The sequence below is a fragment of the Patagioenas fasciata genome, chromosome 8, assembly GCF_037038585.1.
Source record: "Patagioenas fasciata isolate bPatFas1 chromosome 8, bPatFas1.hap1, whole genome shotgun sequence".
Lineage (NCBI taxonomy): Eukaryota > Metazoa > Chordata > Aves > Columbiformes > Columbidae > Patagioenas > Patagioenas fasciata.
In genome coordinates this window covers 28,706,438-28,850,616 of record NC_092527.1, presented here as the reverse complement: position 1 = coordinate 28,850,616, position 144,179 = coordinate 28,706,438, and the positions used below count along the sequence as shown (strand labels likewise).

General features: G+C 42.5%; 1 protein-coding gene across 9 annotated transcripts; it reads left to right on the top strand.

Moving 5' to 3' along the window:
• Positions 1-27,631: 27,631 nt before the first annotated feature.
• Positions 27,632-142,019, top strand: BTRC (beta-transducin repeat containing E3 ubiquitin protein ligase). 9 transcript variants are annotated; one of them, XM_065843883.2, is made up of 16 exons: positions 27,632-27,775; positions 44,099-44,167; positions 55,199-55,306; positions 76,295-76,372; positions 88,703-88,792; positions 117,376-117,607; positions 122,238-122,424; positions 126,818-126,914; positions 127,785-127,922; positions 128,398-128,516; positions 130,807-131,056; positions 131,749-131,867; positions 136,057-136,167; positions 136,765-136,843; positions 140,444-140,637; positions 141,605-142,019. In XM_065843883.2, exons 1-15 carry the CDS (start codon positions 27,728-27,730, stop codon positions 140,603-140,605), a joined length of 1,887 nt encoding a protein of 628 aa, XP_065699955.1. In that variant the 5' UTR covers positions 27,632-27,727; the 3' UTR covers positions 140,606-140,637; positions 141,605-142,019. The 9 variants fall into 9 exon arrangements, with proteins under 9 accessions (XP_065699955.1, XP_065699956.1, XP_065699958.1 ...); XM_065843882.2 differs by lacking the exon at positions 27,632-27,775 and adding an exon at positions 42,575-42,671; XM_065843884.2 differs by lacking the exon at positions 44,099-44,167.
• Positions 142,020-144,179: the final 2,160 nt, after the last annotated feature.

The following is a 144,179-nucleotide window of genomic DNA, read 5'->3' as shown; positions in this document are numbered from 1 at the left end:
CCGCAGCAGTAGCTTGCTTTGAAAAACCTAGCAGAGATTTTCTGTGAAACCTAGCATGCCAGCACCAACCTCTATGGGACATGCTTGGTTCGGCAGCTGTGCTCTGTCAGCAGCCCCCAGTGCCTTGGTGACAGCTGAGCCCCAACATATGGATTCCAGGCTTGCAATGGCTTGAAATGTCTGGTGTGTGTAGAAGCAAGAGGGACCTGGTGTCACCTTGGGGATCCCAGCCAATGTGAATCACTCTCCATTAGCAGAAATGAACCTCTGGGATTAGGAGCAACATGCTGACAGAGCGCAACATTAGACCTTCTTCCCATGGTGGGCTCCAAGGAGCTTGTAGGCTTGCCTCATTTGAGGCTTTCTCTCAAATGGGGTTTTTCTGCTATTTTCCTCCTTGTGTTTGGGCTGTACTCAGGGTTTCCTCGCTCTTCCTTCTTCATCCCTTGCTACCTGCCCCAGTAGCTGTTCTCACTGTCTCTCCAACAGCCTGTCTCCAGGGTCTCACCGGTTGCTGGGGCATTCTTTCTCTTTTTGTCATAGCAGGAGGTGATAAATCCCAAAGAGAACATAGCCTGGGGAACTGTGCCCAGTAAATTGCTGGTTGAATTGAAGAGAATTAAAGCAGGGAAGTGGCTGGCTCAAACCACAGGGCTGTTGAGAAGAAGCTGATAGAGCCTGACGGAGGACCCACGCCCCAGGTTCCCGCTGTCTCTCCTTGCTCAGCAGATCCCAAAATGCTTAAGAGCCAAGTCTGGTGATGTTGCTTGGTTTAACAGAGCCAGACAGACCACAGGAGACCTAATAGCAGTGACTGGGGGTATAATCTCCCCAGCTACACACATGCTTTAGCTGTTGCATGGTTTGGTTCTCTTAGAGCAATGGCTGGACTGGGCTCCTCATGCCACCAGTGGCATGGTGCTCAGTCACAGGCCGGGTGCAGGGGTCCTGTTCACCAGCTGCTCCTCAGTCTGTGCTTCTGCATTTGGGGGTGGGCTGCCTTGACCATTCCTCGTCCGGCATCGGGGTGTGCAGAAGCCCAGCTTTAAATTCCTCCAGCCCAGATCACGGCTGATCTTTTCAGAAAATTTGCGTCGAAGGGCAAAGTCTCTGCATAGTTTAGCAGCAGCTGTTTTGCCTGATTTATTGGCTGTTGCAAAGGCCTGTGCAAATGTAGCAAAGTGATCTATTATCGCAAGATATATCCAGTGCTCCCTGCCTTGCAGATGACTGATGCCCTGATCCGGCAGCTTATTTAACACCTGTTCAGTTTTAAGCACGTGGGCCCAACTCTTTGAAGTCCTCTGGGAGCAGTGGTAAGGCTCATGTGCTCATGGTTTGAGTGTGTGCTTCAACATGTTCATGAATTGGAGTCCCAGTGGAGCTTAGCTTTCAAAACAGCAAGGAGCAAGACAGAACCCGATCTCTGTGAAGACTTTTACCCACTGACAGGGTGCAGGGAATTCAGTAGGACTAGAGTACAGTTGGACAGAGGCTTATCTCCTCATGCCGGTGTGGGGCAGGCTCATGGTGATGCTCACAGACAGCAAAATCACAGAGAAATGGGGTGTGAAAACCTGAAGAAGCAGGGCTAGCACAGCGCAGGGAAAGTACAGCAACCAGGTAAAACCCAAAACATCTTGCGCAGCACCCTACCAACAGCTTTTGTTCCCAATGAGTGAAAACGAAGCAAAACCAAGAATAACCATTTGTTATGCCCATCTGCCTTTTGTGTGGGGAGTTTTCTGGATGTAGGGTTGGTGTGAGATGGGGCTTTTGGTACCCAAATAGCCCAGGATGCAAGAAGAAAGCATGCTTTGAGTCCTTTCTTTACAAAACACACGGAGCTCTCTGGCCTGGCTGTGCCTGCCGTTGCTGGCTGCCTGCCATTTAATTCTAAGGAAGTTTTTTTGTGGATATTGGGAAACCACTTCGTCCCTTCCCCAAACCCTCTAATTGGATTATTTCTTTAAAGCTCTAAAATGTCTCACCATGGTAAATTCTCCAGAGGAGATGAGGATGGGACAGAAACAACCTGAAACAATTTGTTTCGCCAGTCGTGCAGTCCTCATTTCAAAGTGGCATTTTCCATGGCCAGAATTTTAAGAAGGGCCAAAAAAGGTTGCAGGAGGGGCAAGCTGTTAAAAACAAAAAAGTTGGAGCCACTGTGAGTTCTAGAGTCAGCATTAAAGAAAGCATGTTCTTGACAGGGAAATAATAACAGCCTGACCCTCTCACCCAGCTGCAATGTGGTCTACCATTTTCCAGCAATCATGCCTAGTGTTACAACAGCTCTTAATTAAGCTCCCTGTTAATGATCTGGGAAGAGACTGCTTCATTCCTGAAGCCTGTAGGTGGTAGTAAAGGCAGGAACAGATAGTGAAATGACACCAAAATATTTAGCACCCGGTTTCATTCCCAGTGGGAGCTGGACGGAGCCCATGGGAATGCTGACCTGGGGTTTGAAATAGCAGATAAAGGTCAGCTTGGGAAAACACAGCTGATCTGCAAAGGGGAAAGTAACAGATGGGCCCCATCAGCTCCATTCCAGCTCCCAACCCAGTGGCAGCTTGGATTGTCATGGGGGAAAGAATCCTGATCCATTTTCACCTGCTTCACTTTTCATGTGAGTCACCACATCCCTTGTGAGCTTAAAGGAAAACAGTCTGCCTTTTTTCAAAAGCAGTAAATAGATTGAAATTGTATCATGTTTTTTTCAGTTCACATTGGTTCAACTGGTGTTGCAGCGGGGGAACGTCACCCTTGCACACAGCCATGAGTAGCCAGTAGGGAGGAGACTGCCATGGGAAAGATGTTGATATAATTTGGGACTGAAGACAGACGCACAGAGGGAAGGAGGGACCTGGAAACACCCTGAGCAGTTCTGCCTATGGTCCAAGTAGATTTACAAGGGTCATTTCCAGGACTGTGACCCACAAGCCACTGGCATGATTGGAAGACATTCAGGAAAAGCAATGAAAACAAGAAGAGGTGTAAACGGAAAGATTTACAAGGAAAGATTAAAGGAGCTAACTGCAAGAGCTTAGCCTAATGATGACTCACTGAGGACATGATGATACCTTGCAAATATCTGAGGGGTATTAGCACCATGAGCCAATCCTGGGGGGTTGAAAGCATATAATTTCAAGGGATAGGCAGCAGGGAAGGGAGGCAAAATAGGGAAGGAGCTTCAAGAAAGCTTCCAGAGAACCACGAGCATTAGGAAATGGGATGCACGCATCCAGGCAAAGGTGGGATGTAGCCCAGGACCCGCAAACAAGGAGCTGAGACGGGTGCTGGGGAGCACACCTGACCTGAGGGGCAAGACTGGAGTGAGCTCACGGGCTTTTCACGTTGCTGGCCCATGTGATTCCTGGTGTGACAGGCTGGCACACTGTTGAGGAGCAACAGCTTCTGGGGGCCTGCGCCAGCCGGGCATGGCTGGAAGCCAGATAAATCTGTGCATTAGCTGCATTTGTATGCCAGTTCGGGTGCACAGTCCAGGTCTTTGATATTCAACCCTATCCCCTTTGCTGGTGCCCTCCGTACCTTCTGCATCTCACCCAGAGCTCCCCAGTGACAGCTCCACCATCGCTGCTCAGGCATCAGGCTCAAGCAGCTTTTGATCTCACTGTACCCTTGGGACCTCCCTGCACTCCATCATTCCTCTCTGCCCCTGCTAGGGGAGCTCTGCACATCCTCCATACCATGGTGGGGCTGACCTTTTCCACCTCAGCTATTCCAGGCCTCTGTCTTTCCAAGACAAAGATACCCAACCATCCTAAGTAGCACCCACAGGCATCTTTCCATTTTTTGTGATACTGAATATCCACTGGCAGCAGGCTCTGAGGAGAGTGAGCACACTCTGGCCACCTCCCCACGTGTCCCCCTACATCCTAGCAGTGCCAGATACAAGGTCACCCCCGGAGACGAGGTGGCACGTGGCACAGAGGTGTGCCAGCCCTGTCAGCTGATGCAAACACTGCTCCTGCTTCCAGGGAGCCGAGCCAGACAAGGATGCAGCTGACTGCAGAGAAGGGAGGGGATGGGAAAGGAGAGGAAGGCTGATTGCAAGGCTTGACCTTACATTTGGACCCTCTAGAAGCTTTGCCAAGGTTGCCCACCATATGGTTTCCCAAGGAGAGAGGCTGGCTCTCCCCTCTGTATCCCTCCTCAGCAGGGATGAGGCCCCGGAGGCAGAAGCCCCTCAATACATCTTGCTCCCATCCACATACAGCTGGGCAGGCAGGTCCTCCTCGCAAAAGGCTCCCAAGCATCTCTCTGTTGGAAGAGACCCTTCCAGCCTTGCCATCTCGGTAACACCTCCAAGGTGGGGATATCTGGGCACAGCCCAAGAAAGCAGGGCTGCAAAGAGTGTCACAGAAGTGGCAGGGGAAGCATGATGAATTGCCCAGTGTCTCTAGTGCTGGACAGTCAAAGAATTCCTCCAACTGGTTGGATTTATCCAAAAGTGACCTGCATCTGGGCTGGGGGTGGGGAGAGAGGGCTGGCAAGGGGCTCTCCTTGTAGTAACAGCTGGGACCAGCCCTAAACATGATTAATTAACATTGGGGAAAGAAAAAAAAAAAAAGAGAGAGACAAAAAGAGAGCCAGAGAGAGAGGAAAAGAAAACCCAAGTCACAGACACAATTAAGATTTATGGGCCCAGAAGGATGAGGAAACTGAGGATGGAAAGGAGAAGGAGGGAAGGAGAAAGTGCCAAGGAGGTGGATTACAATTTAATGCTTCTTCATGCTCAAAAATTACAAGAAGGGGCTGAGTGTTGGTCCCCGGGGGGCGGACTGCTGGAGCTTGGCTGGGCAGGAATGAGGAGGTGGTGAGGGGGTGCAGGCTTGCTATACTTTTTGGGGGGAAGGTGTCCCAAGTGAGATGCCACTGGAGGAATGTGCAGGCATGATTTACAGCCTGCAGGACAGGCTGCCCAGCCACACCATGCCAGCGCTTGTTTGGCTCATGAGGCTTCAGCACCGTGGGACCCTGACTGGTGTGGGGCGAGGAGGGTGGCTGGCTCCATCCCCCTGGCTCTGCCCACCCTGCAAATGGTTCCTGGGAAGGAAGGGCTCAGGAAGGCAAGAGGTCGAGATCAAAACTGGCTTTGAGCAGAACCAAAGCACTGTGGCAAGGTGCCCACCACCACCCAAAGACTTTTGCTAGAGGAGGCCAAAGTTGAAAGTGAGAGGGAACAGGAGCTGGGACAGGTGATCTACTTTGGATGAAATAGGAACCGGCTGGGACCTTCTCCCAAAACTGCCGATCAGCCCAACTTTGCTCTACTCCCCCTTCAACTCACTCGTAATTTATGGAACAGAGGGTACATGATCCCAAACAGCCTTTTCACATCTCTGTCTAAGAGCTGTCTTGTACCAGCTAGAGCTGTGACATGGCATTGACATTTTCCTTCTGCTTCTCTGAGTTTGAGTGCAACTGGCAATGGTTTCACTTTTTCTCCTTTTTTTCCTATGGATGAGCGGCTGGAAGCAACCAGTTCTCCCTCTCTCACAAAATCAGCTTTCAAAGACAGATTTTGTTAAATGTACTGGGCTTTAAAAAAAATCAGAACAAACCCCTGGTTGTCATTTTTTGTTTATTTTGCTTTTCTGAGACCCAAATTGTACACAAGGGCTTTGCAGAACTATAAACTAATAACAAAGGGGTTTCTATTGAAGTGAAAAGTTTCCTCAAAGGGCTTGGTTTCCTTCAAGAAATGTTTTGTCCAAAGTGTCACCCAGTTCCATCAGCATTTGCTGCAGAGGTGCAGGGTTATCCTTTGCCCTTCCCTGCTAAGTCATCAGCATCGCCAGCTCTGTTGTCTCTCATCTCCTGAGGACAGTAAGGCTCTGACTCCACTGACTCCATCCAAACAACACCTTGTTGCTTGCTGCAAAACCAGTAGTGGCATGCAAAGCATTGCCCTTCCAGGATCTCTGCATGGCCTCTGAGCAGCTTGGCTCCCACTGCAGGCAGCAGATGCAAGATGTGGAAAGCCAAGGGGTTGAAATCTAGTAAAGTGTGGGATTGCTGCTGCCTTGTGCCCGTGATCTGTGTTCCTGGGTAACTCCAGCCATGCTGCAGACCAGCAAAGGAAAGTCAGCTTCACACCCCAGAGCTCTACAGACTTTTTTGACAGTGCACAAATCACGCAGTGTTTGAGTGAGATGACTACTGACCTGCTGTGTTTCCTCAAGTCCTTCTATATTCATGCCTGTTTCAGGGTGCAGAAGATCAGTGCAAAGGTCTTAGTGACTGATCAGCCTACACAGTGTCACAGATGGGACAGGGGCAAATACAGACTCAGGAGTATCCTGTATCTGGCCCTGATGGGACAATGCACTTGTGGGAATGATGTTAATCCTGGCTGCTTTGCTACAGCACTTCATGCCACGCAGAAAGGGATCAGCAAGCAAGGCACCAAGAGAATGGCATCAAACTGTTGTCAGAAAGTGGGAAAACTGTGGAATAAGGACAAGTTTGGGGTGTTTGGTTTCACTACAGCAGATGGGAAAGTAAATTAATATGACGAATTTGGGAACTTACACCGGAACCTTGACTGGACCCACCATCCATCTGGGCTGCCCTTCATCCATCCTTCCATCCATGGATCTTCCATGAACCACCCATTCATCCGTTTATCTTCCTCTTCCTGCCTGCAGTAATTGTTGGCACAAGGCATTGCACAGAGGAAACCAGCTGCAGAGCACAATGTCAATTTGTATCGGTACTAATTCCCGGGGAATGATGCTTCGTGGTCTTACAGTCTTTCTAGTTGCCCTTTACGCATTAACCATTTTCATGTAGCAGAACAGCTACCTCAGCATTTCCATGGCGTGGGGCCTGCTCAGAGTGGAACATTGCACCCAATCTGCCCCCATTAAATCAGGACACAGGGAATCAAGGATGGTGGTGGTGAGGTCAGCAAGACCTGGAGCAAACAGAGCAGAGAGGGATTGGATGCAGGCTGATAGGAGATACCTGGTGGGGAGAGGTGAGGACAGGAGAAATAGGGGGTGTTTGCAGGGAAATGATTAAAAAGGAGAGGGGCAAAGAGTTGGCAGCTGCAGTGCTGGGAGCAGATGGGCTCATGCTGTGCATAGGTGTCTTGAAGGGGTTCCCCAGGGAAAGGAGGAGCTGGGAAAGGTAACAAGAGATGCAGCAGGACCTGGGTTCCATGTCCCTTTGAGGTGAGCAGTGCTGCTGGCTCCCCAGCCTGGGAGGCTGCTCTGTCCCACGCTGCTCCTCAGCCCTGTCAGCATTTTTCCAGCTGTCTCCCCTCTCCAGGGCAAACCCTGGGGTTTCAGCAGGAAAATGGCAAGAGAGCATGCTCCAAAACGGTGTGTTTGCAGGAATCACCCATCATGCCCCTAGAACCATTGCTGGCATGCTGAAGGCAAGCCACGCATCACTCTTATCAGGAATGAGGCAGACAGCATCCTAGTCCAGGTGGCTGTCCTGTTCCTGCAGCACTGGGAGGCTGCTCTGATGCCACATCTGGTTTGGAAGGGCAGTGGAAAAGCTGGGTGGGGTCTGATGGCAGGGCCTGGCAAGGAGACAGCAGGTAAGTTCTGTGCTGCAAGAGGATGTTTTTGTAGCACTGCCCAAGTGTGTCCCTGTGCTTCTGCTCCTTGGACCAGTCTTGCAAGAAAACTGAGAGTTTTAGGAAAATGTGAAACATCTCTGCCCCTTTGCTGGGACCTACCCTCAGATGCCTCTTGATGCCTCTTAAATCTGACCCAAAATGTTTCACACTCATAGGCTTTGGAAAGGGACTCAGATGCCCTGCTCTGAGCTCATTATTTGCTCCGTTTGGGGAAGTCACTAACAGATTTTTTAAAAATGTTTTGGATCAAGGGATTGGGCTAGATGATCTTTCAAGGTCCCTTCCAATCCCTAACATTCTGTGATTCTGTGTGACCTTTCCCTCTTTCCCCTGCAGCATAGATCACATTATATCCAGCCTGGCTGCTCCTGGGCAATAAATAGGCTACGTAAGCCAGAAGAGTCCTCTGGATCCCAAAGCTCCCAGGATCCAGGTAACACATGCTGAGAGGAGCTAGAGGGTGGTCTTCACGCTGGAGACTGTGAGGTTTTTATCCCCTTTGGAAGCGTACAGGCTGGTATGTTCTTATCTGGTGTCGGCATCACCACGTGGCAGTGAGGTGCAGTCAAGATCCTGGTGTCACCCCCATGTGCTCTGCTGTTTGGTTCCCCTGGAAGCCCCTTGAATCCTGTGTTGCAAGGCTGGGAGAAGACACGACAGCTCCCTCTGCTATTTCGTTCACATTTTTCTGCTCTCCTTTCACATTTGCCACTTCCCTGTCCTCTCCTGTTTTCCTACAAGGAAAATTTTTTCCAGTCTCCCTGTCAGAGGCTCAGCCAGATATACCCAGGCAGGAAAAGCTGTAGTTTCAGGATCCTTGTAGGGAAAAGAAATGGTTTAATGCTTAAATACCCTCCCCACCATATCGACACCTTCCTCCCCCCGACCTGGTGCGTGTTGAGTGAGCAGCAGGGTACCCCAGGGAGCTCTGCTCCAGCTGCACGCTCATCAGCCAGACGGGGAGCACACAGCAGTGCTTCGCCACTAACGCTCACCATGTTTAATCACACATCTGTGGGTTCAAACAGATTTAGCCAGTGAGGGAAGGGACATGCCAGGTAGCAGCAGGTGACAGAAGTTGCTGATTCTGGTTAAAGTGTGAAAAACGGATAAGGTAGGGAGAGGAGAGAGGTAGTGTCATAGGAAGAGGCGAGCCATGGGTATCCTGGCCTCAGCATCAGTGGCAACAAAATGTCTGTGTGTGTGTGTGCATAGACTCATGTGCATATGGGAATGCCCAGACCTTTACATTTCTTCGATCACTGTAGCGTGCGAAGCCTGGGTCTGCCATGCTTCCACTACCCGTTTCACACGTGAGTTGGCAGCACCTGGGTGCATGGGTGATGTCTCTGTACACAGAGCAAACCCCACGTAGGTTTGGGCTGAGATGTTTGTGTGGTAATTGGTGCAGGCTGCAACGATCTTGCATGGGTGTGTTGGGACAACAGTGTGTCCCTGTGTGTGGCAGAGCCCTATGCAGATGTTTGGCAGGATGAAACCTTGAGTTTCATGTAGGTGTTCATTGAGGTCTGGGTCTGCAGGATGTTGTTTTCTTTATTTGTTTGCATGCACCAGCAATAGAGATGAGCAGGGATGCCTCGTCTTAAGCGCCAGTGGAAGTCAGGTCTGGGGAATGAGGTTTTTGGATCTTGGGATCCTTCCTTCCTCTTGCATACGTATGTGGATGCTTGTTCACCCCACTGACAGGCATTTGTGTTCAGGGAGTGTGTGTGTCCCACATCCATACATGCACTTAGGCAAATGCCTGCATGCAGGTTCCTGAGGAAGGAGGCGTTGGGCTGTGCTCTCTGGCTGTTTGCCATGGCAGAGCCTGCATGGCACAAAGGCGGCTCTGTGCAGCCCCTCTCCCCTTGTGCCCCTGGCCCAGCCTCCCCTGTGTCTGGGGAGGGGAGAGTGAGCTCTCATGGCCAGCAGCACTGTCATGCCCAGGGCTGAAGAGCTAGGGCAGGGGGCCCTGATGCTGCAGCTCATGAGCAGCCATTTAGCAGTTCCACTAGCTGTCAGGATGGGCACAGGGTCCCCAGGCTGTGTTTCCCTCTGGGGATGCTCCCCAGCTGGTTGTGCCCACAGCCCGACCTTCACCCTGCCTCTGCTGTGCCTGTCCCCAGCTCCACAGTGCCCCACTGCCATCTCTTCTCCTCCCTTCAAGCCCAGCCAGCAGCTTTCACTCTCTCCCATTTCTGAGTGTATTTAGGCAGTCCCTTACTGCCTCCTGCACATCCCATCCTTGTCCTTCCATCCCAGCCTACCACGTGTCTGATACACGGGGCGTCCTGGCTGGCACCGCGCTGTGCCGGCTGGTGGAGGGGACAGGTGGGATTGGAGGCCGTCTCTGCTCTGCAGCATGGCACAGTTTGTAGCCACATTTGACTCTCTCAGCGGGACGGAGGCAGGCAAGGTAACAGTTGCTCTTTTGGGAACACGAGCATCCATCTGGTGTGCTGAGGGCACAGGGGGTTTGGCACCCAGGAGCTGGCTCTGCCACCATGTCATCTTGGAAGGGCCAAGGCTGAGCTCTGCCTGGAAAGAGAAACTTGTCCTTCCCTCTGACCTTGGGGCTGAGCAGAGTCCCTGTGGAGCACACTGCACCCCTCAGGCCCTCTGCTCTCCTGCAGCTCTCCACACAGGCTGGGCATGGTCCGGCTTCTACCTGTCTCTTCCCAGGCTGTGTCTTGCCTCTGATTGGGAGTAGATCTGGGGGACGCTGCTGTGGGCCCTGTACCTTATGCCATTACTTGCATCAGTGTAAAACACAGATGCGGCAGCATCACCTCGGAGGAGCACTTCATGCACCCCAGGTGTGTTTGCAAAAGACTGTACATCACACTAAAGGGCAAAGAGCCTGGGGATGCACAAGAAATTCCCACCACTACACTGCAGAGCCTCATGGGGTGTTGAAAGGGAAATGCAACAGCAAGAAAGAAGGCATGTAGTTGAGCTGACTACAAAGAAGGCTCTCCAGTGGGAGTGGAGCATGTTTAGTGGTATAAACCCTCTTGAATCTCAGCGAAGAAAGGACAGGATTTAGCCTATTCCTCTGTTCTTTCCCACTTCTCCAATGACCTGTCTCACTTTCCTTCTGCAACCTTGGTTATTTTTATTTCCCTCTTCTGTGATTTAATAAATGGACTTCTGCTTCCCTGGAACTTGGATTTCATTGTTCTCTCAAATAGACACCAGAAACAGGAGGTAAATGCTCCCCGTAGACACCAAGACGTCTCTGTAGATGCAGGAGCCTGCTGGAAGGTGTGTCTTTGGGAGGAGGTGGCAGCGATGCTGGTACAACCTCAGCATTACTGCTGACAGATCCAAAGTTAATGGTCTGGGTTTTAAACGTGGGATCACTTTGGGATCTGAAAACCCAAACTGGTGAATGAAAGTACCCTTGTGCTGCAGCATCAAGGCACTTTCTTGAGTCCCAAGCAGAGCAGCGGCTTTACATCCCTGGATCTCTTCTCTCTCCAGGGCACCTGCAGCAGGGTTGAGACCAAGGCCTGCAGGAGCCAGACATGAGTGCCAGGGCTGGCAGAGGAGGAGTGAGTTTGGAGGTTTAAGAGCTCCTTGAGCATCATCCTTTTCTGTGGGTAGATTTATGTCATAAGAAATAAACATCCTGCATCCCCACTACCTGCTGCTTCACAGAAACCCAGCACCATGCCAGGTGCGGCAGCAGAGGCTGGAGTTTGGAGCAGGAAGGTGGAAGGCTGCCCCTCCCCTCAAGAAGTCTTTGGAGACCAAGAGAGAAAGCTGGTTGATGGACAGAACATGCAGGGTTGGCAGGTTGTCATACTGACTCTCCATCTCACAGAAGATACCAGCAGACATTATTAACTCAAATCTTCAAAGCCCTGTGCAGCCCACTGCAACCTGCAAACAGCACTGTGACACTCTCTTCGGTCCCTTCCTCTCACTGCTCCACACCCAGCCTCATGTTGTATCCCCAAAACTGGAACTGTGCCTCAGTTTCCCCTGTTTTCACCAACAACCAGGGCTGTGAGACTGAATCACATGCAAACACACCTGAGTGCTTATACTCACTCTTCCTCACCCCACTGCCCCCCACTGCACTCACAGCACGCAGGCAGCCCTGTGCCTGCAGCACGCACCATCCCCGCCCGCAGGCCCACGCTCCAGGAGCCCCCCACACCCGCTCAGCCACCACGGGTGCTCTTAGTTTCTCCCTACTGAAGAATTATGTAGCATGAAGAAGCAGGGAGAAAGCAGGCTCCACCATCTTGAACTGGCAGTGAACTTTGCTTTCTACATATAAATACAGATAGCAATCACACCCCAATCAGCACACAAGCTTCAGGGCATCATCACGGCAACTCTAACTTTCCCATTACGATAATGTGATTTTCACTCAGTCTATAATATCACCAGCCATGAATAAAACAACTGGCTTTTTCTCTCTCTCTCCCTTTCTACCCCCTCCTTCCCTCCCTCTTTCTTTCTCTCCCCCCGCCCCGCCTCAGATCACAGTCTTTGCATACTAATGATGGCTGAATATGGCTTCCAGGATGCGATCTCTGATGGAGGGGGGGATCAGGCTCTGAGTGGATCCCCAGTGCTCTCTGGTCCTTGCACACATGCCTTCATCTCTCTTTTACTCTCCTGGATAGGTGGAACCTGGCTGGACAGACAGGCAGTTGCTGGCTTCTTGCCCCATCTGTGTCATGCACCTGGAGTGAGGCAGGGACCCACTGTGGCTTGTGTGGCTGGGTGAAGAGGGTGTCTTGGTCCCCCAAGCCCACCAGTCCCTTCTCAGGTCCCTGGAGCATCTCCATCTCTGCTGTGAGGTTCTGGTGTGTGGGAAATGTGTCAAGCTGGGATTAATCCTGCCCCGGGGCACCCTCGGCAGCTCACCCCTGCTGCTCAGCCAAGCTGTTTGTCTAACCCCGTTCAGGTCTGCTGTCCCTGAGGATGCATGGAGGCCAGATCAGGGAAGCAAATCAGCTAAAAACAACCGTATCATTAAAAAAAAAAAAAAAAAGGAAAGAAAAAAAGAAAGATGAATTCCCAGGGCGATCAGGTCCCTGATCAAACCCACTACAGGAAGCAGGGTTGTCCCAGGGAATTGCCTGGATTTTCCCTCTGCAAAGCAACTTGCTGTATCAGACCCATCCTCTTCTGGATGCCGGTACTGCCAGTGTCATAAGAGCTACTCCGGAGGAGAAACCCCCTTTTTCAGCCTTCTAGGGAATAACTCTGACCGGGCTTCCTGCTCATTTCAGCACCTCCAGACCTGCAGTCTGATTAGCCAGAAAGGGCTCTTGAGTGATTTTGGTGACTTCCATCACTGTGTATGCTCTGGTGTAACTGGGGCACCACTGTCCCCAGCACTACATGCCTTACTCTGCATCCAGCCCCAGCAAATGTCCCATGCCTGCTCTGCACATCACTGACTGCAGCTGGCACCCCACTGGCATGGGAATGGCATGGAGGGGAGCACTCCGATATGCATGAGGTCAAACAAGATGTGTCGGTTTGATTTTGTTGCCCATTTTCCCTTCAGAAACCGTCATGCCAAGGCACAGAAAACCAGGAGCAGTTTTTCCCCTTTCCAGGCCATGCTGATCTAATGTGCAAAGCCAAAGCTCAACTCACTTGCATCCTCCCCCAATTTGTTCTCTGCCACCAAAGTTTTCAGCAGAAGTCTCTTGTTTGGGAACAGTGGTGGCTTGGAGCACTGTGAGGCTCTCTAATCCCAGGCTCCATGCCAGAACCAAGCACTGCTCCTTTAATTCCTCCCTACCCAGTGCTTTGGTTAGGGTTATTATCTCAAGGTAGGTAATTAATGCTCTTGAACATCAGCAGCTGGACCTGGGTGAGAGCTGTGCTAGGGAGAGTGGCAGAGCACAGGATTGGATTATAAAATACAAGAACACCTGTTTGTGCCACTTGTTTTCTTCCTAAAATGCATAAAGTGGGAGAGGGAAGGAGGCGGTGTCACTGCCTACTCTGCTCCAGAAAGGTGCTTGTGGGTAAGTTGTGGCATAGAGGGGACAGTTCTCCTTTTTGCAAGGTAAAGGGATGCATCAAGCACTAATTACTCAAATGGCTGTTGAAATAATCATGTTCCTGACTGTGTTCCTGATTAATGTTCCTTACTTGTTAAGAGAACTGTGGGGTGAGTGTTGAGTTACTGGGGTCCTTCAAAGGATATGTGAAGCAGCAATAAAAGGAACTAGATCAGAAATGGGGCAGGATGGTGCTTAGACTTTGCAGAGGGTGGATGTGGATGTTGTGGCTAAAATTGTGGAAATCAAGTGAGTTTTGTTGCTCACTTGTAAGTTTTGAGTGTCTAAAGGGGAAAAGCACTCAGGAAAACAGAAAGGAGCGGTGACACCCTAATTTGTGCTGCAGGTCTCTTGCTGTGCATGAGGGGTGACAGATCGCATGGGGCAGACTCTGCTGCTGTTAACCTGTGTTAAAGTTTTACTGCTGTGGGCTGGGCAACAGCTCACCTGGCAGGATGGATGCATGCAAAGCCAGCTCTGACCTGAGCACCCTCAGCCTGCAAGCATATAGCCAGTGGTTGTCAGGTTTAAAAAGCTGCTGTGCAGCACTGCTCAGCAGTAAAGCCACACAGAGAGATGGGAGGCTCTGTCCCTGTAGCCTGTCTCTGGGACAGGATGAGTAGGGAAGCTGCATTTCATGAAGGTGCAGCAGAAGCTGGCACTGGACCCTCCTGGTTAGTGTGTACTGTGTGGTGGCAGACAGGGCATCGCTCAAAATGAAAGACTGGAACAGGCTGCCTGCTCACTGCTGCCTGTGGGTGCTTGCGACTTATAAGTGTCCTCATATGAATCAAGCTTCTTCCCCAGATGGTGGCTGTCTCTGTAGTCTGGGTGGCTTTGGGGGTGGCTCTGTCTCTGCTGTCTCTCAGGTGTGAGACCGGCTGATCCAAAGACTGCAATGAGCACTGCTGCAAGCAGACTGGAAAATGCTCTTATGCAGATGAGAACAGTGTGCTGGGGTCCATCACTTGTCCTTTCCCCACCTCCTAGCAGTGCTCCAGTCCTGGGATGTGGGGTGCTTTGGGATTTCAGAGCCAGGCAGGGCTGAGTCCTCAGTATCACAGCTGCCTCCGCCTCCTCTTGAGCTGCCTTCCCTGCTTTAAAGAGCAGAGGTGTTCCAAAAATTGTCAGGCACCTCTGCCCCTGATTCTCCCACCCAGTTCACTCCACACAGCAGGGGACATGTCCCCTGGTGGGTGACAGAGCTGGCTGAAATGGATGGGGCTGTAGAGGAGGCACCTGCTGTGGGGCTACCTGGGAGACGCTCTTATCTGTCATCTGATTTATCCAGGTTAAAAGGCTGCAATCAGTCACCAAGGTAGATTCATTCCCCAGTAAATAGTGCCCGAGGGCTTCCAGGACCTATTTTACTGCTAAGCACTCTCTTTCCAATGCTTGAATACCTTTGTTCCCGATGGAGCCGTTGCTGGCTGATATATATATGATATGGGGAGTCCTGGTGACTTTTTTATTTTTGCTCTGCACAGCCCCTGGCCTTGTCTCAGCTGCACTGGGCTGCACGATGAATGGTCTGTCCAAGGCTTCCTCGCATCTGGGGGCAAATCCAGCTGAGACTGCTCTCAGCTGCCGGGAGACCTGCCTCTGCGAAACAGGCTCTACCAGGGAGGGACTGGGCTGGTCAAAGGAACCAGCACAGTGGAAAAGGTAAGGTTTGGAGGGGAGCAATGCTCGGAATGCTCCTGGGACTGGCCCAGGTCTTGGGCTGGGTGTGACGCAGCTCTCCTGCCCTCGCTACTGTCACTGGGGTACTTTGGGAGGAGGGTAAGGGAGCTGGGCTGAGGGAGGTTCATGAGCTGTGGGTGTGCAAACAGTTGCTTTCTTGAGTGGCTCATTCCTGCTGGACCTGTCTAAAGCCTGTCGTCTATCACAGGTGAGTCCCTTCCAAGTATGGGGAAGACTCCCAAGCTGGGAAAAACAGTGACTGACATCAGTCTGACAGCGATGCCTGGACCCCAGTGATCCCCAGAAAAAGGCCCACTTCTGCCCTCTGGGTTTCAAGTATCACCTCTCATGACATGCCATGAAGCCATTCTGGTTTCCTCTGGGCACCAGGCTCTCCTGCTCTTTCTGGGCATGTTTATATTTGACTCTGTAGCAGAGGAGAGGAGATGTCTGGCAAGAAGGCTATGGATACAATATCAGTTTCTAGCCTCATTTCAACTCATTTTGCTTTCTTTTCATCAGAGTTTAAACCAACAATGCAGACTCCCTGAACTGCTGTCGATGGGTGCCCACCCCCATCCAAGCCTCAGGTGCTGCCTCCCTGCCCCAAAGGCCAGGGGAAAGGCTGCATCCTGCCCCATCCTTGGGGAAGAGAGATCAGGAGCCCTTTTCTCCTACACCTTGTTCCTGTGTACCTTTCAGGCACTTATCCTGCAAACATTTGAGATTTGACTGCTTTTATTCTTTTTCTTATCTTTGACACACCTCTCATGTAGTTCATCATCCCAAATCGGTTTGCTAACTTCCTCTCCCTCTTTCTCATTCCCTCCCACTCCTCCTCCCCTTAATTAGATTTAGAGTGAAGGACTAATGGAGTATTACTTCGAGGGACTAGGCAAGCTTCCCAAAACGCTTACCTAAGGGGAGAACACTTTGACTAATAGAGGCACATTAAGGCTGTGCATCCACACGGTCCTGAGAGGGGAAGGAGGGGGCTAAGAGCCCAGAGCAGAGCTCTGGATATTGGTATCACCATCTCTCTCTGGGTTTCCAGACTGTGCTGTGTAGTTGGACCATTAGATGCACCCTGAGGGGTGGGTTTGAAATCTAATTTGCCCTTTGGTGGATTTGTCTCCCAGTAGGTGCAATGTGGTCCTTGGCCAGCTATAGAGAGGACCTTTCCTGCTTGGCAGAAGGAGAGGTTTTTTCGCATTCTGTGTTTGTATAGCACATAGAGCAGGGGGCTCCTTCAATCCCCTGAGGAATGTTCTGAAATTAAGACCCTGCATTGCTGCTTTGAGCATTGAATACCCCAAAGCTACCCTGGGCCAAGACACTGAGAGAGCAAGAAGGAGAGTAGAGGGGTCTGTCTGGTGGTACAGAGCACTTCAGGAGCTGTAATATACCTAAATCTTCCTCTCAGGAATGTCATGAGAGGTTTTTTTCCTGTTGGTGCTTTGGTTTTAAAGCTTCCTGTGCATTTTCCAGATGCTGCACCCAGCACTGGGGGTTTGGAAGCTGGATCCACGCAGAACCACACAGCCTGAACTTTGGGGACATGCTGGGATGATAGGCAGTGATGATCAATTTGTCTCTTTATCCCTGCACCTTCAGTTTTGTTTCTGAACCTGTGCTAGGGTGCAGAGCCGATTGGATCAACCTGGCAGCCATCATCAACGTCATCTGCAACCTTCAAGTGTTTCGCAGTTCAAGCCTCTGGACCCCTGGAGGGCATCACACTGACATTTTAAACGCTGTAAATGGCAGCAGTGCTGGGAAGCACCAGGAGAAAAGTCAAGTGCTTCAGTGAGACATGAACAGGCATGGGTTTGCACGTGTGTGTTTGCTGGTTAAGTGGATGGGGACACCTAAACTTAGGAGTGAGGTGGCAAAGGGAGCTCAGTGTTGGTACAAACTGGGGTTGATCAGGGGGGATGGGAGAGAAAATAAAAATGGAGAGGAGTGAACTGGAGCTTTCATGGCTGCAGCACACAACCTAAGAGAGAAAGGCTTTGCAGAAGCTAGGTTTGGAGAAGTGAAGTCATTGAGTCTCTCAAATGTGGTGGCCAGGTTCAGGGGGCTCCTGATGGCTGGATCTGGAAGTGGCATCAGGGGACAGCTTATGGCATGTTTCTGAGACTTCTAGTTTTACAAGGGATGGAGCAGTTGCTAAGTGGACTCAGCATGTGCATGTAGCCAGTCTCACATTTGTGTTTTACCTGAACTCTCCAGATGCTCCCAGATTTCCCTCTGCCACTTCTTGCTTAGAGCCACCCTTTTGGTGTCTGGCCTCTCAGCAACCTCACCTTACGTAAGTGCTGGCTGTTTGGAAAGTTTGGGTGTGTTCCTGGCTTTGCTTCCTTATGAGCAGTAGCTCTGCAGCAGGAGAGCTGTAGCGATAGGTACAGGATAGGTTCAACCCATCCAGCTTTGCTCACTGAAGTCAATACCTGCTCTGAGTCACTTATGAGGAAGCTTCAAGAGACAGCTCAGCTATACTGAGCCTAAGCATCAGTCCATACGGAGCCTTTGGACAGTGATGGAAACATGGTTCAGTGCATCTCCTTCATCTCCTTCATCTCCTCTTACATTGGCCAGGGACATGAAATCACCAAGTGCAGAGACTGACATGAGGGGTGAATTTGGCCCAGCTGCAGCATGGATCACAGCCTGCCTGCCTGGCTCCCAGGCTCCAGGTTTTTGAATGGTGGTGCCTGGTGTAGTGTGTGCTGGGAGAAAGGAAGAATCCACTGTAGCAAGAAAAGCATCCCCAGAGTAGCTGCCTATGTGCATGTAAAGGTGAGAGGGGTGACACAACACCCCCCTGTTATGGGAAGGGGAGTTACCACCATTCTGGCCAGCCCTCCCATGCAAGGGATTCCTTCAATCTTATTTGTCCCAGCACCAGGGAGAAGTAACATCAGAGCTCCCCACAAGCTAGACACTGCTCCCTCCCTGCCTCAGCAAAGCATGATGTGCGGCCGCAGAGCAGGGTCACTCCATGGTGCTCCCATCAGGGATGGAGCCTTCCCGCACACCAGCAAACCCCTAGTGAAAGGCAATCAGGCTCGCTGTCACTGAGCTAATTCCGATGGCATAAAAGCAGTAATGAAATTCACGGCAGGATTAGCCTCTCCATCCAATGGGCCGGCGCCTCAGTGACATATCGTGCTTCTTGCCCGAATGTAACACACCATCTAATTTACGTCGTGTAGTGAGCGGGAATGAAATGTTCATAAAGAATTGCTGAATCTTGTCACCTTAACTGCGGCCCCAGGCTCTGAGGCATCTGTCAGGGAGAGGAGAGCAGAGAAGGAGGCTTCTGCCTTGCAAAGCTGCGACCAGGGCTTTGGGAAAGGAGAGATGGCTGCATTAATCTTCTGGGTCTGTGTGATGGAGATGCAGTGTGTGGGGATGAGGACTCCAGGCTGGAGGAGGGGAGCTGTACAGCTCCCTTGCGTGGTATGCATGCTGTGCTGAGTGCTGCCAGTGACAGGGAAGGGGCCGTTAGCTCTTCCTCACCTCTAGAACTGAGTGCCTGGGATGCATGAGAAGGAACCTGTGGTGATGTGGAGATAAGGGGCAGCATCCCTGGAGATACATGTGCTTGCAGCAGAACACAAGTTCCCAATTATCCTGTTGGGTCCCATGTACAGGCACATACCGGTCAGCAACCATGGGTGTTTGCCTGTCTTGGGAAGTGTGTGCATGTGTGCACATGCCTTCTGCTGTAGCTTGGCAGCCCCATTTCCACCCCCTCCCCTCCCCAAATGTTTATTTGCAGTTAATTTTCATGGATTCTAATGGCTTAGATCCTGCTAGGGGGGATTGTGCTTGCCTCTTCAGTCAGAAAGTTTGCAGAAAAAAATAGCCTTTTCCTGTTGTGTTTGGAGTAATAGCGTCTTGGTGTCCGGAGGGGAGTTGGCAAGGAAACAGAGAAGTTTATTAAGAGTAAGAGATTTAATTCCACTGGGTTTAATTGGAAGTGCTTGAGCAAGCAGGGGAGGGAGCCGTCCGGTCCAGCCCCCTGGAAGCAGCAGCACTGTCCCCAGGCTCCGTGGCCACGGGGCTGGCTGGTCCCAAGACCACCCCATCCCCTTCTCTGCTAGGATGCTGCAGGTTCTGGCTGGTTTGCGTCCTTGGGGTCCTCCCTGCACCCCAACCTTGCCTTCCTCTTCCATGAGTAGGTAGCACCCCATGTGAGCTTTGGAAATGTTGGGTCAGGAGGGATGCAGCTCCAAAGTGGCTAGGTAAAGGCAGTATTTGGGTCTGCATTTTACTTTGGAAGCTGATTCAGAGCACACTGTGCAAGTGAGACATAGGTCCTCTCCCTCCTGTGCTGACCCAGTCCCCTCTCATGAAAACCTTCTGGTTTTTCTCCTTGGGCAGGGAAAGCACAACTCTGGTCTGGAGCTCAACAGCAGCTGGATTGGGTACAGGTATCAGGTATGCAATTTGCAACTGGGATATGTTTTGGGAGAGTAACCTAAACTTGAGAGGCCTGCTCTGCTTTCCCATTTTAAAGTAAACAGGGAGTGAATCCGCTTTTGGATCTCAATCCCCACGTCGTCCTTCAGGGCACAGAAACTCTCTGTCAGACTCCCGTGGATGAAACCATCCACTCACCCTGGGCTGGACGCTGCCCGTAGAATGAGCTGCAGCACCTTTGTGCCTCCACAGCAGTCATACTTGCAGGAATGCAAAGCAATATGGAAATGTGAATTCGTGGCTGCAAAATGAGCAGAGTGCCAAAAGCCTGATCTCTTCCTAAAAAATCCTCTCCTGCAAGACCTCCTTGTGTCCCACACTGAGTTGAAAAAGGTATCAAATCTTTGCCAATGAAGCTAAATTGGGTCTCAGACATTTGTTTCACCTAGAATTCAGCTGACTGCTTTGTTGAAAAATTCAAAATTAAAGAACAATAAATAATTAATTACTTTGTTTACTTTAATTCAAAAAAATTGCTTCCCTCCAAATTAAAATATATTGCTTCAAATTAAGTGTTTCATTAAATCTGAGATTAAACTTTTGGGGGCTGGGTAAAGGAAGACATTTTAATTTGGCTGAAAACCTGAAAACTGCCTTTTCCCATTGCTGTAATTACAAACTCTGGAACAAAAGTGATAAAAGTTTTACAAAGCGCAGTTGTGCCCGTTTGGTCTCCACTCCCACCCTTCTGAGAAACCAGTGGGTTTCTCTTTCAGAATCTCTCAGGGTGCCACATGGCTGCAGACTTTCAGCTACAAATCCAAAGGGAGCATGTGTCTAATCCAAACCAAACCTCACAGGAACATGCTTTAATTGATGCACTTTGTGGCTCTTAGGCATTGTAAAGTCTGGTTTCTCTACAGCCTCACTTCATGGGCAAAATTGCCATAGTGGCTGGCTGTGCTCCAGCTTTCACCTCTGAGATGAAAACTGGGAGTTTCCACAGCACAACTCTTCCCAGCCTTGTTGTACTTTGTGTGTAGCACACCATGTGCTCTTTGGGGCTCATGTATATTTTTAAACTTTTTGATTGGAGCTATGTGCTAGGACTCTGGAAGATGGGATTTCAGCCACAGGCTGATATGACCTTCAAATCAGATGAGTATGAGATGTAACCTCATGTCTCTGTTTTCTTGTTTTCTTGTGGTCTTATCCATGTAGAGCTTTTCTACAGGTTCTCATTAGCATGATGGCCAAGCCACAGGGTTCAGTGGTATAGCCAGCCTTGCATAGATGGAAATAAGTTGACAGAAATGAATGAGTTTGCTAGTTCTCTGGGCAGTGATCTTCTTTGTTTGTACTACACCTAGCATGATTGAATCTGCTAAAGGGTGGGATCTCGGGGCCTATCTGGCTGCTGCATGTTAGTACCAGATTTTGTAATTTATCAGGGACTGCTGGAGTGTGCCTCCTTAGGTAAACATGCACCTACATACCAATATAGCCAGTGTAGAGCACCTTTGTGCCCTGTGTCCTTCAGAAGTGGAAGCATCTTCTTGCTTTCAGGAGAGGTTTCCCTCTAGGGAATCTTTTAAAGGGCTGAAGAAATTCCCTTTTCTTAATTGTCCTTCAGGCACTGAATGGTAGGGACAGGCTCCAGGAGGAAGGCAGCACACAGGGTACCATGGATTTGCTTTGCAGGCAGGATCCCAACCTCCTACCTGAGCAGGTGAATGATGCTGGAGAATTGAACTCTGAACTGCATGTATGTCAGCACCTGAAACTCGGGTTACTCCTGGACTCGTTGGGTCCATGGCAGAGGGCAATTGCTTTTGCACCTACGAATTGTGATGTCCTGCTGAGGCATGAGGAAAGTTATAGTTGCTGCAGTAAGTGGGCTTTTGCCAGGCAAATTCTCTTACGTACTTACTATGTAAGTCAAGAGTATTTACAGGAGATCTTGCTGCCTGTAACTTAAAGCTTCAGCGAAACAAATTGGAATTGCCTTCTGGAGGCCATTGTTATAAATTACAGCCCCAACATCTGTCCACATCTGCAACGTCTAGACAACCCGTCTCGGCTAGGAGAATGAGTGCGGGGGAGGCTGTGATCGCAGTGGGGAGGGGAAGTGAAGGGCTTATGCCGGGTATGTGCTGAGCACCCTGGCTCACGCTGCTCCTCACCCTGAGCCCCTCTGCCTCCAAGTATGATGCTCAAAGCACAGCCTGGTCACGAAGGACTTCCAGGGGCATCAGATTCAGGAGGAGCCACATCTGCTTTCCCCCATTGCAGCCTGCAGACTGACACCAGCAACAAATTTGGCCCTTGGAAGCCTTGACTGCTGTTGCCTAATTTATTGCATGTTGGAGGATGTGAGGGAAGGCAGCGCCTTCAGGCAGGCTTGTTCCTGTCTTTCTCTGGCCCCTGTGCAGCGCTTGCGATAGAGAGGCCGGGCGCGTCAGCTGAACGATTGTATTTTTTTTTACAGTTCCTAGCGCAAACCTTCTCATTTATATGTAAAGTAGCCATTAGTCATAGCTCTGTTCCCTCACACTGCCTGATGTACAATCACATTTTGCAGTGGATGAATCTTTCCACACAGCTGCTCTGCTATGAATAATCCGTTGCTGGGCCCATAAATCAGAAAAAAATCATGCACCTCCTTTGCCTGATCCTTACACAAAGTCATATATTTTACATGAGGACAAGCTAAATATTCATGAGGCTTTAAAAGGCTTTTCTGACTACGAGGTACTTGTTGGGGTTGTTTTTGTTCTGTCGGGTCAGGTTTGCTGGTTTGGGTTTGTTTTTCATCCTCATAAGAAGAGATCTTTCTTCCCCCTTTACCACCCTTCAGGCAGCGATGCTGAGCCCCCAGTGATGTTCCTCTGGGGCTCTTGCGTTTGCTGAAAGACCAATGAATTTGTCATTGCTGCTGTCTCAAGGACGGGCTGATGGCAGGTGCTGCAAATACCAGAGGACACATCCCAGAAGTGTGGGGGGTGTGGGGAGGTAGGCCTCTGTGAGTGAAGGAGCTGCTTTTGGGGGTGAGGAAGTGCTTTCAGATTGGTGCAGGCAGGATCTGGCTGGCTGTGCATGGGGCGGGTGTGTCTGTCTGTGCTCAGTGCTCAAGACTGGGGCCACTGGCAAGGTTGTGGAGGAAACTGGGAATGCTGCTGACAATGGCTATAGCCCTGTTGCAGAACATTGCTGTCACCCATATTTTTAAAAATTTGTATTTTAAACAAAGTACCCACACAGTCTATGGTGAGGACTGGGACCCAGGGCTTCAGCATCTCCTGCTTCCTGATGGCCAAGCAAATGCAGGGGCCACCAGCTCCGGTCCATGTAGCCCCAGCAGTAGGATGAGAATTGAACTCAGGATTCCCTATTCAAGATTCCTGTGAGGATTCCACACTCCTAGGATCTGGCCTTCCTGAGACATCCCACCCAACTCTCTGGGCCATCCAGAGCCTTCAATGGCAGCAATGATTCTGTGTACCCAGGAGGGTCAAGAGCTCCTGACAGTCTGAAGACAAAAGGTTTTTCATCTGGTGTCTGCTGAATTAGCAGCTCCTCACCACTGACAGACCAGTCTCATCCTACCCTCCACTGCCCTGGAGTCTAATTCCCACCCGCCCTCGCAGTACCTCTGCCATTTGCCTGATCACAAGAAAGGCCAGTTCGACTCGCCAACAAAGAAGTGTTTAATTTGTATTTCCTGATTATAATTTTTCTGCCACTACAGCGGATTAAAACAGTTCGCTGTGCTAGCAAACAAGAGTCAGAGCTGGCACATGGTGAGAGGAGGTAGCATGTGGCTGGCAAAGGCAGGAGAGGGGATGCAGTTCCCCTTTCCAGCAGTACAAGGGTTAAATTCAGCTCAACCTGTAATACCAAGCCATAACCTGACTGTTCTGGTTTCTCTGCAGACAAGCCTCTCTCTCTGGTCATCCCCTCACATATATCCTTAGCACCAGGTGCTGTGTAACATCCTGCTCCAGCAGTACAGTGGACATAATGCATACCACGTGGTCTTGGCCTTTCTTCTGTTGCTCTTGTATGGCAATGTCCCATTGTCCTAAAAAACCCCTTTGCCCACAGGCTGTAGGGAGCCATCCTGCTTCCAGATGCCCCAGGCCACTGCACACCAAGCCCCTTTATTTGAGACACCAGTGTCCTGTGTGAAACACGCAGTCATCACAGATGAGCTGGGATGCAGGGGCTGAGCTGAAACACAGGGACATTTCTGGGTGAAGGGGTACCTGTCTCTCTTTCAGGAGCTCTTATCCTATCAAATGGTGTCTGTGTGCTCAGCACTGGGAAACACACCTGCAATAAAGGCTGCTGCTGCTGCCAAGATCTTGCAGGACAAGAGGAATAACAAAATGTTCCTCCACTGATGCTCTCCCTTCTTTTCTCTCCCCTTCCTTTTTGCTGCAACTTGGAAAGAATGAAGTCAAGGGACTGCCAAAGCAGAGGAAAACAAGGCCAAACACACACAGATGGTAAGCCCACAAATTTAATTTAAAATCATCCTTTATTATTCAAAATATTAAAATTCAGGCAATAATGCCCAAAGGAACGACACTGATTAAAGCTCCCTAATGTTTCATCGCCAAATCTTGCTGCTTCCTCCAAGGGTCACTGGGACAAGAAGCGAAACCCCTCTGGAGTGCAGAAAGAGGTAGGGCTGTACCTGCTGTAGCTCGTTTAACCAAACAGTTACTTACTGACCCAATCAGCTTCACTTAAAGCAAAGCACCAGCTGTTCCTTACCCAATTAATGATTGCCACAGCAAATTAACATGGCGTTACACCAGGCGTGGATGTGGTCCACAGAGTCCAGAATGCACAGAGCAATATGCTATTGCAAAAATAATCACAGTAATATCTTTACTGTTAGGTAGCATCCTTCATCTGGAAGGATGGTGAGCTCCCTGAGCGTTATATGGTTTGCTTCATGCAACATGCTTTGCATTGAGGGTGTAGAGGGCAGGGAGGGAAGGTATATTATTGCTGTTTCAAGGGAAAAGTAAGAGGAGCTGGTCAGGGCAGATCCACTGTGGCAGAGGCAGGACTGACCACACATGTCCAGCTCTTAGTTCCTGTAATCCAAATGATTATTTAATTGGTTGTAAATCTGCTGGACTCGAAGTGTGCCTTCACTCTGCCTTATACACCACAGACCTCTCCAGCTCCTCCTGCTGTGTGAGGTGACATCCCAGTGGCACAGGGCTGTAGTGGGGATCTGGTGGGTGTCACAGCTCAGTGTCATGGCCATTGTCCTGCTCTGGGCTGCAGCAGACACAGCAAGCTGGTGGGTGCAGAGCTGGCCATCCAGCTGCAGTGAGCATCCTGCGGTGGGAAGAGGCCACAAGGCTGGGCTGCAGATGCAGGAATCGAGGTGAGGTTTATGTTACCTCCATGCTCAGTGCTGTGGGGTCAAGTACCAGCTCTCTGAGTCCTTCCTCAGTCTCTGTGCTGTGGTGGAGACTCTTGCCCTGTCCTTCTGCAGCCATCCTGCATTGTGAGGTCCTGATGGCAGTATAGCAGAATAACTGAGCCACTTTCTTCTTCCACCAAGGTTAAGTCCAGCACCTAAGCACACATTAGTTTTGGCTCCACTTTGTTCACGCTTTTTATGACCCAGAGATGTTAATCCCCTATAAGTTACAGTCCAGACAGATCAATGAGCCTGGATGGCTTTGGGACAGTGGTGTCTAGTGCTGAAGCATTACGCTTTTCAATTTTCCTTCAATTAGGCCAGCATCAGATATTATTGACAAATAAAGCGTACAATCAAAGCTTTGAGCCCGTCACGCTGTTACAAAGAGGATTCATTTACATCCTGGCCAACTGCAGGATGCCTGGAGGGAGGATACACAGGAGACCCGTGCCCCAGACGTTGGCGGCCCCTTGTTGCCTGAAGTACTGTTACAGGAGCCATCCCTTTGTAATTATAGGACTCTCTCACTATAATTACTGTTATTTATATAATTGTGGTAAGTGTTTTCAGCGCTGTCAGCAGTCTGAAAAATGCCCAGCCCCATTACAGCCAAGCATTGCAGGTGTTTCACAGCTAAGAGTCTGGGCTTAAAGTATGATGACCGTGAGTGTGGCAGGGCCAGTCCAAGAATAGCATCCCATGTCCTGGTGACCTGAAAGCTTTCTTTGGGATTGTAGAGGGAGGGCATAAGGTTATTCCTGCCTCCTTCTCTCAAGCCACTGCTCTGGGGGAATAGCTCAACCCATCATGGGCTGACATTCCCCCTCACCTCTGCTGGATCATTGGCTGGAGGACACGATCCTGGCATTGGGTGATGAGGCACCACCCGGGTTAATACGTTCCTGCAGGGAATCCACTAATGCGCATATTCTCTGCATAGATTTATCTCTGATTATCTTGTTTAAAAATCCAGAGGAGATGGGCTGTTTAGAGAAAATGTGGGAGGCGCTGGTGCACAGGAGACACTGGTTTTGTACCTGCAACTTGAAGCTTTGCTTTATAGGTCAAACATGAGCAAAAAGAATGGGTTTAAGTTGCATGTCAGCAAGCAAATGCTGATGTTTGTGGCTGGTTCCTTTGCATCTAAATAGGAAGAAATTCAGGGTAACTTTGAATGTTTTACTGGGTGACAAACTGTGTAGGAATAAGTGTCATGTTTGCTATGGAGGAATGAAAAACTTATCAGACTCTCACAATTACTACTAAAGACACAGGAGCTAATTCCTCACTGCTGCTCTATGCAAGGTAGTTTCAGCTGTTGGGTATACTGTAAAAAATGTAGGAAAATTGGGAAGAGATTAGACAAAATTAGCAAAACAGAGAGGATTAGAAGCGGTGGCTGCAAAAAAGTGAACTAGTCTTGTTTGGTGTGCAACAGAGATGATTAAAGAGTGGAATATGGTAAATACCCTACAGTCTATGTGTAGGTGCTATTAAAGGGATGTTATCAGTTATTTTTTTTGTTTGCTGCTTGGTACAGCAAGGAGATTTCGGGGCAGTTTTCAGGGTAAATTCATTTAGCACCATTGTTAGAATAAAATGTTAAGCATAAGGGTACCAAAGCACCACAGGAAGCTGTTTATGCGGGGAGTTTTCTTTAAGGGACTGATTTGAACAAACATTCCTCGGGAATTGTGTAAGTCTACTTGACCCATTACAGAGACGCAAGTTTCCCCATTTCATATGTCCTGCCAAGGAGCAGCAATGGCCCCTTCAGACTGATTTTATTCTGGAAGAAAGTCACCAAGTTTATCGTCATACTTTTTCAGTGCATGCAGGGGTATGCCAGCACCTGGGATTTTTTTAGGCAGTGTTTAGGGCTGCATTTAAACCAGCAACAATTGTAATGAAAATTGATGGTGCACAAGTGTGGAAGTGCAATCGCTGCAAAACAAGGGAGCAACCGAGCTCTTGCAGGTGCCCTGGGAGAAGACCCCAGAGAAAGGAACCTGCTGCCCCGGGGACCCTGCCATTAGCCACATTCGAGGTGTTAATGGGAAAAGCCCTGGGCTGTGACTTGGCAGCCAGCCTTGTGCTTCACCAGGGAAGACCTGGGGCTGAAAACGGCCCACATGGCCCCTGCGGAGTGGGGCTTCCCTCCCTCCCGGCCCGCGCAGGAATAGCCCCCCTACCTCCAGCATACACCGTCACTGCTTCGCGCTACTACAACTTCCATCGGCCCCCTCGCCCACGGACGGCGCATGTGCCCTCCGGCTCCCGGCGTGCCCCGGGCCCCGAGGCCTTTTGGGCTTTGTAGTTCTGACGCGCAGGCCGGGCCCTTGCAGGTGGCGCGGCCGGGGACTCCATTTCCCGTGGGCCTGCGGGCGGCGCATGCGCTGTGCGGACAGCGGGGCGAGTTGGAGGGGGGACGCGGGGCAGCGCAGGTTCCTGTCTGCGCTGGCTGCGGCCTGGCACTGAGAGGGCGAGCGGCCTCGACGCCGGCGCAGCACTATGGACCCGGCCGAGGCCGTGCTGCAGGAGAAGGCCCTCAAGTTCATGGTGAGGGGCTGCAGCGGTTGGCGGTGGCAGGGGTGGGCACCCGTGTATGTAGAGGGCAACCGGGGGGAGGGGCGAGGAGGGGCTGCGGGGGAGCTGGGCGCAGTGGGGAGGGGAGCCCCGGGCGGGAGGCCAGACTGCTCGGGCGTGTTGGGCTGGTGGGGGCAGTTCGTCCTGCGGTGGGGAGGGCGGTGAGCGGGGCCCCAGAGGCGCCGTAGGGTGCGGGGCGGGCGCTGCCGGGCGGGAGTGGGGCCCCCAGATCTGTGGAAAAGTCTCGTTCTGATGGTGGGGGTGTAGGAGGCTGCAGATGCCACCTGGGAGCGGGAGAAGTTAAACTCGAGTGAGGCAGGAACTGGCAGAGGGGCCCACAGGCACCGGGAGGGCTTACACATGTAATTCTTGTGTATTTCTCTGTATTTGTACACCTTAGACTATCCTTCTGTAACTGTACACCTTCTCTCCACATTTTTTTTTTTTTCCTTTCATTCGGCTTGAGACCTGTAAATACTGACACTTAGATCTTTCACCTGCTGCTGCAGCAGCATCTCAATGATAGTGAGTGTGCAGAGCACTTACATTGTTTAGGTTTGTGAGTTGGCCTTTGGCATGGAAAGCATCCTTGTGGGGGTACTCACATCCAAGATACTCTTCAAATGTGGGTAGTTTACTTAGATTTGAGGCATGATACACTTAAACTGTAGTTTACTCTTGCTTCATTTGTTGATATTTCCAAGTGTTTTGACCAGAAACATAAGATTTAGAAATGAAAGCAAACTGGTGCCAACTGCATTGAATGTAAATTTTGGGTGTCCAAAGCTGTTTTTTCCCTAAGGATATAATTGAAATGACTGGCAACACTGGCTAAAAGTTTGGTTTGGATTTGTGCTTCCAGTGGTACAGAATTAAGTCTAAGCTCCTCAAGAAGCAGTTCTATTAAACCTTCAGAACATAGGCCCAAAATGAAATTGAGGAAATGCTGGTTGCAAATTTTAATTTTTAACTGAGCTTCAAAACACTTGTTTGGCTTCTGTTTTTCAGTCTTGTAGAACTTGTTTCTCTTGAGACTTTTTGACCCTTTTGCTAGTAGTCTCCAAGTTTGTCAGATTTATAGAGTCTCAGCTCAGTGGAGTGGGAGAATGCTGTAGATACCTAAATAGCCAAGGTAGCAATTAGTCATAACAAACTATCCTTTTTGCTGTGTGATTGGCCAAAGGAGTGTCCCGGATCCTGTTGCACTTGTGTTTGCCCAAACTAGGTAATTACAACCTGTTTCTAGATAGTGGGTTTAATGTCCTGAAAAGTTGCTACTGAAACGTCTTTGTCTTCTGCCAAACAACACTGTGAACATGCTACACTGGCTTCTCATTTGCTGCTTTTTTTCACCAGTTTTACTAAGATTCCCATCCAAGGGCTTAGTCCAGGCGTTTGAGGTCTTGAATAGGATTGGGCCTGGGACTGAGGAGAATCCCTGTCCCTCTCAGAGCTGGCGGTGTTCCACTGGAACAATAAAGTTCCCTGGCAGTAGGGAGAGACCTGAGCACGAGAGAGCCCTGCTCTTACAGGAGATGCATCTGAGATGCATCAGATAAAGGGAGGAGTTATTAAGATCAGGCTGCGCTGAGAACTAAAGGCTAAACCAGGTTCCTCAATGTTTTATTAAAATACTTCTTGCATGCAAAATGCTTGTAAAAAGTACAATGAAAGATGTGACTTCCCTTTGTCCCCTGTGAATTTTTCAGGGTGTGTTTGCTCACAGGTTGAGTGGAGAGTGGGGAAAGCTTTTGGTTAACACATCTCAGGCTTTTGCTTTAGTGCACATCTATCTAGAACGCAACTCTTGCTTTAATTATGCTGATGAAGTAAGGTTTTCATTGGGCGTGGTGGGGTCTTTTGGTGTTTGTGGAGGCGTAGCACGGGTCGGTTGCTTTGATACGTGAGGTACCAATTGCAAATAGCAGCTTGGCCCTCCTAGGAAGCATCTTGTTTCTGCCTTTTAGAACTCAGAAAGTGCCTGGGTACTGCAGCAATGGCATTGGTACAATTATCTACACAGAGGTAGCAGATCAGCTCGTGCATCCTCTCAACTAATGCTGAATCATTCACAATGTATTGTCTTGTTCATCCAAGTGTGTGATACGCTTCATGTACATCTTCCTTACTAGATGGCTCACAGTTTGGGTTGAGGTGGGCTTTGCTATTAATTATTGATTTTCCCTAAGAGTTTCCCAAGAGCCATTGTAGGTAAATGCTGAAATCCATGAGATCTGTTACCGCTTTGTCTTTTGGTAGTTTGGTTTTTGGTATGGATTTGTGGTAGGTTTCATTTAATGCTGAAAAGCAGCCCTGTAGGTGTTAGAATTTTTGTACTTCTCTAGAAAATAATACTTTTTCCACTTTAAAATGTTGATATCTAATTTTTGGCATTGACTTTGAGCAGCTGTCTTGAGTCACAAGCTACCAGGCAAGACAGACCTGGCGATTTGTTTTTTATTTTGATGCCAAACTCTAATACAAAACAGTCTTATGGAGACTTCATCCAATGCTAATATTATGAATGAAATTGTCTTGCTTTAAAGTACCTATATTTGATGCTTTGAAAGACAAACTAGACTCTCTTTTTTTTTTTTTTTTTCTTCCTGCATGCTCATATCTATGCAGCTTCTTGATGGGAGTAGAAGGTAGCTGCCTTCTTACTGGCTGGTGTTGGCTTGACTACTTGCCAATGAAACAATATTACATTTAGCTAATATCTGCTGCAGGTTTCCTAGTTGTCCATGGTCAGTTACAATATGTATAATCTAATACTTTAAGATTTAAGTAATTTATGTAACCTGATTTGCCTACTCAATTTATCTCTACATTTTAAGAAGGCCTAATTTCTGGTATTAAATTGCTGTGTATTGTCATTATGCAATACAAAGCAACTGCTGACCAGGGAAGACTGTTTTTGCTGGTGAATGAGTATTTTCTATCATGTATTCTACAGGTCATCTTTCAAAGCGCCTTTTTTTTTTTTTTTTTTTTTTTTAATGGAAGCCAGTTCACAGATTTAAAGTATGATCTTGTGAATCATATAGTCCAGTGTTCTGCAGCTACACCCAAGGATTTACTAGAGTGGAACTTGTCTCAGTTCATCTCAGCCCTTTTCCATGTTTCTACAATACCACACATAAAACAACACTCTTCAGAAAGTAAAATGTATAAGAGACTGATGCACAAGCTAAAATGAGAGGTGAATGTGCCCATTAGTTAAAAAAAAAAACCGAACACAAAAACCCCTTCCAAAAACCGTTGCCTTACACAGCTGTTTTTGCGCCTTCAGGAATATGTGATATCTGTTGTCATAACCATTTTGAAAAGTACTGGAAATGAGGTGCTCAATAAGTAACTTTCATATTTGAATAAAGTGTTTAAAACTGTAGATACAGTATTTAAAGTATGAGTGCAATAGGCTCATCTGAGACTTTGATTAAATGTCATATAAAGTAAACTACATATGCCTGCATAGAATAGTAGATATTTTTTCAAAGTAGCTTCAAATGGTTCTGTTAAGTGTACGAATGTTCTGATGATTATCTTTTTAATTAAAATGAGAAATCTTTGTTTAAAGTGGCATTCTTTTTTACGGCCTGTTACAGTCTCTGTAACAATCATTTCTTAAGTCTGAACGTTTTTAATTCCAGGAATCCATTTATATAAGACTATGTTTAGACTTAATTAAGGAATGATTCTTACAAAGCTTGTAAATAGCCAGGAAAAAAGGGACAGAAAATAAAACTGACATTCACACTTAACAGAATGATTGTTACAAGGTATGTAATATGCTATAAAAATACAATAAAGCCCTTTTTATAAGAGTTCATATTTTTTGTTCCTCATTTTGAAAGGTATTTAAGAAAAATATCAAAGCTCTATGAAGCAACATCTGTTTTCTTGAATGGACTAGTGACAACTTCAGTTGTATTTAATTAGCAGTGCTTGGAGCTGTACCTGACCAGTTTGGGATCCTGTCTAGGATGGTTTGGGAGGCAATAGCTTGAAATTTAATGAAGTTTCATTTTCTCAGTTTTTCTGAATGAATCAATTTGCAGTACTTCATTTAATTTCCTGGCTTGTGAATAGGAAGATGTCGATACTAGCATTCTTCATGAATGTCTTTTTTCCATTTCACTGGCAAATTACTGTTTTGTGTTTCTTTTTGGGTGACATGATTCTAGGAGATCCTGATAGCCTTCCAGTTTCACAGGAGAACAAAAACCTTTTGGTTGTATTTTAAGATGCATCCGTGTGTGGTGTTTATTGTTTGTTTGTTGTTTTCCTAATGAGAGCAAACCTTGTAGTTCCTTAGTTTTTCTGTTCTCCTGTTTATAGGACCTTTAACATAACTGGAAGATAATATAGTCAGTATAAACAGAGGCTGAAGAGTGATAGAATTGGAATATATATATATACACTTTTTTTTCCCTTCCTTTCTTCGTGTGTTTGTGTATATGAAACAGATGGACAAAAGCTGATACTTTAAAAGAGGTTGGTTTTGCACTAAACCTGTGTGATTTAGTGTCAGTAGGACTGGGATTTTTAAGACCTAGGACTTGTTAGCTATTGTTATAAAACTCTGCATTGAGAACTTTATAGTCTTCCTAGTAACATATTTATGTGGTGGTAGCAGAGAATCCTGGGTATCCAAAGCAAGGATGACATGAAAGCAGTGAAAATATATTCGTAACACATCTGGGATAGCAGAGTTGCCTCCTGAATGCGGAGTTGCAAATCCTGCTTGAATATTAAACATATACTTAGTAATTTTTTCAATAGAACTGAAATAAGATCCTCTTAGTTTGAGGATCTTTTTGTTGGGACTACTGTATTGTAAATAAAATGCTGATTTATTTTCTTCTACTCTAAACTTTGTGCCGTAGGTTTTTCTGCACTTGGTGCAGACCTTTGGTACTTCAGAAACTTCACCCTCACTTCTCTGGTCATATTTCAGCCACTTTGCTCCATTAAACGGATGCAATTAGAAAAGCAAATGGCAAATTTGCTATCGTATCACTGAAATATTTTTTTCCATAGACTTAAAAAGCAGAATTTGTTATGTCTTGCTCTCCGCACTGTAATATATACTATAAACATCAGAGAGAATAGGCTGACCTTAATATTTGCTTCCAAGACTAAATCGCCGCCTTGCAGCAGTTATTTCCCACTGAATAAAAAGTTTAATTTCACGCCCTGATTAGTGCTAGTATGTGCAGGTGGATGTTTATTTTATGCAGCTAAACTAATCTGCCTTGGCAAATTATTTGCCAGTCAGCAGAGCTATAATTCCTCACGAGTATTCGGTACTAAATTATCGTTCTCATTAGTAAGATAAAGCAGACTGCTGTAACCACAAAGTTTGGTTAGGCAAAGGGTTTCCTAAATAATCCGTGAAAGATGCAAGATGTGCAGTGGCCTCAACATTCTGTGGTGGTTTGTGATCTAGAAATAGACAATGAACATTTCAGAGGAATAAGGTAAAATTATTATGTATATTATCTCTATATTATTCTCTGTATTATCTCTAGACGTAAGGTAGGAATGTACTGTGTTCAGAGATCACCTCGTAAGAGGTGCCTAGTGAAGAAAAAATGAAATGGGGATCTTTGGAGCATTTCCAGTGGCCAACCAAGCTCTGATCTTCGGGCCATAAATGAGGTGAAGATGTAATTTTATGTTGTTTTGTTGTTTATTTTCAGTGTTAGGACCTACTGAGGTAGGAGAAAGAATGGCTTGAGACTAGAAGTCAGACAACAGAGAAAACTTCATGGTCTGGTCTCATTTAAAACTCACTTCACGCTCTAAAAACATTTAAAGTGGGGATCAGAAAGCAGTTCCTGATGTACGAATGTTGACTAGATACGCTTGTCAAGTAAATGTGTTCATCCACTCTTTTGTTTTCTTTGGATTTTACTGTGCTGGTTGTTTGTATCATAAAACTTGGTAATGAAAAGTACTTATTTCCTATTACAAGGAGAGTAATTTATACCTGGAAATTATGAACTTTCATTAAGAATTGAGTGAAGGGATTCTGCTGACTCTTTTAATCTGTAGGGATACCTTTTGTGTCATTTTCTCAGTGACTGCTGCAACAGTATTTAGGGTTATAAATGACCAGATCACATTAAGAGAAGCAAAACCAGCAAAATGAGGAACTTGATTTTGCTGTACAAAAGTTTTCATGCTAAATTCATCAGTTCAGTTGGAATAAACTGTTTTCTTACTTCCTTGTCTGCTTACATTGTGTCATCTCTAACCTCCATGTGTGCTGATGAGATTTGTGTAATATTTAACCATTCTCAGTGGCAAACTTGACTAGTGTTTATAATTCTTTATTTTTTCAGTCTTCCTCATTTCCTCCTTCCTACAATTCAGGAGATGCTCAACAAGATGTATTATTAATATATTTTAAGTGATGTTGCACAAAGGGCTGAATGCAATCTGTTTAGCTGTGAAAGCTGAAAATGAGTTGTAGCAGAGCAGAGTCCAGTGGCTGCATCTTACTATTAAGTGCTCAAGTTAATAAGCAGTCAAACATTAAGCTATTTTCTTGACAGGATGCTGATTAGTGCTGAGGAAAACTTCTTGATCCACAGAAACTGTTGAAAATAAACATCCTGGGAGTTGCATGAAATATGTCCCTGCTTATGAAACAACAATACTTCCTAATGTCTCTTTATCTGAGGACTTGAGGAACTGGTGGTGGACAAATACTACCACTGCTTTGCAGAAGAAGAAAGGCGAAGCTCAGAAATTTGCCTGAGGTCATGGGCCAGAGGAGTTTGTGAAGGGTTATATGATGCATTGATAATAGAAAACGGAACAAAAAGAAACCAGTTCCTCTAATAGCTAACCTTGTGCTTCTGACTATGTTTTGGTTAATTTTACAATTGGCTAGCCACCTGTTAAGATAGTACATTTTATCATTAAACAAAATTAATTTAAAAAAATGGCTTGAAACTGTCTGGTTTTAATGGGATCTGAATAGTCTTAGTTTTAATCTGCCTCATGAGGCTTGTCTTTCTTCTGGGAAGTACATGGGACATCATTAAAATATCATCCCCTGCTGAGAGAGAAATCGGTCCCATTTACTAAATGGCAATGCTGAAACAATGACAAGTATTTCTAAAAATTGCATTAAAATTCATTTTTTCTCTTTCATCTGCGAGTTCTGTGCTTCCATTAACCAATGGGTGCTCAGCCTGCTTGCAGCTGGATGTGCACAGCCAAATTTATTAGCAGTGGTGGCATGACATTTGGCAAGTGGCATGAAAACTTTCAGTTTAAAATTATTTCACTTTTCCACAGTGGTTTTGCTTGAAAACAAAAGATTGATCATAATTCTGCTTTCTCTAGCTGCTTCTAGTCCCCTTCTGTACAAAGAACTGAGAAACATCTGATTTAATTTTCCTTCCCCCCACTGCTGGAACAGGGTATGTGCATTCATCTTGATGAGAGCAGCAGGAAGGAGAGAATGAGGAACAATGGGAAAGCTCAGCAAGGGGTCTTTCCGGTTTTCTTGAAGGAAGGACAGAAGTGTTTACAGTCTGTGAGCAGGAGCCACTGGAGTATCCAGTTTGGATTAGCGGAAGCAAAGAGCCTGAGTGCTGGCTTAATTTCCTTCATCCCACATTAAGAAGGGAAAAGGTGCATGGACGTAACTATGAAGGAATTAAGAAGTTGTTATTAAATGCAGTTGTATGTCATCAGAACAGTAGTAAGTGTACTTCTACCTGGAGTCTAGATAGCCCATCTTCTTCAGAAGCACCTGGAGCAAAAAAGATGGAAAGAAAGGGAGTTGGGAAGATACCAGCTCAGGCAGAATTCCAGTGCGGTTTTTCCATCAGCTGGCTTTGTCCATACATGTGGATTCTCTCAGTTTGTAGGAGTTCTCTGTCTTGATGTTTCCAGCCACGAACATAATTATTCTTACAGGTTTTTTTTGTTTTGTTTTTTGTTTTTTTTTTTCAAATAGAGGAGTATGGATTAAATACTCGAAGAAAGGTGGTGGTTGTCTTTGCTTGGATACAAAGCAGGGCTAGACTGCATTCTGACTGGAAAAGAAAATCTTTCCAGGCTTGCTCATACAGTAACCAAAACAGTATAGTTGTTTCAGGGAAAAATGGTCTAGCATGGAAGTCCATCATACAGTTGCTCTCCTTCTCTATGCACATCATTTGTAATTTATTGTCAGAGAGATGGAGAATGGGGAAGTTTATGTGGGAACTGCTTTTAGTTTAGGGATACTTGGCCTTGAATTCTGTCTGTTAGGAAGATGCTGTGATTCTCCAGGGGGGTGGTTCATTGGGTCTGCTCAGTGCCTTTTCTGCTTAAATGCCAAAGCTCTCAACAGGATTGAGAAATACAGCCACCTATCATTCGTCTCCTGCAAATTAGAGCAATGAGAAGTAGGTGTAGTCTCAAGAAATGATGGATCGGTCTTGTTTTAGGAGATGGGTCTTGGAAGCATCTCAAGTTTTCTGAAGAAATCCAGACAATGTTAACACTATCTTCAGATATGACAGAAGGTGTTTGCTATTGCTAAGAGGTTTGAAAATGTTCATTCTCTCTTCACTATCGTTTTGTAACTTTTTCCCTTTTTGTTTTCCTCCTTTTGACTGGGATGACTCCTGTGAAGTGTGTTGCTCTTATACTTTGTCACAGCTGTTGTTTATAAACAAGCGTAAGTGTCCTCAAAGTTTTTTTACCGACAAGATATTCCTATAAATCCATATCTCACTGATCTTAAAATAGTACTTTACTATGTACAGTCATAATAGTACAGAACCCATCAGTGAGAGGAAACATCTCCACATGGGATTGGAACAGGTCCTGTGGAGTGTGGGCTCAAGTCTGATATTGGCAGACAGTGTGCTCTCTAGTCCCTTTTGCGAGCTGCTCAAAGCAGTTCTTAAGTGAGTGGAATTTTCTTTACTACACCATTGTAGAGCTATTCCAAATTTAACTACATTGAAAGCTAGAATGTTCATTCTTATTTTCCAGCTTGACTTAATTCATGGTTAATTCATTCTCATTTGTTCTTATGCCAGTGTTGTCCTTGAGCTTAAACAGCTATTCTTACTCCCCTGTGTTCATCTCCATGTATTCGTGGATAGCTATTGTATTTTCCTCTGATCTCAATCTCGTCAGACTAAAACAAGCTTTTTTTTTTTTTTATGATGTTTCCTATAACTCATGATCATCATAGCAGACCTTTTTTTACAGCTGTAGAGTTTGATTAACCTCACTGGAACATGAGTGACCAGAGCTATCCAGAATATTCCAGGAAGTTTTATCGGTTCCTTGTGAAAAAGCAATAATCCTAATTTCTCTCTTCTGGGAATTTTTCAATTTATACAATATCCTATAGTAGCGTTTGCCATCTTCATGGCTGCATCTTACTGGTGAACCATCATTATCTAATGAGTAATGTATCCCAGGATGTCTTCCCCTCTTCTCATTTACTGGGTCCCTAGTTTATATAGAAATATTGTTACTTTGTAATTTATGTACATTCTGTTACCCAGGTCTTCAAGATGCTGTATCCTATGTATTTATGATGTCTCTTATCTCTGTCTTTAGCCAGTTTCATTAGTATATTGATAATTCTTGTGGTTCTTTAGCCATTAGTGAGAATATTTTAACATTCATTTCAATATTAATAATGGATCTCAATAAAGATCAATCTCTGTACAGCTTAAGGGCTCCCTTTTCAAACTAACGCTTGGTCATCTACCCTTTTTAGTTTCTTATCCTCCTTGCAACTCTGGTATTAGTCCTAATCCTCTCCATTTTAACTAGTAACTTCCTACATGTCGTCTATCAAATGCTTAACTACTCCTAATTTGTCTGGACTTCAGTGATCTTCTTAAAGAAGAAGATTGGGTTAGTCTAGCACTAATTCTAATTTGTTCTAAATTGGGAGTAGATTTACTTAGGCCTCCCATGGTGACTGCTTCATTTTGGCAATAGTTATCAGTACTCAGGCCTCAGTAGATTTCCTTTCTTGGGAGACAGGACATACTGTCTGTGTGCTGTGGTTGTGGTTCGTTGTTTTGATTTTTTTTTTTTTTTTTAAAGGTTTGCCAGTCAGGTCTGCAACGTTTTAGACTTGTTGTGGTTAGTTGTCTTACAGCTACTTGTTCTGCATGGAGGTGCTGCCAGAGGCTGCCTCTTAGGTATCTTCAGCTGCTTCTGTTGCCCCAGCTTGATTCTTGCATCGTAGTCCTCCGAGACAGCAGACTTCTTTGGCACTTCTTGTTCTAAGGAGGAATTTCCTCTAGTCAAACCAAGGAAAGGAGCATTTACGTCTGTGCCAGTCTCAAGATGTTGAGATCTGTCATAGGGCTGAACTCAGTACAGGGCATTTAGATCAGGAAAGGAAATTTAATATGTCTTCATAAGTACTCAGGGCAATTAGTTATGGATTCCAAGTTACTTATGATGGGTGAATAGGTTCCACATTGTAATTCTAGCACAGTGCTTTATAAGCTAAGTGTATAGGGGTAGAATGGCCATTCCTACAAAAAATAAGTTTTTTGGTTATTTTATTTTATTATTTGGTTATTTTATTGAACAGGAAAATGTTTGGCTTGAGTGCTGGAATCTGCTCTCGAATGCATTTGCATTTCTTTAGAAAAAAACAGTGTTCCTCTTACAAATTTGTCTGCTTAATTTGTGAACTGCAAATTTCCTTCTGGGATAGGTGGCACAGACCTCTAATCCATCTCTTCTGCATGCTTTTTTGTCTGCTACCTAGAATTTGGCAGATCAGGAAGGTGAAAGTTACCACTGTAGGTTTTCTCATGATGGAGGTTGTAGTTTTCCAGATTTCTTAATTTTGTTCACCTTGGCAACATTTTTTTCTCAAGTACAGAAATTTTTATTCCTGATGCTCTGAGTCTCAGTGAAAAGTTGGAATCCAGCTGAGCTTTCTGACTTTTCTATGGACTGAAGAAAAAGAGACAAGATACTTAAAAGGCATAAGCTTTGTTTTATTGATCTCTGGACAAGCTTCTGTTTTATACATAATGCTTTCACTGTGAATGCCGCTATTCTTGTTGGATATTTACCTGGCACTAGTTCAGACAGTAGCATGAGAAATGTAGCTTCTCTTTTCTTCACCACATATCTTGCAGTTCTGAAGGAGGCTGAATATAGGACTTGAATTTCGGACTTAAAATGTCAAGTGATTGTGAAATCAACCATGTTTTTGCTTATGGGCATGAAGAGAATCTATTTACACTGCTGTAGCAAGCACCTTCACAGAGCTTGCTGTTACTTTGTCCAAAGATGAATGGAGTGCTATCACAGATCACCATTTGGTTTCGAGGACTGTAGCTTAGTGTTCTTGTGAGCCCTTAAGAAGGTGTCCCGATGTTTCATGTTACCAAAGCAGTTCTCGAGGTAGCTGCTGCTCTTACAGGATATAAAAACTTGTCTTTTTATCTGTCAAGGAATATAAATAGACGTTCTCCAGTGGGAGTTGTTTTTGAGCAGATCCTGGCCAGCGTACTCTAAACAAATTTGCTAAAGAACTAGAGCAGTCGTGTTCACCACTTGTGGTGAATTTGTTCTGTTTGCAGAGTCAGAGCCTGCTGTTTGGGAGTGCCCCATCCTTCTGAAGGAGCTGGTATCAAACTGTGAGATCTGACAGTCAACCAGCTCAGTGTTTACTCATTCCTTCTACAAAATCTCACAAAGAGCATGCTTAAATATTGTCAGCTTATGGTTTTCTCTCCTAATAATAATTAAAAATTTAGAAATCCTGTCTTTGGTTTTGTTGAATTAGACTCCACAGATCTAACTGCTTTATTTTGAGTACTGCTTTATGCAGTGGAGTAAGTTATCTGCTTGCGCCATGTAGTAGGAATTCAGTTAATTGCTGTAATGCATACAAACTCATTAACAAGTTCTAGGCCACAAGGGATATTTTCCTTTGCTGTGGAAGTCATTTTAACTGGGCAGCCTTAAGTGCAGCTGGCCATGCCCTCCCATGTCAGTGACTGACAGATCTCATTCTGGCATTCGAGAGCCCGTTAGTTAGTGGAGTCACGAATATTGTTACTCAGAGGCAACCTTCAGAGTATCAAAATGCGTTGTTCTTGATATTTATCAAATGAGGTGTTATATCTAATGATGCAATGTTATTGTCAGATACTGTGTGTAAATCACAACTTAAAAGGGATGAAAATGTAAGTAGCTTCAGTGTTCCTTTGCAGTTACAGAGAGAGATGGGTTTAACTTGCCTGGTTAAATCATATGTGATGGAAACACAGAGTGAAATTTCCTCTCTGAGGAAAAAAGAAGCATGGGTTATATGATCAGATTCGTAAGGTCCTTAGTACATATATATTTAATACAGATCTCAACTACATTTTCTCCCCCATTTCATCTTACATGGAAGCAGATGAAACGGAGAAGCAGCAGTACTGCCTTGCAAGTACCATAGTAGGTTTGCTTTTAGAATTATCACTCTTGACGTATTTATTCTTTCTTATGGAAGTGAAGATGCAGATATTTAAGAACCCTTCTTGCAAAAAAAAAAAAAAAGCTCAATTTCCGCTCAGTACTTAATTAGCACTTGTTTATGACATGGCATCTGATTTGATTTTCAAAACAAATTGCACAGTAAAGAGGCTGATATTTAAACTGTATAGTAACCACAGCTCCAGCTGTGACTCAAATATTGTAAGCCTTCAGGGGTTGTGTTTAGGCTTAGAAAATAGGAACTCAGGCCTGTAATTAAATGTCCTCTAAAAATCAGCCTTTGTAGGGAAGTGAAGAGGATACCACTGAATTTTAAATTACTGACTTGTTCTCAAAAAATCATTCTGTTGTTTTTGGCCTTGCTAGGAACTACAGAAATCAAATGGATTAAAAATGGAAGAGTAGATTACGGAAGGAAGAAAGTCAGGCTGCAGAAAAAAAGATGAGCAAAATAAGCTATTCTGGCTCATAGGTTTGTAGACAATTGCAATATTTATAATAATATAATTTAATACATGGGTAATATATAGATGATTAGTCTTTTCAGTGGCCACAGAACTTAAGAGAAGGTAGGCATTTCGTACAGGGTAAAATTGCATTTCAGAACTGTGAATAAGTCACTGATGGTTATGGAATAGGCCATTTGTGGTGATGGAAGGCTCATTTTTAAAGCAAGTCCTCAATAAGAAATGTGGATGTCTTAGAAAAGGAAGTTGTCAGGGTTGTACTGCAGATCAGTTACTCACCTAGATAAAAACGTGAAATATTCACATAATAGCATGATGTGAATTAGTGGTTAGAGTGCTTCCAGAGTTCCTTTTTGAGGTGGCTATTGAAAGAGGAAAATGACCCTAGCACTCTGACTCCTAGCCATGGGAAGTGCTGGAACAGATGCTAAGAGAAAATACGATGCTTGTGAATGATATTGAGCCGTGAACATAAATGGTGTGTACTCTTGAAAATACAAAACTGAGTAGATCTTACTGGGCAATTAATTGTATTGCTGATAGAATTGCCTTGAGTGGATCATAATCATGGAAGATTTTAGTGATGATTGATAACATAGTACAGCTTTCAAACAAGGTATTTGCCTATGTCCCAGATCTTCTAAAGGCTGAGGGAAGAGGGGCAATTTAATTGTATCTTTTTTAAGTTATCAAGCATGTACGAGTTCCTCTTGTGTAATTTTGCAGTTACATGTCTGCTGTGATTTGGACACTGAAATTTGGGAAGTTTTAACCAGATGTACTTATTACATGTTGTTGCTGAAGAAGACATTCCTAGGGTCATTCACAATGTGCCTAGGAAAACCACCAAAATTTAAAATTTAGGAGATTGGTTGTAAATGTTTAGCCACTAGTGAGTCTGTGTGCATTACATGCTTGTGAGTGAGAGCTCCAGAGATTTTAATTAAATTATGCTTTTCTATCAGAGCTTGTATTCGAAATGAATGGGTGCTCACTTGTGCAAATATTCTATTTTAATGGTATAAGTAGCAGTATGAAGGTAATGACATACCCTGTACTGGTGAAGTTAGTTTCTCTTCTGTATAGTTTATTTTCCTCTTAGATGAGGGTGGGCATATCAAATGCAGAGAAGACATATTTCACTGAGGGGATTTTGCAAGTATGGTGCTGAGGGGTGGGTGATGGGTCTTAGTTTCTCCTGTTTGTAACTTGACAGCATGGAAAATAAATTTTTACAGTACCTGCTAATCTGCTGAAGGTCCTGTTTACTTTTATTGCTCATACTCAAGGAACTTTATTTTGAAGTCAAAGAGCTTGCATTGGTAAGAGTTGTCTAAATAGAAATACATTGTTATCTTTGATATTGGAGACACTTCTGCATGACAGTAATCCTGTTGATGGCAAATAGATCTATTAATACATTTCCATATTTGCAGGACCAAGGTCTTCAAATTAAATGGTTAAAGCAGTGTTTTAAATCAATTACTCAAACTACTCTGGACTGGTGGGCTTTATAAATGTTAAGCAGCCTGCTGGTTCTAAGAGCTTCACTGATATCCTTTAATGTGTAGGTTAGGTGTCAGAAACAGAAAGAAATGAAATAATTTTTCACAGATTTGTTGAGTGAACACAGGCAGATCCAAGACTGATATTCAGGTCTCTTCAATCCTGACACTATGATTTCAAAAAGGTCGTTATTTCTGCTTGTTTATGAAGGCTTTTTTTTTTTTTTTCTTTGATAGGTATACTGAGCTGTGCTACTTTGAAAAAAGCAACTGAAACACTTGAGCCAGAAGTAAAATGTGGATTTCTGTAGTGTTCTTGCTAGATACGTAGCACCTCATATGGTTTCTTCCATTTTCAAAGCACGTAGAAATGTCAGCAGTTCCTTTCAGCAAACCTGTGAGGTGGGTTAAATGAGTGTTGTCCTCATTTTACAGTAGTAGAGAGAGTAACCACCCATGAAGTTAGTGCTGAAGTAAGGATTAGGTCTTGGAGCGTGATGCTTCTGGCTGTGTGAGAAGTCCCCTAAAACATAGTTTGTTAATGTGTTAAGCATTGCAAGTCCAAGCTCAGCAGGTGAATGCAGTAACCAGATATACTTGACTTTAATTTAACAGCACAATGGTGGTTATTAAAATTCATGTTTGACTGAGATTACTGAGTAGGACACCAGGGCATAATCTTACTACTGCTTTGGAAGATTTAGGAGGATTTCAATTCAAACAGGAGAGGAGCAAAAATAACTAATATTCAAAGCATATTTTAAAATCCTGTATGTATACTTCTCTTTAGAGGCAAGGTTTTAGCCTGTTGTAGTTCTTGTTTTAATTTCAAATTGCAGGGCTGGACTGCCTCCCCGCCATAGCTGTGATGGTTGGTCGTTCAGTGGTGACATGTTTTTCCTCTCCAACCAATTGTATTTTTTGGTGTTACAAGTACCAAGGTGGACACAGTTCCTACAAACTAAATATTGTACTGACACAGGCACAAATGGGGATAAGCCACCTTGAACAGTATGTTCTGAAAATGAGAAAGATGTTTCCAGCTTTCCAGAAGGATTGGTGGGGGCACACATCTACTGGTTTGGAGGGGATCTACGATGAACAAAAGGAGGAGTTGTGAAGTAATTTCCAGGAGGTCTCTGGACTTGATGTCGTCAGATGTCTTGTCTGGTTTTGTTGCTTAGATGTGATTTTAATTTCTAAGCATCCCCTTTTTTGGGCGGGTGGGAGGGTGGAAGTGCGTTGAATCCACTTGATTGTGAGAATATCTTCAAACTGCAGATGAATGTCATGCCAGGTAGCATTTCTCTGGCAGTTTGAGGCATAATTTATGGCTGTGTATGAATATAGTTTCCTGTTACCCTGATATTAAAGTTGCACCTCTTCAGAGATTCTCCTTAATCTTTTTTTGTTGTCTGGTCTGACTGTGTTGAGGATGGTGACTGTAAAAACACTCTCATAGCTTGACTGCTGCTGTTTTGACACCCTTTAGCTTTCTGTAGTAGCAAAAGCATTCATGACCATTAATCTGTGCTACTGCACCCACCACAGAGGCTGTGCTTATTTGTGTGGAAATTTTAAAGAAATACCTATATGTACTAAGTTGACATGTAAAATGGTAGAAATTGTAAAAATTGTGTTGACTGTATTAGAACAGTGTTCTCAAAGCAACTGATATCAGAGGAGTAAACAATAATTAATCTGGGGACTAGACCTTCATATGTGGCTTAAAAAAAATCTGCATTGTTTAAAATATTCCAGAATTTAGACTTAGGTTAGCTAGGTCCCAGTGTAAAAGGAGGTCTCTCTTTATGTCTATTCTCTCCTAGCCCCGAATACACATGCCAAAAGATGGATTCCAACTTATATCTTCTGGATACCAAGCATGGCTAAAGCAGGTTGGACTGTATTATTGTTATTCATCTCATGTGAGGGACTGTGTTGGACACCTGTGCTTGTCTCATTAGTGAAGTACATAAATGAGGGTGTAATGAAGTTATGGTGCCATGTTAGCTGATACCCCTCATAGCCATCACTATTTTGTGTTTTTGCATGCTGTGTTTGTATAACATTTTCTCACCAGTCTTATGAATGTGCACTTCCTGTAAATGAAAGTTCAAAATGCAGTCACCTGAAAGTGAAAAGGGTCAGAGTCTGAAAACTAATCTGCAACAACAGCTTGAATTACAGAATTAAAATGGGCCTTCAAACACAAAGCTGCATGGTGGTGGTGCTGGTAATAATGGGGAGGCCACTGGGTTAAAACTCAAGAGAATTGCATCTAGCGTCTAATTCAGATCTGCCTGGGTGAAACGAGTATGGACACTTACATCACATAACAATTGTGCGGTTTGACACGATCTGACACTGTAGGGACTCCCCACTTGGAAGTGGCCTAGTGCTATATTACTCTGGCTATTATTAAAGGCCAGGCTTTAGATGTCTCAGCAGTCTGCCTCTAGCAATTGCTGTCAGCTTTTCACTTGTGAGTGAAAAATCCCGCTTCAGAAAAAACAGCTTAATTTACAAATTGCCTGTACAAATCTCTTCTTTCACGAAGATACATGTATGATGAATCCTGCGTCCTTGAGAATACGTGGCTTAAAGTTGCTGGTTTTGTAGAAAGCAAGAATGATTGTGTTGTTATGGCAACAAAAACTGGAAATATGAAAACAGCAGATAAGCTGCATCCTGTTGTCGTGGCAACTGGAGTTGTGAAATGATGAAACATGGTGGCGAAGGGATCTATAGTACCGTGAGCCCAACAGAAACAAAGACCCAAGTCACTTGAGTGGAGTGGGAGAGTGTTAAAAACTACAGCAGCAAAATCGCTTAAAACCACAAGTTTCATTGCAAGTGCTCTCCAGTCTTGTCTCAGTATCTTACAAGTAGTCAGTAGTAACTTGTTTGTGCAAGTTGCTTACTGCTGTCAGCTTAGATTGTCTTCCGTGAAACTGAGAAAAGCTTAAACACCTATAAGAGGATGGATATTGAGTCCTCTATTATATTTGCAAACCGTTTCTTTGGATGAGTGATGTGTTGCAAAGGTGAAGTGTGCTTTGGAGCCTCTCTCCACGAGACCATCTCTCTCTTTCCCCAAGTCCACACTAGTGAAGGTCAGTGGCGACATTGAAACCCATGTCTTCTTGATTTAAACTTTGCTGAGCTGGTGGCAAGGTGTCTCAGAGGAATCTCAACTCTGCAATTATCGTCTCATGGAGCTCTTTTGTTGACCTGCACAGTATGGCATCAGATTCTGTTTCTTATGTGGTAGGTTGGGAGAACAATAGGATTGTGTGGCTGTTCTGTTTTTCTTTTACTTCTGAGGCAAACAGACCTGCATCTGTTCTTGCTGCGTTATATTACCAATGACCTGATGCAGGTGGGAATATATGCTTTTTCACTCTGAAAAATACCGAAGGGAAAAAATCCAAAAATGCTCAGTTAGTGAATTTTCCAAGGAGACTTTCATGCTACGCAACCTCAAATAGTAGAACTTAGAGTTTTTAAAAAATATTTTTCCATGCGACTACTTTCCTTTTGATTTTTAGTTTACTGTTATTAGTTCAAAAGTCTTTATCTTAAATCTTCTTACTCCTCCTTGATCTAAGGAAAAGTTATAAACCCGGGCTTGTGTCATCAGCAAATGTTGTCACAGAAATAGCTTTGCTGTTCTGATTTCAGTGCTGTGATTGCACCACAGGAAGTATATGAGTAAGGGAGTTGATACAAAGGGTGGAAACTTTTCATCAAAAGAAAGAGCTCTTATGAGAAGCAGAGAGGTTAAATTTTTTTGAGACAAAACTGATTTGGTATAGGATATATACCAAAGGTCCTACCTGTAGGATACTTTAAAACTGTGTATTGGAAAGAAACCTGCTTTCAGTGTACTTAGAAGCGGTAATCTACATATGCATACAGACAGAATGGTGTTTATGCATCAGGTTTATCTTCCTAGCGTCTGTGTTTTTTAATAGGATTCTAATACAATGATTTTTTTTTTTCTCTTGGTGTAGTTGAGTATTGATCTGCCTGGCTTATACAGAATGTGAGAAGTATCTCAGTAACACATTGTATTAATGTGGACTAAAAGCAGTTTATATTACAGATGAGGTGGAGAAGATGGAGTTCTGCAAGGCTGGGCACATGCTATAAATATCCATAAAACTGCCAATTTTATCTAAAAACGGTGCTGACTGGATTTGTGTATTTTCAGCCTACTTAAACTGGAGATAATAGTTGAACACTACCTGAGCACGGGTCGCCCACGCTGATGCCATTACCCTCTGCCCTTTAACGGCAGGTTTTTATATTTAATGTTGCTGTGCGGCAGTGAAGAGCTCTATTGTGTTCCTAGGTAGGCTAGAAGAAATACAATACCAATGGCCAGAAATACATGTTGCTTTAAGAACAGCATTTTAAGTAACCTGCAAAGCTCTCTTTACTGTAGCTGTTTCCTGTGAGCTTATCTTTTACAACAAGACAAACATCTACAGTTAATTTATTCAGCCTTGATCTTCATTTAAGCCTTTCTTTGAAGAGCAGCCTTGTGCTGTGTGCAGGCTGCAATGGCCAATCACCTGGATGCTCACCCTTTGAGGACAAACTGCAATTGACTTCTGAGGGGAGGAAAGGAGAGTGTGTTTAAATATGATCAATAGAAATGACATTCCAATTCCTGTATGATATCGATACTTTCTATGATTTAAGCCAAACTGTGAAATTGGGCAAATTAAGCTTTTAATTAGCTGAAACACTTACAAAACATTATTTTGATTAGCTAAACAGGGAAGTTAAAAGCAGTCATTTTAGGCAGTTTATGAAACATGGTAATTCAGGGTTAAAGCTAATCCCTCCCCTTCATATACCATTATAAGCAAGTATGCATCACATAGGATATGTAATATAATGCGCTCATCTGAGCCTTTCTGCCTCCCACTGTCTTTTTGGAGTAGAATTTTTAGAGCCAAGTTATAAACCTGTAAATGTGTTTTATGCTGGAAATTCTTGGTGATACCTTAACTAGATTGGTACCAGCAAAGGGCAGTATAATCAAAACAAGATACTTTAGATATTAATGGTCTGCACTTCAGTCAAGTCAGCTGGAAAAGAGAGCGTAAAAACCAGGAATGTGGTGAAAACAGGATTCTTCCACTAGAATTGTACTTTCCTAGGAGAAAAATGCAATGATTATGGAGACATTTTGATTTTGTCATTTAGCATCTCCTCCTTAACTTCTAAAATGTATATTCTGTTTTCAACGGGTCCACATGTGTTTTAAAATTCACATACTAATTCCTTGGGTGGAAAGTAGAAGTAAGATTTCTTTCTGCAATTCATTATTAATATATGACACTCATATAGTACTTTGAGAATGCAAAGTGCTATGCAGAAGTATCATTTATTCTTGAAACACCTTTGTGTGGTTGGTGCATAACATAGCAGTAATCCTGAGAGATTTTATGAAATTAAATACAGCTAGAGATGAGGGAAAATCAAATTAAACCTCCATTTCATCTCTCCACCAATGCAGGTTTGTTCTCTGCAGTTTGTGTGATGGAAATTTAGACCAAAGTTGTAGAAGCGTCTTAAGCTGAAGAGTTTTCACGCCATTTCTTAGAGTAGGATTTGGTATTTTTTTAAAGCCTCATAGTTGTTCAGGTCCGCTGATGGTTAGGCAGTTGGTATATCGCTCTTTCTGCTTTTTATTGTAAGGAAGATCATTCACCGTTCTCTTCTTCTTGGCTTTCTGGTTTCAGTTTTCGGTGTTATTTGTCAGAGCTTCATAATGGAGGATACCCTCAGTCTCTGGCACCTCTCTCAGGCAGGGTAGTTCTGTTGTCCGTGCTGTGTGGATGCAGAATGGAGATGCTGTGTTACTCTGCCCAAACTCATGGAGAATGTCTGTGTCAAAGAATTAGATTTATCTCTTAAGGCATAATAAGATTTTTTAATTGTTTGAAATTGCTGCAAAATCAGACTTTGGACATGATGGATCTTAATAGCAACTATGTTTTCTTGCTTGTGAAAGAGCCTAATGCTCTTGGTCTTGTAAGATATCAATTTTAATCCTTCAGGTAGTTTCACGCTTTATACCTTGTTGCGATTGCTTTTATTAAAGTTTGGGTAGGGCTTTTTGTTAACAACACCATCTGTGGTGTTGCTCAAAGAAGCACAAGTCTCTGCATGTTCTACTCCTTAAAGAAGGGTCTGGCATCTGAACCTTACAGCTCTGCAGGTGCACTGGTTTAAATTTATCAGCTTCATGGATTAAAGAGCTGCAATTATGAAAACATTCGTATTGTCTAGTTCAGATATGATCTACACAAGTTCCCCCAAGCACTTGGCAGCTTACAATCTCGTACACCTTAAAGACTAGAAGTTGGCCCCTTTCTGGGGCGTGTAATTTCTGTTGATCTGGAATCCTGCAGATTGAACTTCAGTAACCACTCTTTGGGGAAAACATTTCTTCACAAACATTTGCCTAAAAGCTGTGATTTGATTCTTCTGGATCCCACCCAGGTAAGAAATTATTTGGATAATCTGAGTATGTAGCCCCTTTTGTATGTCCCTTATCTTTGCTATTTAAGAGTAGTTAGTGAACTGGAATATCTTGTAAAGAGTTACTGTAAGCTAGAGAAGTAGCAAAAGTTTCGAGAAGAGTTTGTGTAACATGTAGGTTAAGGAAGATTTACCGAGCAATTACATGAAAAGTGGGAGACTGAAGGAAAAGGAATCATTTGCAGTGGTGTGAGCTGTGTGTGCACAGGAAAGCTTGCAGAATGTAGGAACCTCTGAGCCACAGCATGAGGGGGAGAACCACTGCACTGAAGTGCATGATCTGTAAAAAGTCCAGTATTTCCCATGTTTGGAATCTAGGAAGAGTGTTATAATTGAACCCTGGTAGTGTGTTTCAGCCTCCTATTTGTGAGACCTGGTTGTTTTGAAGACAGATCCTATGGTTGTCTTAGGAACATATTCTCAGTTTCACCTAAGTGAGATATTGAGTTGCTTGATTTGCAGCTTGTGAAAATGCTTCAAGGGTCTTTAATAAGATAGCTCAGTTACATTCACTATAGAAAATAGGAGCATAAACCGCTTTTAATTGTTCCCATACATGCTCCTGAAAATGTGAACAGAATTTCTGAACACAGTGGAAGCTGAGAAGTTGTGAAATGCTCTGGTTTTACCAGCAACTGCCTGTTGCCCTTCATGATTCTGGTGCAATACATGCCACTAGAAGAACTGACACTTTGTGGGCTAGATGAACCCTGGGAGATCCTTCTCATGGTCAGACTCCGAGGAGTACTGTAGTTGCCTCTTTATTTTATAAATTCATCTTCTTACCGTGGAAAGACTTTCACGAGAAACTGCCATTGACAAAGAAAGTCAGAATTATCTTAAGTGCAGGGAACAGTGGTCTGGGGTGTAAGGAGGTGTGAATTCTAACTGTATGGGTTTCGGCCATTGTTTTTGGCTTAATTAAGACTTGCAGCTTTTAACATTTATTTTCAGATGAAAAAAGACAAAAAACTTTCAGAGAAAGTTATGAAAGTATTAATTTGCTCTGAGCCATGTTAGTCTCTTTGGTAAGTTCATAATTAGGCAGGATTTTTTTTTAAGTGGTTATTCTTGTCTCTCAGGTATATAACTGCTCCATAACTGGTAAATCTGTATTCATATGTTAGGGTTTTTAAAGGCATATTATTTACACAATTCACTGGAATGGCTCCTTTGAAAGCTGGGTGGCTCTCTCATGTAATTACGTGTTTAGTATGCCTTATATCCACTGTTGGGATAGGGGGAAAAGACAAAACAAAACCCCACAAAAAACTACTAAAATAATAATGAAAAAAGAATTTTCTCCTAGTTTTGCAAGGGTTTTTTTAAGTTGTATTGTATACTTTTTTCTCAGATGAGAAACCTCTATGATCAAGTGCTACCCAAGCTAAAAATGAAGTATGGCAGGTTTTTTAATTGTGAAAGTACACAAGATGCACTGGGAATTGATACTCTTTTTATACCCGTATCATATGTATTTAATCAAAGATAACACCTCTCTGAACAGTAGAGGGAAAAATGAGATACCTTTTCATTTTTATGTATATGTGAGAGGTTGAAAAGATGAAATGTTGACCAAAGAAAGGAACCAAAATCCCATTTTAGCCAGAAGTAAATTTCTGGAATTGTTATTAAGTTTCGTGAGACCAACATTTATAATGTAAATAGCAGCTGTCTTGTCTGATAGATTTCATACAATGTATTTCATTCTGTGGTGACAGGAATAGTGCACATTGGACACAATGTGAAAGTGAAGTGTGTTATATTTTTAGCATTGGCTTTGTTAAATATGTGGCCAAAAAAGTATAACAGGAACTGAGTGGGACTGAAAAGTGGTGGAATTTGTTCTCCCATTTGTTGTGCTGTATTATAAAAATAATTGTGAATATTAGGAGCCCTAGTAATATTTGAACATGTGTTTGCTAGAGTATTGTAAAGGATCAAAATTCCTTAGGCACATTTCCTGAGAATTAGATTTTAGAGAGCGTGCAGGAAACTACTGCAGAAGAGACTTTCAGGGACAATTGTACTTGCCAGCCATCCTGTATTTACTTTCTAAACTGATGAAAACAAGGAGGGGGGAAAGATTTGTCTCCATATCAAGATCAGGTGTGTTGTATGTAGTTTTGCTACTCCTCAGAGTATCCCTTATGTTTGTCAACATATGTCCTATTCTATTTATGCTCCTTAATGAAAATACTGGGTGAACAGAATCTTAATTCACATCTTCCGAGAGGAGTGGAAATTGTTATTGGTTTATCTTTGGAGTTAAAGGGAAATAATTTTGTACGAGGGAATGATTAAAATCGATGTGGTTAGCAGCTGAAATTAGTGTTATGTACAGCTGACCAGAAAGCAGCCCTTGGGAAAAAAAAAATGGGTTTCCGTTTAGGCTTTGCCACTAACTTGTGAAGATGTACAAAAATATGTTAGATTACGTGTAAATCAAAGGCATTTTAGGCATGCAGATTATCATATGATTGAGTGCAGGGTTCAGGCAGGGATAATAGGTTATTACACTTTCATTATGCTAAAATGCCCCACAATTAGAGACAGTAATTTTCTACTACTGTCTAATTAATTTCTCCAAAGTGTGAAGAAAATATCGTTGAACTATTGTTTGCATTTTCTTGTTGTTGTTCTTGTTTTAGAGCGATTTTGTATTTTCACACCTGTGCACTATAGTTGTAAATTGTAGTAGTCCAAGAACTTTTGTTTTTTTCCCCATGTATAGCCACTTAGTTTCACAGGACAAGGTGATATATTTCTGACCTGTAACACAATTTACTAAAACTTTGTTAGTTACCCCTGGTATATTGTATTTGCTGAAGGACTAGAAGAGAACAAATTTGATAAAGAAACCAGTCTGAAATGGTAATGTATAATCTTGTAATGCAATAGCAAATAAAGTAAATAACCAATTTTTAGCACTGGCAAAAAATTAGCTATTGAGTGTGTACTGAGATTTGTCTTTAGGACATCAAATAATTGGAAGAGAGAGTTGGCTATTAGTGGCAGAACATCTGATGCAGTAAAAAATATTCTTGGAGTGTGATTACAAGAACAGTTGAACAAGTTAAACTATGACTTCCCTTCAGCTCGCAGTTACTGCCCACTCTGCTCAGCCAGTGACTGTGAATGCATCCAGCCTATTTTAATTCAAAGTAAGACAAGCCCATTTTAATCACCAGTGCGGCAGCTGGTACCAGCTTCTGTCAGGAGGAGGATGCTGGTCTTGTTTGAAACTATTCCCTGTATTTCTTTAGTGAGAAAATGTATTTCATGGTTCAGGGAACAAGACTTGAAAATAAGTTGGAAAAAGATATTTCGTGGTTTTGTCAAATAATTCCCTATTTTAGGCCATTCAATGTATATTAAAGATGCTTAGCTTTTATAAATTTAAAGTTTTGTGTCCCTCAGTCCGAAAGTTGTGCAGACATCCGAAGTATTAATGCAGTCAGGAGTCAGGAAGGTATAGAGGCTGCTACAGCCTGGCCCAGTACTTAGCAAGCAATATCAGCATTCCCATTTGGCTGCAGTCCAGCCGCTGTGCCTCTGTATCTTTGTTTTGAAGAATCAGTGTCGGTTGACTTGAGTTCAGGAGAGGATTTGGTCAGTCAGCTTTCAAGTAGCGAGTGTTGAGGCCAGTCCCTTGTTTGTGGAGCTGACAGTACAAAAGTGAGTGTTTGACACGCAGCTTGCTCAGTGCATGGGGATAAAGGCTGTTGAGATTTTTCAGAGATCAGGCTGTAAATGAAGTTGTTCTGTTGGGTCACTCATCTGATTTACACACAAGCTGTTTCTATTGAAGCACCTGGGGCCTTTTGTTCATGCTTGTGAATAAGCCTCTCTCAGTCACCAACAGTAATTTAGCGTCTGTGCTTCCTTCAATAGGTAAAAGGCAGGTACAGGAATGACATTTTCTCCCACACTGAGTGCAACTTCACACACTTTTTTTTTTTTTAAGATAGGCAACACAACTGTATCAGTGATACCAATTTTGTTAGGTGCTGGAGCAGATTCAGAAGTGATGTTGATTTTTTACTGCATACTTCCTAATTCTGGAATAATACTCAACAGCCAGAGTGCATGGGTGAGTAATGATATCCTCTGTAGGTGCAGGGAGTTCTACAGAATAGATCTCCAATCTTTTCCTTTGTTATCGTGGCAATTTGGGAGGAAGGCATTTCATTACCTTTTAAGTGCCCTGGCATGATGAAGTCCCATATGTGCAGCTTGTAGTGGCTCTGACTTGAGCCATAATCTCACATAAACTTTAGGTAGTGTAAGCTTGCTTTTCCACTGACAGAGTGGTTCTCATTTTTCCTGCCTCTCTATCTTTCTGTGATTCAGTCAGCACAAATATTTAAAGTAACCTCTTTTATCTTGTCAGTCTAATTTTAGTGGCAAACAGTTCTTTGAGTTCATTATGACAGCATGAAAACCCGAGCCACCACAAGGGATGGGTAAGCCTGAGAAGAGGGAATAAGTAGTTGGGGCGTTACTGGTAAGTCTGTATGCAAAAAACCAACCAACCAACAACATCAAATCACCCTATATTTAGTTTTTATTACTTTATGAATGCTAGGATGGGTAATGGTAAGCAGCTGATGCTTACTTAGTGAATTTGATCTTCATCATCAGAGGTACCATACTGTAGTTAATCACCCTTGTTACTGTGATGAGAGTGATAAACAACTTTGATTTAAGTAAATGTATTATTAAATCGGTGAAATGCTTGACCATAGCTGTTCACTTCATATATATATATATACATATTTAAGGCTGACTGTCACAACAGCTTTTAGTAGCTGAGGCGATACATATTACATTACAAAGAAAAGATTGCTGGTATTTGAAAGGTTTTGGTTTGTGGGAGTGTTTGCTTTCTGGGAGGTTAGGATCGCAGGCAAGGAAGTATGGCTTGGGTTTTTGTTGCTTGTTATAACACTATGGCTGTAATTTTGTTGTCTTCAGGTTGAGCATTATCTACAAATTCATGTGATGTGTAATATTATGAAGTAGTCAAGTTCTTGAGTTTTAGTATCTTTGTAAAGTGACGACTTTTTGAGATCGAGGGGAGGAATTTATTTTAAGGTATCATAAACTTCTAAGAAGTCCATTTGTATAGGTTATGTTCCCCAGCAGTCTTTCAATACTATTTCTGGAACAGCAGTGTAAATTGCAACAAAGTACAGCAACGACTGTGGTGATAGACAGGGTTGATCTCTCTGTGGCTGTCTGCACAGTACCAGATTATGGATGTTGGTGATCACCTTCCTGCTTACTCAAGGATGGGTTATGTTGCTCCTACATACTAATTTAGTGCAAGATTGTGCAAGGTTTTCTAGTCCTCTTAAGAGCAGCAAGAAATGGTGGCTCAAAAGGCAGCTGTCATTTCATACCCATTCCAGCTGCCCTTTCCGCTCAGATTTCCTCCCATCCCCCCTTAAAAAAAAAAGGAGGGGGGAGAGAGGATTGCAAAAAAGAAGAGTATGAGGGTTTGAAATCTCTAGCATCTGATCTATCACATCCTACCATTTTCATAGCTATATGCTAATTTAAAATATACTTGTTTTTTCCTGCCTTGCCAGTAATTAGACAAATGCAGCAGTGCTTATGGCATCAAAAACTCTGTGGCTGGTAAAAGCAATTGCTATCATAATGCATCCCTAAATTTAATAGTAGTGGTGTAAAATGAACAAGCAGCTCTCTATATTTCAGGGGGTAATGACTTTAGCTATCAAAATGACTAGCATTTTCCTTGATTGGCTGCTTTGGCTCCTGGTTTGTATTTGTATTTCGAAGAACAGAATCAATTTATTATAATAATTGTATTTTATTTTAACAAATAACAAGGCAAGCAGAAACATTAAACTCCTATAAAGTATCACCAAGTTCCTGTTCACCTTGGATTGCGGGTTTTTCCTTTTGATCCCTTTACAGACAAAAACCAAACATACAAACCCTTTTCTTTCCCTGCCACTGTTACACTTAAAGTTGTCATTTCCATTTCTGCTTCCCTTGCAAAATTGCTTGCTTTGTGTTGTGCCTGGAGCGTGGTTGTTCATGGAGAAGAGGTCTGATTAATTGGAAAGAAACTTTTTATTACTGGAAAAACTCACAATGTTGGCATAGAAAAGTGATCAAAGTTTTGCTTTCTTGATCCGTAGTGCCTTTTTCTTGGTACTGTGACATCGGTAAAGCTTCTCCCAGGGAAAAGACTCATCAGCAGTTTGTGTTCTCTTAAACATTTCTCAGTCTTTAAGGCCAGGTGTTGATGCCATTTGGCTAAGCCTTGAAAATTCCTGTAATCTGTGCCATCCTGTCTCACACAGTCCCATCTCATAGTTGTCCTTTCTCTGCAGTGCTCTATGCCCAGATCTCTGTGGCTGGGCTGCTCCAGCCTGGCGGACAGCATGCCCTCGCTGCGATGCCTGTATAACCCAGGGACTGGCGCACTCCCAGCTTTCCAGGTACTTTCTGTCTCTCCCCGCTCTTTCTTTTCTCTTCACCTGTGTACGTGTGCATCCTTTACTTGCTTGCTTTACCTCCCCTTATTCTGCTTCCTACTTTATGCCTCTCTTATGTCGTTCAGATCTCTGGTATTTAAACCCACCTTGTGTAGATTCAGGGCAGCTCAGTGCTGGGACATTTCCATTACTGTGAGATAATGTAACTATTTTGTCTAAATTGGATTGGTACCATCATCTTTTCTGTTGGCTTTCAACTGTGTCAAAAATATACCCCTTAATTATACTTGGCAAACAGTATCCATCACACAGTCTCCAATCTGGCTATTCATGCAGTGATTCCCCTCCTATCTAAATTTTCTGTTTGCCCCTTAAAGGACTGAGGGGGGGGGGGTGTTCATTGCCATAGTGATAATTGATGCCAACAGTTGTTTGCTTCAGGTTTGTTAGCAGTAGTCTGGACATTTTGACTACAGAAAATTATTGTATTAGTAAGCTGTCAATCGAAATGCAAATAAAGGAAATCTGTTCTTTCTTTGGTCTCTGGATTTATTAGATTCAAGCTTTTTTTTGTTTTTGTTTTTGTTTTTTTTTTTTTTTTTGTTTTTTTTTGTTTGTGGGTTTTTTTTTTGTTTTTGTTTTTTTTTTTTTTTGTTTTTGTTTTTGTCCCGTCGTGACACAGCTTTCTGCCAAACAGGTTTGTTCAGATGCTTTGGGTGACCAGTGAATATTATCAAATGCAGCTACTCTCCTGTGGTTGGAGAGTGAGGCAGCTGTTGGGTGAGCATCTGGAGACTTAGACAAGGCTCAAGATCATTGCCAGTATTTTAGGATGATGTGGTTTTAACCAGGAGAACAGCAGAGACTGGAGTGCAGAGATGTTATGTTCGTGTTAGATACTTTGTCTCCGAGATGTTCTGTGAACTGCAGTGACTGAGGGATCTTAGGAGTTTCTCTGTAGGCTGCACGTTCGTTGGAGCTCGTGGCATCATGAATGTTTTCTTCAAGGTGTATGCTGCCGGATTATGCTGCTGCTGACCTAACCTGTGGCAGATAGTTTTGTTCACCAGAATCTTGCAAAACCAGACATAATGAATAAGCTAGAATCCTTCTGAAATTTTCAGTCATTTGGTGAAGATTCATTACCTGCCATTAAAGGACAGCGTGGTTATTTGGTATTTGTCTTCATGCTCCCAGAGTACTGTGGAAATAATCCTCTCAGTCTCAGGAGAGGCTTAAGTGTCTTGCATCATTTTGCTGCAACTCTTTTTGCTGACCCAGCAGTAGCACTGATGGACTCGAGAAGGTGTCCTGCCAGGCCTCCTTTGCTGAAGCAAGCTTTTAGCAGAGCTTTCTGTGGGGGAGGGGGAAGATGACTTTTTATTAGTCTAAGAGGACTCCAGAGACAACAGGCAGAATTTAGCCTCCTACTTTTAATCCTGATTTACATAATTTGACTAAATCGGATAGGCCTCATTTTTGGGTTTTCTGCTGTTGAATAAATCTCAGCTCTCTTTGAGATCAGGTTTTAGAGAAGCTTAACAGTATATAGAAAGCAATTTATAAACTCAGATTGAGACTTCTTGCTTTCTATTTGAATTATTACTCAGAATAAGCATATATTACAAAGGGGAAGGGAGATTAGCCTCTCTTAGCTCAAGATGTTCTTGCTAATGATGGATATGTACAATAACTTTTCTATTAATACAGCACATACATATTTGGGGTCAAATGAGTCAGCTGCGCAACCGTTCACCATGTACAGTTTCTTGGGAGAGTGCTGTGACTTTGACATTTGCATTCCTGCAGAGTTTGAAAGACATTTCCATGTGTATTTAGTGACTATGGGAACTTGGGAAGTCTGCACCACTTGCCATCTAAAATGGTGTACTGATACTCTTCACAGCACTTTGACTCTTAGGTTGAAGAACGTATTTAGTGCCTGTTAAGAGAGAAACTAAATTGCCAGCAGCAGCTTCTGCAGCAATGAGTCAGTCAATTTTTTTTCAATGGGCTTTGATCCCCATTAACTTGCATGGTTTGAAGAAAACTGCCCTCTATGAGGCATGGCTTCTGCATTTTCCAGTGCACAAGTCTACATGGCAGTCATTTGAAGCCTGCTTGAAGCTGTGACGTTGCAATACTTTCATCGTTCTTTAATGCTTTTTTTGGTATCGAATCTTCAGGAAAGCATTAAAGACTTTTGTGTAGCCCAGCGAATTTTTTCATATTATTTTCTTTTTTCCGTAGCAAGCTTGAAGTAACTGGAGAAGCATATCAATGTTCTTTGCTTGTGGCAAAAGAGAAGATGCCATCTGGAAGGCTACTTAGTCACTGCTGAATTTGTCTAGTTATTTACATGCTTACCTTCAGATGCTCAGACAGAAATGTGGAAAGAGGGTCTTTTAGAATAGCTCAGTTAAAGCCCTGCACACTCCTCATGGGAAACATTGCCAGATAGTCAGTTTAGAGATTATTCTGTTAATGTGTCAGATATCTTAATTTTTCTTCTTTGTGTTTTTATTATTGGAGACACTTGTGTGAAGACAGGATCTTCTGGTTCCTCAGCTCCGTTTGGCAATCTTCCCACAGTGGGAAAGGTTTTAAGGCTGATCCTAGGAATGGTGGAATAAGGAGCTAGAAACAGTTTTTAAACATCTCTTATCTCAAAGGGCTTTGCAACTGGTAGTCTATTATGTAACTGAATTTCATAGAGATCGTGGTGGAAGATGGCAGCAAACTGGGACATGAACTCCTTATAAGGGGCTGTGGGAAGAGCTCGAAGGATATTTTAACAAGAGGAAAAGATCAGCCATTCCAAGTACGGTACTGTATTGTTCTTCTGTAAAGCAACTGAAAACGAAGCTGAGTGTAGATTATTTTAATAAAAAAATATACTCTGTATAAGTTTATTCTTTTTCATAGAAATCCATGCTTTGGAAGTTTCCAGATGTGCCAACAGGTGTCTCTCTTCATGACATTTTTCGTTTGAAGATAATTACTTTCCCCTTTTAAATCTTTTCTGTGCACGCTCACAAGGCTCAGTTTATGTTGCTTTCAGTAGTTGCAGTTCTTTGAAAATCGTGACTTAACAGTTCCATCTATCAAGTATGCCAAGGAAATGATTCTATTAATCCTTCCAGGTTTGCAGAAGACCATGATATTTCCTTGAATTATTTCTGTAAGCTGTTTTATAAATGAGAAGCCATAAGGAGCAATTTAAAAGTCTTGCCAAGGTTATGGATCAGGGTAACCACAGAGAACAGTCCAGCTCTTCCTTTTTATCTAATTGATGTCCATCACAAATATCAGCTCCAGTTTAGATTGTAAACATTTTGGGACAAGAGGGATACTTCTTTGTGTGGCACCTAGGCACCAATGGATAAACAAAGAGTAGTCTGGTCAGCTTTATTTTGCCAGATCCAAACCTCTTATTTCTGTAACAGGCTCTGGTAGTCAAAGAGGAGGATTAACTTCTGTGGTGGAGGTAGCAGCATCTTGTTCAGTACAGAAGTGGCTCTCTGAAATACTAGAAATTCACATTTTGCTCACCTGAAGTGGGGGTCTTGATCATAAAGAACTGCACATGAGGGTTTGTCAGTTGAAGGGAAATACTTTCTGCTTGGTTTTGCAGAAGTGAAGTGTATCTTCCTTGATCTGGGCAGGAAGCTGTGTCCTGGTTGAGGAAAGCATGGATGGACTGTGGTGGGCAAATTGAAGTTGCACACCTGAGGCTGTGCAGCAGGGATGTGATGTACACCGCTGCTTTCTTTGGGCTGAGATAGCTTCTGGAGAAAGGCGAGAGTGTGAAAGGTATAAATGGTCTGTAGTACTGGAAGCCTGTTGCACCCATGAGGAAGAGATGAACTAATTTCTCAAGGGATTTTTACATCTATTTTTTTCTAATGTTTACATTTTCATGTTAGAAAGTGGAATATTTGTTAAAGAAGCATTGTTGGTAAATAGAAACACTCGTTTTTCTTAAATTTCCTTCAGCATGTTCATGTGTTTTACCTTAAGAGCTGTTGTTTTATGGCTGGGAAATACAATGTAAATGTGAGAAGCAGTGTTGCATTATTTATGGCCTTACAGGTGCTAAAACTGAGTGGTGGGCAAACTGTGCATGTTCAGAAATGCGTTAGTGAAAAATCCATTTGAAGGAAATTGGCTTTGGAGCCAATGTTTAGTGGTGTGCATAGTTCTGTATCTAACTGGGAGAGAGATGGGGTGTCCCGTCAGACCCCCTCGGTGTGAAGACGTGGCCACCCCCAGCCCAGCCTGCTCTGTATCCCCCTCACGCTCTCCCAGTGGCCATGTGGTGTCTGCCCACGGAGGGTTTATAGTGCTCCTCTAAAATGGAATCAGAATTTTGGTGACTAATATAGCCAGAGCTCATGGTCCCAGCACCCCCAGGCTGGTGCCAGGCTCTCCCCTGGTTATGAATGTAGTTAGGTGGCCCCCAACTGTTTACAAGACAGCAGAGGTGAGATCTTTGATTGACAAGTCAGAAATGCATTAGATCATTCCCTGTGCCAGTCTCTGGTTCATGCTGTTAAAAATGTCAGCCTCTCCAAGTTTGAATGGCAGCCCGAGGGCCTCAGAAGCTTTTTGTTTTCTGAGATGGAAACACAAATTGGATGTGTGCCTGGGCGCTTCATCCTGGGCTGTAATTTCATCTTTTAGCTAAGAACCACAAGGTACATGAGCAAAGCACCCTGTAAACAATAACACTGGGGAAAAAAATAAACAAGGTCGTGTTTCTGGTACGTTGATCCACCGGTGTCCTGACCTCTATCACGTTGAACATCTCCACTCTGATTGCTGTTCCCTTTGGCATTACAATGAGAGAAGAGAGACTGACACGGCAGGCAAAGATTTAAAGTTGCAGTGCTGTTACACATTCCTTGTATTGGCTATGAAATATTGAACTGCCACAATGTGACACCTGTTTTTTTTTAAGCAAAGTTTCTTGTTGAAGGTGTTCAGCATCGGTTTCTCCTGTTTTGTCTTACCACCTGGCAGGAGCAATTACACAAGCATGAGGGGGATACGAGAAGTAGCAGAAATTAAGCCAAATTAATGGTGTAATTTTTGCACTCGAATCCAGCCCCTGGTGGCTCAGACTTTTGGGAGCTTCACTGTGGGAGGACCAAGAGGGTCATCCCAGCCAGGGATATTTTTTTTTTCTTTTTTAAATAAATGCCTAATGGCTATAGAACAGTTTTGGTAAACATATTTAGGGTTGATCCCCACTTATATCTAGCAGCCTTGTCTGGTGGGTGGCATAAGCTGTGCTGATACGTGGTGATGCTGGGAAGTCCACCAAACGCTGACAGCCCCTGGGCTGTGCTGCAGGATCTCAACTTTCAGGTAGTAGCAGCGACAAGAGATGCTTCCTTCCTTTCATGTGGCAAAGAAATCCTCTTGTGTGAATCAGTGGAGACTTTTTTTTGGTAGTATGTTACAATTTAGTAATTAGAAATAGGCATTTATTCTCTACGTGTATTGATTGTCAGAAGTTGCACATGCTTTTTATTCTTCAGTCTGAGTATCAAGCAGTGTGACAGTATCATAATCGAGAAATACCACCCCAGTTTGCCCAGCATGATGGTTAATTTAAAGTGCATTGTAGCTAAAAAGCTTCCTCTCCTTCAGACTCTGCATTAATGATCTTGTCACTATGTGATGCACTCTTTCCTGGTATGGAGAGGCCAAGGTCTTTAGCACACGGGCATTAGTTTGGCTGATTAGTTTAAAAAAATGAAACAAAACTCATCTGAGTTTTCTGTCTTCCCTTGTTAGAAGTCAGGAAGGTGTGTAAAGCCGTAGTGACAAATGGCGTGCGCAGCGCGCGCTGAAGGCATACAGGTATTTTTAAAGCGAGCTCCGGTTCCTCAGGACTGCGAACATCTGCTTGGAGGTATTGTCGAGCTCCACAATGCACTAATTGAATTACTGTTTTCTGGAGTTGCAGGCTGCACTAATTGAATTAGAATCAGGCGGGGCGGGTGCGCGCGCGCGGCGCCGCGCACGTGTCCGGGCGCGCGGCATCCCGCGTGCTGTGCTGCGCTCTCACGGCCCCGGCCGGTACTGCAAGGCGGGGGGGTCCAGATCCGCAGCGAAACTGCTGCGTCGGCTGCCTTAATGTGCTGGTTTTTTTAAAAAATAACATTTTAGTGACTTTTCCACGCTCTTCCAAGTAGTCTAACCGTTGTCTAATCTTAATCTTTGTTTCTTTACTTGAAGAAGGCATTGAGCACACGCCTCTGCAGTCCCCTCCCAGCGATTATCGGTGTGTTCAGCACCAGCGCACGCTGCTGTAAATCACCTGGTTTGGTTATGGGTTTGAATCTGATGGCTCCAGGGACAGTGCTGCAGAGGGAGCCAATTGCACAAGGTCAAATTTACCTGTTTCTGGAGAACTGGCAAGGAGCTAATACCACATTAAATAAAAAAAATAATTCAAAAAGTAAATTAGAGAATTTTGCCACAAATTTGGAGAAGTCATGAAGTACTTTATCAGCACTTAAGCCAATGTTAGTCAGAACTCAAGGGCTCTTGGGAAATGTAATGTGCAGAGGTATTTCTGTTTAAATGCATGCATGTACACGGAGAACAAAATGAATTATTTCTTCTTTGAGATCAGGTATTTATGTGACCATCTGCGAATTTCAGGAGGACAAACCCAAACACTCAGGATAGAAATACACTTGCTACATCTTAAAATTCATAGCTTGAAGAGATACTTACATTGCTACACTGTGTCAAGTGGGTTTCTTTTTATTTCTTCTGCTTTCTGTTGGCTACTTCTGTGGTGCCTATAAATAGTTAGATGTTCTCTTTCCTGTATTCTTTATTCTATAGACTTAGCTGACTCAGTTTTCCATAAAGTTTCATCCATCTCCACTCAGCTTTCTGTGTGTTTAGTAGATCATTCTCATAAACCACATCAGAGATAAGATGGTATTTATTTTGCTTTAATTGTTGTTGCTTAAATTTGGTTAATTTTCAAGTACATTAAAATAATTTACTGGAATGCTCTCCAAACTACGTAAAATTAAACTATGCTTGTCAAAATACATAACCAATACTCTGTGATGTGCATGATTCTTTTTTTTGTTACGTTTGTATACTTGCCCCGTGTCTGGTGATGTTAAACAGGGCTTCTAATTACCACTGAGAATTAGTGAAGTGCTGCTATACACAGAATTTGGGATTTTTCAGTTTCATTGAAATTTAACAACCTACTGTCCCCCCAAATGAAAAGCAGATTTAAAAAAATATGTATGAAATAGTTTTGTGTTGCTTTGGAGGAGAATTCCAAAACAAATTTATCCATTAAATTGTTTTTGATTTTATTTGTACTTGTTTCTCTTCAGCATTTTTATTATACATATATATATAAAAAAAATATATATACACATACCTATATAAGTATTAAAAAAATGAAATCAGGTTGTTGACCTTCTCAGCTCCCTTTCCAAGTAGTCAGGTGGACTGCTTCTAGTAGCCATTGTTAATGAAATATCCAGGTAAGTTACTGGTTGTGCCCAAATGTTAATTTGGGGTTCATGTTTAGTTCTTAAATGATTGCCAGTATGATTTGGTACCGTTACAAAATTTTCTAAAGTGTGTCTGTATATAGTAAGATCAACCATCCACCTTTTGCCTGCCTTCTACAAAAATCCTTGTGATTTATTCTCTCAAAATAGAGCCATATATCCAGCAAACAAAGGAAGTAACTCTTCATTCAGCCAATAAAGCTGCATATGTTTTTACTCTTTCAGGAATATGCCTTGCTCTTCTGTCACATCTTCAGAGTAATAAATTGTGCAGCAACCCTTTGATGTAGGTAATAACATTTGACCTTGCAACAGAGTACGTTCCCTTGTTGAAATGAAGACAACTAACACAACGTTTTGGGTTGTTCATTTTTAATTTTTTTTTTTTTTAATAATTATGTGTAGTGTAAGATATGTATGTACAGTGCTGCCTTTTGGTACAGTCAGAAGTGAAGGTGGTCATGTTGGGGAGATTGGGGTTGTCACCTTTAAAATAATGTGGGAGTGAGTTTGGTGCTGCCTTAAGAAACTGTGAGTGGGAAAGAATCCATTCCATCCAGTGTACACAGTGCTTTTAAAAACAATCTATTTCTAGAACCTAAATTGTCCTGGGACCAGCTCTTGGAATAAAAATTCATAGAAACCTGTTTTTCCGAGTGTGGTAACTTCTTGCCATAGTGCTGTAGTGTTAGAATTCACATTGGCCAGGTTGTTCTGTAAATTAAACAGTGACAGCTTCCCTCAGGGGAACAGCCAATGTATTTATGATGATGTGCTGATTACACAAAATACACTGCAAGCAGAAAACAGCTGCAGAGAACAAACCTCTTAAAAGAATACAATTACAAATAGCACCCTCAGTATTTCTAGTGGTGAGAGTAAAATACAGCATGCTAATACAGGCTTCTAGCTTGCTTCCAAAGAAGAAAAGAGATCTATGAAGAAGAGGCTGAAGTACGGTTGGATGCACATGCAGTGCCAATATGGAGTGGCATATAATCCCTTTCTGAAGGTGAAGGACAAGAACGTACCTCGGCCCTGCTTTTTAGCTGTCCTCCTTAAAATTTCCATGACTGCAGCTCCAACAACACTGGCCAGTGGGGCACTGGAGCTCTCTGGCTTGTCGGCGTTTTGACCGCTGGGGTTCAAACCCTCTGTCCTGGTTAAAAATCGAGATGTGATGAGTAATGAATAGTTTGCTTTACCAGTCTGACCATTATGAAATGCATTGTAGGAGATGTTATGGAAAAAAAAGTCCCTGGTTTAAAGTGGATCTTTCTTCTGCTGCTAAATGTTTGCTTTGAGGGAACTTTAAGAATTTTTTTTTTTTTTCCTTAGGTTGCAGTGTTTCATTTTTAAAGGGTCCCCCATTTGTATGTATAAGGCAAGGTCTTGTACGGGCCAGTTAAGGATGTGACAATAGAACTTGAAACAGAATGTTACTGGGAAGATAGTGGAGGTGGGACTGTGCTCTCTAACTTGGGACACAAACAGACCTTGGAAGAGACAGAGGTCATTTGAACCTTTCTTCGCTTGGAAATAAAAAATGAGAAGTAACTGGAATTGCTTTGTGTACTGTGGCTGTATGCAAGAGAAGCTGCATTAAGAACTACTGGGGGGGGATTGTGTGTGAGGGCTTGTTGAAAATCAGGAGAATGTGGCAGTGGCAGCTTCCACAGCTGCTAGTGTCTCATTTTGGAGGGCTGCGAAACGAAACAAAAAAAAAATCTCCAAAACTCCAAAGCACAATCTGGTAATGTCTGAGCTGAACTGTCACAGTTTAATCGTTGAAATCCAACATTGTACTGACGGCTGTGTCATGTATGTATGTGGGAGAGTTCAAGCACTGAGAAAGCGCTTTCCATCCACTCTTTGCAAGTCATTGATAGATAAGTATAATGCCTTGTAAAAGTCTGAAATTTCTTGTGTTTGGTGCCTCTGTTGTGCTCCAGGACCAGTATCTATAAAACATGTTTCAAATCCTGGGCAAGAAATAATCTGCTTAAAATGAAGAAATGTTGCCTTTTCAACATATAGATCTGATTTTAAAGTAGATGAGGTAACAACATTGGCACTCTAATTTGGAAGGACTTTATTTCACTTGCTTAAAAAGAAGAATCAGGCTTTCCATTTATGGATTACTGGCATGTACTAACAGACTGTTATTCATCTGTCTGTATTTTCTTTAAATCGTTTTTGAGCCTCCCTGTGTTGTCCTGCTCTGCTGACATGTATCCCATGTGGCAAGAGGGAGTTTTGTATAATCACCCTGCTTTAATCAATAGAATAATTGATAAACCAGATAAGATTTAAACTGATTACCTCCCCGAGCAGAACTCCCCGAGGGCCTTGGACTCTCTTAATTTTGACATGTATGTTGTGTACCCCGTGGATGAAGTGCAGTTTGAATTATCTGTTTTTATTTGCTTAATGACGGGGAGGGTGTTAAAGTCAAATGTTTAATTAACCCAGCAATGGGCTGCGCTGTCACTTACACACACATCCAGCTGATTGAGATATCTCACCGAGAATACTGAATAGGAATGATAATGTGGCACTGAGACGGAAGATTGCTTTTTCAATCCATTTGCTGGGTCACTGCTTTGAATGTCTTATTGGATGAAAGGCATTCAGCCTGGAAAAAAAAATTCAGCATTTAAGTACATTTTGTTTTCCTGGCCCCTCTCCACCAAGAAGTTAACTAAAACAAATATGTTGTAGGTTTAATAAGCCATTCATGTTGTAGTAAAAAGCTGTGAATAGTGGATCTCAATAGACAGTGATCTAGAGCTGTATAATTTCCTATGGGAAAAAAGGTTTGCTAGCCCCAAGGTATCTGAAGGCGAGATACTATATACACCTTTCTTTCCTTCTTTGATTGCTTGACTACCCAGCTCATTTGGTGGTCTCCATAGCAGGTCCAACTCTTCCTCCTTACCCAGCAGAGTGAGATTTGCAAGAACATTTTGTAACTCCTGGCTCTAGTTTAAGAAAATGACATTTCAGATTTGGGATTATTTTGTAATAGCAGAATTTATTAGTGAGCTTTTAAATGTAAATGTTACAGGAGAGGCTGTTGTGTTACCATATTCAAATTTGGTGTAGCCAAATCAGGACAAGCCAGGGGTTCGTTTCTTGGGTGGCAGCTGCTGTTACAAGGCCACAATGGTTGCTAGTTCAGTGTTATAATGTATGGTGCCTAATCTGTATTTTTCTATTATTTTATTAGAAGATTTTTTTTTTTTTTTGCTTGATGTGATGGAAGGTTGGAACATGTTTAGGCTCACATCCTTTCTTTTATATCAGTGATCAGGTTTATCAGCAGGACTGTATGGAAGTAAACACACCATGTATTGGAAGTTAATAAATTTGCCCTATAGTCCAGTGGCGGATGATATTTCCCATGATTAATGTAGCTTTGGAAGCTGGAAAAAGCACCAAGGTCTGACCACATGGGCAAATGACTACTGTGAGACATGTTGGCGAGGTGGAGTTATGTCACCTGAACTGGTCCATTGTGACTCTGTAGGTACTTTGAGCCTGTTCTGGATTGAAAACCAAGTCGCTTTGGCTGTGGGGACATTTGGCCCACATTGTCTAATACAAAGATACAACTGCCTCTGCATACTGTGGTGTGGACAGTATGCTGTGAATTCATGTCAAACTCTGCAGTGAGATCATTGAGTAGCCATTTATTTAAACAAGTGAGCTGCTTTCATTCACTGTTTTGGGGAGGAACTGGGGCTGAAAAGTTAACACAGTGTGGGACACAGAATTTAGGGTTTGTTCCCCCGTGCTGTCATTTTGACTTTGGGCAGACAGCTTAACACCTTTTTTTTTTATCTCCTTTTCCCCTTTCCTGCAATGAAAATTAGGAAGGAAAAAACAACAGGAAAAGCATAAAACAATAAAGCAAGATTATGGTGGTGTGGTTGAATTAGATGTTTGGGAGTGAAAAAGCCATGGAAGGGGTGTGATGAGAAGTAGAGATCTTTTTGTCTACTTGACAGGAAAGCTCAGAATGAGAGGTTTTGAAAAAAACACCAAAATAACTGTAGGTGATGAGCAGGGACAGGAGGGGAAGGGTTAGTGAGAGTAGCGAGGCGGCATGGGTCATTTGATGGAATTAGTTATAAAAAGTTAGAAAATAATGCTTCAAGAAGGATGTGAAATCTACAGCAAAACTAGCCAATTTTACAACCCAGTTCTGAGAGCACTTGCAGCTCCTATGCAGATGAAGCCATAATAAATATTGTACAAAGAAAGTTAATCTGTGTCTAGAGAATTTTAATAAATAAAAAGTTTAAAAAAACCCTCTCCCTAGATCTGTTGGCTCTTGCTAACTCTTGTTAGTACTAGAAATATGTTTTTGACGTATTTTTTGGATGTTGGCTTATGTTCAGAGTCTGTAAAAACTGACTTTTTGCTTTTTTCTCACATGTCGGGGGGGAAAAATAAGAAAACCCATAATATTCCAGCATACAAAAGCACTGATAAAAGCTGTTATTCAGGGTAGGGAAGAATCTTGTCAACTGAGAATGAGAGTGTGTAATTTCTAACTTTAGTACTTTTAACACCCTGGGACGAGTGTTGAAAATGAATTTTTGTGAAAAGAATGTAACAAAATGAAAGCAACAAAGAAAGGAAAGCCGAGCCCTGATTGATTCTGTTTGTCTTTATAAAGCTGCCGTTGCATGTGAAATCCCTCTTCCTGAGGTATGTGTGGCACAATTCTGCAGTCTAGCAGGGAAATTAACCTCAGCTGAAACTGTCTAAAGAAGAATTTGAGTGAGAATTTAAAAGATTGGAGAAATCTTTAAGGTTGTCCTGAAGTACAGAAAGGGAAGAATACTGCTTTGCTCAGTGTGGGGAGCAGATATGCAGGGTAAGTCACTGGTAACAGCCAAACCAAGGCGCAGTGATAATAAGATTCAGAACAAGTCCTCACACCGGTCTTATATAAGTGGCCTGGTTGAATGTTTAGAAGTGTATCTATATTATGTGTATCATAAGGTTAATTGGATGCTTTCATCCACGCTTTTTTGGGAATATGTGCTTTCTGTTCCTTAAAAGGATGTAGATAGCTTTGAACTACTATAAAATCTCAGAGTACAAGATGTACGCTATAAAATCAGGCATAGAAAGCATTATTTGTAAAAGCATATGTATACCTGTGAAGGTGCTGATCGATTTGTGCTGTTTAGGAAAAGAAATTCTGAAACAGACCTGCCTGTGAAAAAAATGCAGATAATAAAATTCAACTAGAGGTCCTTGAGGCTTCTTAAGCTCTAACCTTGTTATGAGGAATGGGGCAGTCAAACTGCCTAATGCAGATGTCTGTGAGTTACAAAAATAACCAGATGTCCTGATTAGCAGAAGCAAATGTTCTTCCCTTAATCCATGTGAAATTATATTCAAAGGCTCTCCGGATGTAATGCTTGTGTAAATAAGGCGCCAAAAAACATTGGAATAGAAAGGGCCATTGGCCAACTAGCTTGCAAGGCTTGAAAGCTTGAATATTAAAAACAAATTTACCACTGCTGACTCTCTTAAATTCACAGAACAGATATGCTAAGCAGGGCTGCTTCCTAGGGAACGTGGAAAGGCTGTTCTCATTAGCCATATTTTCTCTTTCTATCTTTCTCGGTTGCTCTCACTCTCACTTGAGAAATGCGTATGAAGTGAAGCTAGCTTTTTAAAACTGACCTAAATGGCTTGTTCCCAGCACCTGCATTTCTGTTTATCTTTTAACTGCAACTGGATTCGTGCTCTTCAAAATGCATCTGCTCATCAGGTCTTTTGTATTTATGCTGGGTTTTTGGTATTTTAACATTAAACTAAATTTAACGTTCTGGTAATGCTAAGACTCCCAAACACCCTTAACTTACCCTTATAACCAACCAATAATTGATAAGTTAAATAACTTGAAACTCTTCTTGATGGCATGAAGCTCCATTGTCAAGTCTCATTACTTTGAAAATGTGCATTTTTCTAATGATTGATTTGAATGAAAAATAAGGAAAATACCAAGGGTCCATTCAACACATGTAAAAACTAGTATCTTTTCCTGATTTTCCACTGCAGAAAATGTTCTTGAAACTTTTGTAATTGTGAGTGGCATTAATACAGGTGCAGACCAAACTGGGACATATGTGAACACACATGTATGTGTCCTGTTAGAGGGGCAGTGTTGTACTTTTCCATTTTTGCTGCTGTCAGAGCTTCAATTTTAAGAATTTTGTTTATAGTAGCTATTTAGTTTATAGGAGCTGCTTGGGCATCAATTTGAACTTCATTTCTTTAGGTATTACATGAATGTTTGGGGTGGGAGTGGAGAAGTCCTTGTCATGGAGAGTTTACAGATGTATTGGAGAAAAAAAAAGCCAGGATTCTGTGCAGCAACCAGGATAATAGGTATATAATCATGGTAACACATGTGCATACCAACCTGCAGAGTGGGCACTGAACTAGAAGGCCAGTTTAGCTTATTCCCTTTCCTTTTCTGACACTGGTCACTGCAAGGCAGGCTGGAGTTTCTCTGCCCTTTTCTTCCATCATTCCAGTGCTAAGCCATAAACCCCTTGCGAAAGTACCATTTAACTTTAAACTTGTAAGAGCTTGGAAACTTGTCTGTGCCTTCATTCTGGGCTGAAGTCACCCCCTTGTGCCTACACATTGCAATTTATGGTGTTCTCTGAAAGGAACTAATCTCAGTGAATGTTCAGAGCAGCAAATGCCAAGGAGGAATGGGGTCTGATACTTATCTCTGCATTTTCATTGCTGTGGATCTCCCTGTGTGTTACAGCTGTCATTTTTGTTTTATCTACCAAACAGGCAGAGAATTGCCTTCAAACTTGCAGCTTTCATAGCTGTTTTTCTCAAAGAACATTACCAATGTTAAGGGTCGCTTTTATGTGTTGTAGTGACTAGCCAAATAAGCACAAATTTGAATGTTTCGGTTCTCAGGAGAAAAAGGAGAAGCTATCCTTAAATGTTTTTAGTGGATGTTGGACCTATTTTTTTTAATGGTAATACTGTTTTCAGGCTGACATTGGCTATGCCAGGATTCATCCTAGCACTGTTTGAAATGGCTGAGATATTTATAAACTGACAGACAGCATTTATAAAATCAGGATGCTGACAGTCCCTTAACGATAACAATGGACTTGGACTCATCTATCACTTACAAAGGTTATTGGAAAAGGAACATAACGCTTATATGTGCCTCTAGTCTTAGACTGGCACTTATTTCCACACATCTCTCTCATTTTCTCTCCTCCCTCCATCCCTCTCTTTTTCAGTCCACTCTGGCTGACACGGCAATCACAGCTAACTTCTCTATTCTTTTACCCAATGATTTTTCATCCTGTTTTCTGCAAGCAATTGATGCAGATTAGAAGACAGCTAACTTTGTAGCATCTTGGGGCAACCCCTGACTTCCCCAAGCCCTCCTAAACAAGAGAAGCATCCTGACTGCCGGTTTGAACTTGGAGGGAAGAACAGTGTGCGTTGACTGACAGACTTAACCTGGGGCTGGGGGGGGTTTAGGCAGGCCTTCTGCTTCCTCTTCCTTTCATACAGTGCCAGTCTGCCAGCAGAATGCTGATGTACCTACTTTATTCAGTGGCTCTCCCTTGGCTGAGACAGTGCCCCTCTGTCCTTGGTTTGGAGGACCAAGTGCAGCTCAGGGACGCTTAAAGAAACATGAAAGAGGATGTAGGTTATTTTCAAGCTCTGATAAAATGCTGCATTCACTCAGTGCACTTAGGAGCTTGAGGGTCAGGTCATATCTGGAAAATGGGAAATACGTAATTTCCACCAGTGTGTGCTAAAGCATCGGTTTTAGTGTAGCGACAGAAATACTGAGCTACATGTGGCATCCAGTTTGCCCTTGAAACATTTACTGTAACTGTTTGGACACTGTGTTCCCACTGTATTATTTGCTTAGAGACCTGAAATACCCAAGTAGATTTCCTACATGTGGCTGGATCTGCTGATGCCACTAAAAACACACCCTGCCCCGACTTCTGTTCAACCTGGTGTATATGCATGCAATGGCTAGAGCAGAGCTTGATTGGCTTGAGGGGGTCTATTTATCAGGGAACTCGATTAAAATACAGACTGCACATGACATCAATTTGTAATCATTTTTCCACAGCAAGCAAACATTTTCTGTATTGGATGCAGGTGTTGAAAGCAATAGTGTGTTTTAAGGGCCAGTGCAGCACAAATTCTGGCCTTTGGGATAATGACAAGTGTTTTGACTACATAAACAACATATATATATATATATATATATATTTCCTTCCCTGAGGTCCGCACACACCTAGTTTCCCTCAAGCTCATCATCTCTGTCAGGTTAATCAATAGGCACCGTATGGCAGAGGGTCAGTAATCAGTGTCATCGTGCCTTTAAATTGTGTTGAAAATTTGCTTAAAGCCTGGGCCAATTAACATCGAGATGATGAATGGATGGGTAGATGGGAAGAGCCTGGTGCTCAGGGGCTTTGTGAGAAGGAGATGCTCAGCTGTTGAGCAGCAGACACCAGCGAATAAAATCAGCCATTCATGTGAGCTCAGTCCACCCACTCTTAATGATAATGTCAATCTAGCAAAATATATACACATTGGAGTTGTCATGAGTTCATAAATCAAAGGAGTTTGTCAAAGGCATTCAGATTAACGAGGCAGCAGCAATAACAAGTCAAATTTGCATAGAGAATTGCCCGAATCTCAGTAAATTATGATCCTGTTTTTCATTTGATTATTTGCTAATGTCTCAAGAGGGAGAATGATTATATTAGCATGCAAAATCTACTCCAGAAGTAGAAATCTGACGTATAGCAGACCAGCACACGATGACAATTAATCAGTTTCTGCATACTAGCATAAATGTGCAAGGCCCAGAAATGAACTCCTTTTTTTTATTATTATTTCTCCTTGCTACTGATCCAAATGGTTCAGCTTGACAGAGACTTTATATTGCTTTAACAGTGTTCTGAATTGTGCCTGCAGGCAAGACATAGTTATGCAGCTATAACCAACCTATCCATCTGCCAACCAGATTGGAATTCTCCTATCCAAGGCTTCCATTAACCCCCACTGACAGCTCCAAACAGGATTAAGAATTTGAAAGCATAAAAAATAGTTGTGCTCTCCGCATAGACATACACTTCTCCCGCACCCCCACCTCCCCATGCTTGGAAAAAGGCTGCGTCTGTACTCTTGTATAATTAGCGCAGGGCAGAACCGCACTGAAGAAATCCTCCCCCAGTTGGCAGGGGCCTGATTTCCAGCACGACGAGCGAGGCGGTACTAAAGGTAGCTCTGCCCAATTGGTAGTCCCTGGGAGTGCGTTTCTCCCTGTATTATATCTCGTTCCCAGCAGTGTTTTGCTGGGCTGTGTACACAAAATGCTGCATGTCATCTCCTGTCAGACACCTCAGTCTAGGGATTTCATATGCATTGTAGCATGTTGTGTTTAGTGGTGGAAGAGGCTTCATGGGGAGAGTTAAATAGTAATAATTTTGTTGTAGTCTTTAAGACAACCTGCCATGGAGTTATATTCTGTTAATTACAGGCTGAAGTTTTAAATGCAAATCAGGTTTAAAAGCCAGTAGCCATTTTAGGAAAAATGAGCTATGGAGGATAGAGCTGCTTCACAGGAACCTCCTGCTAGAGAGAAATTGTGAAGGTGATGGGAACTGTGAGCTTGGGTTTCCTGGCTTCTCTTCCCAAGGCTCCCACTGTCATTGTGTGACCTTGTGCATGTAAAACAGACAGACAACCTCACAACAACAACAAAACATTTTACCTGTCTGTGGAAGTGGGGGGTAGTATTTATCTCACCAAGATTGATCAATTTGTGTTTTGGAGACTTCAGCACTTCTCATCTTATCTTGCTTTTAGTTGTTCGAAAGGAGAGACCCCTGTGTGCAAGCACAGGCACTTTTGGCCAGTCTGGCTTTAGTCTATGAGGAAAGGCTTGCCTTAAACATTTTCCCTGATGTAAGGGAGTTTATATGGCTGTTCAGCTTTCTGTATGCACTGGTTTTCTTCGCTTTTTTCACCCTAACAAATTCCCTCTCTCTTCTACTACGTATCAAGCACAGTCACTGCAGATCTTTAATATTCCCAGTGAGTACACCCAACTTACCGTCTGGATACCAAATGCTTCTTTCCAGGTCTGTGCCCGAGATGTGCGTTTCAGTAACCACGAGAGGGTGCTCAGCGCAGTTCCTCCCTTTCCTCTCGGCCGCAAGAGAGGCAGACATCGCTGAAGTCCTGCCGAAGCAAACCTTATTCTGACCTCGCACATGTTTATCCCTCCTCCCACCTTGTTCAGCAAGGAGAAATATATAGATGTACTGTTTCAGTTGATTACACTATGCTCTTCCCATGGCCATGGCTAAGCGTTGCCCTATCAAGTGAAATTCACTTCCATGCAGCTACAGTTAGTCCTGAAATATGCAGGGTCTTGTACCTGCACCTGGGTTGATGGGTTTCCTATTCCTGAGAAATGAGCAGGAGTTATAAACATCTGTGCTTTTTCTTAAGTGTAATGCTTTCCAGTCATTCTGTCTTCACCAAGCGTAACTTACTTGCCGACAAAAGTGCATGAGCAGCGCTCCTCTTTAATAGTCTGCTATCGGAGCTGCTGTGTTGGTGCTGGAGAATGGTGAGACGCCAAGCTGTGAACCACCATATGCACTTGGCAGTCTTTGTCTGGTCTTTGTTCAGCCAACCTCTTAGCCTTGCCACCTATAAAGATAATGAATGCAAAATGGTCCTCTGCTTGCTCTTAAAATTAGATACTCAGCTTAAAGAAAAAGTAGATAACTTGATGCTTTGTGATAACTAGAAATTTCAAAGTAAGGGCTGACAGTTCGCCGGCACCACTGATTTTTCCTGCTTTTTGATGTTTTTTTGTGGGAGGATCCTTAATGACTTTGAAAGGTGAGAAGAATGCAAGATTTCACTGTTGTAGAAAGATTATTTAGAAGGGGAAATAATTTTGGCAGTTTTTGTAGGGAAGGGGGTGGATGTTGAAAAAACATCCAGGAATAGTGAACAGCCCCCCCCAGCCCCCTGCAGCAAAATGCATTTCCTGGAAACCTGTAGTGGCTGGCCTTGGGTTCTTATGCTTCTTGCACAGAAGTTAAAATCCTTACTTGAATTAACCACTACTGAACTGTATTTCATGAACAGAAAAGAACAGCTTTAATGCTTGGCCTTCCTTTTTGGAGATCTGCTTGTGTGTTTTTACAGTCACAGTTCTTTCTAAGCTGGATTTAATGAAATAATTTGATCCTGGCTGGGACTTCATATGAAAACTTTTAAAAACTGACCTTTTAGAGCAATTCATCAGGCCTGTTTAGGATTGATTTCCATGATAAAACCCTGGTTACAGCATCCCAGATGTAATGGTGCCTCGCAGGTTCTATATCTTGTTTAAAAAATATAAACAAAAATTAAAAAAAATAAAAATAAAACCAAAACCTCAAAAATCGGTAGTTGATCTGCAAGTCTTGATTCATAGAGTCTTCCCTACAAATTTTTTACATCTCAGGTGGGGTATTTTGTTGTTGTTGTTTGGGTTTTTTGGTTTGTTTTTTGTTGACATTTGTTGGGTTTTGTTGTGGTTTTTTTGTTTGTTTGTTTGTTGTTTTTTGTTTGTTTTTTGTTTTTTGGTTTGGTTTTGTGTTTTGGTTTTTGTTTGTTTGTTGGGGGTGGTGGTGGTGTGGTTTTTTTTGTGTGTGGTGTGTTGTTTTGTTTTTCCCCCTTATCTGCCATTTCTCAGCTAACAGCTTCTCCCCTTGCCCTGCCTCCTGCCTGTGCCTTTTCTTCCCCGTCACCAGCCCAGCAAATCTGAGCTGCGAGGATGGTGCTGGCTCAGGCAGCGCTGCGGCCGGCACATGAGCACACGGCTCCTCTGACACTGGCTTTGCTGCGCTGGCTCTTCCCAGGGCCCAGCTCCCCTTTTGCCAACAGATGCCACTTCTGCCTCCTGAGGTGTTGTGCTGGAAGCTGGCTCTGCAAGAAACCCAGAAGAGCTGTGCTCAGTGAAGGACAGGTTATTTGGGGGAGAAGGGGCAGAGGCCCAGAATGCAAATTTCTGCCTTAAAATACACACTCCTGAGCTTGTCTGCAAGTAGCTGGAAAACAACTTGTTTCCTGGCAGAGCTCTCCCTAAGCAGTTTTTCTGTATCTCTTTAAAACCTGTTTAGTTGCTCACTACTGAATGCCTGGGAATGTGGCCTAAGGCTATGAATACTGTGGTGATCAAACTGATTTTAGATGTGTGTGTGGGATTCCCCCAGAGCTTGTTGTCATTACTCTGTCAGCACAGTGGCTGAACCTGTGCAAAGGAACACTGGCTCCCAGAGTCACTGACTTTGGCAGTGAGGACAGGATTCCCCCCACGTACCCAGCAGTTTTTAACCAAATGTTTGCTACAGACTGTGCATGTCCTGAGATAAACTATAGCTCATCTTTACCCTAAAGTCTTCTTCTCTGGAGACACTCAAGACCTGCTTGGAGACATTCCCATGCAATTTACTCTAGGTGAACCTGTTTTAGCAGGTGGGTTGGACTAGATGATCTCCAGAGGTCCCTTCGAACCTGAACCATTCTGTGATTCTGTAAAGCAAGTAATAATTGTTTTAATCATGAGGTTAACAGGATGAAAATCTCCTGGTGGAGACTTCTTTCTTATGCTGGAGAAGCCTTCTTATTTCTTCTTGTCTGCCTTCTTTTGTCTTACTGATGCTCTTTCTTTTGGAAGTGTCAGCTTAAGTTTTGGAGCATCAGTCTTTCTAGAAATTGTACATGTATGTAGAGTCAGGGTACAGGAGTGAAAAACATACCCATAATATCATATGGTACCCACACAATTAAAACATTTTTTAAAGGATGTCCTGACAACCTATTTTGCCAGAATTTAGCTCTGTCATCACTTGTCTATGATTTTTGGCAGCCAAGCAGACTCAGTGCAATTAGTAATTGTTAGGCAGATTAAAAGCATAGGGGGCACAGAAAACAACATTTGCACCCCTTAACAACCTTTTGTTTTCAACAGGTTCCACTGTTTAAAATAGTTATTCTGGGGCCTTCAGGAGCTCTGGTGTTGCCATGCTGATCCAGCCACCATTTCAGCTTTTCAAAGTGGCTGTTATTGCTAATTTCAGAATAAATCCCCAAAGTACAGGCTTCTTCAATAGATACCTGCACAGTTAGTGCATTGTTTTGTTGAGGAGGAGAAATTCTTTCTCTGCCATAACAAGCTGTTTGGCTTGAAAGTACAGGTTAGCTTCCGGTATATGCATGTGTGAAATACTACAGGCTGTGTAGTACAAATATTCTGTGTCTTTTCTCCTCGCAGAGTGATACTAGGGATAAGAACTGAATTAAAGCTTACTTTCTTTCACAGAACTCCTCTGAGAGAGAAGACTGTAATAATGATGAGCCCCCTAGGAAGATCATTCCAGAGAAGAATTCACTTAGACAGGTATGTGATCAGTCTCTTTAAAAATGCAATAAAACTTTCTAGCTATTTGAATCCTTAAATGCTTCTGGAAGCTGAAGTCTTACTTGTGCCCCTGGCATTTTCTTTTCTCCTTTGAAGTCTGAACAAGTCACATTGTACCCAGGAAAATCAGTCACATAGATTTAGCTTTCAGGAGAGTCTGATAACTCTTTCTAAAGAAATCTAGACTTCTGCATAGTGAAGTCAGCTGTGACTCTCTAGTTTTACCTTTCTCCATGTGGGTTTCATCAAGACCTCTTCAGCCTTTTCTACTATAATCTTTCCTGTCTTGTTTGTAGTATATTTTGCCTTGTGTCAAATCATGTGTTCAAGAACCTCAAAGTGTTCTAGAACAATTGAGCTTTTCATCACCTCTGGAGGTGGTGTTGAGGTTAATAACCTGAATAATTACCTGCTTTTGTTTCTTCTCCGCTTGTATAAATTACCAATGGGGAGAAAGGATGTGCTAATAAAATACAATCTCTTTGCCTTTTACATATAGTAAAGCAAACTTCTTACCAATTCAAAATAATCGCTTTTTTAATCCCCGTGGCCAGCAAAGGGGGCTTAGGTTGTGGTTTCTGGGGGATTTAAGTTGGAAATAATCATTCCAGATCCTGCTTTACAAAGCACCTTGTTCTTTTTTCCCATTGCAACCTTCAAGCAGCAGAAACAAAAATGTGTCCGTGCCTCAGCTGCCCAAGTTTGCTGCCTGGTGCATCAGAGTAAAAGCACTGATGAAGGTGACTTAACTGAACACCCCAGGCCACACGTTGCAGCTGCTGAGGAGTCAGCACATTTCCTGCTGCATCTCAGCTACAGGAGCAGCAGTCTCAGGCAGTGGAATAGGATGGTAATACACTGCCCCACAGCTGCTATTTCCAAGAGGAGTTGTGGGTCAAAACCATGGTAAAGAATGGAATATCTTTTTCATACTGCATGTTTGTGCTCAAAGTTGTTTTTTTGAGGAGTGGTGAGGTTTTTTGTTTGTTTGATTGATTTGTTTGTTTGGGGTTTTTTAATAATGTATTCAGAGTGCTTGATTTTGTGGGAGTAGATGTCATATGAAGGACTGCCTGTGGCTAAGGTCCATCTAACAGATGTAGTCCGTATAAGTCTTTTAGACAGGAGGCAATATGGTAGGATCGTGAATGGGGTCCCAGATATTGCTTGTGGAATTCGTTAGATATGTTACACCAAAGTTAAATTGTTTCTGGCATTCAACAATAAGCAACAAGAGCTAGAACAAGAGGGCAAAACTACCTCGTTCCTACTGTGTATCCCCAAGATAGCCAGCAAGGTGCCCAGCACACCAGAAAACTGGTTTTTGTTTTTTTCATCTTAGAGTTACCTTATTGATGGTTAGCCTTCAGGTTCAACAAGAAAAGGCTTATGCCTCTTCTCCAAGAAAAAGTTCATAGTAAGAGATGTTAAGTCAAAAGGAACACAAGTTGCCTGTTTTATATGCCTTCTCAGTGCACTGAGTCCTTCCTCATGATTATTGGTTAAGAACACAAATATTGAGAAGCAATATTATACAGTTCAAGAAGGTAAAGTTTCATGAGCTTCCCTTCCATTATCTTTCAATCTGCAGAGGTATTCTTAGTGTCCAGGGAACGTTTTCTTTCCCACAGGCCCACAATTCATTGTAACCAAGGTGCCTAGATATCAAGAATACACCTGAAAAAACACTTGTACTGTCCAGATATTTCATATTGGAAGTAATTCACATGGACATTGTTTATGACAAAGATGGTTATCTCTGTTTCTTTATATTGTTGAGATATTGTATCAGTCTCTATCTTTGCATTCAGTCTTTACTGTGACAGATGCAGGACAAAATCCTTGGGTCATCTGATTGCTATCTGGAGCCTTTTGTGTTGAAAACAGTGTTTGTAGCCAAGTTCAAGCTGTAGTCTTAAAGCAAGAGGTGGTGGACCACGATTTTGTGCCTGTCATAGAAGGAATTTTGGTTCTTTACATAGGCATAAATAGAAGCTGTCAGAGCATTTCAGAAGCTGAGATTGCTCCTCTTCTCTATTAGTGATAGATGAGAAGCATTAGGGAGATTTCCAGCTCCAGGTGCAGAAATCAGACACATATGCAGCCATGTGCCCATATACTCAAAATCAATGAACAGAGTGATACTTAATGGAAAGATCTGCATCTCCAAAGGGAAATAAGCAGGGTGGCTACCCTGTCTTACATCTATCTTTACTTCATGAAACCTTAAAGATCTGAGCTGCAAATGCTGGCAAAGCAGGAATATACAGAAAGTGCTGAGTTCAGTAGTAGTACCTTAATAGAAAGACACTAACTTTGCTAACTTGGTAAATATTGAGTGTATAATTTCATATTTTCTTTCCCTCCTGTAAGACACTGATGTTAAAATTTTGTTATTGGGAAACATGGACTTACATGCACGGAATAATTTAATGTGTATGTGGGGAGAAGGGGAAGTCTGTTTACCTAAATGTTCTTTCTAGTGAAAGTGTCCACATATTTAGTACTTCTTGGTTACTTTTAGAAAATTAATGGGTTGCATCAGACCACTTCAGGGGAAGGATGATGTCTTGGCATGTTCAGCTGCTGACAAGTTTAAGTAAAGGTGCATTACCTTTTCTTGCCTTGTTTGCTGTGCTGGTATGCAGCCTCAGCCATCTGTGTTTTTCTCAGATGGGATTTTGGAACAGACATATCAGAAGGTAGAGATAATAAGAAGGTGTAATGGATACTTAAGCATCTGAAGTTGTAAGCAGGGGCTGAAGGACCCTCATTGGTCAGTGCTGTGGACCTCTTACTAGGAAAAATATAATTCTTCTGTTGATGAAAATGGTTCTTGGAAAAGCGTGTCTTCAGAAGTCTCAGCAAGCGAAGCTGTGTCCTTGGTGTGCTGGAAGTGGAGGCACAGCCACTCTTAGGTGCCTGAGGGGCAGCAAGGCAGGAGAGAGGTGGAGATCAGCACTGGGGAAGAAAACAGAAAAGGCAATGAACTTGACAGTGTTAGCTGAACAGTGAAAAGATGTAAGCTGTGACAGACTTTGAAGTAAGGATGCAAATGTTTGGTTCTTGACAAGTGCTTGATCTGACAAAATTAAATTTTGAAGGGGTAAACTGAAAAATCATAGTATGAAAACAGACTTCAGAAAAAACAACGACAAGTGGCAAAAGTTTTTGGCAACTTTATTTAAGCTAACAAACGAATTTTCACACTGCAAAGTTATAAATTAATTTTAATAGGCTGATCCAGATGGTCCATTTGGAAAATGGATAGCTTGATCTGTTGAAAATTAAACTAAATTTATCTCTCTCATACTTCAAACTGAAGTAAGCACAAGAAGAGTGCCCATTAAGTCCAGCTCATACAGATGGACCGGCAGGTCACACATGGGACTAATCTGATTCATTTTAAAAATAAATACATGAGTTATTGAATCAGGTTCCTGTTTCAAGCCCCGCATGTGAGCGTGTGTGCTGCCCTTTCAAAGAGACTCACAAATGCTTCAGTGCCTTTTTAACCTGTGTGTTTCCATTTTAATTCAACTTCCTTGCCAAAAAACATAATTAGTTTTCAGTGTCTATCATTTAGCGTTAGACCCAAACGCTAGATTGATTAGGTCAGGCATTTGTTATTTTAAGGGCTATGTCTCCATTCTTCATTTATGAAGAACATGAGCTCAATAGTCTTGGGGAGAGAGCTGGCCTTTAGAAACTGGGAAGGGGAAGCTCTCTGGGGGCCCCTCCAGCCTTTTAGCTTCTGGGTGTTTTTAGCAGAGCCATGAATGCAGATTTGTAAATTTATTGCAGTGCCATCTGGTTTTTTTGCAGGAACCGTATTATTGTTGGCTCGTATCTGTCTATTGTGGTGGTCACTCCCCGGGAGCTTGCCCTCATAGTCCTAGGGAAAGTGATGAATAGCGGGGGTCAACATGAATAGGTCACAGGGCAGCTGCCCGGAGCTGTCCTGAACTTGATTACCCTGCTGGTTTTTAAAGAAGATGGGCACAATGCAGGTTGTTTAAAACCCTTCCCTCCCTTCTCTTTGGTGGAACAATAATGAAGTGCCTTTTGCCGCTGTGGTTTGTCTGTGGGTGAAGGTGCCTTGTGGGGAAATGCTGGCAGCGGCGAGGCTGCCACACTGTGCCTCCTGCAAACCTCGCGTTGGACTCTGCTGTCTTTCTGTAAGCTTCCAGATGGAAGTCCGGGGGAAAAAATCCCTGTCTGTTACCCCATTCAAACAGGCCCCTTAGCATTTTCAAGAATTTTCCCTCTTGCCGTTTTGGCACAGAATATTACTTCAATTCACTCTTACAGATTTGAGATCATTTTGTAAAATTACTTGTAGCACCTAAAACATGCTTGAGGCGCTACTGCAAAGTGAAAATAGGCACAGTCTGATCTTAAGAGTTTACAACAAATACACAAGCAAACTGTAAGAAACAGAAAGCGGTTAGAGAAGGTAGAGCAAATGGAAGACAAAAAGTAGCAAGCGTCAGCTGTTTTAATTCCAGCTGGTAGCCTCATCCCGCTGTTTAGGGCTCCTCTCCAGGTGTATTTCTGTGGTGCAAAGTTGAAACTGTCTTTTTGACTGGTGGAGAGGCAGTGAGGGTCCCTCAGCTCCCACTGGGGAAGACACCACAGTTCAAATTCCCTTTCTGTCACAGGGCTGGCCAAGGCAGGACATACCTGGTCTGTAAAGTTATCCTGGTTAGCTCATCTTTTATGCTCTTAAGGAGCTGCTGGTTGAAAAGTCTGCTGAAATCGCTAGAAGTACATCCTTAATCATACTTTTGAGATTATTCTTTCTGATTTTTTTTTATTCTCAGACAATGAAACAAAAATAATTTCTATGCCTCTGCGACACTTAATGCGAGTTAAAAAACTAATCAAGGTGGGTTGTGCCAGAGTCTAAGTTACAATGGGAGTGCTGCCTTGTGGCAGAAAGGCCACTGGGCTCTTTCAGCGTTAGTACTAATAGGAATCTGTCACCCCACCACATTTCTGCATTCCTCTGTAATTGAGTAAATTGCAAGTGTTGTCTGCTCCCGCCTGCCCTTTGTGTCCGTGTCCACTTACCATCCGAAGAACGTGGGCAGTAATAAATAAAGTGCTGAACAGAGCTCTCAACTCTTTGAAAGCAGCATGTTGCCAGCCCCCTAGTTATATTTCTTTAAGTGTTTATGTTTTTCTGTATTCTTTCTCTTGTGTGGCTGGAACCCTGGGGATCCAAAGCCATGAGAGAGGCCAAGAAGCTAACAAAGTAGCTGTCCCCTTGTTAGCTTGTTCCTTTCTTCTTTAAAAAAACAAGATGAAAACCATCTGGCTCAGGGCATTACATTTTCCTCCCCCATGCACCTCTATAGATGAAGAGTTTCACCTGCAGTGAGGGTTTACATTGATTAGGGAGGGAGCAGTAATTCAAGCCTCCATCCACTTCAGTGGTACTTTGCAGTCTTTAAAGGTGCTGACCCACTGAGTAAAACTGTCAAGGGAGGATAAAAAAGGAGCTTCATCCCGGGAGGTAACAGCTGCCAGGTTTTCAACACCTTGCACGCTGCTGGAAAAATGTCACAAATTGTCAATGGAAAGAAAAATCACTTGGCTGCCATCTTCCCTTAATGACGGGCCTTATAAAATGAAAGATTTAAGGGTTTAAAAATCAGCAAGTAGCTGTCAGGAAAAAAAAAAGATCCTGAGAGATTTTGAACAATGGACCCAACAAGACGTGTCCCGAAAGACTGCAGATAATGCATCAAAGTTGGAATAACCGGATCTGATTGGAATGACCATGGTTATCTTTGCACAGTGGGACAAGAAGGAAGTGAAAGCAGCAGCAGCGCAGAAGTCTGACCGTACTGTGCCTCTATTTAAAAAAAAAAAAAAAAAAGAAAAAAGTCTGATTCATAAGCCAGTGAACTGAGAGAAGACATACTGTATTTCTGCTCTTTTGAGGACAATTTGTTTTCAAGCAGCTACCAGATGGCTAAATACCACGACATTTCCTTTTTCTTTTTTTTTTTTTTTAGCTTCTTTTTCTTAACAAGAGATGTAGTTCTCCTTGCTCTTTATTTTTGTTTGTTTTAATGCTTTTACTTTTCTGAACAACCCTGCGGTGTTTGGGCATTGTGGTGTACTCTTTTTTTGTTCCTTCCCCTGTGCATTGATGGATGAGGAAAAAAGATCTTCAGCTTTAATGTCATTTGAGATAACAGGCAAATTGGAGTCAGGCTTTTTGTTTGCATTGTCTTGAGGTTTTTTTGTTTTAGGAACCTCCCCCCCCCCCCCCCCCCCGTTTGTTTTAGGTAAGTCATTTTAATTGTACTGAGTAATTAGAAGGTACACACAGCCAAGGGAGCTTTGTTATGGTAATTGCTCAAGAAAACCCACTCCCCAACTACCACTGCCATGTGTTGAGACGCGTCTTCCCTCTAGTGGCAATATTAAGGACTCTGGATTTCACAGTCAGCAAGGTGTAATTGCAATATGACAAACTGTGCTTTAGGGAAAATCCTGTAAATGATACAGTTTTTGTTTGGCTAGTCTTTACTTTGTCTTATAACTTTCCATGGAGACTACCCTTCCCAAGGCTGGTCTAGGAATAACAAAAATTTTGTCTTAAGAATATAATCACAGTGAATCCTGGGGAATGTCTTACAGCTTGACTTAATTCTAGTCTTTTTAATTACCTGTTTATAAAAACGTTTTTAAATTCGTTGAGATTACTTAATTCTTTCAGAAGAAGCACCTCATTTGAAATAAATAAATAAATTGCATTTATTTTAAATAGCCCATGTGAAAGACCTTGAAAGGGTAATTAATGCAAGTCTCCTAAGACTGTAAGTGAGATGAAAGCGATCTTTCCAAATCTACTGGAGTGATTTGTTTATATAACTTCCTACTTCTGCTGAATTCTTCGGAGTCTAATAACTTTTTTTCTAACCGCTTGGCAATTTGTGCTTAGCTACAAAAGCCCTTGTTCAAAAAGAACAGTTTAATAATCTTTTCCCTGAAAATGTCTTGAAGGGAGTGTATGGGTTTTGTCTTTTTGCTGTGTTTTTATTAGTGTTAGCTTTCTCTGATAAATCATGTAATTATTAACTATTGGGGGGGAAATCTTATTGAACTCCTGGGTTGCAGCTTCTATTAAAATGTGGAGTTTTGCTCAGGGACTGGGGATTCTCAAAATAAATGACTAAAGATTTCAGTTGGATTTCAGTTTGTGGAAAAACCGTGCATACTCACACATGGTTCTGCCTAGGGTTCAAGGCTTCAGGTTGGCATTTGGTGTTTGTCCAGAGTTACGCCGACAAGAGTAGAAATGTTTATGTGTTTATGTCAAAGCGCAGGATCATGCTTTCTTTAAAAAGAAAAATGTAACCAAAGACACAGAACGATATCAGATACAGCTCTATCTTTAGTGAACCATAGTCTAGTGTCTCTGAGGCATTTTAAGCCTTTGGCGGAGAGTGAATACAGCTTTGTGGTTCCCCTGCTTCTGACATGATTTGGTGCTGCCATATATTTGTAGGGTTTTTTTTTTCATTAGAGCTTGTTTTGCTATAGGGCTGCTTAACACTGTTCTCAAACAGCTTTTGCAAGGTTAAAAGAATGCAGCTTGGTAACAAGTTTGTGTCATTTTAAATATATACCTCCCAGTAAATAAGGAGGAGCCTTGCAATCAATCCCTTTTAGTGTGTTATATGTTTCACCTGACAACTAAACCCTCTATTGATTAACCATTACTTTGTTAGATAATCTCGTGTCATTGAAGCCACTGTAAAAATTAAACTCTTTAAAATGTTTTACCCTAGCAGCAGTGTGAAAATTGAAAACTTACTTAGAATTACAGCCAACTTCCACAAAGAGGGTAGTTTTCAACAAACTGGTTTATGTTTGCATGCTTTATATGTGATATAAAAACATATTAAAGCACTCCAACGCAAAGCTATCTGCCTGTGGCATTAAACCAGGCTACCACTTAAGAAGAAGGCAAAGAAACCTCTTATCCTGATGAAAGGTGAAGAGAAACTTAAACAGCTTTGGTGCATGTTAGGTAAGATTCGTAAAAAGGTTGAGCTTTGCTTCTCTGCGGTTTGGTTTTGGCTTTCTCCCCGGTTGGTCCATGTTTCCATAGGCATTGGAATGAACGAAAGGAGGTTCTCTGATGTTGCAGTGTAGCACGAGACACCATCAAATGTTTCATCTGAAATGTATGGGTCTGCGTTATTTGATGAGATGACATTCATTCTGCTTTCGGTTAGGTCTGTTCACTAGTAACTCTTAGCCTATGAACACAAATATAACAATACCAGATGAAATCAAATCTCCATGTCCAGCAGTAATCTTGTGTCTCACGATAACCAGTAACTGCTGCCCGCAGAGAAACATTAGAAGAGGGCAGCCATATAGTACTGCCTTCATAATACGTTCTCTCAGCTTCTCATGACTTAACTTCATGAGCCAGATGCAGCTTCTCTGCAACATTATCAATACGTTTCCATTGAGAGCTGTTAAGTAGAGTGACATTACCTCTTCTCCCCCCTACCCCGGACTTTAAGGGAGAACTAGGCTTTTTTCTGTGTTTTTGCTTGAACCTTTAAAGCATATTGTAGAACGTGCACATGAATCTTCTTTATCCTATTTATTCCTCCCTCCCACAAGGCTGATTAGGCATTCTTCTCTGAAAATGTGAAAATAAGAACAGAAGAACTTTGTAATTTTGCAAACATAGTAGTGGACACTGAACTGAAGATCACTATGTTTTTTTCTCAAATCTGCATCCTGTTGGGTTGAATCCATTATACATACTCTTTTAATTTTCTTCTTTCTCCCACTACTTTTACTGAGAAAGAAAGAGCTGCTGGAGGACTAAATGGTCATTTGGTGATTTGGCACATATAGAGATCTTTACATAATAAAATTACTGTACAAAAATTGATTCTTACAATAAAAGCATGTTCTGGTCTCATTTCTGTCACTGCAAAGGTTGGGAAGGAGGGATTTAAGTATCCTTGGCATGTTGTCTGAGGGCAGAGAGGTATTGAGAGTGCAGGAATGCCCAGGTCAGTCGGACCCGGAGTCTGCTCCTCCAGTGCCGTCAGTGGAAGATGCTGGTGAATGAGAACAAGCAGGTCTGGCTGCTCTGTGCTCCATCCCCCTTCTGCTGCTGCAGCATCTACTGCTGGTGCACTAGGGGAGTCTAGGGGATTTCTCTGCCGAGTACTCTATGGATGTGCTGTCCGTGAGTTTGTTTAATCCCTTTTCCCACTTGCTGATGTTCTCTCCACGGTGTCCTGGGGCAGCAAGCTCCAGGAGTTCACTGCCTGCTGTGTGAAGAAGTGTTTCATTTCATCTGCTTTGAATTTGTACTACGCTAGTTCCATCAAGTGTCGCTAGTCCTGGTATTGTGGGATTTGATGAACAAGTATGCTAGAAGTTCAGTTGGTGCTGTTCACACTGAGATGTAATGTGTGGATGAAAATAATAAAAATTAAGCAGCGTATTGGAGTCATTATTTGTATCTGCATTCTGTCATGTACACAACTTTTGAACAGTGGCGTGGTGAGCTTGCTTGCTTCTTAGAAAGTTCTAGGGTTTTTAGAGTTATCATTTAGTATTTCAGATTGTGTTTTTGGATTGTCACTTTCCCATTTGTAAATGTGAGAGAAAGCCTGTTGTAAGCCTGGCTTTTAAAAAGCTGGCTTACTACCAAGGATTGTTCATCCCTGCCTTGGGAGGAAAAAGACTGACAAGATCTGAATTCAGTTTGTTGTTCAGTTCATGGAGCTGCAGGCTTCCTGTTGCTTTCAGTACATGGTTTTGTGGCTGAGCTTTTCAGCTGTGAAGTGGAGTTAGCAGTAGCTTTCTTTGAGTCAGGGCTTCTCAAAAAATTTACAGTATGTAGAGGATAAGGTGTGTAGAAATACTGCTACTGGAATTTCAGGAATTAAACTGCAAATGAAAGAAAGCGCAGATTTATGCTAAATGGGTTAAATTACACAAATGTAAATAATGAACAAAGAATCCTATAAACTCTTCATGGCTTTTTGCCTTCAGAATCTGGCTGAATTTAACTAACACGATGCTTTAAAATGGAGTTTGCATGGTATCGTCTGAACGTCAGTGCAAAGCAGATGGTGTCAACTTTCTGTCCACCAGTTGAGCTCCTGCATCTAAGCCACGATTTATAGTAGTTTATGCCATTCTGCTCTTTCTTCTGAGGAGAAAGTGCCGTGCATACCAGAGTGATGGTTTTATGATGTTGGCAAATATTTGCAAGAGGCTAAGTTAAGTCCATCAGGCTTCTGTGTGCTTGCGACCTAATCCCAGTTTGAGTCTGAACCTCCCCTGCTGAAAGATGCACACTGTTCGTCTGCATAGCACTTCGAAAGGATGCGTGTGTTTGAATTTTTCTGTTTCTCCTTCTGGATCCAGAGTCAGAAATTGCTAGCTGGCTGCTAGTCGCAGCAGATATCGATGTTCTAACTTGTAAGGAGATCTGCTGGAGCCAGGATATTCTGCATTCCTGACTGTCACTGGTTGTTTTCTGGTTGCAGCGCTCACTGACAAATAAAACACAAACTGCTAAAGCAGTAGGGAAGATGAGGCTTCTGTGCTGCTTTTTGTTTCTGTTTCAGGATGAAGTTTAAAAAGGGTCTATGAAGAAGTAAGGTGGAAAGGACCGCAATTTCCTGATTTTCCACAAGCGTATCTGTCGTGTGCTGGACTGGTGCAGATCAGCTGAGCCAGTATACTGATTTCCCATGGTGGGCAGTAGGAAGTGTTTAATGAGGATCGTAAGAACTTAGGTGAATAATGTTCTAAACTGATTGCGAACACTCGGTGCTTACCGACCTCCAGAGCTGGAAACTGTTAGGAACACTGGCTTTGTGGATCTATCTCCTATCGCTCAGCAAACTCCCATCTTGTGCAGAGGGAGCCCTGTGGCAGAGGGGCAAAAACGGGAGATCATTTGTTTGGTGCTTAGCACTGGAGGAACCTGGCTCTGATGACGTAGCTTTGGAGCAGAGGAAGAGGTTTAGGACCCCTGAGCATGCCAGTGTCGCCTGCAGGTATTGTAATCTACGGCAGGTTTGGGTTGAATTAGTTTCAAATAGAACAAATAGAATGTGTAGCAAGCCCTGAAAGGAGGATCTTCAGAGATTGTAAGCAAATATTACAGGGAGAGAACTGACAGGCAGTTCACTACAAATCTTTGTGTGTCTTCCCCTTATGGCAATCTTAAAAACATCATGAATGTTACTATGTTTTACTTAGTGCTCTTGGAAATGTCTTTGTAGCAAGTTTAATTTTGTTAACTTCCAACGTGCTTCTTGGGTTTTCCCCACACAACTATTTGAGGTAGCAACATCTTCTCTGTGGTCCACTTACTTCTTTTGAAACAACGCAAGTTTATGTTTGCTTTTGGGCTGCCACTTTTGCTCGGGAGCAGTTTTCTGTAGCTGGTGACAGGCGCTGGGCTTTTAATCCAATACTGGAGCTCTTAGTTACTACTCCTAATATTCCTTGAAAATGTGAGCTTAATCAAGTAGTAATTAAAAAGGTATTGAAAGCGAAGGGGCAGAGCCTCCATTAGAAACTTCTGAGTTCTTCAGGCATTTCAGCTTATATAGCTAAACCAACCAAAGTATAATTTGAAGCACACTTCATAAGTTCCATTCATATGCTGCCCTTAAAAAAGGGAAAGACTATGAGTAATGTGTTCTGTAAAGACTCCAAAATCTGCAGCCTCAGCTGAGGGTCCTCTGGGCAGGACAGTGTATGAGTTAAAGAAAAAAGACATTCTACTTTGAAAGAAAAAGCTTTCCAAAATTGGTAGGATTAAATACAATCAAGATGTGGTTTGCACTTAGTCCCTTCTGATTATGACCTTTGTACTGTCCCCATGTATTTTTACCTGACAAAGACAGGGGATGTTTGTTAACATTTGGCATACACTGTGATCTGGTGTGTAGAAATCACCTTGCTTTAGTTGCTCAGTTATGTAGTGTTTTGTGAAAGACCAAACAACTGAGACCAGATCATTTTTTTTTTTACTTTTTCAAAGTAAAAGAAGATAAAAATCTTTTCTTTCTTTGTATCTCAAAGCTGTAAAGTTGTACGTAGCTTCTCAGAGGACATGTGTACCCTCAACATAGGCTTGTGCTGTAAACTAGTTTAATTTGGTTCTAAACATTTACACCTTAGGAAAAAGGAAATGTAGTAGAGTTGTTGTGGGTTTCTGTGCCAAAAATGCAGTGCCTGAAAGAAAATCGTGCTCTTCTATTCATAACCATTTTAATATTTCTGCAGACCTACAACAGCTGTGCCAGACTGTGCTTAAACCAGGAAACAGTATGTCTAGGAAGCACTGCTATGAAGACTGAAAACTGTGTGGCCAAAGTAAGTAAGAGAACAACTTTGGTTTTGAGGTTTTTTTAGGAGATTGTTCATTGTTAATCAAGGGAAAGTTCTTGTTAAAAATTACGGTAAGAAAAAAAATATACAGAAAGCAAGTATTTGGGGTAGGCTTTTCTGTCCTTCAGTGTAGACTTTTCAGATTTGCTGTTTTTCTTTGTTGAAAATGATTTCTTGAGTCCTGAGCTATCTAGGATTGAAGGGTTCATTTTGCTATACAAGTAATAGGCTTTTCCATTGGGATGACCTATGCCTGCCATGTAATTAGCTCTGGCAACTTCAAATGATAAATGTCCAGATATATGCTGAAAATACTACATGAGAGCTCTTTGTATCGTGGTTCCTTTTCTTAGCTACTGGAGGGGAGGTGCAAAAAAGAAAGACTTTTCAGTTAAGATACAGTGAATGCTGTATTTAAGGGAAAGGGAGTAGGGAGGTATGGCAGTAAGAATGGTAAGATAATGGGTATATTAACCCATCAGAGAGAAAAGTTATTCATTGAGAACTGTACTAGATGTGATTGGAAAAGATGAGATGCCATTAGTCGCTCTCTTTTCCTAAAATTCAGTATAACTAGCGTATAATAATACACATGTAGGGCTGTTTGTGAATGGAAAACATTTGAACTGTGATGCAAGATGTGTAGAAAGGCTGTGTGAAGGATGCATTTATCCTTGCGTAAGCTTTGTATTTCCAGTGAAAGGAAGTTTGGAATGGGCATGCAGGACAGATCAGTGCACGCAGCCATCTGTTCCTGAACCCAGCTGGCATTTTGTTGCTCCTCTGGCACCACAAACCTGACCACTCAAAAGCCTGTTTTCTCTTTCAGTTATTTACTCCTTGATCTTCTTGAAGTCCCTTTTTTTCATACTTTGAATGGTTGTTAAAAGTACCTTTTACCTTCAGGGCCCACTTTTTTTATTGACCTTTAAGATAGTTTCCCAGCTAAATATTTGCTGGGATTTTGCTGGTGAAATTCAGATGTCCCATTACTTTTGTTTCCTGTCAGAGAACTGGCCATCATAAAAGTTTGTCATGGTGCTTGCAGGTGGCTTAGTGCTCTAAAACTCTGCTTGATATGTCACATTACCTGAAGTGCTTCTGAGAGAAGCTACCAGTCTTGGAACAAAGTGGTAATATTTAATACTGACATCTCCATTCTTGGCTTGAAATGGCTGGTGTTGCACACTGCTTCCTAAGGTGCTTTATGATACAAAGTAGGTGAAACTCTTTGAGCAACCAGAGCAGCTCTGCCTGAATTGTATCAATGGAAGCATCATTCTGATGCCACGAAGCAGCTCACAACGAGCTAGCTAGAGTAAACCCATTCAATCCCATCTGCTGCGTAGCATCTTGTTTGACCTGATCGTCTTACTGAGGAGCAAGGATGTGCAAGAACTACAGCTAACTTACATGATGCCGCTTGTAACTGAAATAACATATCTTTAACATGCTAATGCCCGAAATCGTAAACTCTCCCAAAACTACGTTTCAGTGGGATTGTGGTAAGAGGTATGGGGAGGCCTCAAGGCAGAAGCAGCCAGACTTGTTTCATGTTATTGAGGATGAGTTTGAACCATCGCTCTGGAGATGAAAAAGCATATGTTTTAAAGTATTGTGTCATTATATGCTGTAGGACAATGTATGTGTATATATGCTATAAACCAATCACATACGTATAGATGAAAAGACATATATATACACATCTATACATCTATATATACACGCATACACATACATATATTTTATATATTGATTAAAAAAACCTAAGGACTTTTCTGGGGATATATTTCCCCTAATACTAGATTGCCTGGTTATTGTACTCCTTTCCGTTGCTTTCCCAACTACAATCCAAAATGAAATAGGTTCTAAGAAAGCTTGTCTTTTAAATTCCAAAAGTGTTGAAGCATTTATAAATCCAGTTAGCTCAATGCAGATGGCTCAGTGATGGCATAGGCAAATGGCACAACTGTTAAACATTCCCTAGCTGAAGACCTTAAATGGGATTTAGGGAGTTCAGAGGCCTTCTCCTGGCCTTATGCACATGGTGAGTTTTATCCTCCGTGATGGATGTGTCTTACAGCCTTGGACTTCAAAATGTTTCATCAAAAGCGTGAATACTGTAAAGTATAATTGTGGGTTTCTTTATCTGTAGCAGTCTTGGAAAAAGAGGGTTGGCTGGTTTGTTTGTTTGGTTTGAAGTGGCGTTGAAAGACAAAAAGGATTACTTTGGAAATCATTATGTACCTTTTCTGATTCTGCAGTGCAGTATCAGCCCTGACTGGGAGCCACGGTCAGCATTATGACAGGCTTGTCAAAAGTTTCAGTCTGTCTGCAAGGGACGATGTCTTTTCCAAAAACAGGATTTCTGATTCTGCACCTACTTGCAAAAAAGAAGACTGTGCTCTGTTAAGACTATATTAATGCCATGTGCTGATAATGTACTTGATGTTTCTAAAGTTTGTTCAAAGAATGATGTGAAGTTCCCCTAACGCCACACGTATCAGTGTTGGGATATTTTTTTTCAGACCGAAGCACTGTCCATCTATCAAGGTCTCTTGTGAAGGAATGCTTCTGTACAGGACACTCAGGGCTAACTTACCAACCTAAAAACTGGCATTCTTTCTAAAATGGAGGGAAAAGGAGTTTATAATAAACATGTGTGCATTTTTGAGTATGGAGAGTAGCATAGGGCTACTGTCTTTTTGACCACTCAAAGAAGTCTGTGTTAGGAAACCTTTCCCGCCCAGTCTTCTGTACAGTGTTATGCTGACTGTGAAGCCAGGTGCTCAGTGGCTTTTGCAAACCTGTGGATTATCTAGTTGTATTCAGGCATTTAAAAATAAAACTAGAATATCGCATTCTGATGAAACTTTGTATTTTGTTCTTAGCTATGCTTTTCTGGTATTTATCCTCTGAAACTCCATGGATGGGACTTGGGTTTATTTGGGTAAAAGCAAATAAGGATCAGTGGAAATTGGTTCAAGTGTGCTTATGTTTTGACTAAAGAGGTTGGATCTTGAATTAAAAATTATATATAGTGATGCAGAGATGTCACCTTTGTGATCTGTAGCATTGATTCTCTTCCATCTTCATGAGTTTCTCCGTTAATCTTTTGGCATCTTTTTGCCTGTTGCATTTTAGTGATCAACAGGTCTAATGTATATTTAACTTAATGTCTTTAATAAGGAAATGCAATCTCCAAGTGTGTTTTTATATTTGTGTACACACACACACATATATAATACTCCTGTTTGTCTCTGTAGATACCAAAAAATGTCTGAGAGGATTTATTTTTATGATACTACTGGTGTACAACCACAAGTGGACTGCTTTCTCAGGAATTTGTGTTAGATGCTTAAATAAGGTAGAAATGTAGCATGAACCTGAGCTCCAAGGACAGGGTGTTTGGTTTTAATGAGGCTTATTGAAATCTGGCCAAATGAGCATCTGTTCCCATTGTTTGTTCCATATTTTGTAAGCCAGTATCTTCAGGCCAGATAATGGTGGTGGTGTGTGCTTCATCCTCAATTAGAGAGGGGCACTGTTAAAAATCCCCTGGCAGCTGGTATGTCACTAGGATTCTTGTGATGCTCCTGGGTGTGCAAACAAGTTTCTCTTCTATTTTGCAACCGGGACCACATACTTTCTGTGGCGACCTTCTCACTTTATATTTGCTGTGCAGTGGGGGATGCTCTGTCTCCAGCCTCCTTGACTGAGTCTTTGCTTGGATGGATTATATATATTTCTGTTTTCAAACAGAGGTCTTGCATTTTCGGCCTTTCATAATGTGGGCTGTATTAGGTCTGAGTCTTGCTGTTCACTTGGAGTCCATTAGATTTTGCACTTCTCCAGATCATGTACGTATCCTTCTGATTCAAAATGCTCTTTCCATTCCCAGCAAGAGACTGATGTCCAGCTGATCTCACAGAGTTCCACAGTCAATACCCATTTCCTATATTAATCAGATAGGTCTTTACTGTTTATTAACTCTTGCAGTCAGTTCCAGTTTGTCTGTATCTGCTATATAAAGAAGTGTTCTCAGGTTCATTCTGCACATTGAATTCTTTCACACATGTGCCAGAGATGGGCACCCTATTGCACACCTGCTACAGACAGCACAAAGACACCCTTGAAATGCCGTACAGCATCCCCAGACTCTGCATAGTTCTGAACTCAGCAGCAGCTGATAGAGGTTCTCTGCCTCTTTCTAAGTGAAATAGGAGGAAGAAAAATACAGGCAAGCACACCACCCATGGAAAATTAGAGTTCTGTGTCAGGCCACTCTTTGCTACCCACTTGTGATAACTGGTCCTGCTTTTTCAGGTCCCAGCAAACCAAGGGACTTTGGTTTTAGCGCTGTGATTTTATTCTCTGTGGCCAGGATAGCTTTTCTTGCTCCTCTTCAAAAAGGGAACTGAATACAGGAATGTTGTGAAATTTAGCTGTTACGGTTTTTAGACACGTCGATGAAAAGTCCTGCTTAAGCATGTAGTGATGTTTTGCCTGCTTGGCCAGCTGTTTGTAATGTACGGGGGACAGAGCTATGTTCTGCACAATTTTGGAAACACAGAACAGGGCTTGGCACAAGTATGCTATGTGAAATTTTCTTTCAAAGACTTATAGTATTATTTAGCTATGGCTGCACATTTTACGTTCAAGGATGATTCAGCTGAAGCAAGGAGTGGTGGAGTAGTTGGTAATTGAAATCTGCCTTCCTTTGTCACTTTGTTCTGTATTGCTACTTCTGAATTTTTAGAACAAAAATGGTCTGCACAATAATAACATTGAGTTCAGGATTTTTATATGAATTCAAAGGAGAAACCACGAGTACTCTTTAATAAGCAAACACTTAGGATTCCAGGCTGAATGTTTCAGTTGGCAGTAGGACAAATGGATCTGAAGAGTGTCCCTCTTGTACTCTCAAGTCCCTTTATGTCACAGATTGATGGCTTCTCTTTCCTGAAAGTGTCCCTGCATTTACTTTGCCTGAACAACATAACCAACTCAGAGTTCTGCTGCGAGATACCACTACGTCAGTGTATCTTCAGATAATGTGTAGTTTTCCTGTGCTTTTGAAGCCCTTCCAGTCCTTGAGATTGAAATTAGAGCAATTTAATCATAAACAAATATTATTTGACTAGTTACATTCAGTTTCCTGATACTCCTTCCACTATTTTAATGAGAAAGTATATTCCTTCATACCTTAATTTTTAGTATTAAGCTTCTATGTAACGGTACGGAGGGGCTGTCAAGGGACGTGCTTCCAGCTCCAAACCCCTTGCTGGCAGTGTCCCCTTCTGTGGCTTGGATGTACCTGTCTCTGGGACAACAGTTTTTGGGGCTGTTGCAAACCGGATGAATGCTGCCTCAGCCACTGGTTAATAGAGATTTGAGCATGTCATTTTATCCTTCTGTTGTAGGTGTTATTTCTGTAAAAGGAAGGTTTTGTGAAATGGCAGGTATTGCAGGGACATTGCTGGAATTACTTAATGTTCAAAAGATGCTTTGAAACTCTGAATTTTCAGTATTTAGACAGCATAAGCAAAAACATAGCATCAGGCATTTCTCTAAAAGGTTTGACCTAATGACGATCTTCATTCCTTAGTAATATCTCTACTTTTATCTTAATTGTGAGTTTCTCATTTCTTACATCTATTTTTTTAGGTCAAGACAATCTTTATGCCTTAGCTTCCCCTCGGTCTGATAACCTATTGGCAAATGACTGAGAAAGAAATGTGATATTCCTGCTCCCCCCACCACACCATGCACATTCTCCAGATTTTGATAGACTTGTTTTATTTATTTCCAAAATTATATCCGCAGGAAACAAGCTGTTTAAATTCAGATTATGCTGAAGCAAAATGGTCCTGGTATGAGAAGCAACGTGCTGTTTTATGAGCACAGAGTCCCTTTTCTCATAACTGATTGATAGTAAATATTTTCCTGAAGAATTATTGCCAACCATGAACAGTGCAACTGTTTCACTTTTTTTTTCCGTGCTACTTGCTGTACCAGCCATTGTCTGTAATTAAGATCTACAATTCACAATGCAGACGTTTGCACTTCCTCTGGGTCTGAGCTATTTATAAGGCATTTCAGCTGTTCAGAGTTTCTTTTGAGTGTTAAACTACATGTAAACAGGCTTCTTTAGTCTTCAGTTATGCAAACACAGTGCAGTGCTTGTCATTTCTGCCTCTCTAACCACCCAAAATGACTTTGTGTGTCAATGTAGCCAGGAATTAAAAAATAATTACACTCTTTTTTATACAAAAGAGACTTTGAAGAAATATTAATAGTTAACTCATGAATTGATTTATAGCTGAGGGTCTCTGAGTGTATCCTGGAGATCAGTTCTCAAAGCTCTGCAGTAAGGGTGATCAGGCAGGTGATATGCAGAATCTTGGTATGAAGAATCATTTCCAAAGTTTGGTCAACTCAAGGGAGAAGTTTTTAATTTTTGGAACCCTGGATTTGAAATCTCGAAGCAAATTGCATTACCTGTGAAATAAATATTGGAAAGGCTCCCACACGAATCTTAGAAATTCCTTCTCAGGTTTGACTGGTTACAAGGAAAAACTTTTTCATGGTGATGACAGTCAACTGGAACAGGTTGCTTATGGGGGCTCTGCAGCCTCTGTCCTGAGAGCTTTTCAAGGCCAGCCGAGATGAAGCCCAGAGCTTCCTAGTCTGACCTCACCCTTGCCTTGTGCAGATGCTTGGGCTGGAGAACTCCTGAGGTCCCTTTTAAACTGGATCCTCCTGGGATTCTCTCAATATACAGGCAGTGAAGATGAAAGAGAAATCTTTTAAAATTTAGAACTTGATCTGGCATCCTTAATTAAAATTCCCCTGCACTGTATTGTGTGTAGTGTCACACACTGTAGTTCCACTCCGGGAATTTGCTGGTTTGGTGATTGATACTCTGCATAAAGAATTAAAGTCTTGAGGTCTTCACTCAGGTCCTGTCACATTAAGCCTGTAAGGAGTGTTCGCCAGGATAAGAGTTATCAAACGAACTGAACTTGTGCTTTAAAAAGTACTTTGGGATCTTTTGTGCTGGAAATGTGAAACCGTTTGGAATCCAAATCATCGATGGCTTCAGTGGCAAATGGTTGCAAGCACCAAGAGAAGCATTGCTTCTTAAGTAGTCATCTGCACTGGCAGCACCCTCTGATGGTAGAGAATACAAATACCATCATTGTGACATTAACTAGATACGTCTTTGGTATTTTTCAAATGCAAGAACTGAAAAAGTTCCTTGAAAAATATGTCAAATTCTTGCGCTAAAGCTTGTGTGGTGAAATGCTGGATTAATAGTTTCATAGGTTTGCCCACTGCAGGGAAGCCATGAGCCTGGGCAAGTGTCGCATTTGAGAAGGCAGAGTGAGTTCTGAGTTTAGCCTAGCAAGAGAGCTGCTAAAAATGAGCCTGTTTTTGTAGACTGATGGGGGTTAGTGCAGGGTGGACCCCAACGCCTTTGCTGCTTGGAGCGGCCAGGGGAGGGGAAATCGCGCGGAGCGGGCCCGTCCTGCGGCGTGTGCTGCAGCACTGCCCAGCCATGCGTGCCGGATCACCCGCACGCAGAGATCACATGGCTCCTCCAAAAGTCAAACGATCAATTCGCCTCGTTTTGGCTCTGTACTTAATGCACAAACAGTGCGATCTGCAGGGCTGTAATTGCATTGTTAGGGCCAAGGAACAAGCCTGTGCCTTTTCAGCAGACAGCTGGCAGGGAAAGAGGCATGTTGTTAGGAAAGAGAGAGGCAAGGCAAATAAAATTACTGCTAACGCTCAGAGATCGGCAGGAGTCCTACTTGCCTAATCTTACCGGTGGGAGCAAGCGGCTGTTGTAATCCAATTATAGCAGCATAAGCAATTTGTTAGACACTCCGCATAATGTAACAATTTCCCAATAAACTCTGACTTGTAATAACGTCGGCAAGAGCCCACATAAATCTGCCCGAATGGTGGGGGCTGGAGTGTTCGGCTGGGGGCTTGTAATTTGTGCCATCAGCACGTTTTGTGGAGTGTGGTGTGGTGCAGTCTTTCAGTGCAGGAATTTTAAGGAGAAAAGCATGGCACGCCCCTCCAAGAGAAAACCATTAGCAAGGGTCAAAAGAGATAGCAAACAAAGCTGGGAGGTGGCTTTTCTAGGAGGGAGAAAAAATCAACCCCCAAGTGCAAGGCTCTAGCTGGTGAGGATTTAAAAATTTTCAAAAGCAGTAATGAAAATTGTAGCGTTTTAAATTACAGCGGAGGAGGAGGAGGAACTAGAATGACATCTGTTTTGGAGGGGGAGGGAGGAGGGTACCCTTCCTTATATTTAAGCTGTTTAAATATTAAAAAAGAAGCTCAAGTACTGAAAGGGATGCTCTGTGCTTCCGAGACAGCGAAGCCACAGATCCTGTCCCAAGCAGTTCATAATCTACAGAGGGAAAAATTAAACCTTTTCCGGTATCCTGGTACTCTCCCATTGTCTTTCGTGCAGCTCCTAGCTGGCTTCATGCATATTGGCACGGCATCTTGATGATGTGTCTGAGAGATAAAACGTAGGTCTAGAACCATTCACTTTCAGTGTTCCCCAGTGAATTTAACTTTTTTGGCACAATGATGAATGTCCCCTCTTGTTCATGTAGATCTACACAAAGAGCTAATCCGATTTAGATATTATTTAAAAGTAAAATCAGTTTGCTGCGCTCTGCCTGTCACTCTTAGAGCACATGGTGAGTTACAGCATCGTAGACACCAGTTTAAAGTTTATGTTTAGCAAGATTTAAGATATTGTATTTCTGTTAATCCCTCTATTTAGCCTTTCCCTTTGCTAAGACATAGATAGGCAGCAGGCAAAATAAGGTAGGTCCCTTTACATACAGCTTAGAGACTGTCAGAGGTCCAGGATTTTCCATGTAGTTCTTACCGCCACTGCAGTGTGAAAATGCCTGATTTAGTACCGCTAACAGTACTTTATTCATTTCTTAAATGTGGGATCCTATGAGGCTTCGGCGCGGAGTGACATTTCTGCTCTGACTCATTCCCAAGTTGTGGCAACACAGTGCTTTTTCATAGGGGAAAAAAATTGTTCCCAGCTGTACAAAACAGTTTCTCTGATCATTTGGAGCTCCTGTTCTCAGTCCCTGTGTTTTCATGCTGGGCTATGCAGGCTCCTTTGATTAGCGAAAAAACCAAAGCAAGAACACCCAAACCCAAAACTAAATTGTTGACCTTGTACATACAGCTCACACAATTATGCCCATACTATGTTTGTCTTTGTAGTAGTATTGTATTTCATGCTGTTTTGGGGTGTATTTACATATTCTGTGTCATATTCGTACTGAGATGATTTTTACTTAAACTGTAAAATAGTAGCTGAGATGTGCAGGCAGGCTGCCGTGCAGATAATGCTGCATATTTTGCCCTTCTTCATGTGGAAGTCAAGCTTCCATTGTTCTTAATCTTCGTTGTCTGCTGGCACATCAAAATAACAGGCTGAGACAGCGAGCATTTCCAAAAATATCCTAATAAATATTTTCTTTCAACATAAATACACCCAAAAAAGTGTGTTTCGAGAGGGCAGATATTATCTTAGTTTACCGAAGGTGCATCAATAAACTGCAGTGCTTCTAATAAAGCCACTCAGTGTCTGAGTTTAACTAATGGCTGATTTTCACGGCTTTGACAGTGAGCTGTGTGCGTTATTTTCTCCTGATATTGTAAAAATAATGAGAGCAAATTAGAACAATCAGTTTACCCAGATAGCTGCTGATTGGAGGTGATGGGCAATATGGCAGCGGGTAATCCATCTTCGGGCTCCTGTCACATTAACTTCAGCAGTGTGGAAAAGATCAGGCGGAGCGAGCGGGAATCCTGCCCAATCAGAAAGCTGAAATTAATGAGAAGAGCATTGTTCTGTGATCAACCTTTTAATTAGCAAGAGTGGAGATGGAGGGAGTGATGAAGCTGGCAGCACAGCTGCACAATGCTGGGCATGTTTTCGGTGAGGGGGAGGAAAAACATGGGTTTTAAATTACCCCTTCTGTGCTCCCTGTACACCGGCAGTGTGTCTTCATTCTAAACCCCTTAAAAGATCTTAATAAACAGCGACATCCAGGTTAATATTGCAAACGTGGCTGTTACTAATGAGTAGTTTCGAAGTAGGTCCTTTCGGGGGTCGTTTAGGAAAATGTTGATCTCTGTTTAAAAAAAAATAAAAAGAGAGACAGGATTTGGTGTTGGATTTAAAGTTTCACTGCATCAAGGAAAGAAGAGGAGGGAGACGGATAAAATTAGAGTAAGGGACTGCCTGTTTTATTACTCCCCTCCTTATTTAGTATATGTTTGAAATAAGATTCCTCGGCATATATTTGAAATGAGACTCCTCAGTTAAAAATACTATGCATGCCATGTGGCTTCAGCAGCAAAAAGAGAGAGATCAAATACTGTGTTGATTTCCTAATGCTTCTTTTTGTTGTGTTTTGGGGTTGTTTTTTGTCTTTTTGTCAATAGTTTTTTTTCCCCAATATTTGTCAGTTTATTCACACATCAACAACAAATTATGATTTGAAAGATTTGGCGACTGTAATTGCTAAGAATATTGATGTGGTCTTTTTTTTTCCTAGAGGTTTGATAAAATTGCAGTTTTCTCAAGTATATTCTGAAAATAGAGGAATTAATGACTGTTAGATCTCAGTGCCATTCTTAGGAAAACTGGTGTTTTTGTAAAGGAAAAAAATAATGTGTAAAAAAGAGTGATACAAGGGGGTGATTTCTGGGAAGGAAAATAAGAAATATTACAAAATATTAATGCTTGCAGTGCAGGGCAATCCAGCTACTTCTGATTAACACAGTTCATGTTCTCCCTTCCTTGCTCTCGGCACAGTGTTTTTCAGGCAATACTTTTCTCCTTCCCCGTAAGCCCCAAAGAAGTTGTAGTGGTTGAAGGGGAAGGCTCTGTCATTCTGCACACGGTGTCTGGGCTACTTTCATGTTCCTGCTCAAGACACAGGCTTTCTGTTACTGAAAAGCAAGTAGAATCTTACCAGTTTGCAAGAGGAGCCAAAAACCAGTGCGCTGCACCCACAGATGTCCAGGCTGCTCGTGTGGCCCCGCTGTGAGGTCACCCCCCGCTCAGCTTTGCATCGCTTGCCTTTAGGTGGGGAGCAGTGAAGAGATGAGCTGGAAAGCAAGGGTTGTGTGGGTGCGGTTTTACTTGGTTTTAGTTCTAGGCAGATCTCACCATCTTTGCTTACTGTGGTATTTTGACTTTCCTTGCCATTCTCTTCCCTTCCCCTCCTTTAAAAATGAGTAGTTGTGATATCCACATAGTTTATGGCTTGTAAGACATTACATCTCTGCAAAAAAGTTAACCTGATAAGTCACAGACCTTTTGTACTATCTAAACCAGTTGTATTTCTCATATAATCATTAGTGAGGCTTGCAGTTCTACCTGTTAGGGTTGCCTAATATTTTTCTTTATAAGAAATGGTTTCAATTTTTTGTAACATTGCTACTATTTAACCCTTTGAAGTAAAACTTTATTTTGGCCTCAGTATGATTCTCCCCATTCCCAGCAGCCTGAGGCAGAAATAAAGTTTAGTTTGTGGGATGAACAGTATTCATTTAACAAACAGCTGTTCAATATTTTATTTTATTCTGTCTGTGGTGTTTGCTTTGCGCCCAGGGCTGTATTTATTGTGTGCCTTTCAAGCTCTGGTCAGAATATGGAAATACAAACTTCCTTCTGGGGGTTTCCCCTGTAGTTTGAGTGTTTCACAAACCTAATTTAATCCTCCCCGTGTTTCTTGGGGTCAGTGCTGGAGTCACAGCTTCTTTTTTTTTTTCTGTCGAGAAGTTCAAAAGTTACTTTTGCAACTGACATGTAGGGAATAAATAATGTATTTATAGTAAGCAATGAGGCTTCACAGGAGGAATATTAGATTAGGAATTATGGCTCCAGATTTTTTTACATCTTTTGTCTTTGTCATATTCTGCTTTTCCATCTCAGTTCTTCCATCTGTAAAAGGGGATAATGCTGTTTAACATTTCCTTATTAGACATTTGGGGATCTGGAAACATGGTGTCTGTTGAAGCATGTTTTGTACTTCAGCGTCATTTTTGTTTATACATACCTGATGCTGATTTGGGCTCCATTCCTCTGGCACCTTCTCTCTCTCCAGGTCCGTCTGCTTTTCTAAAAGGCTGTGTTAGACATGCGGCTTGGGAAAGCTGCACTTGCCAATGGTTGTAGTCAGATTTGCAGCCAAATATGATCCCTATGGGAGGCAAGGGGAAAGTCTAAGAAAAAGTGGACACTTACAACCCAAACATTCTTCTTCTTGTTGCATAAACCACCAAAAACTCTCAAAGCCTTTTGTTCTTCTTTACTAAAACACAAAACCCACTAAATTATTCCACAGCTGTTTAAATCAGTTTGCCAGTTCCCAAGGAGATTCCCTTGTGGGTTGAAACCAAATGGTAAATTCTTGCCTAAAAGTAATCTTACTGCAAGGGAACAATGGGGAAGAGGTGATGTGCTGCAGAATTCACCTTGAGTATGGAGCCACTACCGTGACTCTGTAATGGGATGGTCCCAGCATGGGGCGTAATATCATAAATAGTGTAAATATGCCACATGTGAATTAACAGGCAGCCTAAGGATTGTTAATGTTTACATACATGTTAAAATGAACATACAACTAATCTTAAGGGTTTTTTTAACCTAATGTGATTATTTTGTTCTAGCTTCTGGTTAGGTATTGCAAGTGGATGATATTATCAATGTTAGAAGTTCTTGGTTGGTTTTTGGATCCTATTTTCTGTTAATTTAATTTGAAGCATTTCACATATTTTTCATATTCAGTTGTCCGTATTCTGCATTTTCTGTGTGCGGTTTTCCTGCCTCTCTTCCCACTCCCTCAAGCAGGTCTCTCTGTTCTGACCTCTTGAGAGCTGCTTTGAGACTGGAGTACATTCACTCCCCAGCACGCTGGGGGAAAATTCATTCTCTGGGATGTTTTGCTTCACCTTTTTTACCTGATCACTCAAGTTTTTCTCTACCATCTTTCAGGATCAGAGCTGTGTTACTACTTAGCGTCTCCTCCTTGAGGCTCTGTCGGCTTAGGGAGCAATAACATAAATCTGCCAACACCCTGCAAAGTAACAAAGGAGAAAAGGGGCATCTTAGCCAGGCTCAGACCAAAAGCTGAGGAGAACCAGGAGTAAAAGTTGTCCTCTAGCTTTACTGACAGTCTAGTCTTCTGCTTTAACTGCAAGTTCATCTCTCTTTTCATAGATGTGTGTGCTCACTTTCTGGACTCCCACTGATTTTCATCACAAGTTCTATAACCATCACCCCTTTATCAAACTCTCTCTAAAATACTCCTTGTATTAATGTAACTTTCCGAACATTAGGACTGACACAAAAGGGAACCCCACAGAGCTAGATACCTACTTCTGTAAAGCTAGCAGTGGCCTGAGGCCACCACAAAGGCTTTGATGTACAGCCAGGTTCTCAGACAATGCGTGTGCTCTGAGGAGGATACAGCTTGTAGTGGCTTCTGCGACCTAAAGCCATCCTCACCCAGCCAGGAGTCCTCTGTAGAGAGGCAGCTTTCATCTTTGAGTAAGATACCCTGAATCCATATACAAACTGCTGCAAGGCAAGTCGTATGGATAAGCCAGCCTAGTCTGGATCCAATAAAGAAAATCATTAAGTAATTAGAGCCTATACAGAAAGAAATTTCCCCAGAACCCTTCCTTCTCTCTCACCCTGCCCTGTAGCTTTCAAAGAGCTCCCGCAACCGAAAGGAACACATTGATAGAAACAAATGCTCAGGCAACCAAGCACACACCAGACTGTGTTTAAGTAGCAAAAGTTCCCAAAACATTTCCCCTGAAATGGCCACAAGCTGAATGCTGGACTCTGTGGACCCTATAGCTGTGCACTTCCTAGAATATATATGCTTTGTCCAGCACACGGAAAGCCTATTTGTATTATATGTTAGAATTGTCCTACCTCTAGGTAAACTATATTTTACTCACTCCAATTATCCATTTCTTTCTTTGCCCTATGAGGGCTAACAAACTGTCTGCTAGCTGTTGACAGAACACGAGCAACATTTCCTTTAAAATTTCCCTCTTCTTAAAAAAAACAAACAACCGATCAACAACACAACCAAACAAACCAACTAAACAAAAGCAACCAACAAAACCAAAACAAAACAAAAAAAAAAGCCCAACCAAACAAAACCAACAGTACAAACAAAAAAGCCCAAATAAACACAAAACCACGTTACACTGGGTCATGATTTTCAGACTCAATTTAACTTAAAAGATTTTTGTGTGTGTTTGAAAAATTAATAGCAAGTCTCATATATCTAAAGGTTTTGTATGGTTTTTCCAGCTATATAATCAATATTACTATTCCCCAGAAATCCTTCCTCGCTTAAAAATTACAGTAGTATCTTTTTATAGGTGAAACACTTTGAAGTTGGGAAGATTCAAAGTTTTTATTTGATCTTAACTGTCCTCTTTTCATATACATAGTATGAGTCAACTTGTGATACATGATAACTTTGTTTCTCAAGTAATGCAACATGGTATTGGATCTGTGAAATGTAAGTACATTAAACTTTTTTAAGAATAATATAAAAACGCAAGGAGAACATTTATTTAAAGACGTAATTTTGTAAGTTTACCTATTAAGTTTTTAATAGCTAAACAATCATTTATAAACTATTACAGTATATAACTTGCTTTAGAGAGATTATAAATCCTTAGCTGTACTAATGAAATCAATACATATATAAAAGTTCTAGTCCCTAAAATATATCTTGTAGTTTCCATGAAGGTGGGGTCAGGGAAATGTGAATTTATGGATTGCGTAGATAAGTTATCAGCTGAGAAATGGGAGCTGCGCTGTTGGGTCTGCAGTGAGACTGCATCTGGAATATTGTGTCCAGTTCTGGTCCCCTCAGTTCAAGGACAGGGAACTGCTGGAGAGAGTCCAGTGCAGGGCAACGAAGATGCTGAAGGGAGTGGAGCATCTCCCTTATGAGGAAAGGCTGAGGGAGCTGGCTCTCTTTAGCTTGGAGAGGAGGAGACTGAGGGGTGACCTCATTAATGTTTATAAATATGTAAAGGGTGAGTGTCAGAAGAATGGAGCCAGGCTCTTCTTGGTGACAACCAATGATAAGAAATGGGGTAATGGGTACAAACTGGAACACAGGAGATTCCACTTAAATATGAGAAGAAACAACTTCTCAGTGAGGGTGACAGACACTGGAACAGGCTGCCCAGGGGGGTTGTGGAGTCTCCTACTCTGGAGACATTCAAAACCCACCTGGACACCTTCCTGTGTAACCTCATCTGGGTGTTCCTGCTCCAGCAGGGGGATTGGACTGGATGAGCTTTTGAGGTCCCTTCCAATCCCTAACATTCTGTGATCCATCATTCTATCTCTTGAGATAGATCACCATTGACTGGCAGGACAAGTTTTGATCCTACTGGTCATAAGAATTGATTTGGTGTCATACTGGGCTCCATATGGCCCATGTCTGAGCTTTTGTTCTTTGTGGTCCGAAGAATGGCAGGTACCCTTTGCAACCTATACCCAGATAACTGGTCAGTCAGAGGCAGAAGCTAGCAGAAGACAGCGACAATGTCAACGTCAGCCATGTATCTTTTATTTTAATTATGGGCACAATAAGATGATTGTCCCTGGAGACAGCAGAGTTCCTCATTAAAACAGCTGACTGCCCAGCAGGTCACAGCCTGATCTTCCCAGTCAGTGGTGGCTTGAAGATAACTCCTCCAGCGAAAGTGCCTCCATGTCAGGAACTCTGAGGTCACTTGCATTATGAACATCCAGATCTTCATCTAGCATCCAAAAAAGCCTTTGAAAAATAATTCTCTATACAGTATCTTTTAAAAAGAATTTCATTTTGCTTACGACAAATGAAATACATCAGCATCACACAACTATAATTTGGCTTCAGTCAAAATCTAAATTGCTTTTCTGTCCTCGAATCTGGGAAGTGTGGATGAGCTTTGAATATGAGGTTAGAAACACAGAGTCTCTTAGTCTGGAACAGACCTCAGGAGGTCCAACCTTCTGCTCAGAGCAGGGGCAATATTGAATTTGTTAGTCCCAGTTAACCTCCCCTGCTATAGGTACCTGCTTCTCCCAAGTTTTACATATGCAGAATGTCTACTTACAATTCAGAGTCTCTGACTGCACCCAGAAACAAAGCCAACACTTGGAGTAGGCAGCGTGTTTGCATGAAAAGGGCTACATTTGGCACTAGCTGCTGCCGCTCTTTGTCTCCCAAGATAGCATCAATGACCTCCTTAAATTACACAGTCTGGAAGTAAAAAAGGCACAAGAACTACTTGCAAACTGCTTCCTAAATGAAGATGGGAGATATATTGCTTCTAATACACTGAAGTGATCAGAGATCTGGAAAGTTTCAGTACCTGGGCACGCATGTGTGGGGACGTGCTGCTGATGCCATGTCTTACTGCAGTTCAGTCAGCACAACCTCTCTTACCTATCTCTGAGTTGGTTCCAAGCCACAACTATGCGGAGATACAGGGGAGAACAGGTGGACTGCAGTGTCAGCCCAAGGAGACACACAGCTGAGGGGTTGCTGGCATCTCTAACAGCACTGCAGCTGCAGAGGTCTTGCTTTCGCTTCAGATGTCCTTTCGCTCCTGCTGGACAGGTCAGATGTCTGGCTGTAATCCTCTCCTGCCACATGCAAGAGGTGTGGGGAGAGAGAAGTCATTGCCAGCACTTTTCTCCAAGTCCTCTTAAGGGGATGAAAGGAACGGCCTTGGATGCCATCTGTACTGCGGGAGGGAAGCTCTGTGTGTCAGGGTTTGGGTGCAGCAGCAGGACTGTGTACAGAGTTTGGGCCCAGAATGGCAAGGACAGCTGTCGACTGGGACTGTAGGACACCAGCGGGCGATGCTGGGAAGTTTTTGTCAGGTGCTTCTGTCATCTGCTTGGGTCTAGTTACTTCTAGTCTTTCTTACTGGACTTGTCAGAGAAGTGGAAACATAGCCTAACACATCCTATTGTATTTCTTGGTCTCTGTCACTTGCTAATATTGAAATTGCAAACTTCCTCAACCCAAGAAATGTTCAGAAGTCCTCTGGTGGTTAAATATTGAAATTGCTGTGATGACTGAAGGAACTTCACTGAAGCGCACCCTCCCTAGGGTGCTTACCTTCAGGGGTGCGTACTTGTTTCCACAGTTGTATTGATTTTTGGGAGTGGTGCCTGGATGCAGTGGCTCAGTTTGAGAAAACTCAAGGTAAATTTTTTTCGTAAAGCACTCAACTTCTGATCCTGCTTTGGAAAGCTGCTGACATGATTAGTACAGCTGCATTTTTTTCTAAATGGTGAAGTCGAAGCCATACCCTTTCTAACTTGTGTTTTGTTTAGATTTTAAGTGACAAATGGTTTTGCTGGCATTTGAAGGGAAGTTTGCGCTTGTGTAGAGTGTGGTGGGGTGTCACCTGGTGACATTGCCTTCACCGAGTACCTTTCGTGCAGAGGTCTCTGAAGACATTCCCAGCATTAAGCTGTGCTTTGCCTCTGTGTGAAGGGTGTTAGGATACATCTGTTTAACAGATAGACTTGTGAAATGAAGAGGAGTGACTTGCCTGTGGCAGCGCAAGAAGGCAGTGGGAGAGTTAGGAGTAAAACTGAAAAGACTTGGCTCCCATTTTCCTTTCTCTTTTTTACATTGTACTGCCAGCTTTCAGTTTATCAAGAATTAATAAGTAATAACCTATGATTAAAAAGGGCTGACACTCTTTCTGTCGTGAGATACTTCTCTGTCTTCAGCATTGTGCAGAACTCAGCAGGTTTACACCTTTTGAGTTTTACTTAAGCGGCATTACTCAATATTTAATGCTGCAATAGACACATAATTCGCAACTGCAGGCGGCCTGTCAGCTGCATTGGGATGTTTGTCAGCTGCAAGGAAGGGTGAGGTAGCAAGACCTTTTTAATGACGTGAAAATTGAAAAATTTCAACAACTTTTTCACTTAATTTCTTGCTACATTTGATATTGTACACACAGCTGATGGGGTAATCCTTCAGCTGGTCCTAAATTACATTTTAAAATAGAGATCAGTTAATTATAGCAATCTGAGTTTTTAATTGTTTGTAGAGGGAATTTCTCCTGACACTTGTTTCTCCTGAATTTCAGATAAACTAGTGGATGTATTCTTAATTATTCATGTGACAGCAAAAAGTAAATCAAATAAAAATTATGGACAACCCTACCCCAGACCACTTTGCATGAGACCAGATAGTCACAGCTTAGCATCTATGGCTCTTCTGTTCCGAGAGTGCTAGAGGGAGCTCTAACCCCTCGATCAAAGGAACAGGCTGTGAATGGTGCATCTGTAGTTCGGTCTGTGGTAGAAAACATTGAATTCTTTCAGTGTTTAATTTTATTTTGTATCACAAGGTTGCATATACATTTTCACGGCATGATCCCAAATTGCTATTCCTAGATGAGAAGATGCAAATGTGTGTTTTAGAATACACTAATACCAGACTTAATACAGGCTATTGGGAGCTGACTGAAAATACAGAAAACAAGTGAGAGGTATCACAGAGATATTTAACACATAGCATGCAATGGTAAAGTCTAATATTCCCTTCCTTTCACAAAGGAGGATAATTCTCGCAGTAGAAGGCCTAATGATATTCAAAAGAGAATATATCTAAAACTGTTGGAAGGAGAAGGGACTTTCCTCAGCGTGTAATTGGTTCTTAGATGTTTAGCCAATTATTATAGTAGAAGTTAAAGAAAGGGTTGGTGGTTTTTAGATAAATTTACAATGAGATGCATCAGTGCATGAGAATGGAAGAAATTTGTCACATGTTGTGCTCCACACCGATTACATTCTTGATATGACAGGAAAGTAACTCTCAGAAGTGGGATGAAAAGAGGAAAACTCAGTCTCTATTTGTAGAAGGGGAAAGGCAGGTAGATCTATACTATTTTCACAGTTTATGAATCTCATTAAAAGGAACAGTAGAATCATGCCTTTGAGGGAGAGAACATTATGTGGAAAATACAGTATGTTGAAGAACCAAGTGAGGCTAGCAATCCTATTCTGCCTCAGTTTACTGGGCGTTTTATATTGCTTAGATGTTATATTCAAACAATTCCACTTTCACTGAATCCTCTATAGGGAGTGGAATACTGGAAGGCTCCCTTCCTCCTTTAGTGTGAGGAGGTTTTCGGCAAGATTATTGGCAGCTGAGCATAGCCAATGAGGAATCTCTGGTGTGGCAGTCTGTGACTTGGGCTTCTGGGTTGTGCAGTTTGAGAATCAGGTGATGGGGAGAAGGTCTGGTGAGCTGTGACGCGGAGTTCGCCTTCCTGACATGCTGTTACGGTCATAGCTGGTTGCTTGTTGTTGCAAAGGGTACTGTTTCTTGCCTTTCTTTTATTATGTATTTTCACTCATCAATGGTATTTGGCCTAACCAAACCGAATGCAATTTCTGAAGATGCAGAATTCGTTAGAGAATGTCCTTAGCTTGTATTTTTGGAGTCTGTTCCTTGGGTCTTGAATCTCTTGCCAGGTACCAATGAAACAATGGACCAACTCAATCTTAAGATATAAATTCACAGGAAACTTTAAGTTGAGATGAACCTCTGGAGGTCTCTAGTCCAACTGCCTGTTCAGAGGAGGCTTGCCTTCACAGCCAGCTCATTTTGCTTGGAGCCTTGTCCACTCATATTTCGAAAATCTCTCGATGTCCAGAGTTTTGCTTGCTAGAGCTTGTGCCTGTTGCCTTTATTCTGTTGTTAGGCACTTCTGAAAAGACTCTGTTTCACTTTCCTCTGTAACCTCCCTTGAGGTAGCGGAAGACTAGTAGATAGCCCCCAGACTTCTCCAGGCCAAACACATCCAGCTCCCCTAGCAATCTTGGTAGCCTTTGATGGGAATCACCCCAGTTTGCCAGTAAGATAACATTTGACTGCAAGATCAGGAGAACGACTCATCTCAAGAAGACAGTGGGCATTAGTGGGTGAGAATTATGGGGTTCTCTGTAGTGGTTATGGGAGGCCATGGGGCAAATCTGTCAAGATATTGGCTACAGCCCCACTGACCAGCTTTGACCTGACACTGTGCAAGAGTGCTTCATGGACTTTTGCTTTTACAGCTGCCTCTGTGGTGGCTGCTACCAGCAGTAGTATTGCTAGCAGTCAGTGTGAACTGGTGAGATGTCCTCTTCTAGATATAGCCGTGTTGATGGAAAAGAATACCACTCAGCCTTCGTCTGGCTGCTGCACATTGCTGCCCTCCAGGATCTGTCAGCAAAACTGCAAACCTGCTTTCAGTTATGATGAGGTGTTTCAGTTTAGACAGTTTAAGTAGCAGATCTTTGCTAACAAGCTTATTTTGACTGAAATAGGTTAGAGAGTGCTTGTGTAGCCAACTCTTCCAGCAGATCTAAGGAGTCCGTTTGCAGTGGAAGTGAAGCACACACGTGAATCTTGTGGTTCTTCAGAACGTTCCTGCATTTTCGTTCGTTGCATCTCTCTAGTACACCTGGAAATAGGTAGTACTCCTGTAGCTGGGAAATGGTATGTGATATCCAGCATGTATGTTCATACTTCCAGTTCTGAATCACTCCCTTTGCCTTGGCCAGGTAATTTGGTGCGCTTGTGCCCTCTTTGTTGTTGGTAGCAAAATGCATCTTCAAGGAGGAAACTCATGGAAAATAATACTGGGTAAACTATCTTGGAGGGCATATGTTTCTTGGTGATAAAAGGTGTCCGTAGACAGAACCACAGTGTTTTGAAAATCAGTAGTGTTACTGAGCGTAGATAACAGGTCTTCTGGGTTATTCTCCCCCTCTACTTGTGTGTTGCTCCTGGTGATATGTTCTTCACTGTTCAGCCATGTTGTGAATCACTGGAGTCCACCTACCTGTTTATGACTGCTTCTCTCTCCGAGTTAAGGGAGTATTTGGAGCAAAAACAAAATCAACAATAACACCCGTAAAGAGGAACTTCACTCAGGCAGTAGATCATGCTTGGGTGTTTTTAAAACAGAAACAACTGTTCCAGAAAACTATGAAACTACTGCTTAGAGCATAGCTGATGCCTTTCCCTGCCATAAATGAGCCTTCTGCTGCTACTGGCCATTACCTGATGACTTTAGTAGACTGGTTCTCCAAGTTGATAATGTGCATATTCCTTCCCTCCATTAACAGTAATAACATGTAATGGTCCCAGCAGTTCAACTCTGGTTGTGGTAGCCATGCTGGAGAAGAAAGCATTTCCTTTGGTGACTTCCGTTGTACGTGGTTTGTTGTTGTTGGAGGATCTGCTTTGAAATGTGCATATGATGACTTTACAACTAATAAAAAGTGCACTTTGAAATCTAGCTCTTTAAGAGTGGTGGTGTCTGCCCTCCCCCCCGTATGTCTAGATATGCATTTGGTCAGGGATCATAGTTTGGGAAAGTAACATATGCCAGTGCTGTGCTGATGCAAGCAGATTCCTCATCAGTGCTTATTTGCAAAGACAACTAGGAGATAAGGGTGGAGGAGGAGAGGGACTCCCAGTTCACAACTGCTGTTGGCATCAGAGAAATTTTATTTTTGAGGTTTTTGCCAACACTTAAAATCTAGATTGGGGACTTATATTAAAGGAAAGTTTACAGGAAGAGCTACAAGATTCCAAACAATTAAACTTTATTAGTCTGTCTGAAACATTAAGTATTAGCTTAAAATAATAGTTTTTTTAATCTCCTCTCCCTGTTGCTGTTTATTGTGTAGTAGTGTGGGAGGGGAGCAGCTTCTCCAGCATGGTATTACTGCTGCTCTTTGTAAAGCTGGTGTGCAGGTGCCCATGGCTCAGTCCTGCCTCCCCAGTCCCTTGGGAGACTCAGCGTGCTACTTCTCTGGTGTCTGCAGCTTTCTCTGGCCCTAAACCAGAACAGGCTTCTCGCTTTCTTTTGTGTCTGCAGTAATACCCTTAGCCAGGTGAGTCCAGGCTGACACCAAATCATAGCTAGTTAGATGGTACCTCTGAAAACTGTTGCCACCCCAGGATTTCAGAAGGTGCAGCAGGTTGGGCTGCTGTGCCCAGCATAATTCCAGCGATCTTTCATCTGGATGTATCCTTTTTTATCAATGTTTTTCTGCAATGTGATTAGAAACCAGATGCGAACAAGCAGCTAAGAGCCCCAGACAGGCAAGTTGCTAATTTCTTGGGTATCCAGAGGACTATTAATTTCAGTGTGAGGGTGTATTTTGAATTTTCTCTTGAAAATAAATAATAAAGATGCTGTGGTTTCTTTCATGGTGCTTTCTTTTTGACTCTCAGATGTGATCGATGATCATCTAGTTCTGGGTTATGTTCGTTTTTCAGAATGTTTCAGTGAGCTTTGCAGCGTGGAAACTAATTTAGTACTGAGTGAGTAAGTCCATATATGTGCTAAACCCATGGTTAACCTCACAGAGACTGTTATGTGAGATGGAGGCAGACAGAAATGGCTAGATTCTAAACTGAGCTTTTAAAATAAAAGTAAATGGAGTGAGTTGTTTAATGACATAGCATTGTTGCTTTGCTGTCAAGTCAAACACTGGAAAAGCAGGTTAATCCTGCAAAGGAGAAAAATTAGGAGCTGGCTACCCTTTTCATGTCTTTCAGGTGCTGTGGCTCACGAGATCCTGCTCTTTATGGTGAGACTCCCCCTCACCAGCCCCCAGTTCTCAAATCAAAGGAGCTCTTTAATAGGAAGTTGCTGATAAGAAGCTGCAGAGGACTTCTTCCCTCCTTGCTTAGCCTTGGCAGTCTGGGAATCAGTTCTGCAGCATTTGGTAACTACAAGCCTGAAAAGGAAGAAGCCAACTATAGAGATTGAAGCTGTACCCTCTTAATTATGCTGTAGTTGCCTTTAGGCCATGCAAACAGCCCTCTTTCAACAGGATTCTCAAATATGAGCTCTGCCTTTAGCGTTGGAGGCCTGGCATACATTCTCAGCTGCGCTTCACCATTTTTGTTAAATTGCTACATTGGAGTGGTATTGAGTGGTGCTTCATCAGGGGCAGTAGCGAGCAGTTTCATGGCCACACAAGTAGCTTTGGAAAAGCCACCTGTGCTGTGGTTTTCTGGCTAAGAGCAGGTTTGCAGGCATCAAGCCAAATCATCTCGCTGCCACATTGGTACTTCTTAATCCTGCTGGTTTTCCCACACAGCTTCTAACGTGCTTCAAAATTCCCGATCTTCGTGCTGCTGCTGTAACCAGTTTCATGTCTGGATTCACTGTTGTGGGTATTTTTAATGTGGTTAATCTTGAAGAATATTCAGGATATAGAGAGGCTTTGCGATCACTGTGAAATTCCCCTTTGTCCCCCCGCCCCTCCTCAGGACACACAGCTCCCTGGTTCCTTTCTTTGTCATCCCATTGCTTGTTTTTTCCCCCAGTGCCTTTTATCTTGTGAGTAAAGTTTGAACAGTACGCAGAAAGTTAACTGCCTGGAGTCTTTTAAATATAAGTAACACGCACCCAGTAATAAGCTGTCGGTTGTTTTTGTGCTGCCTGCAAAGAAACATAAACACAGCGCTCATTTCTGGCAGGTTTTTACTGTCAGAGTTTCTCCTATTATATTTATCTTACAATTTGCCAGGGGGTGAAGTTATTAAGTTTTAGCAGCAGCCATCGATCAAGTTCACAAGTTAACACGATAAAGGCTCTGTGCCGCTCCGATCCGGGAAAATGATGATCCTCACTCGGTAATTAACTAAATGAGAAAGTTAAATCTTACTTGAGAGCTGGGAGAGATGAAAGAGAGGTGTTTGTCAGTTCCTCCGTGGAAATTAGAAGCAGTTTTCTGCAATTCCCTAAGCTGCTGCTCTGTCATATTTTACATAAGCACTGGGAAAACGTCTTGTAATTAGTGCTGTCATGGAGGATTTTTTTTGCTGAAGGATGTTGGAATAATTCATTAGATTATCAAGAAAGGCTTGTGTCCTGAAATGATTAGCACAGTGAAATTTAAACCATTAACGATAACAAGTTTAGAGCTTGCTGCAGTGCAGAGGCACCCGGGGTATGTCTGTGCCTATTTCAATCATTTCTTATAATTAAACATTATGTCCTCTTTTTTCCTCCCCTTCAGTAAGACCTATCCAAAATTCCTTTTAAGGTGGCTCTGTCTAGATCAGTGACTTAAACACAACAGGCGGTGCAAGCAGTTGGAGGCGAAATGCTGCGGTTGCAGTTAAGCAGGAGAGGACATCTGTCTGTGTCAGAGCTTGTAGTCCCAGGGAGCCCAGGAAGGAGGGGAGAAGCCCAGCATGACCTGTCGGTACTGGAATGTTGAAGAGAAGTCCTTTCCTTTTGTCTAGAAAGAAACTGATAAATTTGCGGTGGTGTTCTAAGTTCTCAATCTTCAGAGCTCCAGAACGAAGATGTCTTGAAGGTTCAGAAGGTCACAAACCTTGCTGGCATTATTTAAGCCATTCTCAATATTCTAGGAGACAGCTTCTTTTTCTTTGACTTGGAGAGATGTGTTTTATATTAAGAAACAAATAATCTGAATTCATCCACCCTGTGGAAAGTGCCTTAACAAAGTCTTCTGCAGTGGTGTTTTTTTAAAAACATGTATAAAAGTTGTGACCACTCATATGGATGGGGCAACACTATGCCTTTATTAGAATCAGAGAACTGTGCTTGTGTGTGGTTTTTTCAGTGCTTTAGGAGGATCTTTGGTCCCCTACACTTAACAAAAGAGAAGTAACCTTGGTTGTCATGTGTAGGTTACAGCTGTGATATACCATGGCTGTTTTGTTTTATATGCAGAGCAGTAGATTTATCCAGGCCTTATTTATCTGTGTTGAAATATCGCACCTTCCTGTAGTTGCAAGCCATTATTTAGATTGAAGTCCTTTCATATATTAGTCCTCTTCTACTTCACTGGGCATCCAAATGTGCTTTGTGTTAAATGTAGCCATTTGGAGAAATGGTCTTGTAATTATGGGCTGCAATGAAGCATCGTACGTAGATCCCTGAGCTAGTACCAACCTGAAGTGCTCAGTCCCCTGGGTTTCTTGGCACAGCTGACAAGCACAGACACACTGTTGTAGGAGGACACCTCTGCTGTTCTGCAGTTGAGTTTTTGTGCCTGTGGCCAGCTGGGACACCTCCCAGCCCTCACTTACATGGGCTTGTGAAAGGAGAGTCAGAAAATCTTCATCTGTTCCAAGTTAGTAGTTTGCTCCCTTGTACCTAAATTTCTTCCCAGGTGATGGACTACTAGTGCTTGTTCTTCTTTGCCACTTTTGAAAGTGAAGTGTGTAAAAAGCTTGACCGCGTACAGTGCGCTTAGATGGTTATTTACCCTAGAAGTGTGGATGAGACGGTTCGTTCTTTTTCATGTGAGGCCTGGTTATTGCACTAGGGAAGGGAAGAGGTTGTAGATAACTCTGTGAGCCAGGACATAGTTGCTGATATTATTCTGAGGTGGTTTGTCATGAACTTGAGGCAGTTGATCAGAATGGTTGAGTCATCAGGGTTTCTCAGGAAGCACATCCATTCTCCTACTGGTGCTAAATGCCCTCCCCCCCCAAGGCTTTAATAATACAGATGCTTGATGTTGTTGTTTCGTTGTTGGCTTTTTTTAATAACAGACTTTTTTTCCACTGAACTCCCAGTGGGTTTTTTGGCAATCTTCAATTGAAATTCTGGAATTTTGTTCTAAACTCTAGCTACAGATGCTCTGAGGGAGGCATGTGAGCATGTATTGTGATTGAGTGATTTGTGAGTGCTGTGAATTCATCTATCTCTACTCTGCAGAACTGGTGTGTTCATGGTCTGCCCTGTCCTCCTGGTCCCCTGCTTGTATAGACCACAGGGCCTGCTGGGCACACATTGGCTACCCCAGGGCTTGTCCTCGCTCCTTTTGATGGGAAACCAGAGCAGACAAGGACACAAACCAGGTCTCAAGCCGACATTGTCAGAATGTGGCCAAAGTACGCATGTGAACCTAAAAACTATAGTGTTCCCCTGTCCACTGATTTGGACATAAACACTACGACATGTACGGTGCTTTTCTCAGCAGATCCAGTATGCAAATCGAGAGTTTGACTTCCAGAGCAAGTGTTGGTCAATGGACTCTTTAATTTAGTCATTATTCCTGCCCAAGAGGCCTGTATTCACTTGGGATCCAGGCAAAATGGGTTGTTTTGTCCCATCTAAACCATCTGTTTGTACACACATAAGCCATTACTTGTTTTTGCAGATACTGCAGTTTCTGTTTGATACCCAAAACTGATGGTTTAGAGGTAACTGGGGAGCTGAAGGCTGCTGGGAGAAGGGTGCTCAGGAGGCAAGGAAGGGCCAGAATGCAGTGGCAGCTGTGAAAGGAGTTGCCGATTTTGTGGTCTTTGCACGTCAGCTTCAGCTCAGTGCGTTAGTCAGACTTCACAGTCTCTCAGATTAAAAGGCAGAAGTTTTAAAAATGCTTTGTAGAGACAGCCTGTTGTGAGATTGGCTACACAGGAAACACAATGAAAAATGAAATTATATCAAACTTGTAGAATACAACATCTCTTTGCTGTCTTAATCCAGCATTTTTACAGGGATGTCTATTTTGCTAGCAACTTAACTGCAGCAAAAATGACCAGAATCCCTTAATACCAATGTTCAGTGCAGTCCATTGGTAACTATTTTTTTGCCAGGCTGTTGTCTACTGTGGACTTTGATAGCACTCCAGCCTTTCACACCTTTGATTTCATGCCCACCATCCCCTTAGAGATTCCTCCATATAAAAAGTTGGCTCGAGAGAATATTTCTTTCCTTCTACCCGGTAACTGGGTCTGTGACTCGCCTGCACCCAGTGCTATCCATGTGATGACCAAAGGAAAGAGCAAAGCTCAATCATAGCCCTTGTCTGGTATGATCTTACTGAACAAACACAGAAATTCACGGGGAGGAGTGGGGATAAAAGTAAGGTTGAAAACACTGAGCCCCAGTATCAAGCACTGATGTGACCTCCATGGTCTGTGTCCTCAAAGAAACTTAAGTCAAACCGTAATTCAGATGACAGCTAATTACTGTCTTTTGCTACCAGAGGAAAGTCTGTCCAGCTCTGCTGGAAATGCTGACAAGAGTATTTAGGTGGATTTTCTCAGAAAGTGAAATGTGATTACTTGCGTAGATTTGCAAATTATGAGGTTTTTGGTGGTTCAGAGTCAGGATTGCTCTCGGGGCTGGGGGTGGTATTGAAATACAGGAATTATTTACTCCTGAGAAATGAGGAATTCCTGCATTCCAAACCCAGCTCTGGTAACTAGATTTTGTGGTCTCTAAATAACCCGCTGTTTTGGCACTTGCTGAAAAAAGGTTCTTTTGTTGTTTTTTCTTTTCCTGTGAAATCAGTTGATCTGTGCATTTATTTTATATCATTAAATATCTTTGCAGAGAGATTTAGGTACAAGTTTTTTTCCTTTAAGCTCAAGAAAAGTTGTTGCCTGGAATTATGATCATAGAACATAAATGTGGCCTCCCTACTTCAGTATTTTATGTATTCTGATATCTGTAATTTGTTTTTAATTGTTTGATAATTAGTAGAGAACCTGTAAATGCATTTTGTAAATAAAAATGATGTAATTATTTGACTGTTACTATAATACTGTCCAGTGTTAAACCATTGCAATGAAAGAAAGTCACATGTTTTCAGCATTTAATGCAAACTATTTGACCAGTAAGGGAAAAAATAATTTCCCAGCAAACAGTTAATCTTACTTGGACAAAGGATACCCTTGCAATGCAAAATGTGCACTTTTCTTCCAGTTAAATTGTTTAGAAAGCAGAAAATATATCTTGCTATCAAGTAGTAAATTGAAATGTCAGTGTTTTATTTTGTCCCTGAAACTCTTCTTTGAGCTGAGTCCTTGTGACAAGATATTAACAGTGCTCAGAAAGTTGAAAATCTTTTATTCACTGAAAGAAGTACGTACCAAATATCAGGGTGTATTTTAGCTGGGTTTGCTCTTAAGGTATAATTTTATACTCAAAAGTAGTACTGTCAGGTTTTTTTCTCATCCATCTTATTCATTCCCTATGAATTTTAGCAGCAGTTCATTCTTCAGAGATGGGAAAAAATACTGCCCCCCCCCCCCCCCCCCCCCAAACCAAACACACACCAGAATACAAGTCCAGTTTTCTGTTGGTGCATTGAAGTAACTGATAACTGTAGATTAGGAATCCAAATGCATTTTCTTGTGTGCAAGATGTAAATAAAATTGTGTTTATGTTAAATTGCCCCTCAAGGTTTCCTTGAACTGGAGCCCCCACGTGCAGCTCTGGCTGGAGCTGATGCCTTGTCCTGTTGGGGTTACAGCTCGCAGTGGCTGCGCTCCGGCTGACAGCACCGAATGGGATACATGGCCTTGGCCGACTATGTACCAGAGTGCTTTTTTCCTGCTCTTTTCTTCCTCCTCTGAAAAACTCATGAAACCACTTGAGCTTCCTTTCATGTGTGTGATTTGGGCTGTTTCTCTCTTTCCCTTTCACAGACAAAACTTGCCAATGGCACTTCCAGTATGATTGTGCCCAAGCAAAGAAAACTGTCTGCAAGCTATGAGAAGGAGAAGGAGCTCTGCATCAAGTATTTTGAACAGTGGTCTGAGTCTGATCAGGTGGAGTTTGTGGAGCACCTCATCTCCCAGATGTGTCACTACCAGCATGGACATATAAACTCATACCTCAAACCCATGTTACAGCGGGACTTCATCACTGCACTGCCAGGTAATTCTGCAGGCAGAGGGAACTTGTTTCTCCGTCTTGTCTTTCAGAAAACTATTTCAGGGTCAATTTGCGAAATAAATGGTAGCTTTTGAATAAAAAGCTCTATACTCATATGAAGTGTAGCAATATTTTATTTTGTATTGCTAACATCTCTCAAAGCATGATCTAATACCACCATGGTTTGGCTAGAAGTAAGTGATAGGTTCATATATGTATTGTAAGGACAGTCATCAAAAGCCACGTAGTTGTACTCATGGTGCCTACAACAATGTATGAATAACGAAAATTTTTAAAATTAACTACTACTCTTTTTGGTTGCTCAGCTGATGTTTTCTTTTTTACTTCGATTTCTTTGTCTCTCTTTCCTAGTAAAAAATACCTTCCTGAAGTCATCATTTTATGTGTTTATTGCTAATAGAGAATGGAGGAGATATGGACAAAGGGTGCAAATGTTCTGATAATCTGTAATGCTTTCCATTGAGAATATTATCCCAGCTGTTCTCAAATGTGACATGAGGTGTATCTCACAGAAAGCACACCTAAAGTAGTGTACATGCAGTTTTGTATTGGCCCTGTATTATAGATGGGAAAACTGGGGCAGTGTGAGATAAAATACGTAGAGCAATAAAGTTTCAGAACCAGACAAATTCCTGCCCTTTGGTCTTTTATTTCAGACCATTAGATCGCACCTCGACAGATAGATAGACAGACAGATAGATAGATAGATAGATTAGTATTCCCATGGTGTAGGTCCTTAGTTTGAGGTGGGCCTGAGCAAGAGGTGTTACAGTTGTTGTCTCTAACTAGGTAGTTGAAGGGAAGAGGTTCTTGCCAAAAGCTTATTCTGTGAATACTTTTGGAGAACTGATGAATTTTGACAATTTCTTCAATCCAGTCATTTGATCATTCTTCAGAAGGGGTTTTTCAACATGAAATTTCAATTCGAAGCTTAAAAAATGGAAGAAAAGCATGTTTATCTGTGAATTGTACAAAACATAAAGACACCACAGGAGTTTTGCTACGAAGCTGAATATGTAGATTCACTGAATTTTTAAGCTCGTTGTGCCTAGTAATCAAATGGGTTTTGTAGCATTAAAAAAAAAAAAAAAAAAATCTTAGTTATGCTAAGTACCTGCTTTATGCTGGTTTTTAGTAGTCCAGTGGCAATAATCTTGTGTACTTAGAGCAGCATTATAAATTGTGGAGCTGTTCTGTTTCAGAAAAACAGAGAGTAATTTGAAAGTGCATTGGTTTCCCCCACTTCCAAAGTGGAAGTACACATATAGTTACATACAGAATTTTTCTAGGTCTTCTTCCACAAAACTCCATCAAAGCAAGCCAACACATCTCATTTGCACTTGCTCAGTTTCATCCTACAGGCCTTTTCCTGAAAATTTTGGGCAAATGTTACAAATATTTTCAGAGGCATTCAGCATTTCCTAGCTGTACCATAACTTTTCACTGTTACCCAGGAAGCAGCTAATTTTACTATCTCAGAATGCAGAACAGGTAGGAATCAGGCAACTGAAATGTGAGTCTTTGAATAGTTGGGAGATCTATGTGCTTAAATAATGTATGTGCGTCAATTTGCATATTTGCAAAGTGCTAATGTCCTAGTGAATGTAGCTCTAAGGGAGAAAATTTATGGCAAGGAATTAGACAGGCACAGGCTCTGCAGTCTATGCAGGATGTCCTGAGTATAGGCAGGTTTCTAATGATGGGAGTGGGAAAGGAGAAGATAAGAGACTGCTTAGGAAACAGTGATGAACCTAAAACTTCAAATTAAGTCACATAGTCGAAACCCCCTAAACTCCTTAAGTATTTTTTAGCTTTCTGAAATTCTCAAGTATTCAGTATTCTAGTTTCATTTTTACTCCTTCTTTATCTCTTTTGCTGTCCCACTTGAGTAAATAAAACAATAAAGCTGCTTCAAAATCATGAGGCATCTTATCTCTGTCCTCCTAGCACTGTCCCAAAGAATGACCAGAATTAAAGGCAGTTTTAGGTCATGAATGCGCTTTACTGATGTGTAGAGTAAAATTGGCTCCGATTATTTTCCCAGTACTTTGGGCAGAATTAAGGTTGTTTGAAAAATACAGCTTAACTGTGTACTTAACAAACTTTGTTCTGTTTCTGAAAAATAAAGTCTCTGCTTAGCATTTTCAAGCTGTTTAACATTTTTTATGAGGAAAGTCATTTTTACACGGGTTTCATGTGTGAAATAGCTGAAGCATTCTTGTTGATATGGAGAAATGAAGGGCTAATTGTGTTTCACATCAGTTTAGCAAAACCTTTTGTGAGCAGAGATTCCTCTTTCTTAAGGAAGCGAGGGTTTGCTAGCTGTAGGTCTCAGCGAGTTGTGCTGTTCCTAAGAAACATAATAAAACTGAGTTTGCAGCCAGGCCAAACAGCTCTGCCCTTCCACTTATAAAATTGAGGAGGAGAGGCCAAAACATTTGTATTCCTTCTCTGTGAAGGGTCTCGGATCAGTGGCAAAGGGTGACTTACAGTCACGAAAGCAGTTACACCACCTCATTGCAGCGAGATCTAAAGTGCAACAGCTGATGCCGAAAGGGCAGGTGGGTCAGGGGCAGGCTTGTGGGTGAAGATTGCTGTGCCTGGTTTAGGCAATGTAGCCCTGCTTCCTAAAGCCGCCGAATGTTCCCACTATAAAATAATTTCTTGCTGTGACGCTGCTGACATAAATTCACTGGTATGGATATGACACAGGCAGATAGTAGTAAATGTCCTGGTATTCTAGGCAGATACTCATAAATGTCCTGGTGGGTCTCTAAATGTCTTTGGTCATGTCAGAAGCAGCACAGACTGGGAAAGCAAATATACCATTTCCAGCCAGCGGAGAGAGCTCAGGGCTGCAGGCGTCAGGGTGGGAAAGCAGCAGGACACGATGTCCCTGTCTGCCCTACCAAATTGTGGAATTCCTGCAAATTCCAGTTCCCCTCACTACAGCATCGTAGCTTTCTTTCCACGAATTGCTGTAGTGTCAGTCTAAATCTACAAGCACTCTTTTTTTCTTATTTTTTTAAAGAATTTTATATAGTGGCTGTATATATCTTTTCAGATTAAATACATAATAAAGGCTGCTGATGCTTTTATTTTGCGGGTTGACATCTAATTTTGCATCTATAAAGATAAGAAATGTCAGGCCTCTTTTTGCACTCTCTGGTTGTGCACGATATCATTCAGGTGCTTTTTCTACTGTATGAATGGAGGCATAAAATGCTGGACAGAATGTCTCACCCAAAGTGTATGATAAATGTAGGGTGCTTGAAAGGAGCAGGAGGAGGCGCGCTGAGTTTTCTCATTCTTTTGCATTGGGAGATAATTTTGAGATCTTTTGGTTAATGAAAACAAAGGTTGAACTTTTTGTGTCTCATGAACTCTAATCAGAATCAGCTGATTGCACCCAGTTCAAGTTTGCAGAAGCATAGACATGTGACTGTAAAAATGCACTTGCTGCTTTTTCTTTCTCTGTCACAAGCAGGGCCTGGTCTTTGAGGCTGTTGTTTTCAAAGCAAGAAAAGATGTATTTAACTCTGTCCCAAATGTGAACCAGAGGGAAGATGCATGTAATACCAATCTACCACGCTTCCATTTTGCTTGGTCTGAACATTATACCTGAGGGTTGATGGGGTCTCAACTACAACTTTCACAAAGCCTCTGAAATGTGACCAATGAAGTGAGATGATCTCTTGATGCTGTGTCTCACATGTGCATTAAAAGCCATGCAAGAGAAGCTGTATTTATGTGACATCTCATTTAAAAGGCATCTTATTTTGCTGAAGTCTTGCTGATGATTAAATTTGAGTGGGTGAGGGCACATTTTTACTGGATACATCCATCCAGTTAAGAAATGTAGCATAACCTTCCCTGGCTCCCAGCTATGCAGACATCACATCAGGCTGCTTGGTGCTAACCAGGCAGTTGCTTCACATTACACTCCAGCCATGTTGAAACAAAGCCAGACCTCTTATTCACATTGGAAAATATTTGCAAATCATATCATTTTGGTGCATATTTTTCCTCCACACACTCAAACAAATGAAACTAGCAAACCTGCTTCACTTTCTCCTTACACAGCCTTTCCTTCCCTCTCCACTTCTCTGTGCATCTGCATATCTTTCCCTCCCCCATATCTAAAGGTACCACTACCCTTCAGGGCACACATTGGGAATATATATTTTTTTCTTCATTACGTTTAAAAGCGACTGCTTTAGCAAAAACAGCTTTTGAGCCGTTGGAACATGAGAACAGCTGTAGCAGTGAGATGAGAAATGGTCCTAATATAGAGAGATTTTGGGGGCTGCGTCGCTGAGTTGGAAATGCCATCCATAGAATATCCCCCTAGTGCTAAAACCCATCGAAATAGATTGGAATGACTTCTTGGATTCTTTATTATTTTTAATGACTTGTTGTGTTATATCCAAAGGAAGTTGGAGAACACTGTTCACTCCTGAACCTAGCTACAAATACTCTTGTGTGCATTTGGTCCAGCTCCGCGTGCAGAAGAAGGGATGGAAAGAGAGGGTATCTTTGTACTAGCAAGGGGAGTTGTTTTAAACTCCAATGTCTCCCCAGCAAATAATCCTTTTTTTTTTTTTTCCCCCAGCTCGGGGATTGGATCACATTGCTGAGAACATTCTGTCATACCTGGATGCCAAATCGTTGTGTGCTGCTGAGCTGGTGTGCAAGGAGTGGTACCGGGTGACATCGGACGGCATGCTGTGGAAGAAGCTCATCGAGAGAATGGTCAGGACAGACTCCCTGTGGAGAGGGTTGTCAGAGAGGAGAGGATGGTGAGGAAACTGCATCTTCACCTCTTTTCCTTTCATTCAGCACAGCAGGTGCCATGTGTTTCAAACCATGGTTGAAGAGGGTTATTTGGCACCATGAAACATCACTTTGGTTCCAAAACCAGCAGTCACTTAAATCAAAAATCAGGGTTGGGCAGTTAGGGCATCGTTTGGCTATCCAAGCAATGTGGCGCCTTTTTCTTCACCTTCCTCATCTGATCACATTCTTATTCCACTGTGACAAGTGAGATATACAGACTGAGATTTTTACGCCAAGCTGTCATTCGGTTCAAATTAAGAAGCTGTGTACGCCCCAGGGGAACACTAAACTAGTCAGCAGTTCAGAAGAGAAGAGCTTTTTTAGGGGTGGCAGTGGGGCAGCATGTGCTATGAATTAGTTGTTTCCTGATAGGTCTGTTTGTTTTCCTCAGCAGATTTTCACTATTAGATATCTGTTTAATTTTCAAGCTGGAAGCTGAGGGTAGGTACCATGGAGAATAGGGGACTTTAGAAATGCAGATAGATTACTTAATAATCAGCTGGAATAGCCTTACTACAATGTGGGTCTCACTCAAGTTTGAAGCTGCTCTGTTAACATTTCATTAGAACTTTACCTCTCAGGGGTACGTCCTTTAATACATAATTTTCTTTTCCAAGGGTGTCCCTAGGATGTTGGCAGAAAGGAAGCTGGGTATGAATATTTCATAAACAAGATAAAAGTGACAGCTCAGGCATTTTGGTTGCTATTAAAAAGAAAAAGATACAGAGTTGCAAACAAAGACTCCTGTTTTACAGTTAATTTTGTTATGCTATCTGTCTCAGGAAGTAAAGGCTAATAAATCAGAATTATGAAATGTCCTTTAAAAATAAATACTATGTTGAGCTGCTTCCAATAGCGTGATGTTTGTAAAAAATGTAAAATAAACACAAGCATGACAATGGTAACTTCTACGTCCTTTTTAGTGCCTTGTTCTCTCCAGGACTTCTGGTTTTGCTCTGTATTCTTGATGTCATAATAAGTCTGAAAAGGACACTGAGAGTTTTGTCCCTCCTGTTTCCCAAAGGGAGAAAGTTTTCTCTTAATTCATCTCAGATGTTTGTCTAACTTGTTCTTAAAAACCTTCACTGATAGAGATTCCCCAGAATGTTAGAGACTCCTAAAATCTAGGGTGTCTCCCTAGCTACAGTTCAGCAGATTAGATTTAACCTACATAGAAGCACAGGACAGTTTTTCGTTCTCTTTTTTGCAGTAATCTTTGCATGTTGGAAGGTGATGATGTTTCCTTCATATTGCATGTACTGACCAACTGTAATCCTGTGTTTTCCTCTTGACATTCTTGGTTTTCCATGTTCAGACCCTCCTCGATTACTCTACTTCATTCTCGGAGCATGGTGCGATCAGCTGGGTGTCTGACTTCTGCTGAGGCATCACCAGAGTTTGGTGGGAAGCATTGCCCTGCATGCGTTATGGAGGACACTCCATTTTATGCTTTCCAGTGAACATTTGCTTTTTTTTTTTAGCAGTGGTGTAATACTGTTCTAAAACTTTTAATTGCCCTTTCATAGAAAGTTCTACTTAGCTGTTATTTCTCATATTGCATACCTAGGATGTTACTAAGTCATGAACTTGGCACTTGTCCTTATTGAATTAGATTCTATTTCTTGCTTGGTATTTCTCCGTTTTGTTACGAGGCTTATAAGATTAATCTTGTCCTCCAAAGTGCTTGTAGCTTCTCCCAGTTTTGTTATCATTCACCAGGTAATAAATGCATTGCCTGTTCCATTCTTTCTCATTAAGGAAAATGCTCAGTAATGACACAGCTAGGACAGACTCCATGCAAGATCCCAGTTGCTATCATGTTTGACAGTGCACCATTACTAAACTGCTTTCCAACCATTTGTGTGTCTACCCTTCAGCTCTTCTAAGATAATACTTTCGTAGCTAAGTCATGAGAATGGCTTCTGAGAATAAATTAGGTCAGTTTGACATGTTATCTTCTGGATTCATCAGTGTTGCCTGTTGTTTGTCACCTTGTCATCTTCTTCATGCTCATCTGACTGTGTGCTCTAGAACCACCAAGCTGTCCAAGTTGAGTTGATCGGTCCAACATTTATTTGGATCTGCCTTCTCCCCCTGTTTTTTTAAATGCAAAAGCTGCATTTGTCTTTTTCCCGTTCTGCGGAACTTCACCTGTTCTCTGCATCTTGGCAGAGATCATAGCTGACGGGTCTCAAGTTGCTCCCTCCAGTTTTAGAAGTAACATTGGCACTGATTACTAGTCATGTAAACACATGACATTTCTAAAAAACAGCTGCAAAATTCTGCTTCTCATCTGAAAGGACAGTCACACTGTTACAGCACCTCTTCGGGTTTACACAGCACCCTTGAAGTTGCTTTCACATAAGAGGAGCAAGTTGTGTCCTTTCTTTCTGATTGCCCTCTGATTAGCTCTAGAAGATACAACTGCAGGCCTGTCGGGCTGATTGGGAGAGGCAGGCAAGAAATATACTGTGTAATTGCATCTCTGCCATATAGACCTCTATAGGTTGTAATCAAGGCTAATGCTGTGCATGGCAGAAGGAGGTGACTGACTGGAGTTCGGAACGGTAGATGGCTGGTGTTGCTTGCTTAAAGCTCCTCGCTTTGCACATGGGCTGCCTGATTCCAGCGTTTGCAGCTCCTGATTTACAACAGAAACACCCAGTTCCACAGCACAGTAGCCTTCACTGACAGCTTGTCAGGGAGCAGTAAGGGTTACACAGATTTAGAGAAATGTAAAACAGAAGCCTAAAATCTGGGCACGATTGCATCCATCTGAATACTTGATTGAATTGGCCAGTTATCAAAACCTGCAAACAATATTTCCTTTTATCACATAAGACCCACAGCATGATGGCCATTGGGATGCCATGGAAATTCCAAGCAATTCTTTAGCTGATCTGTAAACAACTAACTCTACATGCAGCAAGGCAGGGCTTATAGGTAGCAACAAGACTTTGTATTAGGTCAACTAGTAAAGTTGCAAACAATAGTCAGCTTTTCAGGCACATAGACTTGTATACAGATTTCGTAGACCTACCCCAAGTCTACCAGGATGTGTCCTAGGTATTCTGTGTATCCCCAAAGCGTTTTTCGTCTGCCTGGGCCAATAATTTTAATTTTCTTGTGTCTGCTTCCAGACTGGATCACAGTAAATAGGCAACCATCTAGTTACAGTTTGCCTGCATCCATGTGTCCCTGCCTCACATGTATTTGTCCCATATGAGTGGCTGCTGGTCACTGTATTTAAAGACTCAGATGATTGTCCAAAATGGAAACCACCTTTCTCTCAAGTTGTACTTGAAGTACTTTATTTAAAGAATTATCGAAAATTATTTTCTTAAGCATTTGTTACTTTGTTTGTTCAGTCCTATAGTTTGCCACTGCCTTATAATCTAAAATTTTTGGTTCACTGTTGTGATTTCCCGAGTTAAAGTACGTTAGGACAGCTAATGTACAAGTCTCTCAAATGAGTTTCAAGGTATATTGTATGGAAAGGATAAGAAAGAAATGCATATGAAGTATTGAACAATTAATTTTGCCATAATGGAGCAAGAGAGGGAGAAGTGGAGAGCTAGCCTAGTGTAAACTCTGTGCTCTGATGCCAGGATTACACTCAGAGGCATTTGTGCCTCTCTCTGTTTTGTGAGGCATGTTGCCAGGCAGAACAGCAGTTAGCACGCCCATGGTGGGGTTTACAAGCTTCCACACCGTGTTTGGTGGCTTCTTAACTTCAGGATGAGGAATTAAAGTTTTTTACACAGCAGGTAGTGATTGCCATTTGCGGAATTTTTTTTTTGTAGCAAAGATCTAGCTTGGGATATGAGTATTCCAAATTAGTGTTGAAATGAAGGAGGCACTGCAGATGAAGTGTTGCTTACCAAAATGTAGTAGTAGCAGTAAAATGTCCATGTACCAAAACTGATGTTGTTCCTGGTAATGCGGATAAAAGCTACTCTCAAATGCATAGTGAGTTTGAGGGTTCCTTGGCTTCATTCATTTTCTTTGTACACTTTATTTTAAAGGTGACCTCCAATGTGGGTACGTGTATTGTGGGGGTGAGCCATTCTTACCTCCTATGGAGTCGTGGCTCATGTCCATAACAGATAATATATTTCCCTTCTCTGGGTGACTGGGCACAGATTTTTCCTAAGTATTTCAGTGTCTAAATGCAACACAGACATGTTGCAGGGCAAACAAACAAGGATCCACCCCATCTTACTGTAATTTAAGTTTGAATATGAATCTATCTTTGCTTTTCAACAGTGTTTACCCATTTGTGAAAAGCCAGGAAAACCTTTCTCCAAAATGCTGAAACATGATTTGTGTTCAATGGGAGTGTTCTTTGTCTTCCAGGGGACAATACCTATTTAAAAATAAACCTCCTGATGGGACTGCGCCACCCAACTCCTTCTACAGAGCACTTTACCCCAAAATTATACAGGACATAGAGGTAAGGAGAAGCTTCCAAATGTGGTGGGTTTTTTTGTTTGTTTGTTTTTTCATACGTTTTCCTAATTTATTCAGGATGCTGTAATTCTGAGAATGTTTCGTTCTCATGAAATACTTCATTAAATATGTCTGTGTTTGCCTGGAGTTTGTAGATCTGGGACAGTTATATGAGGTCCCAGGCTTCACCGCTTCCTTAGAGAATGAGTTGGATTTTTCGGTGAACTGTTTGCAAATGGAGTCTCTACACCTTGCACATCAGATGTCACAACAGCACTGTGCCATCTTGACTTTCTCTGTTCCACAATACTTTGCTCCAGCCGCTGCAGATGAGACCTACTAAGATGCTACAGGGAGGAGCTATCAGGAACTGAGCCAGGGAGAAAGAACGCTAAAGACTGCAGTTCTAAGACCCAGGGAAACGGGAGGCAACTGAGCGTGGTTGCTTTGTGTCTGGTGTAAGCACAATGCCGTGTTCTGGTAGTTTCCTAATGGCAAAAGTGGTGTTCAGGCACTGTTGTGTCAAGTTTCTCCAAGCCCTTGGCTAGAGCTTAGCTTAGCTCTTCAGTTGCTTAGTCATTGAATCACAGGGGGTTAAAGGTTGGAGATAGAAAAAAGCTTTTAGGCCACTTCTCCTTCACCATTCTAGGTAAGACTGACAAGTTTAGCCATTATATGTTTTCCAGGCTTTTGTCCATTTAATTGGTTTTATAACATGTGCTGCTTCTTCTAGAAAGCAATTATGTCATTGTGTGGGCCTGACTGCAGGAAAAAGCATGAAGAAAAGTAGCTGCTGTTCTCTCAAACAAACAAAAAAAGGGGAGAGTTCCATGCTTTATTTTTACTTCTCGTTTGTCTCCTGTCTCTCCTCAAGACAATAGAGTCAAACTGGCGGTGTGGAAGACACAGTTTACAGAGGATCCACTGCCGAAGCGAGACAAGCAAAGGAGTTTATTGTTTACAGTATGATGATCAGAAGATAGTAAGTGGCCTACGAGACAATACTATTAAGGTGAGAATGCTCAAAAATGTTATACTAATGGCACACAGTGTCTATGCCATAAATAATAGTGTCCTCATTTCAGTGACAGCTACTCAATCTCTTGTGAGTAACATAGCCTTCTTCCCCCACCTCACATCTGCACAGCATGTATGCCCCTTTCATCTGGCAAAGAGAGACTCTGTTTTCTTACAAACAAGACTTCACTAGCAGAGTCCTTGTCCATCAGTAATTACAGGCTATGTAATTACTGTGCCCTGTACCCTGATGAGAAGGATAAAACCCATGTTCATAGTAAAGCAGTAATATCAAAGATGTTAGTGCATTGCATCAAAGAACCTGTAGAAGATTCTACAAATGCCACTAAAGATGTTTTAACGGCACTGTGGATGATGTGTTATAGTAAAAAACAGACCAGTCAAACCAGTAAGTGCTTAAAGATGAAAACCTTACTGAGCTGTCTGGTTTTAAATGTTTGCTGTCTTAGATCTGGGACAAGAATACATTGGAATGCAAGCGAATTCTCACTGGACACACGGGTTCTGTCCTGTGCCTCCAGTACGATGAACGGGTGATCATTACTGGATCTTCAGACTCAACAGTCAGGTGTGTGCTTGTGATTTGGAGCTTTCTGTTTGCCTCTGAGATCTTAGCCTTGCAAGCCACTGGAATGATCTTTTTTAAAATGTGTGCTATTCAGTCAGTTCCATGAAGTTGTTCAACATATTTGTTCAGGAGTGTATTGTCCTTGTTTGTCAGATGTCCATGCAAATGGCTGTCAAGGAGAAATGAGAACCTAAGCAAAGGCCAGTCAAGGTCAAGATGACTTAGGAAGGCCATCTGGCACTTCACCAAGGTTTTGCATGTTTTGACATTCTTTGAAAATGTTTTAAATTCTCCCACGGAATAACTTTTTAAGTTGGTTGAAGTTTTCAAAGCAAGTCTGAAGATTTAGTCATCCATTGTCACTTAATTTTAACAAAAGATGTATGACTAGATCTCCTGTGAGTTTCAATTAAATTTCAGCATGATGTTTCTTTTCATTCAATCTTTCTAACCTTGCTTCCCTTCCAGTCTCCAGTAGAAGGCTGGATATCTCAAGTCAGCACATTTGGTTCATGTTGTGTAGATGTGAAGTCCACAAGACATATTGCAGGATCCCAGAGAATCTAAGACCTACAGTGTAAAGGCAGGCACATATGAGTTAGTGAATTGCAATATAAACTTGAATGTGAAGAAGCAAGTCGATGTTGTTATATATTCTCATATTGTTAAAGTACAAACAATGCCCATGCAGTGAAGTTGCAAACAACAAAAAGCTGTGTCAGTGGCCTTTTCTGAAGCTATTAGCACATGTTCCTATTGCTGCAAGCTGCTCATGATTATCATGTGGCTTGCATGTAAACTACCACTGTTAAGTTCATTACCATTAAATTTAGCTCCTTACATGGAGTGCATGCAGTCTTCTGGTGCTGCTAGATTTTGGGGTCCTATCATTAGTAGTAATCCAGAATTTTGACAAAATCGCCTTTCTGGAGATGGTGTGGGAACTACACTGTGCTAAACAGATCGCAGAAGGAGAGGCTGATTTCTGCGACAAGCATTATCACCTTCCATACAAGGCCAGGCAGGCCAAGTTGCAGGGGCATATAGGATGCATCACTTTTATCCTTGGGTCTCCTCAGGAAGAGGGCTTCATCCAATAGACAGTACAGATGGGTTTTTAATGCTTCTGAGATCTCAGGGATACTCTTGTCCGAAGAAGTCAGTAGTTCTCCAGCTCGTGTTCAGTTTGGCAACCCTGCCTGCAAACTGCTTGTAAACTAATGGCTTAGGTCTTTAGTTTGTGGGGTTTTTTCTTTGCATTTTTTAATTGGAATGTACATTTCTTTCTCATTTATAGTCCAGATTCGGTTGCACTTCGGTCTCCGTAAGTTAGAAAATAAGACATTAAAAGTCTTTCTCACATCTTGCCTTTTGTTACTGCTCGCTTTATTGGCAGATGAAAGTTTTAACTTCTGCTATGTCTGATGTCCCTGATGATACAGCCATTTTCTGCTCTCACATTAGTGTATTTGGGATACAGGTGTGATAGTACCAAAATAAATCTCTTTATAGAGGGTAAAAGAAGTTCGCCAACAGAATAGCCCAAAAGAAACATTTTTAAGGCTTAAAATCTTCATTTCAAGTCCTAGAAGTTCTACATGAAGCCTTTGTCTAACTTTCATCTTATCTTTCAGCTGAAACAGTTGGTTCCAGTAGCATTAAATTGACATAAATGCTCTGTCTTAATTTGGGTATTCAGTACATTCCTGGAATGTAGCTGTGTACCAGATGCACTGCAAGGTAAATGCAATTCATGGTGCAGCTTGTGGCAATTACTTATATTTGTTTGAAAAGCATTATCTTGCCTTCTGCTTCTGTTTAAATTATCCTTTGAGTTGATAATCCTCAGAGAGAGGTCAAAAATTAAACCTGTCATTGAACTTCCTTCTCCACAGGTCATGATTAAGTACTCACGCACTGGAAATGAAGTGTGTGGTAGACTGACACAACCAGGAAACATCAATCTTTAAGGCCATGATCTCATGTGTTTCTTCAGCCCTAAATTCCCTTAATTAAAGAACGTTTTTTGTGACTGGGTTATTTTGTGGCATTAACTGCATTGCAGGGTTTTTGGCTGCTGGACTGTCTCAATGTACGCATAATCAACAGGTTTATATAATACATATTTTAATGAACTCTTTAATGGATGTAGATGTAACTTGTGGTGTTTGCTTCTCTAATATTGCTAGAGAGTCAATTACTTTCCCTATACCTCTCTCACTCTACAGAAAATTCGCTGTATGGGGTTTTTTTAACTCTCATCTCTCTGGTTTGAAATTTGAAACTGCAGGGTGTGGGACGTAAACGCAGGCGAGATGCTGAATACCCTTATTCACCACTGCGAAGCAGTACTGCACCTCCGCTTCAATAACGGCATGATGGTGACGTGTTCCAAAGACCGCTCCATTGCTGTGTGGGACATGGCTTCACCAACAGACATCACGCTGAGGAGGGTGCTCGTAGGGCACCGAGCAGCTGTCAACGTGGTGGACTTTGATGACAAGTACATTGTATCAGCATCCGGTGACAGAACTATAAAGGTGAAGTGTTTCAGGAGCTTTTTAGTTGTAACACTGGGCTATTTAATAACCAAGAACGGTGACCAGTGCAGGATAGATGGTCCCCGGCAGTTATTACACAGATCTCCCTTTAGAAGCAGTGTTCTCCTGATGTTCATTTCTACTCATCCCTCCTCTGTTGAACTTGCACAACTTGTTTACAGAGCTGTATGGCAAATCAGATTTAGGTACAGATGCAGTTGAAAAAGGACTTTTTTTTCTGTGTTCCTTTTCAACTTGACCACTTCCGTAATCTGTTTCAGCATCAGTCATTCGAACAGTTGTCAGAGGGCAGCATGGGGGCAAAAGTGAAGGTGAGTGGATGGGAGTCACTTAAGTGTTACTGCTATGATCTCAATCTGCAGCATTAAAAATGAGGAAAATCAAGACCCTGTGTAGACTAAATCATAGCCCAGGAGTGCTAAAACCTGATTTTGGAAGCTAATTCTCATATGGTGTGGCAAAAATCTGTGTACTCAGTCTCCAGTGACTCAAGCTGCTAACAGTTGCAGGCTATAGTCATAAGTCATCAGAGGGGTAATTTTCCCAGTCTTAATGACAGCATCTTCCGTTAAGAGCATTCTGGATGCACTTATCATACAAATACCAGCTTTCATTAGTCTTTTCTTAATAATTTTGTCTCTGTGTGATTCCCTCTCCCCTTCCTGTCACAGGTATGGAACACTAGTACCTGCGAATTTGTGCGCACCTTAAATGGCCACAAACGAGGCATTGCATGTCTGCAGTACAGAGACAGGCTAGTAGTGAGCGGCTCTTCAGATAATACTATCAGGTGAGAGACACACTCCCCATTGCAGAGTTCTGTGCAAGTATATTGTCTCTGATTCCCTAGGATGTGCAGAGGTTAGGCAACTGAAGTGCTCTGTACTCTTGTCATCTTTGAAATATGTTTTCTTCTAGAGAACATTGGGAACTACTGGAAAGAGATATTAGAAGCCTGGTTTACTGTATTGTCTTTCATCCTCTATATCCCAAGAGTCCCATACTAATCAACAAGTTGCATTGCTCTGACAATTCTGGTGTATGAAGAAGCTGGCAGGCACCACTTTATGTGATGTCCTCTTGTGATATTTTAATTGGCCTATGTGTCTAGTTAAAGGGGTCAGATTTGCAGTAAGAGGCATTTAATCCTCTGCAGAAATCCTCCTGGGCTCTCGCCAAACTCTTCTTGTGGTACTTGGCACCTGGTTAAGTTTGGAACAGCTGGCTTAGAGCATGAAGTTCAGTTTGCTGCCTTTTGCACTTCTCCAGCTGCCCTGGTTGCAATCTGAGATTTAACTCCTTCTGGTCTCATGAGCCAGGATTTCTCCCAACCTCCTGCGGCTGCTGGCAGAGGGATGTCCCACTACAGAGCAAGCTGGAATAGTAATGTACATGACATAGGGAAATGGCCCTGTCATGCAAACAAGAGTAAGACCAACCTTCCTTTTGTCATTGCTTTAAATTAATTGTCTGCTTTCTGATAAAACTTGAAAGCTGGACAGGGTAAGCAGAAACCCTTCATTTTGCCTGTCAGTAATAATTTCTCCTCAGCGGGAATGATTCATGCCACTGTTTCCCTGTGGACTTTGCTTGCAACACACAGCCTCTACCTGCTTTGCATTCTGTAGGATAACGGTGGTCCCTTGGTTGACGTCACCAGATCATTGTGCCAGACCTTTGTATTGGGCTGTCTGAGAGCATGACCAAGAGAGCTGGAACTTTTGTCTTTTAATCAGGGGAAAAGTATTACAAGCTTTGTCTGAGTAGAACCACGTGGTGAGAACTCTGGCACTTCAAACAGAAAAAAACAACACCCTCTGCCATTGTACTGTGAAACGTGGGCTCAGAATTAGAGCAAGAAATAGTTAAATATTACAGCAGTTAGGGAAGGATCTAAAATATGACTTGCAATGCTAATAAAAATAAATGTCAAGATAGTGATAACGGTGAATAGGAATACAGTTACTTTTATGCTTACATTAGACAAAATCCCTTGTTGACAGATAAATTGTGCTAGAATTTCAGGAATGCTGGCAGTGAATCTTAATGGAAGTCAACTTTGGCAGCTGTGTGGCCAAGGCACAAGGCTTACCTGGACACATCATTTTCTCCCAGCCATTAGCAGACGGCATAAGTCAGTGGAAGGGTGACAAAGAATGGGCAGGTTTCTAAATCATCTTTGGGGGTGGCTTTTTGCTTCATATGTTTGATTTTAATCCATTGTAAAATGCCAGATGTTGCATGTTGACCTTTCAGTAGAGACCGCCTCCTGACACAGGATTTGAAGTTCATTGTTCCTTAGCTGCAGGGAAACGTTTTTCCAAAAGATGACTCTGTGTTTTCTAGTTTTGCAACTGCAAATATAAGGACCTTTGAAGCTGAGAAATCAATAGCCCTCTTCTGTAGAGAGTCTCCAGTATAAAAATGATTTAGCTTTTGTTTTAGGCCAGTAATTTCACCTGTTTAAAAGGACACAGCTACATAGGCATCGCTATCATTGTGCTGATTTCCATCTGGTAGAAACTGGTCCATCGAGTTAAATCCAATCACTTCGGTATCTTAGCCTCAAGGCCCAAAGTTCATAATTGCCACAGACAAGCATGGTATAGAAAGGAAGGAAAAGATAATTTAGAGCAAGAAAATAGAATCAGACTACATCATCTGGGGTTCATTTTTAAATGAGTGGTTGATATGCATGTGTGTATCCTGCTTCCAGTGTGTGCATATATGGGGGTCTGGTACTGGGCTGCTTAGACAGCAGCATTCTCTCTAGAAGATGGGTATTCAGGCTCTCCTGCTTTCTGTGCATCTTCCAGCTCTGCCAGGACTTCTGGTGAATTAAAGGCTGAGATAACTGCAGACTTCCCTCTACTTACAGAAGTTCTTCCAAAGCTATAGTAAGGAAGAGTGGTACTGTTTTTGACTATGTACACTTTGGAGTAAATTTTTTTGGGTTTTTTTTTGGCCCTTTTGACTATTTAAAGAAGTAGAAATTTGAGAAGGTTATCAAATCTGGGAGGGATCCTTGGCACTGATTCTGCTAGGAGATTCTGCTCTTATATAGATAGCAGTTACGCCTTTTGTACATGAAGGTCCATTCCCCACATGGCTGGGGACACAATCATCTCTCCTAATCAGATTCAGGTAAAACCTCAAACTGGGACCTGAAAATACAGGCCTGAATTGGTGTGATGCAGCCTCTTAGAGGTACTGACAATCTCAGGATTGATGGCAAGGAATGGAAACACATGGCATGAAAGTTCCTGGCACAAGATTCCTCTTCAAACCTTTCTGCACCAGTTCATTTCTGGCATTATCCATCCTGTTTACAGTCCTTGGGAGACTTGATGCTCTCTGACCAGTCAGAGTGCCTTTGGCTGACCTTTGCCATGGAATTGCTTGCTCTGACCTTGCCTGGTGTGCTGGTACTCATGTGAAAACTATTAAGATCTTCACAGATTAACTTCATGCATCGAAGAATCACCTTGTGCTCCTCGTTGGCCTCAAACATGTGCATAGACAAATCCTTACTCATTTCTGCGGTGATGAAAGAGTTCTGTTCACTCCTCTGTTGTCCGAAGTTGAGAGCAGCTTGTCCATGGCAGGACAGCTGCAATCATTATCCACCAGCCTTGGGCACACATCCCCTGGATCTGGATTATTCCCTGGGAGACCTCTGGAGTAAAATATATAGGGACAATTTATCTCCTTCTGTGTCTGTCTCTCAAGAAGTGAACTGACCCCTCAGCAGCTGTACTGCTTCGAGATATGTCACCAGAGAAATTCCACAAACCACGCATATTTCTCACTGCTGTGAAGTTCATGTCAGTCTGAATGCTAAATGACTGAGCATTTAAAAACACTTGCGACTGCTGTCTTTCAGTTGTGTGTCAGGGAGCCGCAGAAGATACTGGTATTAAAAGACTCCTGTATGAGCAGAGCATGTCTTAACTGGAGGTGGAACTCCTCTAGACAGTATATGTCAAAGAATTCCAGTTCTTGTAGGCAAACAGTCTTTCTTTATCCGTGGTAACAGGGAGTCATGTCAAAGAGCTGACAAAAGTATGGAAAGCAAATAGATTTACTTCGTAACTGTTTCAAGCATTTGTTAAATATTTTTCAAGATAGTGTGTAAGTGTAAAATTAATTTATTTTAATTTATTCTCCTTGCTAAAAAACCTTCAGAAAGCCCAAAACTCTTGAGTTACTTATAATTGAGAGAATAACATATTGCTGAATCCCTTACTGGGATACTGTGTACTGGTTTTGGTGCCAGAACTTTTTTAAAACGTTGGATTATTAGACACAACAGAGAGCCACAGGAATTATTTGAGAGCAAGAAGAAAATGCATTACAAATAATAAATATAGAGTGCCAATTTTTGCTTATGCATAAGGTGACTAGATTATAGAGTAAGCATACCTTCATGACAAGTAAAAAGGATTTGTTAATTCTTATACTTTTCACCACTGTATCAATGTCTAAATTTGTCTGATGGTAGTCTCCAAATCAGAAGTAGGCACGTAGGGGTACAGAAAGGGGCATGTGCCCTGTGAAGGTGATCTTACCATGGGAACAATCTGCCAAGGGGATTGGTAAGTCTCCCTCTCTTAATGTCTTAAAATCAAGGCAGGATGCTTTTATGAAAAATCAACTTCAGTAAAATGAAGTTACGAGGCTCACTCTGAAGATAACTGAGAGATATCCTGTGTTACTAGAGCAGTAGATACTAGAGACAACTGGTACTAAAAATTTTGGATCTCTGACTCATTTCCTGTGTGATACGGTAACAGGGTCATGTTGAAAAGCATGCATCTGCTTGACAGCAGGAAAAGGAGTGATTAAGGTAGTTTGTTTCATCTTTATTTCGTCATAATCTTTATTTCCAAGTTTCCATTAACTGCAAGCAAAGACCAGATGTTTTGTTGCAATGACCAAATACTCAAAAATTCTTAGTGCTTCTTTGTATTCTCTTCTAGGCTGTGGGACATCGAGTGTGGGGCATGTTTACGAGTACTGGAAGGCCACGAAGAGTTGGTGAGATGCATACGCTTTGATAACAAGAGGATAGTCAGCGGGGCATACGATGGGTGAGGCTGTCAGTACAGTCAATTCCTGGCATCTTCCTGTCTGTCTCAGTTTTTCACATCCCACTTTGCTGTTTCTTCCTTATAAATAGTAAATTATTTTTCTGTCATACCAAGTGGACCTTATCATGGCCAGAAAATCAGGACTGTGCTATAAAGGATAACTTTTTTTCTTTTTTTGAAGTAAGTCAGTGTGATTTGATGTGTGTGGTCCAGTTCTTTAGCTTGTAAGAATATCTGACTGAATCAACCTGAAACCTTGTATAGGTGAAACACTGGTAAGAACAATCTTTCCCATGTCTTCTGGACCATTTGCCATTACAGACTTAGGCGTCTCCACTCCCACACGTTTCTGTTAGTTATTACCACCTGCTTTTTATGTGTTTTACTTTGTTGGCAGTATATTTTTTTCCTCCCATTAAGCTCTTTAAGCTTTACAAAGGGGAAATGCAAGAACAGGTCTCCAGAAAGATTACTGTAATTTTACTTGAACTGGTGTATTAGCTAAGCTGTACTAACAGTTGATTTTTTTTTTTCTGTGAGCTGTCAGTCTTTTCTCTCTGACAAAGCTGTGATGTTTGTCTATTTTTTCACTACTAGGAAAATTAAAGTATGGGATCTTGTGGCTGCTTTGGACCCCCGTGCTCCAGCAGGGACTCTCTGCTTGCGAACCCTTGTGGTAAGAGCTTTTGATAGGGGTGGTGGAGGGGACAGAAAAGCGTGCTTGATCAGGGCTGTCTCCAGCCATGAAAACTCCAGTTGTGTTTGCCCCAACCTGTGGGATCTAGAAATAATTTCTAGAGGTCTGGCTTTTTTAGATGCTCAACTTTTATCTTAATGTTGCAAACTGTAAGGCATTGAAAGTTATAACCTGTGGAGTTCAAGAGAATGGGACCAGACTCTTTTCAATGGTGCCAAGCAATAGGATGAGGAGCAACAGACACAGACTGAAACATAGGAGGTTCCATCTGAATATGAGCAGAAACTTCTTTACTTTGAGGATGAGAGAGCACTGGAACAGGCTGCCCAGAGGGGCTGTGGAGTCTCCTTCTCTGGAGACATTCAAACCCACCTGGACACATTCCTGTGAATTTCAGGTGAACCTGCTTTAGCAGGTGGGTTGGACTAGATGATCTCTAGAGGTCCCTTCCAACCCCAACTGTTCTGTGATTCTGTGAGTTTTCACTTACTTTTTAACAGTTTTGTTCTGTGATTTGAAGTTAATAACTAAATCCATTTTTGAGACTTGGAATCCATTTTCCCAGTGGGTTTACTTTAGCCTGTGTGTACCTAATGCTGTAGTAGTAAGTTTTCTTAATTTTTGACATGAAATTTCTTAAAGCAAAGTAGTACATTTCAAATTTGAGGAACAAGAACAAAAGCACCCTTTGGATTGCTTTTACCTGGCTTTTGGGTGTTTAAAGAAAAAGCAGATAGGGACTGGAACAGACAGTGAAATTACCTCATCATTGAACAGCAACTGCTACTTTCATTCCATCCATTGCTATTTAGTGCAGGTCCGATGATGGTGTGGTTAAAATGCTATTGTGTGAGTGTTAATAACACTCATAGTTGTGTTTAACAGTGGCTCTGCACTGGACTTACAATAATGTGGGAAGGTTATGAGAAAAATGCCAGTACAGCCAAGGCCATAGGGGTGATTCCTAGAAGCATGCTTCCATCACATTCACCCTAAAAAACTTTCACTGTTGCTGGGGAAAAAGGCCAGTTTCAATCCAGTACCAAATTCTCATTGAAAAAAAAGTACTAAAAATGTATTTCTTTTTTATCTAAGAAGTGTTTGGGTTGATGTATGTTAGACCTTTTCCTGCTGTGGCATGTGACTATAGTCTGTGCTCTACACTAAGATCCCACTGAGGCTGTCTGATTCTCTAAAAGTGTGGTTACCTTCACGAGCTGACCTTCTGCACATGCATCCACCACCTGAATTGCTATTGTTGCCATAGATTCCGCAGAAGTATTTTACTTCACATTTAGGGCAGGCTGTGAGGGTCACGGTGACTCAGCCGACAGGCAGTAGATCATTAAGCCATGCTCTTTTCTAATCATGTATTTGGACCATAAGCAGAGGAGTAAGAGTCTGTGAGAGCCTTGGATGCCTGCAGGTGCTATGTTGAAAAACCTTTCTGTTAGCCAAATAGAACTGCAAATAGCTTCATGGCCGAAATCCAGAAAAAACCCTTTGTCATTGGCCACCCAGTTGCAAACTATGGAACAACTCCATGCTCATGAGCACATATCCTGAGAGTCTAAGACTTCAGCTTGGTATTAGCAGTGTTCCTGCTCCAGTCTGAGACAAATTTGTGCCTAGTAACCTGTAGACTTAATTTAACTGGTGTGATTTCCTCTGCATTTTCCAGCAGTGGACAGCCAAAGTGCCCCAGCTAATTATATTATAAATCAGAAACGATGGGAAGGAAACACTGTAGGAATCTCAGCACATGGATACTCATAAATCCCTGTTTGATAATGATGGAGGGGGCAAAAATTGGAGGGGGCAGAGCAGAGGAAGCTGTTGAGATGCTTTTAGGACTTCATGTTTATGACAGCAGGGTGTCCTTATACATGCTTACCCATGGTTTGTTGAGGTTTTTTTTCTCTTCCCTTGGACTCCAAAATTAAACCTGGCTGCACAATGAACAGCGTGAGTCTCCTGCTGCTCGTGTTCAATTTTCAAACAGTAGGAGGAAAGTGCACAGATAACAAATGTTCGCTGCATGCCAGGTCCCTTCCAGTTTTGTCTTCCGTTAGCTGGAAAGACAGTCACATGAATTTGACAGAATCTTTCCAGGCACAGAATAAGCTCACAGTTCAGTTTTCCTTTTGAGCTTGACAGTTCAGGTCCTGTGGCCTCAGCTGAGGGTGCACATTCTGCTTATTGCTGCTACAACAGCAAAGGGCAGGTGCTGTGTGGAACTTCTGGGGTAGCCTTACCTAGCCTGTAGTGACTGGGAGAAAAAAGAGGGTTTTGGAAACAGTTTTTGGAAGTACCTCTCTCTTGGTGTCTCTATGAGCAGTTCCTCAGTGGATCTGACTGCTGTAGTGATATTTTTAGCAAGAACTTCTTCACTTCTACAACACAGACTCTGGAAGAACATTTTTCTTTGGAATAGGTGGGAAGATAGAAACCCATAAGGTATTTTCAAGACAAATTTGACTTGTGGTTGGACAGTCAGAAAGGTTCCAAAGACTGAAACTTTTTAAAAATTTATCTTGAAAATAGAATCTTGTTTGTGTGTGTGTGTGTGTTAATTTTAATTTTAAAATGCAGAGTTTCAGTTTAAAGCAGCTGTTGTGCTTTTCTAACCAAGCTATATTTTTGTAGTCCTGTGCCCGAAGACAGAGGCTTCCTATTTAGTAGCTAACAATTCTCTTTTGTCTAAATATTTGAGAAACCTGTATTTTCAGTACTACAATATTTTAAAGTGTGCTCTTTTTTCCCTGACCCTAAGCCTCTTACAACATATGAGCACTAAAGTGGAATATGTGTTAATAGAACAGATAGGGCCTGCTTTACTTGGATGGTTTCTATTCCCTTTTGACCAAGGAGGAGGCCGCTGCTCACCCTTGCAGCAGTGTAAGCATCGAGAAAAAATAGGGAACACAAAAGGAAAGCATAGTGGATTTGCTTTGTGCTATCCAGGATCTTGCGATTACCTCCTGTTAATTACGGTCTGAACTCTTGCCAAATGGTCATGCCATTTCCACTCAACCTCAGAGCAGAATGCAAAGTGACTATAAAGAATGTGCTTTCTACTTCATATTTTCAGAGCTTCATAAGAGGAATTATTACTGTGTCACTGGACTTTACGACAGGCTTCTTGGTGTTCTCCAGTATTAAGCTCTTTCCTCTTCAGCGGTGGCAGTGGTGCCAGGTCTTGAATGCGAAGTTCTCATCTCTCCCCCTGTAACCTACTGCATCTGGGAATGCTGTGATTTTGGGAAAGAACTTCTCTGTGCTCCTGTCAGGCTGAATTGTGTTGTGGAGGGAGCTTGGGTTGTTCTGCATAGTTGGTGTATGGGGAATAGGAAAGTAAGGGAATGGCTGTAATAGAAACTTCCTGTTAGCCAAGAACTCAGATACGGCAAACTCCTTTCACTGAAAGAGTGCTTAGTTTACGTTATGTGATGTGTCATGTGGGTTTTACTGAGAAATGAACGTAAAGCTAGAATCCAAGCCCAAGTTCGTATTCCCTGCTCCATCCTAGGTGCTAGCAGGTTTCTGAAATAATGTTCTGTGTCTCCCACTTGCATTTAGGAGCATTCTGGAAGAGTCTTTCGACTTCAGTTTGACGAGTTCCAGATTGTCAGCAGCTCACATGATGACACCATCCTCATCTGGGATTTTCTGAATGACCCAGCTGCCCAAGCAGAATCCACTCGTTCCCCATCCAGAACATACACCTACATCTCAAGATAAATAACACTACACTGTACCTCACACTCGCACAGGTAAAAAAAAGAAGGCTCAGAGGCAAGCATGCTGCTTGAATAACGAGCTGGGTCTATCAATATTTTTCATCTTGGTTGGACAGTAATTACAGTGTCCTGTAAGAGGACAGGAATGGGTTTGATAACTGAGAATAGGGACTTTATTTTAGGCTTTGTGACGCATCACGTCTGTAATTTCCTCTGAAGAACTACTCCTCCTCTGTCCATCACCATCAATAATTAAATGAGCTATCAGTGCAGCCCAGAAGGAAGAAGGGTTTCTGCAGGGTGAGCAGAGCAGCTGCTGCCTAACAAGGGGATGCAGATGGCCTGACCCTGGGCAGTTGTCACCAGGCAGGAGGGCTTTGCCAAGAAGCATCAGCTTTATTCCCTCCCTCTGAAGTGGCGACCATTCTTCTCACTCTGCAGCAAGCTGATTCAAGAGAACAGTTTGGCTAGGGGAGGAGACACTGAGGCACAAGCTCAGGCAAATTAAATTGAGATGCATCAGTGTGCAAAATCACTTGCTGATAGGGCCCTTGTTCTCTATAGCACAGCATGGGTGTTAAATTTTTCATGTCAAAGCCTGACTGGTTTGGTCGTCACTTTGCCCTTTTGTTTTGGCCAGCACAATGTGGGGAAGACATAATGTTTTGTGTATTTGGGTTAGTTGTAAAGTGGGATATCATGGTTGCCCACTTTGGTGGGTACATGCACCACTACTGTTATTAGCTTGAGAAAAATGGCAGAAGAGCTGGCACACTTCTGCAGGGGAGCATCCACAGTGACATTTTGCCCATGAAAATGCTCTGTCATGGTGCACATCTTGTGTCCTGTTTGACTGGTAAATATACAGTGATGCTCCAGAGCTGTCAGATGAGCCATCTTGATTTTCTCAAACATTCTGGTCAATCAGATGTTCTTTTAAATCATTAAAAGGCTTGGTATGAATGGGGTTTGTTTGGTTTGTTCTGTTTTTTGTTCCCAGGACTCGTTTAAGCTGCAGTATTTAAACTATCTGCCAATGCCAGGACAAAAGAACTATCCACATAACCAATACTTGCTGAAGAGAGAGGCTCTCAGACATTTTTCTGGAACAAAGTTGGCATGCGGTTGATCTCGGACAGGGTCTACTCAGCGCGGCTGACTGCTAAAGTGCTGCTATATCAGAAGATGACTTTTATCTTTCAAGAACAGTTAACATTTTTAAACCTTCCCGTCCCTTTTCTCCCTCATCCCCCTCTTCCTGTTCACTTCTCTTCCCTTTACCCTCTTTGGTTCCCTTCCAAACCCAGTCACAGATGTTCTATGAATATATTTAAGATGTTGCCAGAATGTGTTGCTTTGCTGTTAAGCAGAAGACTTATAGCCACAGTGCATCCTGCTGAGAGAAATCACTCCAGGGTGGGTGGGAGGGTGGGTGGGAAGGAGGCTGCTACTCTCAGACTGAAATCAATATCCATTGCTAGGCCTTTGAAAAAGCATTCAGCTCTGAAGAGCAACAGAAACACTTATAACAACCAGACCAGCCCCCCTGCCAACCTCCCTGCGGCTTTTGGCTGTTCTGACAGCAGACCTATTTTTTGTGGAGAGAGGACCCTTGAAATTTGACTGTTATGAGCCAAATCCATCTCTTTCCTCTCTTGCCTGCTCTGCTAACCCTTTAGAAGCTGGATGTGTATTGTAGTATCCCTTAACATCTGCTTGGCTGGGGAATGCTAGTCCATGAAAAGTTGAACTCTCTTCTGCCAAAGTCCGGAGCATGATGGACTGGGGCTGAGATCCTGTCCACACCCGTCCCAGGTGAAACGCTGGCCCAGGGCAGTGTTTCACTAGCAAAGGGTTTGTCTGTACCATCGTCCTCCTGCTGTTCTCCCTGAAGACAGTGTGTTGCTGATGGCTTATGAATCATTCTGTGAATTGAAGGAATTTTGGGACCAGAGTAAGGAAGAAAGCTGGACATTGCTCTTTTCCTTCCATTCCTTCTTCCTCAAAGAGGCTGTAGCTGGGTGCTGCAAGAGGGAGCTGCCAAAAACCTTGTGGAGCTCTCAAGATCGAGTCACCCTTGGGTGGAGACACTACACAAACACTCAGTTCATGATGGTAAGATTTTGCTCACATGAACAGTAGCAGGGCACAGTCCCCTGGTGATAGCAGATGAGTAAAATGAGTATGGCCATGAGTACAGGCAGCACGATCAGCAGTGGCCCCAGGCTGGTTCTGCAGCATTTCTGGGGCTGGCCTTGCGAGAAAGCCTTTGGAGGGAAAACCTTTGGTGTGCTGCTCTAACCTATGTGCATGCTGCATTGCAGTTTAGGGATCGCAGGCTGATTAGTCCCTTCGCTGATAGCTGAGCTGGTTCTTTGCTTTCTAGCTGAGGCTTTTGCAAATTAACATTGTTGAGTAGATAAAAATAGCCCTAAGCAGAAGAGACATGAGAAGCAATTCTGCTTGTCTCTGAACTAGACAGGCCTAGGAGAAAACAGCTCTTTTTACAGAGCTGGAAGGAATTGCAGCAGACCTGCATTTAGATCGGGAAAGATTATACAAATCAGTCCTTGGCCATTCCAGCTTTGGGCCGAAATCTTCCACTGTAGCTCTTGAATAATCCCCATTGCCTTAGTGGGGAGTTCACCAGTCCCACAGTAGGAAATCAAGGCCCTTTGTCTCTGGGCTGGAGGGGTTTTTAAACGGGCTTTGTTATACCCTCTAAACTGGAACCTGGCAGATGGGAAATTTTTTTAAGCTATTCTCGTCAACTTCACTTTGCTGAGGAAGTAGTTGAATTGATTCTAATTGCTTGGGATACTCTTTTTCCAACAATGAAATTTTGCAAGGAGCTGGGCCAAATGTCTTCAAAGAGCAGTCCAGAGGGCTTAAATCATTTTGGTGACACCTAAGACATATAAGAAGGCAATGGAGTTATGGAGGAAGGGAAAGCTGGTGCTTGGGGAGTACCTGGTGCAGTTCCTGAAGCATAGGGGCAGCAGTGTTGGGCACTCAGCTCCCTGTATTTCCATTGAGCTTAGAGACTACATGATTTCTGAAGAGCATCTCAGAGCGTGTGGTGGCACTCCTGTTTTCTGTTTGAACTACTACTGTGAAAGAGTTAAACAAGTTAGCAGCTTGACTCTGTTCAGGTAGCACTGACAGTGTGGCTTACCTCTGCAGAGTCATAAAAGTTCTGAGTTACAATGATAAGTTCATCCACAACTGATTTTGGCACTAATTCTAGGTCTAAGAAGGCTGTTCTGAATTTCAGGCAGCTCTACATATCAGGCACACTGCAGTCCCTAAGCCAAAGTGGCAAGGGAGCAGAGAGAATCAAAGTTTACATCCCAGACTTTGCTGAGTTGAAGTTCTAAGTCTTATTCTTGATGTTATTTGAACACCGTTCCTCTAAGTTCAGTTCTCACAAGATCTGCAGCATGGGTGCACATCGGCAGGGCTTTGTATAACCTTGGCTGCAGATTGAATAGTTATTTTCCTCAGTTTGTTCATCCCCTGTCTTTTACATTTAGGTTATTGTCAAAAACTATGATCTATTACTCCAGCCACTGAAG

Excerpts from the sequence above, each read along its gene's own strand:
- BTRC (XM_065843882.2), top strand. The coding sequence starts at position 42,609 with ATGGTTTCTTCCATTTTCAAAGCACGTAGAAATGTCAGCAGTTCCTTT. Across the intron at positions 126,915-127,784 it reads AAATTATACAGGACATAGAG|ACAATAGAGTCAAACTGGCG; the intron begins GTAAGGAGAAGC and ends TCTCTCCTCAAG. Across the intron at positions 131,057-131,748 it reads CCGGTGACAGAACTATAAAG|GTATGGAACACTAGTACCTG; the intron begins GTGAAGTGTTTC and ends TTCCTGTCACAG.